The 125,928-nt window shown below is 43.8% G+C and overlaps 2 protein-coding genes and 1 long non-coding RNA gene across 8 annotated transcripts in view; 2 read left to right on the forward strand and 1 right to left on the reverse strand.

Moving 5' to 3' along the window:
• Positions 1 to 1,526, forward strand: part of LOC311431462 — a 4,045-nt gene extending 2,519 nt beyond the window's left edge. For 2 of the 4 annotated variants that reach the window (XR_014689474.1, XR_014689475.1), the window contains one exon: positions 170 to 1,526. This is a non-coding gene — a long non-coding RNA (uncharacterized lncRNA). The other 2 variants (XR_014689473.1, XR_014689476.1) reach the window with 2 other exon arrangements.
• A 12,242-nt stretch (positions 1,527 to 13,768) lies between these two features.
• Positions 13,769 to 76,093, forward strand: EEPD1 (endonuclease/exonuclease/phosphatase family domain containing 1). Its single transcript, XM_084508941.1, has 7 exons — positions 13,769 to 14,879; positions 47,390 to 47,441; positions 65,513 to 65,623; positions 68,693 to 68,827; positions 70,028 to 70,160; positions 75,187 to 75,381; positions 75,591 to 76,093. The coding sequence occupies exons 1-7, from the start codon at positions 14,026 to 14,028 to the stop codon at positions 75,788 to 75,790; spliced, it is 1,680 nt and encodes a 559-aa protein (XP_084365067.1). The 5' UTR covers positions 13,769 to 14,025; the 3' UTR covers positions 75,791 to 76,093.
• Positions 76,094 to 81,919: 5,826 nt separating this feature from the next.
• MATCAP2 (microtubule associated tyrosine carboxypeptidase 2) lies at positions 81,920 to 117,075 on the reverse strand. 3 transcript variants are annotated; one of them, XM_084508942.1, is made up of 7 exons: positions 114,078 to 116,939; positions 104,659 to 105,332; positions 94,276 to 94,419; positions 91,177 to 91,309; positions 89,677 to 89,982; positions 89,098 to 89,195; positions 81,920 to 85,108 (listed from the first exon to the last, which is right to left on the reverse strand). In XM_084508942.1, the coding sequence occupies exons 1-7, from the start codon at positions 114,148 to 114,150 to the stop codon at positions 84,947 to 84,949; spliced, it is 1,590 nt and encodes a 529-aa protein (XP_084365068.1). In that variant the 5' UTR covers positions 114,151 to 116,939; the 3' UTR covers positions 81,920 to 84,946. The 3 variants fall into 3 exon arrangements, with proteins under 3 accessions (XP_084365068.1, XP_084365069.1, XP_084365070.1); XM_084508943.1 differs by lacking the exon at positions 114,078 to 116,939 and adding an exon at positions 116,988 to 117,069 and having other exon boundaries at positions 82,106 to 85,108; XM_084508944.1 differs by lacking the exons at positions 104,659 to 105,332; positions 114,078 to 116,939 and adding an exon at positions 116,988 to 117,075 and having other exon boundaries at positions 82,106 to 85,108.
• Between the last annotated feature and the right edge of the window lie 8,853 nt (positions 117,076 to 125,928).

The following is a 125,928-nucleotide window of genomic DNA, read 5'->3' on the forward strand; positions in this document are numbered from 1 at the left end:
AAAAAAAAAAGTTAATGGCACCTCCAGCTGTAACAAAGATGGCATGAAGAAAGACTTCTGTGATATTCCTGAGGTTCCTGAGGTGCTTTGATTAGAAAGAATGTGTGGTGGTGGTGGGAACCCCAGCAGATGATTTACAATCCCTCATTGTTAGTTTTTTATTTCTCAGCCGTGCCCCTTTGAAAAGTGTAGCAGAGCAAGTACCTCTGAGCATTTTATAACCTAGGATCATCAGAAGTTTTTAGAGAAAAACCTTCACTGGTATTTTCCCAAAGGATTTCCTGTATATCCTATTCATACATGAGGCATACGTTGTAGGCGTGAACCTTGCTGTTAACAGAAAGAAGGAGATGAAATACTTCCATGAAGCTGTAGTAACCTGCCTCATTTGCCTTAGTCCTCTGGACACTGCTCTGCTCATCCCAGTCTGCAAGAGGTCCTTCTTGGGGCTTTCAGTACAGTGAAAATATTCATCAAAACCAAACAGTCCTTAGCCCCACTCAGAAGAAGTTTTATTCTCAGATCTTCTAGACACTTTACTTTCTTTAATATCCATTACTGTCAAATAATTTCTTAAGTGAAGAGACCAAAAACCTGAAATCTCTCCAGCACAGAAATGCTGAGACACCTCTGCACCATTCCAGTTCTTCCTACGCCTGGAGTCTCATTACAGAGGCATCAGCCTGGGCACAGAAGTGAAGCGACAAAGCTCTCAGTGTTCAGTGTCTTCATTAAAAATGAATATTGTTATGAATGTCTGAATATTCTCTTCTATGTGCAAGTTCATTTTGCTATGAAATTGCAAGTTCTCAGCAATGTGATACTGCTGGAGTACCATTTCCCACGGAACACAAAAGCACATGCTTTTACTGGACCTTCTAGGACTGCATTGATTTCTGGTGTCAGCTTATACTTTGTAGATATCTGATCCCTGCTCAGATTTGAGGGGATAATAATAATTGAGGAAAAAATCCTCAAGAGAGTCCTCGCAAAAGACTCTATCAGGCCTTTTTAAACCACAGTTTTTCTGTACAGTTGCTGGTTAGAGAAATCTCATGGTTAAAAAAGCTACAGCATAAGACTTCTTCCAGTAGCAGCGACTGTAAATGTATACAGCTCCTTTATTCTCTCAGCTGGAAGCATGGGCTGTTATGTTTGGTCTCCTCTCAGCCTGATGGATCACTTGTATCCTGAAGGTGCAAGTTTCTGAGCCATGTGGTTCAAAGAACACAGTCACTGAGCATGCACGACTTTTCTCAAGTTGCTCCAAGTCATGCAGGCATGGTGATGGTTGCTGCGGCAGCTTGAGTGCATCTCCTCCCCGCAGCTGGGTGCTAAGGGCAAATGGAGCATGTCTGACAGCCCTGAGCCCTCAGAAGAGCATGCTCCGTTTTACTCCCATTGCAATTTGCATTATCAAATGACATTCTGGAAAACAGAATTAATTGGGAAGAGTAGTTAAATTTGATTAGCTTCAACTTGTTTAGAAAGCTGATGGTGGGGGCATCTAAGATGGAACACGCTAATTTGTTGTTTACAGCATGGCAAGAAAAGTGGAGATGGTTCTTCATCAGGAATCCAAATCAGGCATTTAAATTTGTGTGCTTCAGATCTGTCTCTCTTCTGAGTTCTTCTTCTTTTTTTTTTTTTTTTTTTTCCCAGCCTTTTCCTGACATTTTTAAGCTTTAAATGTTAATGCAATTAAATGCTAATTCAACTTCAGCCTCTAACAAACACAGCGTGCATTTTTCATACTCAGAAAGCCTCACAGAAGTGTGGGAGTTCACTTCTTTTCCTTCAGTTTCCTCAAGTTTTGGAAACTCTACGTCCAAAAGTGATGCCAGAAAACCACTATCTATGTCCTGTGATATGACCATTAAAATGCAGAAAAGAATAGCTATGGAAAAAACTGCAGGCATTTTAAACCTGAAAACCTGGCCAGAATGATGTATTGTATTGCAGGGCTATTTTATTAACACAATTAGTCATCATCTGATTATTTAATATTGATGTTACCAAATATAATAACTACAAGCTAGGAAGAACTGACAGTTTCATCCAGTATGGAGCAGAATCTTAATGTGACTTTAGTATTTGATGTTTTTTCTTCTGAGGGATGGCAGATTGTTTTTACTGTGGGAGATGGAGATTTATTTGTATTATGTCTTCTGTACTGGGCTGTGCTTTCAAATGGGGAAAGGGTCTGCCTCCTGAAGGCAAGGTAATTGTCCCTTTCTGTGTTGATGCAGTATGTTGTCCAATGACTATGAACCCGTCATGGTATCTGTATTTTGCTCTTTAAACAAATAAGTTAAGGGAAAATCTTCCTGTTGTCAGTGATGATATTTCTTAAGACTAAATTAAATCCTACTATAATTGTTTGGATTCCTAAGCACACACATCCCTTTGCATAGTAATTGTAACAATAAGTACAAAGCAAAACAAGAACACACCTCAAACTTTTTGCTAAGGAGACATTGTTTCAACTTTCTGTAATTAAAGCCTGTTCTTTGCATTAGGACATCAAATTCCATTTAGAAGACAAATAATCCTTTTAACTTCTCTTTGATCACATCAGAACAATAGAAGCGAACTTCTCCCTATTTGGCAAAAAAAAAAAAAAAAAAAGGCCATTCGGTTTTTCTGTCTTAAAATTAACCCCACGCGTCACATAGAGTGACAGCAGAATATAAGCTCTGTGATGTTTCTGTCAGAAGGGTGAGGTTCTTTTCTCAGAAAAAACAAAACAAACTCTCCTTTACTAGGGAGTCTCTCTACTGGACCATCTCCAAAAAGCTTTAACAGAAGACTTTCAGATTTAGTTGCACAGTGTTAACAGACCATTATCTCAATTTTTGAAGAACCAGAAGGAAAGAAAAAAAAAAAAAAAAAAAGAAAAGAAACACTGATTATTTGAGAACAAATGGATGAGGGGTTGGTTTGTTTTATCCAACTTCTTCAACTATCAAAAGTATCGTTCAACTAGTATAGATGAAGCTAGTTCATCAGATTAAATTGGGATGGTTATCCCCAAGGATCTGCCAAGAATGGAAATGAGAGTACCAGTCCCACACCACCCAACCCTCTATTTACCTCTTCTCTTTCCCATAGTGGTGCTGTCTACATCTCACCAAGCTCTACCACTGCTTCTGTCTATCAAGACAAGTCCAAGACCACCATCTTCTACAGAACTCCCTTTATGTTAGAAGGGAGATCACATAGTGTAATACCCTAGTTATAGTAAAGGGGTACATCAGTTACATGAGGTGGCTCATGACCATCTATGTTTGGGCTTTAAAGATCTCCACAGGTAGATTTCTGAGCTTCTCTGGACTCCTGCCCCAAGGCTGTACCACTCTCATGGGGATATCTGTGTGTGGGGGGGGAAGATTGCACAGAATTTTCTGCTGTAATGGAACGCATTTGAAGAGGTTATTAATAACTCTTATTAATACTAATAAGTAGGCCACAGTTAGGAGTAGCACAGTGAGAAATGACAAAACCACACCAGCAAGCTGGCAGAGCCTTATGAGCAGAGTAGAGAAGAGAAGAAACAACTGACCCAACTGCAAGGGCACTGGGGTGCTGAGAGAAGCCCTTGTGCCGTCTGATGCTTCCTCTCCCTCACCCATTGCAGCCCGTTCTGTTGATTTGCTGCCACTGATAGCTCCAAGACATAAGGAGCTGTAAAAAGCACAGTCATAAAGAGTGGGAGTGTATGCCAAGTGAAAGGAAGGAGGTGGTACAGAAGGTGGGAAGCAAAGAAAACTGCTGGGTAACTCGGTCCTGGATCTTAATTGCTTCTCAGTGGGCCTGATTAGGAGACACTTGTGACACCATCATACACATAAGAGAGTTGTTAAGAGAAGACATCCACAACTTAGAAGACAGCACGGAGAGAGATGGCTATCTTCTCTGTAGGCAGCCCTTGAGCTTTATCCAATGATTAAAATATGTGAATATTAAATATCTGTCCCTACAAAGTGACGTGGGAAAGTGAGGTGAACCCCTTTTCAGCTGGTTTTTCATCTGTTCCTTTAACAACTTATATTAGTCAAATATTAGAGATTTTCAAGACTTTTTGGGAAAAAAACAAAATTCTTAAAAGATGCCTTAGGGTTTTCTGAACAGTGAATTTGGAACAATTGTTTGACAGTTGTCACAAATGTCTGACACTTTTAGCAAGAATGTCTTTTCTAACAGAGTAAATTTTGTTCAGATATTCCCCTTTCCTAAGTTTCTTTTAAAAGTTTAATTCAACTTTAAACTTTCAATTTTAAATCAATATTACAGTTCACTTCTTATTAAATGTTCCAGTTCTAGAAAGTGAAACTACTTGATACGATCTTGCTGAACATATTAATTAAAACCGTGCTTTATAGGATGTATGAGGAACTTCCTAGAGAATGGCAGACACCCCTATTTTGGCTTTTATATAAGTTGCTGTTGTTTTGTTGTTGTTTATTTCTTTACTTTTGTCTGTTTTTTGTTCTTTCACTTGGTTTAAGGTAGGATCAATTCTTGGCCTGATTTTTTGCTTCCATGCACAAAGCCTGGCCTGATCTCCTGGGAATCTCTAACTCTTCCTGAAGTCCAAAGGGAAGCATGCACCTGGCACTGCTGAGGGGCTTGCAGACACCTTGGGGAACTCGTCTGTGAGTGGTCATCTAGGTCTTGATATCCTTTAGTAGTTGGTGCAACGTTTCTACTGGGCAGTGCACCCCAAATTAGTCCTGCCAGGGCCTACGCTTGGGAAAACCAGATGAAATTCAAAGCTTAAGAGAGAGGAAACTACAGCGTCTTCACTGATCTGAGGGATCTTTTCTAACACTGTTTCTTTCATCATTTGTTCTTGTGATACAGAGTCATCATTGTGCCTTAAACAATCACCAGCCTAAATCCAAACTGAATTGGAAAATTTGTGTCACCTTATCTAAAAGCAGTGAGGACAAAAGCATACAGATGGAGCAAAATTCCTTCCCTATTTCTTTTCAATCTACCACAAAGCCAGCAAGAACCACTGAGTGTTTGTCTTTGGCAGAATTAGCCCTTTGAAAGCCAGATGGTATCAGGATCAATTGATGTGAATGCCATTTAGTGTTCCTGCCAACTGCTAGCGTACATGACTGCTTATCTCAAACACACCCTGTGAAGGCCATGTGCTGATACCCTTCCTCAGGTTGGGCAATCCCCTGCTCTCCAGCTAGGCATACTGATGCTAGAGAAAGTTGGATTCAGTGAGGGCAATGCAGATGGCAGATCCTCATACACAGCATGCAATGACAGGCCTGGGTCCAAAGACCTCCCAGAGCTGGGCCAGAAGCCATTAGAAATATGCAGACCTCTATTGATAGATAATCTCCAAAACAGTTGGAGATTATACCGTGTTGTATTTTCACCTGGGTGTCTGAAATCATACTGTCCTACGCTATTAGGAGTAATGCTGGCAAACAGTGATGTGCAATGGAAAAAGCTGAAGGAAAAAAAAAATCAGTCACCCCATTCCTGTGCAGCACCAAGGCTGTACTGCACCTAACATCTACTGTTTGCTTAGTTTGAGTAGCTCAAACTGACAGTTTGAGAGGTAAAAGTCATCCAGCTACGGTGGACAGCTTGATGTCTGCCTGGTAGTGCTGGATGTCAGACAGGCATGGGGAATTGGTGTATCCAGAAGAGGCTCCTGAAGCCCCAGGCATGAAGGTCACCATGCACTCAGCCCTATATTAGCATGTAGAGTGAACTCACATCCAGCTTGGGATGGCAATATATTATATAGGTATACATACTGAAGGAGCAGCATTTGTCTTTCCAGATGTGTTTGGTTGCCAAAGCATCATGTGCCTGCACATGAACACGAGAAACACAGTCAGAGTCAGCAACTGGCACCCTTGGGATGGAGCCTTAGTCAGCATAAGCACAGTCATTTGCCCAACTATTCCTCTGAGCTTATTATCCTCAATGAGTGTCCCATCTTCTCTCTGTCATGCTGGTGATACACCAGCATCCTCTGAGGTTACTTGCAAGGTGACGGGGTAGGGACACATGGCACCTTGCAGCATCAGGAGACAGGAAAGTCTCCTGAATCATGGGACGAGCACCCCTGTGTCCCATAATTGCCTGCCACTGCTAGGTTGAAGGCAGACGTGCTCCATGACTAACAGGGGAGCAATGTGGCTCACCTACCAGGTGGCAAGGGTGTGTGACATGGCTCTGTGCAGGGTGAAATCGGAATTAATCAACTGCCTGTTTTGGGACATTTGGGGGAAATATTTAAAGCTGATTTCTTATTACTTAGAGAGATTGTCTTTAAAGCAGGAGGTTCTGGGGGCTGTTCTGAACCATAGCAAAGTCTGAAAATCCATCAAAGGAAAAACCTACATCCTACAATGTTCAGAGCAATGTTTGTGTAGAAAGTACAGCTATCTAATATCTGCTGTGTTGTTTTTATGTTGTCATGCTAAAAAATATACCAGGTGAATAGAGGTGAATATCCTGCAGAGTGTGGGGAGCTCATGTTGCTGACATAATACAAAAGCTTGCATAAGATGGCAGCAGCTATTTTTTTTTCTCTCATGGCTCTGCAAACTTTGGAAAAGCCTGTCTAAAACAGGTAATGCTTGGCTAGAAAAAGGATTGGAGCTCTGGGTGTGACCTCACTGATAACATCATGCACTGTAAAAAGAGCACCGTGACATCCTATGTAATTTAAGCCCATATTTAGCCAGCAAACTCCTCACCTCAGGCTACGTTCATCAAGTTTTACTCGTGTTCAAGAGTACTTCACAGTCCCTGTGATTTCAATTAGGCTGTTTACCAGAGTATATATTACTCGGCATCAGTGACAACCAGCAATTAGGCTTAAAATAGTAAAATCTTGAGGGCTGTGGGATTTGTTTTGGAGGAGCCATTTGTTTTTTGTGACTTGTACAATATCTGGCAGTTAGTAATTCATCAATTCTTTGGTATGATGGCTCTAAGCATCGTGTTTTTGACTGTAATTGTGTCATTGCATAGCTATCTTCCTAATCATGTCATCAGGATTAATGAGATCAGCTAGAAACAGCCTTTGGTCTCAGTACGATACACTGATGATTCCTGTTTATACTGTGAGCTTTTCCTGACCCATCTGTGGCTCAGTTATTCCTCAGTTTGCATGGATGCTGTGTTTTTTTTCTTCCCTAGGTCTCTGCCAAAGCTCATCTTATCAGTTCTGGAACATCCCTCTGATCTGTGAAGACTACTTGGAAATTTGACCCCACCTGCCAAAGTCCTTGCAGGCCATCCAGCCTGGTGCCACCCACAAACTTTGTAAGTATACTTTCATCCCCTACCATCAATCTGCTGTTTCTGTCCAGTCCCTCAAGCCAGTTGCCCTGTCAAAGAAAAAAAGTGAGCTTGGTAAAGCCATGCTGCTTTTATTTTTTTGATCACCTAACATACTTACAATGATTATTTGTGCCAGGATCTTTCTAGGGATCAAAGTCAGGTTTAATAGAGCCTTCATCTTCTGTTTTAAATAGATCAGTGCTGTTCAGCTCTAGGTGCTTAAGGACTTGCCTGTCCTTCAGTGTTTCAGCTCACACTAGCTCCACAGGTGCTCTGCTGTAAATTCCACCAGCTGCTGCTGATCTGAGTACACCTGTCTCCTCTAAGTAGCCATCTTCTATGGCCCGATTCTAGAGGAAGACCTCTATATGGTTTTGCTTTCCTACCTCCTCTACATTTTGATTTGAATAAGCCTGACTTTCATGTGGACAACTATGCCAATTAATTTGACCAAGAGCACATTATTCCTGCTTGGGTAAATCAGCAGGCATTGTTTTGAATCATTCTGGGTATCCTTCCTCTGCCTTTCTCCTACGGGAATTAGATCAAACCTTCCCAGAAGGTGTTGTAATGATTATGCAGCTAGGTGTCGCTTGTCTGGGAGGTTCCCCAGAGAAGTTCAAAGTCTACTGGGAGTGGCTGAGGTCATGAAACCATTTTAATTGTTGGTGCAGAACTTGAAATGTGAGAGACTTTCTCAAGAGAGATTTTCTCAAGAGAGTAGTGCAGAGAACAAAAAAGATTTTAATGTAAGAAAGATGCTATGTTTATGAGAAAAGTCTTAAACAAAAAATCTTATATTCATTTAATAAACAAATGACCTGATCCTAACAGAGCTATGGATTTATACTGGAGCTCCATCCTCTATAGGTCTCATCTGAGACTCTGGCTGAGGGAAAAAATGATTTAAAAAAAAAAAAAAAACAGATATACTTTGTGTTTTTTGTTTGTTTGTTTCTTTTACCTTAACAAGCAGAAATTTACACATAAAGAGACAGAGACAGGAAACAAACGAATCTTAGCACAAGCAAATGACATGCAGACCTTACTGCTCCTTATATTTAAGGAAAAATATGGGTCCAAGTTTTGTTTCTGTGAATAATTCCAGGATCTAAAGAACAACTAGTCATGTGAAAGAAAAACAGAGACTGAGCGATTAAGTTTTTATACCAAAACAAAACAAAACAAAACAAAACAAAAAAAAAAACAAAAAAAAAAAAACAAGCAAACAACAACAAATCATACAAAAATAAATACCCCAAATGGCAGAAGTTATGTGTAATACAAAAGTCTGAGCAGAATTATATTGGCTAATTTAACAGCTGCAGAACTGCTTTCTTCTAAAAAGCTCCTTGTATGAAATAACTAACTAGTGTTCATGAATCTCTTTGAGAAGTTAAAAGTAAGCATGAAATGTATTTTGTTAACCACTTTTTTTTTTTTTTTTTAACAAGAAAACTGATGATAATGTTTTAATTCTTCATTTACCTAGAAGGTAAAGTACCTACAATTAAGGTATAGATGATAAACAATGCAAAATAATAATTTCTTCAGTGAAATAATAAAATGATTAGGAAGTAGGCTTCAATATTTATCTTTATTTCTGGTATTAAACATGCTTAGCACTTGAGATGCCTAAATCTTTTTGCCCACTTTTTTTTTTTTTTTTTTTTTTTTTCCATGAAAATCCACTGGACACTTGCTTCTCAGTGGAACCACTGAAATCTTGCCCAGGGTAACTACTGAGACAGCTTGATCACAAGTCACAAATCCTGTCTCTGTCCCCTTCCAGAATCACAAAATGGTGATTTATGGGCATTTTTAAAAGAGGTCTGCCAGACTGGGCCTCAAAGAAAACATTAGCTGTGACACAGGTCCACATGCCTCTAGTCTGGGAAGTTCAGGAGGTGCCACCACCACTGGAGGCCTGCTTCTATAAGACATGGCCTTGGTGTCTGCCTGGGGCGAAGGAAGGCTTGTATTTTCGAATTCCTTTCTGGCTCTGTGACCCCAGGGGCACCTGAGTAATTAACAGTGCCACCTCAGATGTGGGGGATGAAAATGAAATTCCCCCACTGTCTAAGGAAAATGAAAATCGTATTCCAAGCTCTGTAGGAGAACATTCTCTCTGATGTGGCTCGCTCTCATTTACCTACAGGATGAGCTGTTCCACCGTGCGCTAATGAAAGCATAGTGGGCCAGTGGTTAGGATCTCCTGTGGGAGGGAGAGATCGGGGTTTCAGACCCAACAGCAACCAAATGGAAGGCCTAACTGAGGCATAAAGATGAGTCACTTCTGCTCGCCCTTCTGAGGTAGCATTTATCCGTAGGATGTGACACCTGTAACTTGGCAACCCGGCACCCATGACATCACTTAATCTTTTTGCAACCAGTTTGGCAGCCATGTAAAATGTCTTACAGGAAAAAAAGCTCACACCACAGACATTGGATGGCTAAGAAAATAACATCCATGTAATTGTGTTCCCTGCTGCTCTGCGTGTCACTCCCTCCCCAATGTTTTTATTAGCATGTGGGCTAATTTCAAGCCAATTTGCCAGAGAGGCTAAATATCTCAAAAATGCCAAGTTCCTACAAATGCCACAAAATGAATGGACACATAGTACAGAGACATCCAAATCAATGGCACTGCTGAGAGACTGATGTATATTCAATGTTGTTACCATACATCAGAAAATCAATGGAGGAAAGAGTCATCAGAAATCAGACTTCACAAGTTCCACTGCTCATGAAATTGCTAACTCCTACTTGTTATCACTTGTCTTGATAAAAAAATCCGTCTATTTTCTGCCTCAGACCTCTGTTACAAGTGTTAATGAAGATCTACTCTCAGAAGGAAACAATTATTTTAATAAGTCCTTTTAATAAAAATACAAATATTGCAATTATTCAGTTTCCTGTTCAAGTCCTTGCCCGCTAAGAGCCCAGTGCAGCAGGTCTAAAAACATGCTCTCTGGGTGACTTCCTGAGAGCAAGTTACAGTTCCTCCTCCCCTGCAGGCAAAAGGATTCTTTCCATGGGTTTGGATGGAGCCCAGGCCCTGTGACCTCCACCCACTGAGTGGGGCTGTAGCATTTTAGAGAATTCCAGTAGAGGAGTATCAGTAGGAATGATCCCATTGCAAGTGCTCTTCCTCCTGGGCACCTTTTCTTTCCACGAGAAGAAAACCTGTTAAAAAGGGTAACACATGCAAACAACTTATACTTGGAACAGCCTGGTAACAGCCATCCACATGTGATTCTCCTTTGAGGTCTGTGATGCATACCACTCCGCAGTGCCAAGCCCCTGACTCCCAAAGGCTGTGTGAGCAAGAGCTGGGAAAGGCACTGCTATCACATGGCAGGCTGGTAGGAATCGCAGCTGCGGCCTGAAGACTGAAGTCAAACTTTGTGGTATTCTCTTGAGCAACACCTCCTGGCTCCTTCTGTCCTTCATGGAACATCTTACTGGTTCAGAGTCTCTGCAACATAGATGATGCATCTTGGAAAATATGAAGATAGATTTTAAGGCCATCTTAAAATCTTGAGAATTTAAGCCTTAAAAATGTAGTGCCCTCCAGGCTGACTCTTCGTATAACTTCAGTCATAAGACATTGCTCAGCAGCACCTGCATCAGCAATATCTTCATCCACTCCATCGCTATAGGTTTAGGCAATTCCATATCCTTCTTAAACACTTAATTTGAAGGTGTTGGAGAAATTCCTTCTCATCAATAAGTTTAGTTTGTTTTCTTCTTTCCTTTTACAAACGGCTGTTGGGCAGTGATAAAATAGTTACTTCCTCACTGCCCACTTTACTGTGCTTCATACTGATATACGAAAGCACTACATGGGATGGGTGATGGTTGCTAGCAAGGGCCTTTTGAGGGGGGTCCTTCCCTGTCCTCTCACTGTGGAAGCCCACCTGGCCCTTCAAGGTGCTCCTCAGCTTCACATCCTCACCATGGCAAAACTTCATTTTGCCTGCGCTGAGAAGTTTTTAAGCCAGCCTTGGTGGGCAGCCAGCTGCTTGGTTGGCAATAAGCTGCAGATCCTGAGGAATAAGCCACCCACGGCATCTTGGAGCCCTATAACCTGTTTGGGCTGACAGAGGTCCAGGAAACCCAGATTTGTGGCTTCTTGCTACATGAAGTGGTAAGCAGCCCAGGGGAGGCTCCCTGCCAGCCACTGTGTACCTGCAGATCGTGATCAATCATTGAGCTTGTGATTGGGTTGAAGATAAACCGTAATATCTACCCTTGTTTCACAAGAGCTATTTTCTGTTGCCTGCACTGGCTGTCAGTAATTTTTGCCATTGTTTTTTCAGTCATTTACTGGCTACACCTTGCTGTTAGTTCTCTCATGGTAATGGATTGCTTAACACCGATGTCAAGACAGTACTTTTTTTTTTTTTTTAACCTTTTAAAATACAGACCAAAGCTGTACATTTTCACATCTTTTGGCACTTTTCTGAGAATACCAAGATGTGTCATAAGTTGACTCAGAGCTCAGTAAATTCCCTGCAACTCTCCTTTTCATAGTCTTGCCAAAAAGAATCAGGGTAAAGGGCTAATGGAGTGATATTCCCCCTTCTCACTGTTGCATCCCCATTAGTGTAGGTCATACTCTGGGCTAGGTGATGGGACACCCACTCCATAACCCTGAGCTCTGCATCCTCACCCAGACTGCAGCTGTGTCCAGCCTTGCATATTATCTTCATGCTGCAGATGCAAAAAGTGTTGAGTAGTTGCTGACAATAGAAAATGCTGGACAGGAGTGACGCCTGTCATCTTTCTGGAGATGCTCCTGCCTTTTGTCTGAAATGCAGAAAAGCCAGTGCTGCCTGCAGTCATGGGGGCACACCTCAAATGGATTTTGGTACTTTTCAGCTTCAAAACTTATTTAATGAGCCTGAATCAATTCTAACCAACCTATGGTAGAAAGCAGAAGAGTGTGTATTATTGAGATAATAGTATTGAGATATTATTGAGATAAAAGTATTGAGATAACAGCTTCTGGAGCTATTACAGTAATAATATTGCCTCGCAAAGAATACTCAGATGAGCGGTTAATTGTTTCCAGCTCTGTGCTAGTATCATCCCAGTAGAATTAGGCCCAGCATGACTTCTGCTGCATTGGCCACTGTTATCACAGTGCACAGAGCACTTTCCAGTAGACATGGAAGCATTTAATCACCTAAGCGAGCACTTTCACCGCTCCAGCAGTCAGCAAAGAGCCAGTGCCCTAATGCAGCAAGTACCCATTCCAGTAATTTGCTAACTCTATTGCTTGGGCAGGGAGAAGAGAAATGTGCGATCTGCAGCAGAATATCTAGTGCAAATGTCATAGCAGCAGTGCCCATGTGCAAGCTAAAAGTCTGGTGCAGCCTGTGCTTCCTAATTCGCATCACATACCCCTTCCCTTTAATCAAGAAGCTACACAAATTCAGCTTTTTATTTCAGGTGAACCCAAATAATTTCCATTAATTTACCATGGAAAATGCATACATAAGCCGCTAATGCAAGCTGATTAGCTTTTTGTGAGGGCCAGTCCAGAGCCTTGATGTTGAAAATGCTCATGCACCGTGTTCTGGCTGGATAAACGAAACGTATGTGAACTGTCAGCATTGGGGTGCGTAGCTGGCATCTGCAAGCATATGTTGCTCCTTCCTTCAATTGTCCTCCCCCTTCCTTGCAATTACACCCACCGACTATATTTAGGATTCATTGACATTGCAGTCACTTCTGTGTGGGCATGGTCGAGCTGGTTTGGAGTGAGCTCATTTGGCTCCAGATAGCACTGCAGCCAGCCCAGCATGGGGCTCGGTGCAACAGAAGCCAGATAAACACCTCAGTGCCTTTACCAACACTGACTGCAGTGGGCTGCTGCAGCTTTTGGGACACGAATGAGGTTCTTTAACACCATCTGAGGCACATGGGCAATAAGCAGCAAGGATTTCAGGGCAGGGCAATGGTGCTGTGTGCCAGGGAGAGGCTGGGTGTGCGGTGCACCAGGGCTGGTGGGCTGAAGCAGATAGGCTAACTTATTGAGGGGGGATCAGCCTGGGGATCACTGTCCCGAGGGCTCAAGCTGTGCCCCCAAATCTGAACCACCACCACCACCAAGACATGCAACTGTGTGAAGCAAACCAAAAGCTGTGGATATAATGAACTAACTCTTGCCCCTCCAGCTGCGGGGCTGGGTCTGAGCCTTCACGGGGTGCCCCAGGGGGTGGCTAGCTGCACGGAGGGGACTCGGGGACGGCCCATGGCCGCCAGGCCGCGGCGGGGGCCCCCTCTCTCCCCTCCTCCGCCCGGGGAGGCGGGGATGGAGGCGGGGATGGAGGCAGTGGCGCTGCCAGGCCCCGCCTGGGCCGGCTGAGGGGCGGGCGCTGCCGCCGAGCTCCTACTACCGCCGGCGGGACCGGGCAGCGGTAGGAGCCGGCGGGGGCTGCGGGGCTGGGGCGGGCAGGGAGGCGGGGGCAGCTCGGCCGCCTCTCCCCGCTGCCCGGCGGACAGAGAGGAGCGGGCGACTGGTGGACCCCGAGGAGGAGGAAGAGGAAGGGTACAGGAGTACTCTGTGGTTGCTGACCGAGCGTTTTGGGGTCTGTCCCCCCACCATCCAGGCACCCGTGGGGTCCATGAGTCCCGGGCTCGCAGCCCCCCTCGGCTTGGGCAGCTCGGCGGTGTGGTGGTGGCAGTGAGATGGGGGGCAACCTGGGCTGCCACCGCTCCATTCCCCGGGACCCCAGCGACCTGTGCCACAGCCGCAAGTTCAGCGCGGCATGCAACTTCAGCAACATCCTGGTCAACCAGGAGAGGCTCAACATCAACACGGCCACGGAGGAGGAGCTGATGACCCTGCCCGGGGTTACCCGGGTGGTGGCCCAGAACATCGTGGAGTACCGCGAGTACATTGGTGGCTTCAAGAAGGTGGAGGACCTGGCGCTGGTCAGTGGGGTTGGGGCGGCCAAGTTGGAGCAGGTCAAGTTCGAGATCTGTGTGAGCAGCAAGGGCAGCTCGGTGCAGCACTCACCCAGCTCCCTGCGGAAGGACCCGGCCTCCGAGCACTACCTGTCCGCCACCAAGATCAACATCAACACTGCCACGCCGGCGCAGCTCATGAGCATCCGCGGCATCACGGAGAAGATCGCCAACAGCATCGTGGACTACCGGAAGGAGCACGGGCCCTTCAAAAGTATCGAGGACCTGGTGAGGATGAACTGCATCAACTCCTCCTTCCTAGACAAAATTAGGCATCAGATTTTTGCAGAGAGGTCCCGGCCCCCTTCGACAAACACCAACGGTGGCCTCAACTTCACGGCCAAGCCTCATCCCAGCCCCACTTCGCTAAGCCTCCAGAGCGAGGACTTGGATTTTCCCCCTGGGGGCCCAACCCAAATCATCTCCACTCGCCCGTCGGTGGAGATGTTCGGGGGGCTGAGGGACGGCAGACCCGTGCTGAGGGTGGCCACCTGGAACCTGCAGAGCTGCTCCGTTGAGAAGGCCAACAACCCGGGCGTGCGGGAGGTCGTCTGCATGACGCTGCTGGAGAACAGGTAAGAGGCAGCTCTTGTCTGGTAGTCCGAGCTTCCCATGGGATCCTAGGTCAATGCCTTTTGGGTTTTAGAGCAGTGTAATGTCCCGTAGTGATCCTGGTACTTTGCGTGTCTCATTGCTTCCTGGGATTATTAAATGCTTCCTGCTTCTTGTGGTGGATTTCTGATTGAGTTCTAATGCTGGGGCTGCAGTCACTGTCGCATGGTGGAGCCACCGTAGTCCTTAGAAGGTGATAGCCCACCTGAGGATGTGCATGGGTATTTATGCTCGTCAGTATGGGAAAGATTGAGCTGTTATGGTTGGTCGCAGTGGGCCTGCTAAGACTTGTTACTGTGGTCGAGGACAGGTTCTTCATCAAGGCGTTAGCCTTTTGAACAGGTTACAGGCTTGTCTTCCCTACCAGAAGCCAGGAGGGAATACCAGGAGAAGGGCTGCTCTGTGTATACCCTGTTTCTCACAGTGTTTTCCCAAGCATCTTAGTGCCACTTGGGGAGGCTGGATACAGAGCTGCTTCTGCCTTTCTCAGAGCCTTGCAGCAGTTATGTTCTCATTGCCAAGCTGAGACCTTCCAGCGTTTCTTCTCTGAAAAGTTTTGTTTGGGTGGTAACCTCCTTAACCTCAGTGTTGGGGCTGTAGTCTGCCCTCTCTTGGACCCACTCTTCATTGGGGGGGGAAATCAAAAGACTTCAGAGCACACTCGGTATGTTTTGGGCAGTGTAATGAGCGTAGAATGCCACAGCTTGTCTCATGAGGGTGACACAGGTCATTAACAAGCAGTCATCAGGTGCTTGCTAATCTGGGGGTGCTGCTCATCTGCAAGGTGTGGGGCAGTTCCCTGGGCTGCCCCTGTGCCAGGCTGGTGCAAACCCACTGCATCTTCGCTACAAGAAGGACATCGAGGTGCTTGAGCGGGTCCAGAGAAGGGCGACGAAGCTGGTGAGGGGCCTGGAGAACAAGTCCTACGAGGAGCGGCTGAGGGAGCTGGGCTTGTTCAGCCTGGAGAAGAGGAGGCTCAGGGGTGACCTTATCGCTCTTTTTAGGTACCTCAAGGGAGGCTGTAGCGAGGTGGGGGTTGGCCTGTTCTCCCACGTGCCTGGTGACAGGACGAGGGGGAATGGGCTTAAGTTGAGCCAGGGGAGTTTTAGGTTAGATGTTAGGAAGAACTTCTTTACAGAAAGGGTTGTGAGGCATTGGAACAGGCTGCCCAGGGAAGTGGTGGAGTCACCATCCCTGGAAGTCTTCAAAAGACGCTTAGATGTAGAGCTTAGGGATATGGTTTAGTGGAGGGCTGTTAGCGTTAGGTTGGAGGTTGGACTCGATGACCTTGAGGTCTCTTCCAACCTAGAAAATTCTGTGATTCTGTGATTCTGTGATTCCCTCTGCCCTGGCGGCAGGGCACCTGCTGGGGAGAGCTGGGCTGCTGACACTTGCTCCGGGCAGCCAGCCAGCCCTGATTTTGCTGGGTTTATGGGCACGGAGCAAGATCTGTTTGTGGTGTGGTCAGTGGCTGGGCTGACCTTTGCTACTAAAGGGGGATAGTGCTTCTCCTGTTCATGGCTGAGAAGCCAAGAGCAATTTTTGTAAGGTAGGCACACAGCAGAGCTGGGGGTATCTCTCTGCCAAAATATCTCGTTGCTATACTCTCTGCTTTCTATAAGTTTGTAAGAATGCAATGAGGGTTTCACAGTAACTTTTGCCCTTTCCTTTCCACATGTTAAATCTGTCCCAGTGGGTCTGGTGTTTGGTTTATGGCACTGGGAAGCTTACTTTGCTCTTCTGTTCAAACTCCCAGCTGGAAATTAGTACAGACAGGTGACTCTCAGACTACTGAAGAGGGGATATAGTGGGGAAAGGAAACGCTGACAAACTGTTATCCTTGGGAGTGCCGAGAGCCCTGTCCTTCTCTGCTACTGTCCTGCCATGCTGCATAACAGCTATTGTCGGTGTGCTGGCAGAGGTCAGGCACGCTAGAAAGACAGCGACAGTGTTTTGGCATCCTGCATCGTGGTACCGTGTTCCTGGGCAGGGACACCTCTGTGCTGCTTTCCGCCTGCCCTGCTGCGTGCTGTTTGGGCGCCTGATGCTCCGACACAGGAAGCATCTCTCACCCTCCAGCCACGACTGCTCGATAGCCAAAATGGGGATGACAGCCCAGCTAGGATTATTAGGTCCCAGTTCTGGAAGAGAAGTGGCTTTGGGGATTTCTGTGCCTTTGTTCATCTTAGGGCCTCGTCTGGTCAAGTGTTAACTGTCTGCCACTTCTGCATCTTCAGCATTGCTGGGGCACCCAAAACAACCCGCCTGTTAAAAAGGATAAGCAAAGAAAGTGACATATAAAATAAGCCTGCATGTGCATGCAGAGTGTGATCATAACTGTTTGTTTTGCTTTGTTTTATTTTTTAGCCTGCATGGCACTTTTTATCCAGCTTAACCCAGCAGGTACGTGGGTGTGCTGGGGGGTGTGAGTGGGCTCTCTGAAACCTTGAGATTTTCAAGGAGCCTGCTACAAGGAGTCTTTTCATGCTGTTCCGTTTAATTGCACAAATACCATCAATGACATGGGGAGAGCATGGGGCAATCGTTCTCTGTACTTGACCACACTTGTGATAAGTTGGAAAGAAATGAGTGAGTGATGTGCATCTACAGACAGGCCTGTGAAAGCTTCCTGGGAAAGTAAATGTGGGAACAGAGAAGTGGACGCAATGCAGGAATAAAAGTATATGTTAGGAAAAGTCTTACTCAGCACCTCAGTGAGCATTGAGAAGGAATTTCCTCTTGCTCGTGCTGTGTAGCTGCAGTCCGTGGAGCTTTGTAGCTGTAAAACAAACTTTGCAGAGCTCAGAAGCTGCCTGTGTGTGTGAAGTCCACGGTCTGCCTCCCTGCCCCAGCTTCCTGGACCCTGGAAACTGATAAAAATGACTTGCAAACTAATCTTTGCCCAGGTGAATCAGCTTCTTACTAATCTTTTACTTCTTACTAACAGATTAGTAAGAAGTTTGCTTCTTCAGTCAAAAAAACATAATTGCACAGGGCTTATCAGTGCTTCAGCCTACCAAAATCAGTGCAGTATGGAAGGTGCATGCTTAAGGAGCTCAGCGGATGGCCCATGCTTGGTCCTAGCTGGAAACTTGAGCAGCACAGCTTTTTCTGGTGGATCTGAAGGCTATTTAGCCTGACAGCTTAGCTTGTGGGAGCGTCTGCCTGCCTGCCTTGCTAATGCACTTTGTGCACCACTGTCTGCATGTAAATAAGCGTGCTGCTGCGTGCTCATACCGTACGGTCCTGTGTGGTCTCGGGGGCTGGAGCGTTGCTTTGTGGCAGAATGTGTGACAGCCTGCCTCCCATAGCTTTCTAAATCCAGGAAAAATGTACAGCATGTCAAGAAGACGGTTTTAAAAACATTAAGGAGCAGCAAGGAATCTTAGTCTGAGCTGGAGATCTCTGTCCAGGGACTCTCATGCCAGTTGAAATGCTGGTTTTAATGCTTCTTTCTTGTTTGTGGCTTTTTTTTCCCTCCTGTCTGGTTCACCTCAAATAGCTTTGAGACCCCTTGGGCTTGTTCTTTCAGGCATTAGCAAGGAGGGGAATTGCTGCTCATTTCCAGGTGAGGCCAGATGATGAGCTTCTTCAAGCCTTAGGCAGCCTTTGCACTGGGAGAGCAGTGTTGCAGGAAGGGAAAAGGACAATGCCTTCATTTGTTTTTATTTCATTTAAGGAAAAAAAATAAGGCAAGAAAAGGTCAAACTTCACACAGAGAAATCTGCTGGAGGAGGGAAAATATACTCCACACTCTCCCCACAGTGCTAAATTTCTTAAGAATAGCAGCAAGAGGAGTGTGTACCAAATAAGGGAGTATGACTGCTACTGCTAAGCTATTTTGAAATCCACCACTGCGGCACGAAAATAGAGAAATACAGCAAGGTCCTCAGTCTCTTTCTTATATTTCAAGGATCTATGTTTATGACTGTGTTTGGAGTGGAGGACAGAGGTGTTTTCATTCAGAGGACTAGAGAGTAATTTTAGAAGAGATTAACATGGTGAACGTGGAGGCGAGCATGACACTTAATTGGATTAAAGTATCAAACGTGGGTGAATTTGCCCAAACCCCTGGCATTTCTTGCAGACGTGGTACAGCAGATGTGGGATTTGTTTAAGGCAGGACAGAGCTGGCATTCCTTGCAGGCTGCAGGTCGCCTCTTCCAGCTGCCATCAGCTCTTGAGGCTGGGGAGAAGTCACCAACAGTTTATTTGCACCTCAAAAAAAAAAAAAAAAGTAGCATGTGTTTGACATGGCGAGTTCAGATCGAATGCACCTGCTTCTTCATGGGGAGGATTCGCAGCCCCAGTGGAGATGTTTTCTCTGGCCAAGGTCAACAGAAGAACACGAGGGTTGTCCCCTACCTGAGGGAAGGGAATGCTTTCCTCTCTTCATCCATACCTGCATGAAACTTCTCCCTCCTGGCCATAAACTGAGCTCATGGCTGCTGTGGCACCCCGCAACTGCTCTCTCTGGCTGGGATGTGCTGCGTGACTGCAGGGTGACCCAGGTGAGTGTTGTGCCAGGTGATGCACAGAGCACCCTGGGGATACATCTTCTAGTTTAATTGCTTGCTTGGAAGCTTGCTTGTAGCTGAGGGCAGCAATTAGCTGTGCATGTTCCCCAGCACGTTTTGTGGGGGAGGCTTTCCAACTGGTGGAAGTTGTGCTTCACAGTACCGAGCAGGAATTTTTTGAAGACTTTTTTTTTTTTTTTTTTTTTTGCCTTGTAATGATACTTTGCAATTGAGTAAATGGAAATTGACAGTCTGAAAGGCTCACTCTCGAACCCTCACTCTCTCAAAAAATAAATAATACTAATTAAAAAAAAAAAGCATGTGGTGGGAAGATAATGAAGCACTAGGGTTGGGGCTCACATTCCAGGGACCGTGGCTCTGGCTCCTTCCAGATGTCAGGCGACTCAGGCTGGCCTTTTCCTCTGCTGCTGTCTAAGCTCAGCTTGTTGGTGCAGTTAGCCCTTTCTGATGCAAAACATGTGTAATAAAGCCTTAACACCTGTTGCACAAACTGCTGTAGAGCAACAAACACAGGTGCTATTGTGAGGCTGTGATTTCTCTCTCCTCTTGGCATGGTTTCCCTGTTGGTTCTTGTCTGTTATCTTTTCCAACATGCCAGCACTGCGACCCGTTAGCTGTCTGCAGCTGGGTTTGATGTCAGCGGAGAGGTCTGTAAGGTAAGAATTTGGTATGCTGTCCCTCACTTTCCTTTGCTCAGAGACCTGTGTCAGGGCTCCTGCTGCAGGAAGGTGAAGCTCGGCCCCAATCTGCCTCCCAAAAGGCAGTGGGCGGACAGACATTCCCCTGGTAATGGATTCAACACCTCTTCCCCAACAAGCTGGGAGAGCCCACAGGGACCAAGGGCAAGGAGAAAGTGGCTGCTTCTTTAGGAAGGATGAGGTGGTGGACCTCCAACCTGCTGCTTTGTGGTCGTGTTTCCTAGCAGAATGATGGAAAGGGAACGTATCCCCCACACAGACAGCATCTGGTAGTAGTAGCAGCAGCTCTTGCATGCCCCAGAGGCTCGGCACCAGGCTGCATTTGTCATCTCTCTCCCGTCACCACCACTCTCGGCGACCCGGCAGAGCCCTGAGGTGTTTCTGCTCTGTGACTCTTTCTGTGTCTGTTTGTTTTTTCTCCATCAGGCTAATGCCATGCTGGGGCCCTGCCAAGAATAATTCCCCTGCAATAAAAGAGCAGGAAAGAGGCCTGGCTCAAGTAACTCGGCTGTGCTAATAAGTCTTAAACTGCAAAAGAACAAATGCACCCTCCCCTCCTTATGTAATGTGTAGGAAATCCTGCCATCTGCGACTCCAGGAAAACGCTTGAGAATAAAGGGGTTTTTGAGATGGTATCTTCTAGGGGTACTTTGCAAAGAGGTTTCGTTATGAACACTGCAAGTAGAGATACATGTCAAGCCATTCAGTTGCATCTCATGATACCTCTGAGGACAAAAATTGGGGTGGGTTTGTGTGGGTTTTGTTGTTACTGTTGTTTTTTTTGTCCTCTAACCCTGTGACCTTTGCAGGGACTTTCTCTTTTAAAGGGTGATCGGAGCATCTGGCTTCCTTTCAGTGTAACTGAGCTTATTCCTTGAACATCTGAGCAACTGCCCCTAATCAGCCCTTTCTACCTGTGTGCCACCCTTAAAGATGAGAATGTGGCTGGAGGAGCAGTGTAGGTAAAGGTCAGCTCATCCACGGAAAATAAAACCTACTTTTCCCCTGACTTCTATTCTGATCTTCCTCTGCCCCTGCTGTTTGTACCACAGAGCCTGACTGAAATGGAACGGATCAGCGAGGAAAGCATTTGTTATATACATATAACGTTTCCAACATGTGGACTCGATACATCTGGCAGCACTTAATGTCTGCATAGTTTCAATCCATGCCTTCGGGGCTATTCTGCATGTTTGTTTCACATCACTGGGTTCAAGTTGCTGGTTGCAGGTATTCTGGTAAATCTGAGCTGCCAAATTTACTTCTGCAGAATTTGCTGTATCCTGCACAGCAAATATCGAATGGATCAGCTGACTTGTGGTGATAGGCAGGTGAAGCGAGTAACCAGCATTTTATTGCCTGCTTCAGGGACCACAAGGCTATAACCTCATCCTGCTTGGCTTCTCAGAAGAGTTACGCTGCCTGAGTATAGAGAGCAGAGTAGGTATCTGTGCGTAGGGCTGCATCCTGTAAGAAGAAATCTTTAATGCTCTGTGATTCTTCTGCGGTTTTGGAGCTCACAGTACAGCCCTAGGAGCAGTAGTGTTGTAGCTGCAGCTTAAGAAGAGCAACAGGAGCACCCCTGAAGGCAAAAGGTGCTGGTGCTGCTGTCCTTACCAGGAAAGGATGGGGGCAAGCCAAGCCAAGGGGCTACGAACATGGGAACTGAATCCCCCAAATTCCTGACATCATGCGAGTGGAAATTCGGTCAGCCCTGCTTAACTAGGGGAAAACACTGTCTCTGCAGCCCCGTGCTGGCCTGGCTCGCAGCTCATGCTGTGATCTCCAGCTGTGCTAAGCAGGGATGTTTCATAAATGCTGGATTTACAGATTCAGCTGCACCCTCCTTGCTGCCGGAGGTCGGCTCAGCGTGGCTGTTGCTGTCGCACTGGTAGGAGAGCCCTGCTGCTCCAGCCTGTAATTAGCATTCCCTGAAGTCACTGGGAGCCCTGCCCAAATAACAATTTCCAGGCTCAGCCAGATGAGCACGGAGAAGTTGATAGGACACAGATTATAGCGTGCATATAACTTATTTTTAAACGGCTTTGTTCTTCGTAGCAGTGCAGGTGTAAGCTGACATATGCAAGCACAGCGGCCTCACGAAATAATTACAACCAGCTGCAGTAATTTCTCAGTGCTATTATATGGTGGGGCGATGGAGACAAGAACTGTGGCACGTTATTAATAATGGTGGTTAAAAACAGGAACACAATTGCTGTTTCATTTCCAGATTATTTTTTTTTATTTTATTTTTACAAGGGGGGACTTTGCGAGCTCTGATTCACTGGAGAATAATGCTGCTGGCGAAGGAGTGTCTGAGTGCTCAAAAAGCTTTGGCAAGGTGTGGGTGAGACCTCCCAAGCAGCTCCTCTCCCATGCCAGAGGTGAGGATGTGCTTTCCCTCTGCCGAGGGGTTGTCTGCACCTCCCTCCCCTGGCGTTGGCAGCACATCCACTCCGTGGTCAAGTTGGGTGCTGCTTTCCAGCACGACACATATTTTAGAGCAGCTGGGAAGATCAGCCCTGCTGACCTTGTTTCCATCCTCATGGCGGGGAGGTTTCAGGAGCAGGAGCCAGGCTTCAGCCCTGCACTGTTATTTCCAGTGCTGCTGGTAAAATTACTAGAGGCTGGTAATTAAGAGGTTACTGGAGAAAGATGGTTACCCTGATTGTGCCCCTGCATGGGCAGATGTTCCAGAAGTTGAACAGCGCATGAATAATAAGAAAAATAGTTCATATGGAAAAGAACATTTGAGATCATGTTGTCATAGATGCTAGTGCTGGCCAGGAATATTGTGGTTATTAAACACGCTCTATCTGCAGCGGGATGAGTCCAGCAGGCAGTCCCCAGCGACCTATATGTTATTTTTTTCCCCCTACTCAAGTGCTGCATTACTGCATGGACCATGCTCCAGGGCATGTTGATTCATTGCAGTGACTGTCTAAACGGGGCAACGCGGGGCTGTTCGGAGACACCCAGCTTTATTCTGAACAATTCAGGTGAGTTTCAGACCGGGCATTGTGCTGCATTTTTCCAGGGCTCCAGCTGAGCTAATTAACCTTGTTTCCATCCATGGCTCTCTCCCCCCGGAGCTGGGTTGTGCTGGGCTGTTTGCAGCATCCCAGCCGGCTCATGTGGTTTGGGTTCCTCTAGCTAATGCTGGCATACTCACTTCTGGTTTGTGAGGGCACCTCGGTGCTCTGCGGGCTGTCTGTCTGCCCCATGTCTGTGTGGGACTGTGAGGCAGTGCAGTAATGCCCACCTGCTCTTTTTGGACTAAGTCCCACCAGACAAAGCTATTCCTGGGAGCAATTTGTGCCTTAGATTTATATGGATGAGGAAGAAGAGAAGGAATTGGGAAGTTTCCTTCTGCTTGCCTTTTTCCTTTCTTTTAAGTGGTTCAGGTGAAGCTGTCTAGCTGCTGTATGGATTCAGCTACAGCAGCTGTCTAAATTGTTCACAGCTGAGCTAATTTTTAATGGGTTAGTGAACAGCTAATTGATCAACAAGGATTTTGCTTTGTGGTGTGGTGGCAGGTTTCCTGCCCTAAATCCCTTGTGCTTGTAATACACTGTTAGTCATGCAAAAAATTATGTGCCCTTTTTTCGCCTAGCAAGGGGAGAAGAGCATGAACCTCTCCTGGGTACAGCGCAGAGAGGCTGTTGCTTTTGTTTTGGGAGTTCTCCTTTGGCTCCTTTTTATTTATAGCTGAGTTTTCTCCGCTTCTCCCTTGCTGGTCTGTCTGTCGTACGCTTGTGGTCACAGGGAGTGCATGCTGCCCAGCTCCGATGGCCTTTTCTCCAGCGCTGCTTGTGGCACTTGCCGGTCAATGACCTCCCTGAGGTTTGGCAGGTGGAAATGTTAGCCAGCTTTCTGCTGAGCTGGAAGTGGCCTGCTGGTGCATACACAGCAGATGCTAACTTAGGGCTCCTGTTTGGTCTCTTTGTGTGCTCTCTGTAAGCAAGTAAGACCAAGTTCATCGCTAGCTTATTGCCACCAAATCACAGAGCGCTATGCCAGAAGCGATTCTAATTTGGTGCTGAAAAATTAACTGCAAAATATTCAAGTCTGTTGCTTTTTAATGCATATGAAGGAAGTCCCATGGTCATAATGCACAAAGTGACTACCTTGTTCCTCCTTTCTCCTTGTAAGCAGACAGAAATGTGTAGAAGTGTGAATTCCTACGGAGGGGATTATCCTTAGCTGAGAACAACCCCTACCATCCGATTCAGAACCGCTTGCCTCATAAGCAAGGTGGTGATTTTGTGGTGGTAACGCCATCTTCAGCTGCTGTAAGCAGATGTGGCTCATCCTCTGCAGGCAGAGCTGGGGACCACCAGCATGAGGGAGGGCCACCTTAGTGATCCCTCAGAGTTGTTCTCCTCTTGTGGTGTGTATGAGTGGCGGTGGTAAGGTGCACGCCAGCACCACGCCACGTGGAAGAGGAAGTCTGCTGTAGCAGCCCGAGGTCCCCACTGCTTATAAAACATCACAGCTGCTGTTGAATTAAGAGAGAAAATAAATGTCATTGGAGAACAGGAAAATGCTGCCGCAGCACCTGACTGGGCTTTGCAACCGTTATACGGGCCAGCTGGAGTTTAGCTATGATTTTGCAGCAACAGTTTGGGGCTTTCTGTCTATCCACATCTTCCTGCTGTTCCTTTGTACTGCTCCTTCCCTTATCTCTCCCTGTGTTTACATTCCTGGTTCATAATCGATGCAAAGCAAACTACGAGCACTGCCAACTGTCCTCTGCACTGGCCTCCCTAAGGAAAACATGGTGTTGAGCAATGAGCAGGATGGCATCACACCTTCATTTTCTGCAGCAGAAGGGGATGAGGGAGGTTTGAACCCAAAAACTGGCAGCCAGGGTTTTACCTGAGGCAAGAATCCAGCTAGTGGAAATTTGGGTTTGCTTCCAACGTATCTCACAGGGATCTGTTGAAAAAGATTGTTCCTTGGTTACCAAAAAAATAACTTTAAAAATCTGAATTTCTTGCTCTTAATCACTTCCAATTTCAGTGATGGAAGTATTAACACAGAAAAGGAAATTGTGGCTTAAGGGACAATATAGAAGTTCTGAGGCTGAACAGTCCTCAGTCAACAGCTCATGGATTTAATAGATATTTGTGCAACTTCAACACAGAGCTGTTGGCCATAAAAATGCTGGAAAAACTACCTATAGATAAAGGTAGTACTGCACAAGCAAAAGCCCTATCTAAGCATGTGATATTTCCCATTTCTTTTTTAAACTGAGAGCACTTGGACTTTGCTGTGGTTTGTCTCACTTCACCTTCTGCTGCAAGGAGCTTCCAGTCCCATTTTGACTTTTTTTTTTCTGCTTTGTGTAAAGCTGATTTTGTGAGCTCTGAAGTGCACATCTGTGCACCCGTTTAGGCAAAATGCAAGTGAAAGTAAGAAGATACACAATAATCTGTCCATCAGTTCTCAAGTTGAAAGGAAACTACCTCTATCTTTGATCTGACCCTTACACTTGCTCTTCTAACCTGAATGTGCCCCCCTCCTTCCTCATTCTCTCTCCAGGCCTACTGAACTAAAGCCTTTTTTGTTGGCTTCACTTGGCTTGCCACACCTTTAGTGCTTCCAGTTAGCCCAAGTATGTTTTGATCAAACCCTTGCTTTCAAGCCACCAGGATTGAATTGTGTTATCTTCCACCTGCCTGCAAGGCCAAGAACTCAAGTTCCCTTTGATCATTCTTGACATTTCCTCAAAATCATGCTAACACTGTCTTCTGTTCCAAGATGTGCTGCAGTATTTCTTTCTCCTCTTCTGAAGCCTCTTGGCAGGCAGTTTGAAAATCAGTGTCTTTTAAGGTATTTTGGAGGGTGTTGCAAATTCTGGCAAACAGAGGAGGCTCCTGTACCATTGCTTTGAAGGAAGAAAGTAGTTAAGTTTTAAATTTCTGTTCCTCAGATGGGATTAAACTTTCTCAGATGGGACTTTTAACTTCCAGACATGTTGGACATGGAATTATTTTTATCTTGCAAGAGTGATTGTCCAAAAGGAATTTGTATGTACGTTCGGAGCTGAGCAGCACAACCACCCAGAACTATTTCACTGCCTTCAGTTGAGCCTTTCTGGTTTTGCCAAGCTGCAGTGCCACTTCACAATTGCTGTTTCATATGCATCTTGTCTTACTAAAGATAGTGCCTGGAGACATCAACTCTGGGAGGAAAGACTGATGAATTTATATCAGGAGGATCTTTTTGTCTAGCGGTTCTTCAGCACAGAGTGCTATTAAGCATGTCTCTTAAAAATAGAAAGTAATGAAGGAATATCAGCTCTGTCATGGTGGTGTCATTTGTCACCAGTGTGTAGATATGGCTTGATTTGGCTAAATTCTGGTATTTGTAGGAATACGTCTGAAGTTGTCCATACAAAACTCTCTATGGCCTGACTTTAAAATACCTATTGGTGCATTTTAGGGTATTCTATGAAGTCTATAGCCAGAGCAACACTAAGTGGAAGTACTTTCCTAGTTGGTATATAAGTGTGTTTTTCATTGGGAACATAAGTATGATCTGAAAACTCTTCTGCAGGAGACTTCAGAAGTGTCTACACTGTTATTCTGTTGTTGTTTTTTTTGTTTTCCCAGGGATTTTTTTCCCTAATTTTGAGGTCTTCCCAGGGTCATTGTATCCCAAAGACTTGATCAAATGTTGTCTGTAAGCTTTGCACACTCTATTTACTGCGAGGCAATTTCACAGTGCCTGGGAACAAAGGTCTTGCAATAGCTTGAATCCACTGTCCCAGGAAAGCACAGAGGTTGTTGCTAACATTTTCATTACCGCTGGTGCTCGGTTCAAGTTGTACCTCCCAGGTGGTAACTTGGGACTGGTAGAAATCACTGAGACTGGTAGAGCTGGGGCTCCTTGTTCAGCAAACCCAGCTGGTTCCCTCCTCCTGTGGCAGGCTGCTCTGCCTTGCTATGGTGCAAGGATGGAGCTTGGCCACGTACCATCACAGGCAGCTTGGGAAGCACGGGCATGTGGAGTTCTCCCACTGCAAAAATAATTGATGCTAAAGGAGAACTGTTGAACCTTTTCTCCATTTAGTGCCACCTGAACTCCAGCAGGGAAACAAATTGAACTTGGAAAATGCTGGTTAATGACATGTCTGCGTACAGTTTTCTTATTCCCTGTTTCCACCCTCCTGTCTGCTGCAGCCCATCAAACACTTGTGCATTTCCCTGACACCCTGTTTTAACATCCCTTTTTCCATACTGTCGCTTTGTCTTATGAGTGTGCTGAATGGCGGTCTGGATATTTTAGTACTGTGTTATTGCCTATAGGTGTTAAATCATGAGTTTGGTTGTTTTTATAAGGTGATTTTATTACATAACTTCGGGGGCAGTCATGTTAACAAAACCAGTATAAATCACACCTCTTCAAATAACCTGAAATGCTTGCTGTGGAGCAATGATTAGTTTATCCTCAGAATAATCAAGAAATGGGAATGAGAATAGTGTTGTAAAAGGGCTGTAATTTCCACTTCATGTACTTTGTAGACCAGCAGGTGCGTAAGTACTATTGAGGAAAAAAACACCAGAGCCCTGTTTATATTACTTTAAGCACAATATCGATCCAGGAAAACAGTCACCAGGGCGCAGAGTGCAATGTTCTCACTTACGCTCACTAGGGGTGCCTTATGTTACCTCCTTTGCCACTTCATCACTGTTTTTTGGGGGGTTATCACGTGTTCAGGCTGGAGAAGAAAGTGTACTGCAGCACACTGGGGTGGAGGAAGGCATGAAGTCGCAGCAGTTGGCAGAACATAGGGGTGAAACCACGGGAAACATCTTGGTAGGCATCCACCTGACTCCGATTCACGTCATGCACGTAGCATGCTAAGAGCTACTTTATTGGCCCTGGAGCTCTCCCCGTAACATGGGAAGCATGTGTAAAGCTGCATGAGGTGTAAGACTGCACTGCTGGGCTGAGCCCAACCCAGTTCACGAAGCACTGTATCTTCCCATCATCGCTTTCTGAAGTATGATTGTGCTTCAGTTTTAATATCTGGGGAGCTCCTCTTCTGGCCAAGCAGGCTTTCTCATTCCCACAGAAGGTTTGTGTTTCTAAGTCTATTTTGCATTGAAGCCTCTGACCTAAATAAGGTTAAGAAGCTGGACAACACGATTAACACTGAATGCCAGAGCGGAGAAGAAAAGGAGAGGAAGAAAAAAAAAAGCTGAGCTTGAGCCACTGTTCTCTGCATTCACAGGCACTGTCTGTGTGCAGTGCTCTTGTGTCCTTATGCTTTAAAGGCCATTCTTATGTCCAGACATCCCCAAGCCTGGCACACAGGGGTACTCTTTGACTGGGAAGCTTTCAGAACTTCTTCCTGTGTGTCATTGTGAAGTTTGAAGCTGGGACTGCTTCCAGCTTGCTGAAGACACTCTGCCATTGTTTTCCCCTAATCCCCTCCTCCATGCAGAATATGGTGTTTATGGAGGATAGCATGTTCTCTGGTTTGCTTTCTGTGCAGAAACACAAGCAGCAGTTCATGGGAATAACATAACCCTGAATTAGCGATGAGCCAAGGCAGAGGGCAGTTGTGTGGCGTGATGGTGGTACGAGTGGTTGGCTCCATGGATTTCTCCAAGTGATGCTTAGCTACCAGGGCTGCCTCTGGGCAGGGCTTAATGTCTCTGCTCACTGGCCGATCATCAAGAAGCACAAACTTTTGGCACTGTGGGCCTTCTGGTTTTCAGCATGAAGAAACAGTGCTTCCTTCTTGACCCTGCTTGCAGTCATTTGGGGGGTTTGCTGCTGCTTTGCTGTTTCTTTGTGTGCAGGTAGCCAGGGGAAATAAAAGCAGGTTAATAGAACAGGGAGGAAAGGACTTTCCCAGCCTTTTTTCTTCCCAAACACGAGTACAATGAGAAAACAAAATGCTGGGCAAAAAATATATTTCTATATGTGCATGTCTTTTACAAGGGCATCTTTTAGCACAGAAATTTAGCCTTGGAAGCTTGGGTTACATTATTTATAATCCCCATGATGTAGTGATAGTTGTATTATTGATCTCAAGTGGCACTGAGATTAACCTGACTGGTATCAGGAGTGAACGTTACTGCTCCAGATTTTGTACAGTTCTTGAAGCATTTGAGAGCCTAAGGAGACAAAGCAGATAAAGGATGAAAAGCAAATCTATCCCAGTTAGGTTATTTCCCCTTTTCCTGCCTTCAAGCAGTGAAGTCAGACTGGAGTCAGAGCTTCTTCCAGTACACCAGGTTGTGCTTCTTTTCCCTCTCGTTCACCTTGTGATATTATTTATTATCTGTGGGCCTGTGCAGTGCTAAAGGACTTGATGTGAGGAGAGAGGAGGCTGGAGTGGGATGTGGTCTGAGGTGCAGGGAGGTGTGATGGAGGAGCTTGTGCACACCATTCAGCAGTTTGTCTCCTCTTCAGGGTGTCCCCTCCTAATTACTGGAACCTGTGAACAGTTTTAATCACGAATACCGGCCAGCTCCATCCTAAATCAATGGCATACAGATACAGAAGTCACCTCTACAGGACTGGGCCCTAACCTTCGGTCATTGCCAGTTCTGAAAGTTCAGAAACCATGAAGATAGCCCATAAAAAAAAAAAAATAAAATAACAGGATTAATTGGAGCTACGTCTACCAAGTGTGTGGCCAGTTGTGATCTAGAGACTGAAGCCTGGGCTGTGTGGTGTGCCTGCGGGCTGGCTGCAAGGCCCTGGCAGACAGAGGCGTGCTGCTGCACCCCCTCCAGTTAACCCACATCCCTTTTGCCTGTCACATCCTGTAGACAAGATGGGTGTTCCCCTTCTTGAAAGGGCCTTTTGAACACTGCTGTGTTTTGGGATGGGGGTGGGGAGGGAGGGAAGGCAAAGCCGGACACCCCTGCAGGTGGGTTGCATGCCACGGGAGAGGTTGCTGGCAGCAGTGTTGACCAACTCCTCACTGTAGTGTTTTTCTGACAGGGAGCTGATCCCAGCTGAGTGTTGGCTCACCCGTGAGGTTACCAAACTCCTCGTCACGCTGCCTCTGTGCCCGCCGTCCCTGCTTACTCATCGCAGGAGGCTAACACCCCAGCTCTGCCTCCCTTGCCGTGTGGTGAGGCAGCACGGGTTTATCTGACTGCTCTGGGACCAAACAAAAAGTCCACCAATGCTGTGTACACACCTGGAGCTGAACCCAAACAGCCCAGGTTTCTTTGCTAGGCAGGAGGCGAGCAGTTGCTGGTGGCTGTTTGCCTGCTCGGCCCATGGGCTCTGCTAGCCTTCAGACGTTGGGAAGGCAGGACCTAGCCATAGGCAGTGATAGGATGAGGAGCCCTATCTAAAGGGGATTTTAAGCTGAAAGAGCGTAGATTTAGATCAGACATTAGGAAGAAACCCTTCGCTGTGAGGGTGGTGAGACAGGTTGCCCAGAGAAGCTGTGGGTGTCCCATCCCTGGAGGTGTTCAAGGCCAGGCTGGATGGGGCCTTGGCCAACCTGATCTAGTGGGTGTCATCCCTGCCTATGGCAGGGGGTTGGAGTTAGATGATCTTTGAGGTCCCTTCCAACCCAAGTTGTTCTGTGATTCTTCCACTGCTCTTCGGGGCTGTGGGAAAGAGGAATGTGTCCCCAGCCCTCTGCAGGGGAGAGGGAAGCACCTGTGTTGAGGTGCTCCTGTGATAACCCATCCTAGTTTTCCACACACTGCTTTATCTGTCCATCTCAATTGTTAAACTGTGCGTCGGGGCTACAAGTAAAGTTTGTGCCTGACATATTCTTGTTCTTCTTCGAATGGCAAAAGGAAAGTTTGAAATGCTCCTTTCTGCTCCCTTCTTACACTTTGCTTTTCTGGTAAAGCTGTTCTTAACATTTTTCTGTGTGATTGCATCTTGAGCTGTGACGTGCATTGTCATCTCCTCTTGTCTTCCTGAAAGAGGAAGGGATGATGACTGTCTTTTCTCTTTGTGGCCTTCTTTCACAAAGTCTCTTCTTCCTGTGTTACTACATGCTCATTTTCTTGAGCTCCTTTCCCAGAGGATGGTGTCAATTCAAGATGACCTTATTCAGAGTGAGATGCCAGATTGCAATCTTGTCCTCAGCTTTTTCCTTCAGTGAAGTACTCCTGAATGATGACATTTTTGTATTTTTTCCTTTTTTTTTTTTTTTTTTTTTTTTTTTTCCCTTCTTCCCCTTCAGGCTCGGTGACTTGGCTGGTCTTTCCCTGAGTATTGGGGTTCAAGGCACAGGGGAAGGGATGATTTATTTTATTTCACATACATAGGCCATAGCAGAGTTAACATTTGAATAATTTTTGATTGTTTAAACTATCGAAAGACAGCGAACATCCAAGGGGCCACAGCCAGGTCTGTTGCATGACAGAGCTGCTGCCGTATTCTCTAAGGACCATCCCCTTGGGCCTGCTGTCTCTTTCTTCTTCCTTCTCCTCTCACAATGTGAACTGTTGCACTTGGTCCATGTCAGGACATTGCAGCCACCACCAAGTCCCAAGTCCTGCTGGCACTATGCTCAAAGAGCAACCAGCCTGGCATGGTAACCCCGCAAAATGCTACTCCATGGACTCTTTAACAGCAGGACAAGGCATGGAGGTTTTCCTTCTCTTTGGATGTTCTGGCCAGCAAAACTGTAAAACAAAAGATATCCCGTTGGAGAAATTAGCGTGTTGCTGTGTCTTGAAGCTTCAGTACCTTTATATATGCTACACAGCTGCATAAAAATTCTTCGTTTTGTCAAAGTAAATGGCGCAGGTAATTGGCTCATGAATGAAAATGAGTTTGGAGGTAGAAAGCCTTGAATTTAGTCATGGAAGAATAAATAGGAAAACAAATGAAATTACCTTTTTGATGCATACAGGCTGTGCAGAAATGCTATAATTATCCCTATTAGAAGTCCAATAAACTCTATTAACCTTTCTTACACTGCTAAGACTTGCGTAATGTCAGGTACTTTATTTTCCTCTTGTACTTCCACTAATACAGAGGTTGTGTGATGACAGCTGCTTTTCTCTTTTCTCTTTAGAGCTGAAAAGACATGTTTTTTGTTGGTGGGGTTCTTTTTTCTGCCTAACCAAGGGAGATAAGAGAACTTCCTCTTATTAAATCCTGTGGCAATGCAATCCCAACCACATAATATCTGACTGAATGCTGAGCCATGTGCCTTTGACAGTTTTTATTTTTATTAGAGAGACAGCATTTCTCTTCTTTGAACATGAATCCTAGTAACCCCAAAGATGTCTGGCTGGATCCTTGCCGGCAGGGGATTACTTCAGTTCAGCGAGTTCACTCTGCTCAGAGTTCACAGCAGCCTGGATCCAAAGCACCTGAAGCATTTGTGATATGCAGCGTGAGCGAGGCACAGAAGATGGCAAGAATCATGTGTGCAGCAAAGTCTTCATTCTGTGGCCCTCTGAGAGGCTTTAATTTTATTTTAGTTTTAAAAACAAACAGAAAAACAACACCTCACCGCCTTTCAAAATTAGGAGGATTTGAGGTTTTGCTTTGAAGTTCACTTGTACCTGCTCTAGAAGAAAACCTTTGATGACAGAGCTGCCAGCACAGTCACAGCTATTGTCCCTTGTTGCACACCTGGTGAAGCGGATATGACAAGTGCTCCTTGCTTCAGAGCTTAAACCACCCACAAACTGGCCGGTGAGAGCAAATTCCCCCATAGGCACAGTGCTCTGTAATTCACGCAGTGGTCATTTTTACAGATTTTTGTAGTAGCTGTTTACGTGGCTGTGCCCTGCTTATGTACAGAGACAGCATGCTGTATGAATTTGAGCCCCAGTGGCAGTTCATAGGTGTCCATGTTTCACCATAGCTGCCTAATTAAATGAATGTTGATTGCAGTCCTCCCAGCCTGTGTGATTCCTTAGGTGCTCTGCTTTGGGTTTTATTTTATCCTGTTTTTATTTATTTATTTATTTATTCATTTTTAAATAGTGTGTGACCTTTTAAGACTAAGCTGTAGCTGTTCAGTGTTCAGGGATTTATTTGACACACTTTAAGAAAGAGGCAGCCTAAAACTGCTGCTGCCTGCCTGAGCCTTTCTGAGAGGGAGACCATGGTTTTTGCTAGTGCTTTCCTGTGCTTCTAACCTAGCACTGGTCAACCATGTGCTGAATGTCAGCCAAATATGTCCGATGAAATGAACCTGGTTCTGCTAGACTTATTCTTAAAAGTAACTACCAGCGATGGCTGCGTCTTCGAAGGAAACTTAAGTTTAGCTCTATGTCTCAAATAGTTTTAAGTTTTGAGTTTCACGTGCCCCATTTCTGAGTAGTGCCAAAGAGGCTTTAAGTTTCAGTTCGTTTGATATCCTCTGATTCCTTCACATTAGAAAATCCTTACAAACCAGCATTTGCCCGAAATTGTAGCCAGAGTTATAGCTAGGAAATATTTGTCCAAATTAAAAAAAAAAAAAAAAAAAAAAAAAAAAAAAAAAAAAAAAAAAGGGAAGGAGGGGAGCACAGAGGCTATTAAAAAATCAGACCAACGACCCAAGTAGCTAAGAGTAAATGCTGAAGTAATGGATATTGCATTAAGGCTTTCTTTAAATCTGAAGTAGGAGTCATTTGCACTATATAATTAGCACTTACATAATGTATATGCTTTCATATGCTGTGAAATGTCTAAACAAAGCATTAAAAATTGAAGTGGTCTAAGAGATGAAGGCGATGGCTTGGGTTGGTAGCCACTCTGGATCTGTCCCATCTCCATCTCTTCTCTTATGTGATATTGGACAAGAGTCTTCACTTCTCTGCAGCTTCAGGCATGTTCTCAGCATCGCCTAAGAAACACGTGTTTCTGAGATCCTCCGTGTAGCTCTTTGTTCCTCTTTCTCAGTGCCCAGTGCTGATCCAGGTTAATCTGGGAGCTGCCTGTCTGTGAAGTAAATTGGCTTCACTTAAACAGCTGCTGAACGTGGCTTACTGACTGGGAGTGGTGACTGCTTAACCCATTTTATCTGCAGTTGCCAGAGAAAGTCAGACTGAGCCTTGGCTGCCCATCCGTACGTGCTGGGGGCCGTGCTGCTTGCCCCTTTTGGGGAGGCAGGGCTGTGCCACGTGGCTCTTCCAGGAGGGCAGATGTGACCCTAGAGTGGGGAACAGGATGGCTGGCGGTGCTGAGAGGTTGTGTTGTATTGCTAAGTGGCTCTGCTGTGCTCCGTCAAGGCCTGGCCACACCACCTATTTCCTTGCACGGTGAGATAGCTTATCAGATTGGATCGCTTGGAGACTGACACTGCGGTGCATTAAGCTTTTTTTATTGCTGTGACAAATACAGCAGTTGTATTTGTCTTATAAAAAGTGGGGAGGTCATGACTGATGCCCTTGAGCTAGCATAAACTGTACTAAAAACCACACATGGGCCTGGTTTCATTGCTGTTCTATCCTCACGGGGTCCCCGGTTTGATGACAGTCTGTCTGAGCTGTGGTGGAGAACCACCACTCTGTTGACCAAGAAAAAACCATGAGCTGCCTTGCTCCTGTGCACAGTCCTCCACTGCATGAAAGCAGTTACTGCATGTCCCATCGTACACAGCCTTTTTTGCAGTTGTTGACTGGAGGATGGTTAATCCGCTTGTGTGACAGCACCCATTATTGCTAGCAACATAAGCTGGTTAGGTACCCATATGACACTCCTAATTTGAAACTTGTTATTCCACATATAAATATTCCACAGCTTAACACGTTCAGTGATACCCTCCATGAGATCAACTTTAGATTTTACTTTCAGGTAATTTTTTTTTCAGGTCATTTTAATGAGATTCTTCCACTGATGAGGTTCATGCTGGTCTCAAAGTCATGAGATACTAGAAAAAAAAGATTACCGTGATAAGTGAATGTAAAATTACTCAACTGTTCTATTTTCTATCTGCATATTAGAATAAGGGAAAAACTTTCAGCTGTGCTTGCTTCAAGGGAATTCTTAGTATGGCACACTAATAAGCCCATGCCAGAAAATTCCTTGAGCTCAGGAGAAGCTGAAATAAATGCTTAGGCAACCCCCTTGCTCCTTGGGTGTGACGTGACTGTGGTTTCCTGGTGGGTGACACATCCCCTCTGTAGCATTTGCCAGTGAAAAGTTTCACGTGGGAAATTTTCCATGAAGGGCATCTTCAGTCTGGAGAGCAGCTTCAAACCGACCAGGAAGCTTGGGAGCCACCAGATGAGAAGGCTGTATGGAGAGTGGTGGCATCCCATTACGTGAGATGGGGATGGGGCAGGGGGGAAGTGGAAGAGCTGCTTGGCTTCTTTACTGTGTGTCTCAGTGTCTTTTGAAGAGACTGGCAGAGGTCATTGTCAGGGGGAAAAAGTACATGACTTGACTCATCTGTCTATTCAGATAAAGCTATTCCTATGTCAATATGTCAATAAAGACTGTTACTGTACCATGTATTTACTACGCAGGGTAATTGTCCTTTATGAGTAATACATTTTTATGCTGTGTAACAGTGCGTAATTCAGGGGAGTGGCTACAGCGGCAGATGGTAACCCTTCAATCCAGAAGATCCTGGAGAAACATGACTGGGCCAGCAGAAACCTTATGAAGCTCAACAGGAAACCCAGATCCCAGCACTGTGGGTGAAATAGCCCCTTGCTTTAGTACAAGTGGGCGGCTGGCTTCCTCACTCAGAAACTGGTGCAACACTGGAAGAGGTTCTCTCAAGGCTGTAGTGTCTCACGTTTTTGGAGGTTCTCAGGACTCAGCTGAGTGAGGCCACAGCTGACCTCAGGACAGTTCCTTGTGGTAGTCGTGACTTTGAGGGGCTTGTTGCCTCAGACGGCCCCTTCTGACCAATGTTTCTGTGGTTGTGGTACTACTGGAGACAGAAATTCAGGATTTGGTTGATGGAAGATCATTCTCTGCACTACACACAGTGTCCAGGAATTTTCTAGGAGGCAGTAGGGAAAAGTAAATGGTAGTACGCTGTGAAATAGGCCGTAACATGCTCTGCTATACATTTGTTGCATGCTTTCTGTTTGAGTGTTGGGTGGTCTGTCCCTTCTGCTTAGTGTAGCTCTGCTGGAAAATCCTGCCAGCAAACCGAGCAGACGCTTCATGGAAGAAAGCAGTTGTCGGGGAGAGTGCCGAGTCAGCCATTTCCCTGACTTTGAGAGCTGGGGAAGGTTTACATTCTCTCCAGGGTTAGAGTTACAGATATGTGATGCATCCCCTGGGGGGTTAAAACCTTTCTGCGTTACTCCAATACTTGGAGCAAAGGCTATGTGAGGCTGTGGCTTTTGGCTAACCTGAGGCTTGAGCCTCGTGTAGCCCCTGTTGCTCTTCAGAGCCATCGTTAGAGGGAAAATAACCAGACTGATAGAAAGTCCACCTGGTTTGCCATTTGGGTAAACATGATAAATGACACTCCCAATGCCCCCGAGGCTCCTGTCTCCACTTCACTGCAGTATCACACTATGTTGTAGATGAAGCTGGTAGGATACTTTTGTAATTAATTCTTGGCTTTTAGCTTCTCACCTTTTTGTGGCAGTTGTTCTTTTTATCTCATTTGTGCTTTCTGTGGCCTCCTTGCAGATGTAACCTCAGCATCATCTGATGGTTATTTTCTGAGTACAACAGCCTTAGCTTTTCTGGTGACCTTCGTGTGTAGCTTCTGTGGAAGCAAAACTCAGGATGATTTAATGCCAACTCCAGTTGTGAGTTGGCTAATTTAGTTGTCTTCAGTGGCGTGTCTGGATGTGAAAGGTTCGGGTGCCTGCAACACAGAGGAGTGCCGTCTTTACTGGAATGGGAAACTCTTTTTTTTTTTTTTTTTTTTCCTTTGCTCCCTCTGTCTGCTTCTTCTGACAGTTTCCAATTTCTTTACTTCACATTTCAGAATGTGCAGCTGACCTCAGTTTTAGGAGGATGATGCCTGTTTGCATGCCTTCAAAGTGTGGGTACAAATTGTTCTTTTTTTTTTTTCTTTCTATTTTTTTAAGGAAAGTGGGCTAGCCAAGAGACAGTTTTGAGGAAGTCTTGTCTATCGCATCCCTTTTTCTGCCATATGGTATAGATGCTATAACAAGAACAACCCAGTAGTTAGCAGTTGATCTTGCCACCATCTATGTTTGTTGTGCCAGAGATAGATGTGCTGACTGACACGCTTTGCTCCATTGAAGTGGAAACTTTACATTGTTAGGCTAGGCCTGCACCAGGGCCTCTCACCAGGGCAAGAATGCAGGGGTGTTATTCTGTCAGGAGACCTGGTAGATACACAGTTATTTGTCTTAATCATACCCGATACAGGCTGTGGATAAGGCCTTACTGGTCAGGCCCGTGGCTGGTGACAGTGCTGGAAACAGGAGGAACGGAGTTATCCGAGACCGAGAAATACTTCCGCTTGTATTTGTGCTTCCTTCTTGCTTGAAATGTCTGTTTTGGATGCTGGTGTTAGTAAACTGCCATGATGATCCTGAGGCATGTACGTGCCTGAATATGTGCATGTATATTTTTAGAGTACCTCCTGACTGCTTAAGCAAACACTTTCCTTTATGATCACTAATTCCTGTGCCTTACTGTTCATTTCCTTAATATCACTGAAGAAGCCAAAATGGCTTCTGGTGCAGTATGAAGATTTTTGGAAGGGTGATGGAAAAAATGCAGGGGTTGAGGAGAGTTTGTGGGTGCTGGAGGCCTGCCGCATACTCTTGCAGGGCACTGTAGCATCAAAGTCATGTTGTGAGCTCCCAGAGCTCCACACTGTAAAGTCCATTGGGCTTTTAGCCATGCAGTGGGAAGTCCTTAAGAAATACAGTCTGCCTGCTAAGGCATTTTCTGCTTTATTCTCTACCTGCTGTAATGACACACTTCTTTTTATCCCTCCTCCGGAAATGTCTTTGAATTTGTAAGACAACAGAAGCTGGTCAGGAAAATGCTGTAGAGGAAAATACACTCGACCGAAGTGCTGCTCTTGATCTCTCTAGTGCTTCTTTCCCTTCATCACAGTGCCTCTTCTCAGCAACTTCACAGTATTTCTCTGAGCACCTCTTGTGTATGTTCTCCTGTTTTAATCCCCGGTGTTCAGCCTTTCCACCGCTTAACCAATTCTAGTTCGGCGTAAAGTATTCTGAGTAAAATGTTCATATGAAACGCACAATTGTTGTGGAACGCTGCCAGCCTCTTAAAAGTTGGAGCCAGCTTTTCAGTGCCAGTGTCTTTGTTAAGAGCATATTACAAAAGACTTTGAAGTTCTATATTCAGATTCAGCCAGGAAGCTTCAATACTCTTCGTGTAAAGCCAGACTAAACTTTACAGGCACTCGGATACCACCAGCTGATTCTGGGTCATGTACCACCAACCATACGTTGTTGCAGGGACACAAAGGTAAATTCTTCAAATAGAGTCCCTGTTAATTGCTTTGCACCCCAAGCCCCCCAAATTTTATCAGTAGCTTTGTTCCTTGTGGCAGCACGATAGCATATTGTTACACCCTCTCCCAGAGAGGGTGTAACAAAGCGTGTACCCACGCTTTGAAGGCATACACTTCGGTTTAATTAAGGACTGGTCTGTTTTTCCACTGCTGCAATAAAGTGGGATTAGATTGGAAAAGGTGCCGTTTCTGGAACGAAGAGGCCCTACCCAAACAGGGAATGATTTAGAAGATCCAGAAAAATAGCCAAATGCCAGACACCACTTACACTATAATATAATGCCTATATTTGGAAGTTCTAAGTCACCTCTGATTTTATGAGCTTCTAATTTTTGTTTTAAATCCTGGTCTCCTCCCTTGTTGGACAGATTTGAATAATTCAGTGCAAGTTAAATAACTTGCTCATGTCCAGTTTTAATGACTCACAAGAAATCAATGTTGCCACAAACACAACACTCTTTGTAAGCCTGTGTCTTCCTGCAGAGTTATGAGGAAACAGACTTACTCTGAAAAGTGTTTTAAAAATAGTAATAATCCTAAAACTGTGAACATTGTACAAAGCATTTTCCGTAATATCAAAACGATTAGATGTAAGGCAAACCAGTTTGAAGGGAGACATTATTATTCTTAGCTACAAATAGTGAGAAATACAATATGGAAGAGGGAGAATACATTTTGCCACAATACAAATGCAAATAAAAGCCACCCTCTCCCTTTTCTTAATACGGGCAACTTTTTTTGGCTTACTGTCGCCAGAAGCAAGTTGAAACAGAGGGGTTGAAACAATGTGTGTATTTTTCATGAGTAAATATGACTGTTTTTTCTGGCTTGCAGTAGTATCCCCTTATGCTGCCTGAATTATCGTGTAGTCAAGTCCTTGGCACAGGCGTAATGCGTGAAGGAGTAGGTGGAAGTGGTGACAGAGAAGCCTCCTGGATTGCCCAGCCTGAGTTTTGAATGATTTTGGAAGTAAATCTGCATTGCCAGTGTCTGCACCTGGTCGCTGCTAGAAGATACATGACGACAAGATTGCTGTGTTCAGTATAATTTAATATATGTATTTGATTTGCTTGCTCTTTATTCACTAGGCCACTACTCTATAATCACTGAGTTACTGGCAGTCTCAGGCCTTTCATGGTTTGATCTCATGCCTTTGGGAGTTTGGGGGTTGTTTTCAAATGCCTGGTCTACTTTAAAATCTCTTTTAGAATTAAAAAAAAAAAAAATCAACAAGTAATGAGTTAGAACCAACTGATCCTTTTGAGCCGTTTGTCTAATTAACCTTTGCGTCTCAGGAATCGGGTTTGGTACTGTTCAATCAAATGCAGTATATCTCAGCCCTTAATAACCAACATCTCTTCCAAGGACTTTGGAAACCTTCCATAATGCTTACTTTTATTACTGCTGCCACTCTCCTGGCATTGCACCAGCTTGAGGAGAAAGAGTTGGGGAAGAATAGGAAAAAATAAGATGCCAGCAGAAGAAAAGTCTGTAGGATGGCCTCTAACTTAGCAAACAAAGAGTTTTTGGAAAGTGCAGTTAGCTCTGGGCTCATGTCTTCAGTACTCTACACCCTGAGTTGAGGTAGGACAGCAAATGTGTGAACATAATGCAAGTAGAGTGCTTCTGTGCACGTGTGCTGCATGCACCCAAAAGGATGCTCCTTCTGTAACTTCCTCAGGTTTAAAAGTTTGAGGGAACCTTCAGAAAGAGAGATTTTATGCAAGTGGAAATGAGTTGATGATGTCCAGTCTCCTTCCCCCTTTTCCGGACAAGGAAAGAATAATGTCTGATATCCTTTATCTGGAGAAGAAGAGTTTCCCTGCTGCTCTTAATCCCCTTTACAACAGAGAAGCCTATCATTCTTGTTGAGCATCAGTGTCTCGCAGTTCAGAAGATACCTTTTCTGGGTAGATGGACAAGAAAAGAACAATATTACTATGGGCATTGTTACCTTTAAAGTTGCAGAGAACCCAGGATTTTTGGTCAGCTCCCCTCTTAATTTTGTGGTGAATCTGTTGTGGAATCTTCTCTTTGGACATCTTCAAAAGCCACCTAGACATAGTCATGGGCAACGTGCTCCAGGTGGCCCTGGCAAAGCCAGGGGTGTTGGACCTGACGTCCTTCAGAGGTCCCTTCCCACCTCAAGCAGTCCGTGATTCTGTTACATGTGGGCATCTGTGCTTTCTACTGCTGCTTGTGGTTTGGGTCATTGTGCAAGTATGTCTTACTGCCTTCCAGAGAGCCAGGAAGAAGTTGGATGCTCTTGCAACTTTCTGTTTTTGCACTCGTGCTTTGGCAGTACATGCAGATCAGGGTTTACGAGTCATCTATTGCAACAGCATAGCTATGCTGAAACCAGAGCATCAGTTAAGCCTGAGTCAGACCTCTGATATAAAGTGCATTGCTCCTACAAAATGATGGCCCCATATCTGTTGTACAGCAGATGTAGGAAGGAGAATGGCAAGGAGAGAGCGGCATGCCAGAGAGGATTGAGAGCACCATGGGACTCAGGAGATCGCTGAAAAAAAAAAAAGGAAAACAGTACTAAACTACTTACTTTTTCTCCAGTCTGTTGCTGCTTCTCAGATGCCGCTGTTTCACCCTTTAATGCTCTGTACTAAGCATCCATAATTCATGTTTTCCCCCTTTTAGTTCCATTACGGTTTCCTTTCTCTCTGTAACAAATACTCCAGCCACTCACACAACATAACAGGACCCGTGGATGCAAACGTCGGGGGAGCAGCGTTTGTCCAGCAGGCATTAGGCTGGCAGTTTGCCTGATGGATTGCAACTTCTCTGTTCTTTCCATTTACTCCTGGTTGTGTTCCCAGCTGCGGAGCCTTGATGTGCTTTTTGATTTTAAACCTTTGTGCAGGCAAATCAATGGTGACCAGGCATCGAAGAACAGCTGCTTTCATCCTGCGAGACTGCGAGAGAGTACCCCTGAATGGATGAATGTGTGTGTGTATGTATATACAGGGGTGTGTGTACGTGTGTGTATCTATAAAAGAAAATGTGGCTCATGGGTTTTATCCTAATTTCTCCTTACTGTAAAAATACTTTTTCCTGAGACTCTTCCAAGTCATTTTGTTGTGCCATTACCTGGTGGCTGGTCTCCAAGCAATATGGCATGGTACACCCACCCAGCGCTGTCTGTGTATTTCACAAGCTCTCTGGTGTCTTCCAGCAGCCATTAGACATGGCAGCAGGCACAAATTTTCCCTCCATTTGAGGAGTGATTGAGAAGACACAGATGATTTTAGTGGAAAAGGAGAAACTGATTTTATTTCCCTGTCAGACTTCATATGGGTAGATGGAGGAAGATTATGAGGATAAAAGTCATTAAGCGTGCTGTTTTTCTTTCTTCTGCCTGCTTTTACATGTATTAGTACTGTTGTGTTTGTTTGTTTGTGTGTCACTTTTTGGCTGTTATCTCTCCCCAGTGTTACCAAAGATGCATGTTATCATTGCCTCTGCTCTTCTGCCTGTATTTACAACAATTAAAACCCAGCTCATCACAGTCCTTAGCATCGTGCCATCAGCAGCTGGCTGCAGCGGGGTTGTGCCTCCTTCTCATGACCGCTGCAGTAAACTTGTAATTGCAGTAGCCCCCTCCACAGCCCATAAGCACCACCGCCCTCCTCCTTATTCACCCTGTCATCTGGTGAGCACCGAAAGAAGTGCTGGGACTGTAGGCTGGCCTGGTGGAGATGAGTCGGAGTGTGCTGTTTGGCAGGGACCTGGGGACTCAAGTCAAGCCCTGGGACCACAGCTGCGAGTCGGTGGCTGATGGGGAGTGCTTCAGTAGCCAGCTCCCTACAGGTACCAGGGGCTGTGAGCACAGCAGAGCTGTGTTTTTTCACCCTGTTTTTTATTTTTTGACTCTCGTCTGCGTCTCTTACCACTGAACTGATTTATGAGTAAAGTCAGTTTGTGTACGTATGCAAAAGCATTTCAGCATAAAGATTTGATGATGTATGTGTTGGGGGGGGGGGGTCTTGGACTATTCATTTGCATTAACCCTAACGTGAATCTGTTATCAAGCACTTCATTATAGGCATTTATTCTGGGTGCTTAAAAAGGATTGATTCTGGGATATGTAAATCATCCATAAAACTTCTCTGTGGACCTATGGGGTCTAATCTTAAGAACAAACTGGAACATTTTATGGGAGGGAGGAGGGAATGATTTAATAATGCTTAAAATAATTGCTTGTGCTCAAGTGGTTTTTGCATAGGCTATTTGTAATAATATCTGTGATTCTAGATGAAGTGGGATTTGGTACAGCTGTATGCTGAAGAAGGAGCCAGAGAGCTAAGAGAAGTCATAGAGCATTTCTCGATGATAGCTTTATTCAGGCTTATGGTCTGAGCATGAAGTTTTTGGAAAACCTTGGGCCCCAAGTGAAGATTTATAAGCTTGCAAAGCAAATTGAGATCAGTTCTCAGTTCACGTTGCTGCCAGATGAGAAACCCAACTGGGTGAGTGGGCTGGTGCAGAAAGCAGAAAGGACTGCAGAGGATCATTACTCGCCCTGATAGACCCACAGGCAGGAGGGAGGCAACCAGTGCTGGCTGGCCAGGGAGCTCTGCTGCTCCGAGCTGGTTATGGAGGCTGGCTGTTGAGACAGAAGAGCAAAGCAGTAACACATCTGGCCGTGCTGGCACGCCTGGAGACTCACGGTGCACTGACTGCTTACAGGGTAATGCGGCACGGGGAGCTCAGGTGCAGGCTCCAAGCAGTGCCACTCTCCTGGTGGTGACTTGCTGCTTTACCATCACAGCACCTAGTTGCTTCTGCAGGATGCTGTGATGCGTTAAACACTTCAAGAACCAGTCGATCACCCAGCTTGCTCTTCCTCACTCCCTCCTCTTTCCTTTTTTTCTGAAATCACCAGGCTCTGCACTGAATGGGGACCTCACCTCCGGAGTGTGGTTGGCTCAGCAGGTGCAGGTCACTGTGCTCATGCCAAGAGCAAGTGGGACGTGGGGGCAGTGGGAGGTGAAGAGCTCAAACTGGGAGGTGAAGGGCAGTGCAAATCTGTGATGATGGCTCATGGTGAACGGGAATGCCCCAACCAGCAAGGAACCTGTCAGCGAGTTTGCAGCAGTGCTAAGGGTTGCTTTAATTATTCCTGCAGTGGAGTACATGGGATTAGAGAGAGGAACCCAGTGCTACTTGTTTTGAAGTTGCATGCTTTTAGGGAAGGATTGCAATGCTGCCCTGAGGAGTAGAAATGGTCTGTAGCTATAGGCATTCGCTCAGCACCATGACTAATCTTCTGGAAACCTGAAGGAATTCCCTTAGAGAGAAAATGCTGTGTGTCACCCGCGGCCAAAAAGAAAAACGAAGTCGTGTTTCCTTGACAGCACATCATGTTTGCATATTTGTACTGCTGTAGGAGAGTTCTTCATCCTGATCACTGCATGCTTTCAAGTATCTTGAGTGTGCCAGGGTGCAAGGATATTAATCTCAGTAGCTTTTTAAAATAGATTGTGGAAAGTAGTTGAGTCAGTAAGTACTTTTAATACAGGTTTGGATACAACCAGGGCCTCTTTCATCATGTCAGTATAGTTACTTGCAGTACAGCTTTGTTAACGGTGTACTTGAAAGCTGGTGGGTGAGAGCAGCTAGCCAAAAGGTTTCTTCAGGAAATAGGTTTTTCTACAGCTTCATTTATGAGTTAGTGTTCACATACTGCAGGTGAGGGTGAAAGAAATAGCAACAGGGTATGTAAACAGAGCACATAAACATAGCATTGTACAGACAGCTCTGCCTTCAGCATCATCCTTCAGTACCTGTCGTTGCATTTCTGCGGTATCAGAGCTGTCCCCCAGGGGCTAGGTAGCCGTTTTCCCTTCTACTCTGAAATCCTCAGCAAAAGCATAAGCCACAGTGTATGTGGGTGTGTGCTGCTTTCACTACTTGTTGGATACAAAAATAGCCAAAATAAGCAGCCTGTTCGTTTGTTTGTTTGCTTGTTTTTCCCCAAAGTGGCAGCTTTAAAACAAGCTGCCTTTCTAAGCCGACATTGCATGAAGTAGCACATACAAACGTTACTTGGAGTCACTGGAAGAGAGAGCAGTAAATAACTGGCTATCGAGAGCAATTTTCCAGGCCGTGAACTGTAACCCAGGGCAGAGGCAGCATCAGTGCCGGTGTTTTGAGGAAACAAGTGTCTTGTGGCTGGCTGTGTGAAGGTGACGCCTGAGTGGAAAACAGTGAGGACCCTTAGGAAAATATGGGGAAAACATTGATCTCTGTAAGTTTAGAGCAGTAGAGGAAAGTCTTTTTCTCAGCAGGAGTCAAGCGCACAGGCCACGAAAACTGTTCTTGCCAATGGTGTAACAGTGTTTAATTCAGATTTGGTTCTGGCCCTGTATATCCAGTATCTCTGCAGGATCTAAACGTTTTGTGGGCAGGAGGACAGCATCACTCTAAATATAATGAGGTAAAGTGAAAAGGATTCATGCTCCCTTCTTTATCACTCGTTTTTCTGTAACTCAGTACACTTTGTTTTAAATAAAAGCATGCTGGCTGAAGGAATTTTTGTGGGGCTTTATTACTGTAAATAGCAATGAGGATAGGTGTGTACAATGAGATGATGATCTCAAATGGAAACGGTGCTTGCATTTTGGCATTCTGCTTCATCTTTCTTCTGTAGCTATTGAGTGTCAGATAATTAATGTTAGTAAAATAGATTGGTAAATTGGTGGAAGCATCAGCAACCTCAATGGATATTTTCTACCTTTTGATGATGAAGTGTTCAAAGTCTCATGTGACTGCTGGCTTCAAAAGGAAAACACAAAAGTAATTTGCATAGTTAAAAAGACACTGTTGAACAGCTTGTGAAAGGGAATGGCAAAATGTTAGCTTTCACTACGTGCATAGGGGCTTGAAGCAGTCTTTGCAGCAGACTTTGCCTTGTGTTGGCTTTGTGCTTTTCCTGAGCCCCTTCCAGTCCTGCTGGCGTGTGTGTGCAGCACGGGGTGTTCTCCATGCTGTGACAGATCGTGCGCCCCTTGCCACTGTGGCGGTAGTACTTCAGTGGAGTACCTTTCCTTTCTGATTGTCCCTTTGTTTTCTGAACCATCTCTAACGCTCTTTGTCTTAGCAATAATAGGCTCTATAGACTGTGAATGCGCAGCCTGGGGCTATTCATAATTCATTGGATGTAGGCTTTTTATGATGCTTTTGAAGACATCTGAAAACTGGAAGTACATTAAAGTGAAAGCACATGCATGTTCAGGGTGTTAGGCTGTGAATACTTGTAATGGAAAGCACTGTAATGCAGTAGAAGGACATGACTGAAGCTATGTTTTGCTGACTGCCATTACAGGATGGTACATAATTAATGTACTGGAGCATTGGTGGGTGTTGGAGAATTATGCAACATTGCTCTGAGGTTTGGAACAGCTGATAAAAGTTCTTGTAGTACACGGCAAAGTAAATCCTCTGACAGACTGCTACATCAGCTACACACGCAGTATTGAATAGGAGCTTTTTACTGTCCTGTCCTGGGTCTGTCTAGAGTCACGAGAGTGATTTAAACAATATTTGAATGCAGTGGAAGAGCCAAATGATGCAACACAAATGTTTGTGTATCTCTGAGTAAAGGAAGTTATCTTCAGGACTACAAGTATAGTATACTAAGCGACAGGTTTTAAGACTGGGTAATGGAGGTCATTACCTAATTCATGCATCTGTTGGTCTCTGTTGGTGGGAAACAAAATGTTTTTTTGTAATGGAGAAGACTGAAGTGCTGAGTTCAGCATGGAATGGATTTAAAAGTCTACAGTGACTGAAAAAGAATGGGGAATGTCCAATAGGCCCTCCTCCTGATGTGCTCTTATGTTTTAGTTAAATGTCATTGGGATTAGCCTTAACATCTCTAGAGTTTCACCTGCTTTCAGGCTCCTACCCATCCTGGGAGCCTTTCAGCTTGGTGGGGATGCAATAAAATCTCTTCCTGATATTCCTTAGCCTAGAAAGGAAGAAAAGACTGGGCTTTTGCAGTAACTGGGGACACATACAAGTAACTGAAGTTGAAGAAGAGTGGATAATTTATGATTACTCGTTAAACCAATCATGAAAGTGTAGAAGCGGAACAAGGTTCTTTTACATACCTTGATTTAGAAGTAATTTTACCTGAGTTACCTGTCTTACAGGGCAAAATCCTGCTTGGGTAACTCTGAGTCTTGCTGAAGTGAATGCAATTCAGTGAGTAGAGTTTAGCCTATAGAGGAATGATTCAGTAGATGAAGAAATTGGGGTTTGCTTAACAAGTGGCTTTACAAGGACAACGATTATTGATTGCTGTCTATTCACCCTGCTTTCAGTTACGCATGTTTCCTTCCTATCCCCCTCAAATTTCTTTAGCTGGGTTGCCTTAGGTACAGTACCTCATATATAATACGGTAAATTCCCTGGAATGGCTACTGTGAGACTCATGGAGACCTGTTGATACTGAAGAACAGAGCTGACTAAAAATGATAGCAATGTTTAGATTCTTTCCCTGTGCTCATCGTTCAGAAGATCCTTCAGTATTAGTTTGGGTTATTAAAAATGTAATGATTAATGCAGGCTCTCTGTAAAGTGAACTCAGATATGCTTGTAAAGCAGAAAGCAGAAAATCTCTTTGGAACAGCTAAAGCAAAGCAAAGTAATACTGTTTCTCTCTTTCTTTAGTTGATTATATCCTGAGTGTTTTTTTTTTATCTATACTTCTATAAATTTCTTTGAGGTGAGAAAATAAGAAGAGAACTTCAGTTCTGCTCTTACTTGTGTTTCTGTAATGCTTGCAATGGTGTGATTCATTCTTTTTTTTCTCTTGTGTGTTTTTTTTCTTGCAGTATCAAGCTTTTGGCTGTGCAGGAGCTGGTTGATAGAGAAGCGCTGGAAAAGGTATTTAAAATATGTGTAATACAAGAGTAATAATTAACTGGAGCTCATAAAGACCTCTGTTAGCAGGGCTTCTTAACTCTGTGGAATTTCATGTGGTACGTCTTTCTAGCTGCATAGGACATGAAGTAAGGGGGGCCACATTTTGTCAAAGTTGACTGCATGGAATAAGTAATGCCTCTAGTCTGCCCATATCAGCTTTCCCGAAATTGATCCTTGCTAACAGCTTGGAGAGGTAGATGATTTGAACTGACAAGAATGAATGTCTGAAGAAGGAAGAGCGTCTCAGGAGCCCCGTTTGAACACAGAGAATGGAAGAAGATGCCTTGGAAGAAATGTGGTTTAACTTAGTGATGAAGGATCAGTGCAGCTGGCTGCTCAGTGTGCTCAATGTCAGCCCTAATGACACTAGCTGAGTGCATGATGTGTCAATCTGAGCTCTCCTTATGTCTGCACCAGGGAGCTGCTTTATGCTTGGGTATTTGGGGAGGTGAGGGACCTGCCATCCATCAGCCCTCTTGGGGATAACAGGGTTTGCAAACAGCCAGTGCTCACTCAGCACAGCGAGGAGGAGCCCTACTGAATTTTTCATTGGCTTTGGGCAACTTTAATTTTGATAGAAGGAGCTGGATTTTGTTAAAAGGTAGTGACAGAAGACTGGGAAGGTGATACTGTGATACAGTGACTTTTTACATGTGAAGAAAACAAGGTTCGTAAACACTCCTTTTGCAAAATAGGTTAATTATAGTTGTTTGCAGTAGTCAGCTTCTCAGATATCTCATACCCTATAAATTTCTCACCTTTTTGTCAGGCATGAACCTCCCTTTGGCCCAAGGCCTCCTAAAACAAGGCTTGGCCAGAGAGTGACGTCAGCCTGGTGGGAATTGCTGTTTTTGCCATTGTTTGTAGCTTTGCAGGAAGCTCTTCAGAAAAGCTCTGCATCAGAAAAATGATCTTTCTAAATTGAGCTCTCTGAATATTTGATATCTACTTTCATACAATGCCAAGCTTAAAGAAATTAAAAAGCCTATTTAGCCCTCTGGAAAACAACAGTATGGAATTATGTAAGTACAAAGAAATTGGCTGTCTTTATTTGTTAAATAAATGAGAAAAAAAGTAGGCTAGAAAAAAAATTCTTGTCCTGCCTGCTTGCAAAATCAGGCTTGAAAATACGTGCTGAATTTTATATTCGTAAATCATTAATCTGTATTGTATTGCAGGAATACAGAATATTATTAAATAATACTTCAATATTCATTACAAAATTGATCTTCTGTATTTTCAAGGGAAAAATTCTTTAAGCTAGCTATGGACATAGTAACCTAAATGTGTTTTTCCCATACAACACTTTCTAGGCTACCATATTTCCTTGACGACAGTTATATATGACGGTTTCAAACTTCTGTAACCTGCTTATTTCTAATATTCAGCACTCAGCTTTGAAAGTGCTGTTACATATTTTTGATACTCGCATGAAAATTCAAAATGAGTAAAAACACTTTGATGAACAACAGTGTCCCCTGAAAAGACATGGGCTCACAGGAGTGTTTGTACTGCAGAGTAGCTCCATTAAATCAAATCACAGTGAAGTGCATGTATAGCAAATGTCCTCAGGGTCTTGAGAAAGCATAAGAAAATGATCTGGCATGGCAAAACACGGTTTGCTGTTATCCGTTTGCAATGTTATTATGGGCTGGGAGGGGAGGCACCTGAAGCAAAAGGCTGTTGAAGCTCCTGCAGCTTGCAAGCAGTCTTGGAGCTGCTACTGAACTGCTGGGGTCTTAAGAAGATAGCAGCCCTCCCCAGGGTATGTCGCAGGAGGATTTGTGCTCTCTCAGTGGGGTGCTGCAGTCAAGTTCAAAAGTGGTGTATCTGTTACTTACGGGGGAAAAAAAAAAATCAATTCTGTTACACATAGTCTTATATAGTTCATTATAAACCTTAGTGATATGGTTTAGTGGAGGACTTGTTAGTGTTAGGTCAGAGGTTGGACTAGGTGATTTTGTAGGTCTCTTCCAACCTAGATGATTCTGTGATTCTGTGATTATCTTCGTATGTTTTTCCCACCTTGGCCACTGAAAATTATCCCACTGTGAGAAGCTTTGTGTTATGCAAACACTGTTTGTTTAATTTTCAAAGTCCTGATGTGTGTAAGGGCAAATTTGGCCAAGTGGTCCCTTAAGCCAAATATCTACCATGATTTGTTGCATTTACGTCCAGAGTTGACAAAACAGAAGGGGTGATTGACAAGGTTTAATTGTAGATCCTGTCTCTAGACAAAGTTGTCTGAGCCTTGGTGCTGCTCATCGGGTGCTTGTTTCTCTGTGGTGCTGCTGGCACTTGTATGCACCCCAGCATCCCATTAATACAAACAGGAAAATAATCTGTGGACTCAGTGAAATGGGACCAGGTCACGCAACGAGAACGAGAATCATCTTTACTTGGAGAAAATTCTGGGTCGAAGACAGGCTTGTTTGTGTTTATTTTGGCCATATTCTGTCAGACCATTCCAGCAGTTACCTTGCATGGCATGGGGGAGGATATTTGCTTCCTAACCCAGCTCACCCTGGCTGTCACGGGACAGTGTTGCTGACGTGCTGGCATTCCTCTGCTTCAGAAGTGCCGCTGCTGCCAGGGGCAGCCACTAACGCAGGCGGTGAGATGCCAAGTGATGGCTCACCTCTATGACAGCCTCATTCCCAGTAGGCTTCAAGGCCACTCAGGCTTCAGAGAAAAATGTTTCGAGTACACAGGTGTGCTGGCACTTATAGAAGCACGTAGAAGATCCTGTAAGAAGCATCATTTCCTCTTCTAGGAGCACAGCTCTGGGGGAGACCTCCAGGGTCACTACTGCCCCAAGGTGTTTTTGAATACTTTACCCGGTCTAATTTTGTGAAGTCCTTAATTGCAGATGAAGAACTCCAGAGGACTTGGCAAGTGTTAATTGCATTTATTTGGCAAAGGGGAAAAAATAATTTTCTCAAGAAACATGCTGTTTTTGTAGTTTAAAAATAAATCTGTTTAGGTAATTAGCAAGTTGATCTGCTTAGCCAGGTGACATTTCACATCGGTTTCTGTTTTAGTGTTCAAATCCATCATGCCTTTCCCTATGCAACAAGTATGCCAAAACAATGCTGTCACTGGTGCTTGATGCCAGCAGAATGTGTAGGGAGAGTTGTCCTCAGAATACTTCTGTCTTTGTTTTGCTGCAGACGTGGTATGTTCTTTTCACAATAAGAGCAAACGCACCACTGACAAAAATCTGGGGCCATGTTCTCAGCTGTAGTAAATTAGTTCACTTTTGCTAAATTTCAGCAGAGATACTTCAGTTTGTGTTAGTTGTTCCTCCAACCTGTATGTTTAAAAGGAAGGGTGAATGTGTTCTCTCTCTACACTCGAGGTGGAGTGCTCTGTACTTCTGTATATTTTGTGTGTCCACTGCAGGGGACGTTTACTTCATTCTTCAGTTTGTGATAGACCATCCCAGCACACCATGCATATTTATGGCACAGGAGACTTGAAGGTGAACAGAAACCTCCACAGTATTTATTTCAGTAAAAGCAAAACTTAAGGCAGATGCAGAGCTGGAGACCAAACTGAAACTGGTAGGGAGGCTTCCATTAACTGCAGTCAGCCTTGGATCTGTACTGCCAAGTCCAGGTAGATGACGTTGGTCAGTCTTCCCTTGTTGACTGATGCAGTCACTCCATCACAGAAGGCCACCAGCTTGGTCAGGCACGATTTGCCCTTAGTGAAGCTGTACTGACTGTCTTGGATCACCTCCTTGTCATGCATGTGCCTTGATACTGCTTCCAGGAGGACCTGCTCCATGATCTACCCATGCACAGAGGTGAGGCTCACTGGTCTGTAGTTCCCCAGGTCTTCCTTTCTACCCTTTTTAGAACTGTGAGTGGTTTCCCTTTTTCTAGTCACTGGGGACTTTGCCTGGTTGCCATGATTTTTCAAATATGATGGAGAGTGGCTTGCCAACTACATCAGCCGGTTCCCTCAGGACTCTGGGATGCATGGCATCAGGCTCCATAGACTTGTAGCTAGAGACCACTTTCTTGAAACTTGTTCAGTTTCATCAGATGGTCTTGAACCTTCTCTTCACTTACAGTGGGTGGGACATTGAAACCCAGCCCCCATCTACAGGTTCAGGGAAATGAGAGATGTGGGAAGCCTGACTAGCAGTGAAGAATGAGGCAGAGAATTGTTGAGTACCTCAGCCTTCTCCATGTCTGTCATTACCAGTTCTGCCTTCTCATCCATCAGAAGGGACACACTCTCCTTGGTCTTTCTTTTCTGAGCAATGTACCTACAGAATCCCTTCTTGTTATTCTTTGCACCCCTTGCCAAGCTCAGTTCCATCCATGCCGTGGCTTTCCTGATCCCATCTCTGCACATCTTCCCAGGCCACATGCCCTTAATCCCACTGCCTGTGCACTTCCGTCTTGTGCCTCAGTTTGCCCAGCAGGTCCTTGCACAGCTGTCCTGCTTTCCTACCTTCCCTGGATTTCTTACACATTAGGATGGAGAGCTCTTGTGCTCTCAGAAAAATGCCATTAAAGAGTTGCCAGCTCTGATCAGTTCCCCTGTCCCTAAGAAGAGCGTCCCAGGAATTATTTAAATAACTGGAATTTCACTTGTCCTGACTTTGCTCTTTGCCAGGCCGATATTCCTCAGATCACAAACCCAGCCATGGCGTGGTCACCGCAGCCCAGGCTGCCTCCAGTCTCAGCCTCGTCAACAAGTTGGTCTGTGCTGGGGAGCACCAGGCCCAGCAATGCTTCTCCTCTGCTTGGTTTGCCACAAACCTGGGCCATGAAGTTACCCTTAGTGCACCGCAGGAGTCTCCTGGGTTGCTCGCGGCCTGCTGTGCAGCTCTCCCAGCAGACGTCCAGGGGTTGAGGTCACCATCAGGATGAGAGCCTGCAAGCGTCACGCTCCTTGTAGCTGAAGCAGGAAAGCCTCAGCAGCAGGCTCCCCTCGGCCAGGTGGGCTGTAGCAGACCTGTCCTGTGGTGTTCCAGCCTTAACTTCTACCCACAAGCTCTCATCCTGCAGTGGTTGTTTCTCAGAGGCAGCTCTTCGTAATCTATCCGTGTCTTAACACAGAGGGCAACACCCCCACCCTTCCTTCCCTGCCTATCTCTTCTGTAAAGCTTGTAGCCCTCGATTCAGGTGTTCCAGCTGTGTGATTTGTCCCACCACATTTCCATGATAGCAATTAGATCATAGTTTTCTAATTGCACTGTGGCTTCCAACTCCTTCTGCTTGTTTTCCTGTGTGTGTTGGTGTATAAGTGCTGTGTGCGCTTCAGCTGGGCTATCGGTCACATCACCAAAATGCCTTTGAGTGGTGAACACAGTGAGTAATGTCGTCCACTTTTACAGGATAAGACCCAAGAGATCGGGGCAAAAAGGAGAATTTGTTTCTTTCCAGTTGCATCACTCTAGCAGAGGAATTTCAGCTACTGTGAAAAATGAGTTTATAAAACACTACAGCATTCCCTGATGTCGCGTTTGCCTTTCTACACAGCACATGGAGAATTTTAACTAGAACTTTGCTTTTGTTTTCTTGATCCAGTGTACTGTTTCCTCCAGATACTATCTGAACATAAAAAGTATGACGTCAATTGAGGTTCCAGAATTTCCAGTATGAAATGCATCTGCTGGAGGTTTTTATTTATCTTTTGTCTGCTTTTGAGTAGATTGAGCCAGATCAGTGTTTAATCGTGATTAAACCCATTGTAATCTCTGTTCTTTATAAAATCCCTCTCAGAGCAGGGCAGGTTGTTTATTTGTGAAAGGTTATCCCTAGGAGCTTTGCGGTGTTTGGAAGAGAGGTCCTGTTTTCCATTTGCATGGGCAAGCATGGGCACATGGCTTCTTTCTTGCATAGATACAAATATGTTTGTGTGCGCACTTGCTAGGGCAGTTGGAATGGCACTATAATGTGCCTTGACATGGAGCAGCGGGTCACCAAAGGACATTTATCTGGCCCGTCACCATGGTAAACGCACTGAGTGGCTGGTTGTGCAGTAAATGCTGCCCTTGCAGGCAAACATTACGCCTTGAGTTCTGGCCTGCGCAAGCCTGGGAGCTGCTGCCGAAGTCTCCTATAGGAGACTTGCCACTGACTCACTGAGGACCTTTGTTCAGTCTTTTCCAGCCCTTTTGCTGCCTCATTTTTCTGTTCCCCATTCCTAGAGAGAAGTGGTGCCAAGCCTCCCTGCGTACCCTTTGCCTAATTCAACTTCATGATTCATCAGCTGAGGTTGGTACTCCTGCCCTGTTCCACTGGAGCCACCAAGGAGGCAGTGATTGACTGCTCCCAGTGAAAGGAGATTATTCCAACAGAGAGCCTGGCTGAGTTTATTTTAATTATTTTCTCACATTATTCTCTATTACTTACCCTCTTTTCTCCAACATCGTACCTCTATCTCTCTTTCCTTTCTCTTGCTTCTTTATCCGAGTGCAGATAATACTCAAGGGCACAGTCTTTTACTTACCCCTCATCCCCTGTGTCCAGAAATTTCATGGTAAAGGGAAGTAACCTGTTGTTGTACCTATGTCATTGAACCACTTCCACATGATTAGAGCCAGAAGCCATAGGTTTTGTTGGAATGATTCTTGGGGAGGGCGTAAGCCCAACCCAGACTTCATACGGGTATAAATGAAATGTGTTCTACAGCATAGGAAGCACAGGCTCAAACCTACTTATACCGCTGGTTTATTTGATCTTGGTTGGATGTTTTTCTCTAGTTGCATTTCACATCTTTTTTCTCATGAAACAATGCTGTACACATCACTGGGAGCCATGGAGAACATGGGTTGCTCTTAAAATGTCATTTAGGAGGGGCACTGTTACTTTCCCCCAAAGCATGGCTGTGTGTCTCTAGGAACTAGTGGTATGGGGATTGCTCATTCTATTAATTGTTTTTTTGTTATTGTTGTTTTTTTGTTTGTTTGCGGTATCTAATTCTGTCCCTGGACAGAAGCTAAACTTATCCATTAGTAAAATCATAACTGTACTTACAGACCAAGGAGAAACAGAAAATGTGTATTTAGAAATGCTAGCATGTGTTTAACTTCAGTTTGTGGGTGGTAGAAGTAATGTGAAGAGTCCTTAATCTAATGATTTTTCATGTCATGTCTTTCTTCTATAAAATGGTAGAAGACAAAGCCAGTTCATAGAACAGGACTAGTTTTGAGCAGTCAGCAGTTCTGAGGAAGGTTCTTTTTGTCTGGATTTTTCTTCCCCCTACTTTTTAATACATTGACATGGCAGCAAAAGTTTTGTAATATCAGCCTAAATCATGGTGGTTTTTTTTGTTTGTTTGTTTGTTTTTTTTTTTTTTTTTTTTTTTTTTTTTGTTTTTTTTATGTGGAGTAAGTAATTCATTTACTCCCTACAGGGAGCCAGAGAGCATTGCATCTGTTTGATCAGAGCTTTAGTCAGGGCTTGAGGGCAGTCTCCTGGATTCGCTTGAAAAGGTGCTACTTGTAGAAGACAGACCATCTATTACTCACACAAACCTTTAAATAAAGAATGTGCTGTTTCAGAGGGGAGTGAGTGTCAAATCAGACTCTTTGCATTAAGGACTAGAGGCGTGAACAATAATTTAGAAAAAGTGTATGAGATTTAAAAAAAAAAAAAAAAAAGTGAGATTACATGTCCTAATGCCTGTAAGAGATCCTTCTAATAATAAGCATCCAAGAAACAAGTAGTGGAATAGGATACAAGACAGATATAAATAGCTTTACAGAAGGTGGCACAGTGTCCTGTAATGTAGTGTAATCTGAAGTGTAATTCATGAAGGAATGATATTTGAGACTGGCAATGGTTGTGAGTCATATTACATTACTCTTCTCTTCCTTGTTTTTGTATTCTTATCATGGGAAAGAATGCTTCCTCTAAACAGAGATGTAAATCAGCTGGGGAAAACAGTATTCTAACAGCAGGAAAAGAATGGGTGGAAGTAAAATGCCCTGTGAATTACAGTTTTTGATGAAAGTCTCTGTAGAGGAGGTGTCCAAATTGTGGTCTTGTAATAATGAGGGCCGTTTGATTTTCCTTTTTGTCAGTGAAGTTCTCATAACATGCTGTTTTTATTCCTTCTCATTCTACACATCAGCACAGTCCAGTTCATCTTTATCTCTACTTATATCCCAGAAGTTTACAAAGGAAAAAAAAAGACAAAAAAAAAAAACAAAAACAAAAAAAAACCACTTTACTTGCACTTATGGACATGAGTAGACTTTACCATTGTGGTAGAGTGAGATTTAATTACCTTATGTGTTTAAGCAGCTTTCCTTGATTAACAACCCTCAAAACTGTATGATTTCCCCATTCCCCTTTAGTTTTGTTCTTCCTTTGTATTAGCACATTTTTTCCCATACTCCTTTCCTTTGGCTCAAGGCAGTGTGCAGGTAAGGAGACTCAGATCATGGGAAATAGCTCTCTGGCTTGGTTTGTTTATTTTTAATTGGTGAACAAGAAACCAGTTCTTATCACTCCTGGGTCTCATGTTTCATAGGCTGATTTTTTATTTGCCTTCTGTGTTAAGGGCTGGGTTCTGATGAATTGATTTTCAACTTATGTAGTCCCGGTGAGTGCTGGATGAGTAAGGTCCTTGTCACGTATTATGGTCTTGCACCACGCCACAGAAATAAACAGGAGCTTCCCCATTGCATGACAAAAGCATTGGCTAACTAAATGGGGGGCTATTTTTATTTTTAGCCAAGGAACTAAAAATAAAAGAAGGGTTCCCAGAAAGCTACTGACTTGTGGTTACCTGGTGCCTTATATCTAATCCAAATGAGCATGCAGTTTAGCTTTCCAAACATTCACTGGGCAAGCTGTGGCCCTGCAGAGTGGTGGCTGTGATGGTACAAAATGAAGTACACGTGCTCTCGCTGAGCATACAATACCTTACCTTGTGGAAGACTTGGAGCTCTATATTGGTCACTGCTTGAGGCACTATCTGTAGTAGTACACGTATAGTATCTCCCCCCAAAAAGAAAAAAGTCTGAGCCCTCAGTGCTTTAATAATGTCAATAATACTTTTCTAAGCATACGTCTGTGTTCCCTGAGAGGTGCATCTGCTTTTTCTGGTGGCTGAAGAGGTGGAAAGATGAAACTTGTCTTCTTCATTTGGAAATAATGAGATGGGGAAGAAATGTGAAAAAGCAAATGAACGTTTACAGCAGACAATGTAGTAACAAGTAAATAATTCAACTGTGTTGTGGCTATGATTTTAGCACAGCCAACTGCTTGAGCAGACAGCTTTATAACAATGTAGGAAAAGCGCTTGAACTCATCCACTCATCTCTTGTAGAAGCAGCTCGATGAAAAAGATATGCTTGTAATCATGAGGGTTTCTTTTTTATTCTTCTTTATACCATATTAGCTCCTATTATTGCTGTTAATGATTATACTGCATACTTATGCAGACTAAAACACTCATTTGAATGAATTGCAAGGCTTTATGGACCATCCTTGACAAGCTCTTGAGGCTCAATTCTGGTATTATGTTTTAAAAAAAGCGCTCAAGGGTAGGCAAAGAAGTCTGCAGGAAATGTCTTCTGCAAAATGAGTCTGTCTCATGAAGTACAAGGAAGAAGCTCAGCTTGTAATAGAAATGTGAGAAATTGAAAACCCATAAAACTGCTCCTACGCACAGGTTGGCCAGTATGGATGTTCTCTTTCATAGCAAAAAGGCAGCCTATATTTCCACCAAATACATGAAGGCTGTTTCCCATTAAATGGCAGCCTGGCTGAAAGATGTTTCATAGCCCATTTTGACAATAGGTAGTCGAGCATCCTGTGATTTTTTAATAGAGTCCCTGGCACTTAAAGTGTGTTATGATAGTTATCTTCTTTCAGTTGTTGTTTCACTGTTCTGCACCAAAGGTTTCCATGTCTTCCTTTTCAAGCCCTATAAAAAGACATTGTTTATATAAATAATAACTTTTGTTAGGAATGAAGCTAGATGAAGGTGCCAGTGAATGATCTAAATTGTTGTCCCAGGAACACCATGATTAAAAGACGAGCATAGAGCTGTTTTTATGGGCTACAGTCCTTTTTTTAATCATATAGTCAAAGATAAAGAATGTAATTTCCTCTCAGGTATTACAAAAAAATAAGCAGTTGGGTGACTCTGGTGAGGTCATCTGGGAGGACAATGTAGAAACTCATTGTTGATTCTTTCCAAAATAAGTGCTCAGAAAGGAAAACAAATCACTTGGGAGTGCAAACTTATGCTCCTACCACTCCCCAACTGATCCTGTAAAACCTAACTTAAAAAATAAAATCTGCTTTGGTTCAAACAGGTTCATGTATGGAAACAAATCATTGCACACTTTTGATAATTGAGATAATGTTAAGTTTATCAGCATAATTATTTCCCGCACGTTCATAAATTACAATGGGTGAGTAACACAGCAGCTGCAGAAGGGAGCCTCGTGTTCCAGCTTGGTTCAAATCCATGGGCTGGCTCAAAACGTGGCCAGATTCCTTAAGGGACTCAGATACCTGTTGTGAGGGTGATGTGTTTTGTTTTAAAAAGTGTGAGTCCTTGAATGCTTTGCTCTAGTGTTCCTCTGATAACGGGAGTTATGCCCAGAATGATACTAATCTCAGCACTTCAGTTTCTAGCCTGTGCCTGCGCATAGCTTGGCTTGAAAAAGCGCCTTCCTCATCCTGTCTCCTCTGAGGAGTTCAATCCAGGAGGTTTCCTTTCTTGCGTATTAAGCTTAGAAATGGTTTTTGCAGCAAAGCCTGGAGTTCAGGACATGAATCACCTCGCTGGGCAGCAAGGCTGCAGGCTGGTAGACGTTTGCTCTCCAGTCCTTGACATGGTGCTTGAAGCACTCATTTGGAAGCGAAGAATCTGATCCTCAGAAGAAGGAAATCCTTCCTTCATGGGTGTCGGTCAGAAATACTGGGTTGCTGTCTAAGCAGCAGCACATTTTCCAGGCACCACTGAGCTATGCTCAAACTGATGGAAAAGCCGAAGGTGCCTCCCTTATGATGGGCCACTACTTGGGATCCCAAGCAGAAAAAGTCATCTGCTTGCCACCATGTGCTCTGTGTCCAGGAGACTGGAAAAGGACAGGTATAACCTGCATTTCTGAACTCATTGTCTTCTCTTGGCTTGCCCCCGTCATCCCCTTTGCAAAAGAGGAAGCCCTGGGTACCTAACTGGGAGAGTGGGAATGGACTGCACAGCTGGTGCCAGGTGATGGAAACTGGCTGATGAAAAACTCCCATTACATGTGGTTTGGAGGGAGATCTCATATTTACCAACATGTCCATGTTTGTATGTGCATGTTGGCACAACAAATGAGCTTTCTGTGCCCACAGTCTGCACAAACAAAAAGAGGTGATGGTTGTGCCTGCAGGTGCAGCTTTATGTGTGAAGCCAGGTGCTGGTTAGGGGTTTGGCTGAATGCTTGCTGCTGAAGGGCTCTGCCTCAGTTTTGCTGCTTGTGATGGGTTTATGGAGCCATTTGAAGGATTCATTAGATATAATGTTTGTGCAGAGCGTGGAGGATGACAGAATTTACTCAATCATCAGTGTTTTGTTTTAGCTCCCAGAGTGACAAACCAGTAAATAGAGAATGGAAAGGTGTTGCCCCAGGTCTCGATGACACAGAGCAAACAGGGCACGCTAACATGGCAGGATGGCTCGATAACCTCGCCGAGAGTAGTCCTGTCTCTGTGACATTTTCAGTAGATTTGTTCCTTATCTTTACTTCCATCACAGAATTTTTCTCCTGAACTTTATAACTTGGATTCTGTAAACCACACTTCTAAAAAAATATTTCTTCACTAACATCTTCATTGTAGAATTATTCTCAAGAGGGAGAAAGAGAAATCTTCTCCAACAGGAAATGTATTGATATGTCTGAGATCTTTGTTGCCTGTGGAGTTTTCTTCTCCTTTGGAAACACTAATAATTATCGGTCTAGCTGTCTTCTGCCTGCCAAGTTTTATTTACCTTTATGTAATGTCAATACTCGAAGAACACAATCAATAAATATTATGAAATGCTTCACGATGTCTTCCTGGAAGGGACTAATTGAATGGGCATGTATAAAACATTACAGCTTAACGCAGGACCACCTCTACTTCCTCTGCACTGTTTATGTGGTTCACCTGCAAGTGCATCCCCCACGCCAGTGTTTGTGTTCATCTACTAGTTGTTTGTGTCCAGAATTTTTGGCTACCTCTGCAAACAGGATATGGATACACTTCAGGGAAAGGCAAACAAGCAAGAGACTATGCTATTGTCAGAAGGAAATAGGATCCAGTGTTGATTCTGTTTTAGGCTATAGCTGTAATAACACTTCCTTCCCTGCAGTTATGCTTGGTTATTCAAGAACCCAGACACAACTGATGCTCCTCTGTGTCCCTTTGCTTAGCTGCTCCTGCCTGCAGGGATGTGGATACCAAGTGCTTTTCTCTTGCAGCCCTAACCTGTTTTCTTACCCCAGCCTCTGTAGTGAGTCCAGGAAAATACAACCACCACAAAGATCTCCAGCTAATTCTGCTTCTTCCTCATCTCAAACATGATCTAACAAAACGCTCTGTTTCTTCAGAAGCATCAGTGTCACATCAGGGTGCTTTATGTGAAAACTGAAGGTGTTGATTTCAAAAATGTTCTCAATGTTTCTGCTCCCAGCTTTCTGGGTCAGGCTCAATTAGGGAGCACCAGCTGTAGCTGTGTCCTGTAGATGGTTGATTGGGTAAGGTTTGCAGGTTCTCAAGTCTGCATTTTGAGTTGGAAATAGAAGTACAGTCCACTCTTGGATTTATAAAGAAAATAAAGGATAGCGTGCATTTAATTCTAAGAACGTTTGTATGCTACGGAGTACCCAGTGATGGAGCAGAAGAAATATATATTGAAGGATGGATTAATAGTGCTAGCGCCAGATGGTCTCGTGAAGCCATTGTCAGTTTTGTTACATCTTCTATCTGGAATATTTTAGATCATGCTTCAGGATGGGAGTTTTACTGCTAGAGGAATCAGGTTTGGAGGGGGTAGGTGGGCTTTGAAAAAGGTGGTGAATTTTGACCTAATTGTATAGTTATACATTTTTTGTTGTTGTTTTTGCGGATGATGAAAGTCTACTTTTCAGCTATTACCAGCTCCTGTGCTCTTCACAACTCATACTCCAAGTCTCTTTCACCACGGAGATGTCAAATCTTTACTAATGTGCCATCTCTTAACATATGTGAAACGGTAAGGAACCGATAGAAGTTTCATACGCATCTCCTGTACTCATTAAAGTTGCTCCCCCTAGTACCTGTTAAAAATAAAGCAACTGTGCATATTTAACATTCAGAAATAGCATGTTTATTCCCTAAGCTCTCTTCTCTCCCCTTTCTTAAGAGGAACTAAAATCATCTTTGCTTTGAAGAAGTAAGTTGTTATTTACATTTAATGCAGTGCCCTTTTGGCCTGAAAGCATCTGTGGTAATTAAACAAAATGAACATTTAATTGCCTTGAGTGCCTTTCTAAAGTTCAGGCGATGATTACTGCACTGAGACAAGGCGTACTGTGCCACAGTAACAGGCTCACACTGGAAGCTCCTCTTTACAGTTCCTTCTTGCCTCACTCTCTTTACAGCCTGTGCTCTGACTGCAGGTCTGAAATTAAAATATCTACAGATGAGACTGATAAGAAATGCACAATTACATCTAGCCTTGTTAAGCCCTAAGGCATTGTTTTCCTGGGTCACCTTGATTTCCTAAGTGTGTAAAGGAGTAGTGAGCGCATCCTCTTTTCAGGCAAAGGATGCTCACCTCAAAGGAGGTCCCCATCTCAGTATGGTCCCCAGCCCGTGTACTGTAGGAGTTACACCTGATGGGGCAAGCTGTGTGCATGGAGTGGTGTTGTGCCTGTCGGGCCTACTCTGCCTGATTTTGTAGTGGCTGCACTGTTGCCTTCAGGGGGCTGTGGCGACCTGGTTCAGGAACGGCACGGCGACCAACCCCAGGCCGCTCGGTCCATCGGCTCACAGACACCAACGTGGTGGATGGCAAATGGCGTTTAATGTCGAGTCACATGGTATTATATACCCAAGGCCCATAGCGTCACTTCCGCTTGCTTACATCACAGACCACACGCTACTGTCCATCAAGGGAGGGGCTCCACCTTTCCGTACAGCGCGACATCTTCCGGCCGCCAGACCGTAACTACCCACACTGCACAAACAGCACCTCAAAAGCAAGCAAAGATTACCCAGGGCACCCTGAACCTGTCCAAGACACTGTGCCTTCCCTCTCCTGTCCCTACTCTAATGTGTGTTTCCTCAGCTTCTTCCAGCTGCCCGGTGTAAGCTCGTTCCTGTACCTGTCTGCTTCTGGAGTGGCCAGGAGCGATCGGCACGGGCTCCTTATGAGGGGAAACAAAGCAGTTCCGTCTTTGGATCCTCCCTTCGTGGGTGATTGATAGGTTGAAGACAAGCAGAGGCCGTGGGGCTTGCCCCAGTTCTGGGAGTGGTGGGTCTTGTTGACTCGTTGCATTTCACATGCTGGTAGCAGGCAGGTGGCTGTCGCAGGGGGTCACCTTTCAGGGGCAGACAGCCTTTTACCTAGAGTGTGACTGGAGCCTGTGTGCTGCTGCATTCCCACACCCTGGATGCACTGCTTATCCAAAACCACTTAGCACTGAGCTGCAAGAGAGACCACGAAGGCATACATGTAGGTATGATACAGGGACAGTCTGTGTAAAAGAGCCGTTGTGCTGTTGATATGGCAGTATCTATTTGAGTTTTGACTCAGTTATGTACAGGATTTAATAAAGAAAGATGATTTTGTTCAGGAAACTTGCAATCTGAAAGGCTCTATAGAAAAAAAAAAAAAAAAAAAAAAAAAAAAGCTAAGACTTTATTCCTTATGAGGATTTTGGGGGAAAATGTTCTGACTGAGATTTTCATTTTGATTTTTCTTTACCACATGAGAAGAAGCTCCCCAGAAAGATTGATTTAGATCTAACTTTGCAAAGGAAGAAAGGGTGTTTTTTCGTGCCCAATGTAGGCCATGAGCTTGTCTGTAGATTTTTACTGTACAAGGGAAACTGTAATCGTGTTTGCTCTTGGGCTTTGTGGGCAGAACAATGTGATTTAAGAAATACCCTTCTCACTTCAGCAGAGAATGTGACCTAAGCAAGTATTCTGCAAGAGCTTCAAAATCTGTGTGCCTGTAAGCCCTGAAAAATGGGCACAAATTAAAGTCAGCTGCTGGAGGGGATGCTCTCAGTTGCTAAAACTGTACCCAGAGCAGGCTGATGCCTTTTTCTGAACAAACCATATAATCTTATTTGTCATCTTTTTCTTTGAGCAAAGTTAAATCAGGGCCTTAAGGAAATCAATTTGGAGGAAATATTCAAACTAGTTGATTGCAGATGCTCTTTTTAATAAAGTGGTGGTTTCTGTAGTATTTATTCAGCCCTGCTATATCTTTTGTGCTGTCCACTAGGCAGCTGCAACCCGGAGATAAGTTAACTCTTTTGTTGGTTTACAGTAAAACTCCTAACTTCATTTTTTTTCCCCATGGTTGCTGATTTATGTTATTTAAATGTTAGAAAACTCATTCAGCAAATGCATGCAGTTTAAAGGCAGCAGAACAACATCAGGAATGATAATTATTACTGCTGTGACTTACTGTGTGTGTGTGTTATGATTTCACCTAGCCTTCAGTCCAGAGCAGAGCTCTGTTCTCAGGCTGTGCAAGTGCCCTGTGTGCCTCATTGTTTAATAAACCAGCACAGCCCTAGCACTGCTTGAAGCTATATAACAAGCAGTGATGCAGTACACACAGCATCTTGAATAAGAAGTTCCAGCAAATCTCTACATTTCAGAAAAGTTTCTTAAAGGATGTGCCAGACATTTTCTCTTTTGAGTGTGAATGCCTCTTGGCTTTCCAAGACAAGAAAGATTACTTTTTGGGTTGTGTGTATTTTAGAGGTAAATGCTTACAGCTTCAGCATCCAGGATACTGAACTTACAGACAAGGCAGTTAGTAAAAGAGCAGGGGTTGATTTTTCTTTTTGAAACAAAAGATGAAATAGACATGTGAATAAGAACAAGTGGTAAGTTGGAAAGGGGGTAGCCATTACCCGTTCCAGTATGGAGAACAGCTGTCCCATCCTTCGCTGATACCCACATCAGAAACGTTTATATCCATGCAGATTTGCAGCACAACTTTTCAAACTGTGTTTGGCCAGAAGCATGACCCACCACAGAGAACCATCACTGAGGTTATTGTGTGCCTTGAAATCCTTCTTCGTTAAATCGATGTTTCTGTTGGGCTGACATTTGGGTTACAAGCTTTTGTCTGAAGATGGTCTTTCACTGCAAAAACCTGTGTGTCAGTGCAGCTCTTCCAGTGTCAGATAAATTAAAGAAAAAAGAAAAAAAAAAGAAAGAAAATGCACATTGAAAGTCTCTTACTGTTTCACAGTGATTACTTTTTAATAGCTTCTTTCCCCTAAGCCACAGCTGCTGTGTGCACGCACTTCCACACAGCCAGGGTGTGCTGATGCCTGGTGTCCCTGCCAGCATCCAGCTGGGGTCTGTCTTGACCTGACAGTAGCTTTGCAGAGGGCTCAAACTCCTCCTATTAAGCTTTATTCTGAACCCCCTGGCAAAAAGTATTTCATAGCATCTGCATAAAGGGGCTCCAGGTTTTCCAAGGCATAGTCTTTTTTGTTGTTGTTGTTAAATTGTTATTTCCAAATTTTTGGAAATTGTTATCTCCAAATTTGTTAAATTGTTATTATCCAAGTGGATGTGGGGTCTTTTCCAGGGTGTCCACAGTCCCAGTACCCTTGATCTGTTGGGTGTTACTGCACAGTCTTTATAGCTCTGACCATATGCCTGGCAGTGTGAATGTGCCCAAGTTCTGTGGCTGTACAGCAATGTCCAGGACAACCAGCATCTCTGGGGAGCCCCAGAAAGATCTGCTATGTGTGAAAATGTGCAGCCAAGCCCTTCCTGCACAGGGAGTCACAGGCATCCATAAAGCATCTGTCATACCACAATACAGCCACGTATGGTGCATATGGTGGTATTACAGCGTGTATGTTGTATATGCATGGCTGCAAAATGCCACGTGAAGCGGCAGCATTTCTATTGCCAGCATCTCTGGAAAGGCTGGAAATGTTACGCAGAGCTCCTGCAGCAGTTTACAGGGTTTGTGTCTGCTATGTGTTTTATGCTGGTAGTTTATTACTTGCCCATTGAAATGCAGATGTTGAAATGTGCCCTGTAGCACTGAGGTTCTCCTTCCTCTGATTTATCACCCCTTGCAGTACCCGCAGCGTGCCCTCGGGCACATTGGCTTGTTTGAGGTTTCTTAGCCTGAGCTCTCAGCTTCCTCGCCTTCACCACACCGACTCATTGCTTCTTTACAAACAGCTTTTGAGCCGTAACCCCTCAAAATCAGTTTGTCAGCTGAGTACTGGCTGTTGGGTCTATCCTCCGCCCTTCCTTCAGCTTCTTCCCCACCACCGAGGGCGATGCGGGCGCTGGAGAGCAGCCAGCCCTCCTACATGGGGGCTTCCTGCCCCTGACAGCCCCCCTGCTGCTCTCCCAGCGGCACTTTGTGGGAAAAGAGCCCAAGGGAGAAACTTAGGCACTTTTAGAATATGTTCTGCTTGCCATGTTTGTGCCATTTTAACCCAATCTCCAAATAATGACGAGATCCTGGGACTGGTCCCAGACTACCTCCTGCGCAAACCTTTCGGGGGGCAGAGGTTTTGTGTTCCTCATGTCTGCTCAGTGTGCTTTTGTGCTTTCTGGGTTAGCCGGCTTCCCCTTCCAGGGCTGGCCTAGGCTATTGTGCTGCTGAAAAATTGGAGCTTAAATTTTGTAGCTAGCATAAACTGGTGCAGCTTCCTTGACCTCAGATTTGTAGCTGGGCTTTCATTTAACATTTCAGTAGAGACGATAGCCTGTGTTTCACAGCATATCTTATCAATGCCTCTTTGCGTGCTTTTTGCAGGTTTTTTTTAAAGCCCTAGAAACCTAACCTTTTTTTTTTTTTTTCTCTCTCTCTAGTTTTGTATGGAGCTGAACCAGCCGACGCTGCCAAACATCCGCAAGTGGAAGGGTCCTAGAGGATGTTGGAAGGGTGTTGTTTCTGAAAAACCCTCGGGCCAGCTACATAAGGTACATTAATCCCTACGTTTGAACTTCTGCTTCAATTTTTTTTGCCTTTAACCAAGGACATATTCTTAATCTGTTTAAGGCAAAACATTTTGCAAATCCTTCTGGCAAGGTTTGCAGCTTTTTTTTTTTTTTAAAGCTGACTCTTCAAATGGCATTCGGTTTGACTGTGCTATTGATTATTTAGAAGAGTTGTTCTCCCCTGTCCATGGCATACTTTTAAGGAGGAAGGTGTCCATGTGTTTAGGGGAGATAAAAACAGTAAAGAAATACAGAAAAAAGGCTACACTTTAGGACAAGGAAAGAGCCCATTGTTTTGCCCCTGACATGCTGCAGTACTTCTGATTTTTTTCTGCTGGTCAGCTGAGCTTGCTCTGTTATACAGCACTGGCTGGAATTTGGAAGAGCTTCCAGTTTTCGTAGTTTACAAACAAAGACCCTATAGAGGAGCTGCTCAGCATGCCATCCTCATCTGGCAGAGGAGCTTATCTTGCACATTCCCTAAAGTGCCATACAAGTATCTTTGAAATATGCCTTGGACTCTATTGAAAATCAGCAACTTGCTGCACTGGGCTTTTCCCTGCAGCATCTTCTGTCCTGGGAATATATATACGTACTGCAACAAGGTACTCATTTACAAGGTGGTGAGGGTTGTGCCTGGCACCCTTGACTATATTCAAGGTACAGCTATATGGGGCTGCACTCTACTAATGGCATCCAAAGGTGGTCTCTCCCAAGGGAGATCTCTCCCTTTTCCTTCCAGGGTGCTAAGGATATAAAACACAAACAACAACAAAAACCACCTGAGCACCACAAGAATTGTCCTGTACGTACCAATAGAAAGACTAAGGGTCTAAATGTGTCCAAAGCTTTACACAATTCAGAACAACACTTCTACTTCCAATGCAGACAGCAGATCCCTTTTGGGGTGCTTTTGTTCCTGGCTGGAAGCTTTAATTTGGAACCTCTTCTTACAACAGATCATTAGAGCACTGAATTTAAACTATTTTGTGAAGTTGTGCAAAGTTGTTCCCTTTGCTATGTCTTTTTTCCCAACAATAATTAGTGATTGTCTCAGAGTTTCTGTGTTGAATCTGGAGTCCTTAGTCAATTCATTCTTGAATCTTGTGTTTCTGAAGATAACAATGAAAGTTTTGAGTGTGGACTGAGTAACTGAAAATCATCATGTACTTTGTTTTACTGGTAGGGATGTAAGGATGAAGGACTCCCCAGATTATGGGAGAAATCTGTGGCCAAACTAAGAATAGAAATGTTACTTACTGACTCTCCCTTTTAGGTGCTTTTACAGAAGGGAAGTCTGGCTATGCTACAGCACCCTACACTAAGCCAAAAAGCCTTTTCTACCCCTTACGTTAGTTGATGGGTTCATTAGGTTTGAACATTGTGCACACAAACACAATGCAATGAAATAATGCAGTGGTACTCTGAATGTATAGCATCTTTGGCACAGAGCGATCTCAAGACACTCTGCAGGGCTAAATAAGGCAAAATAGTGGTTGGTGCATAGGTTTGTGCTCCCACTCATCCCAGTCATTTGGCCTTCTACCGAACACTGATATTGGCCACTGGGTTGATGGAAAATCTGGAGCTAGGGAATAGAGGGGGGCTGCTGACATCTGTTTTATTCTTCTACATCTTTTCTTGTAGCCTACTTGGTTTTCAGACATTAAAATACTGACAAAATTATTCCACCAGTTTCAAGTCTAAAACTGGCCAAATGGGCTACAGAAGGATTTTAGCCAACCTTAATACTTTCTTTCAAGGCTCAGTGGAAGACAGCAGAGCATATAATACTTGGTTTTTTGCAACTGAAATGGAAGACATTTCCTTGAGATGGATTTAACTATGATTCACTAAGAGAAACAGGTTTGAATGATACCAAGGCAAATCCTGTCTGTGCGATGAGAGGGGAGGCTTGACAGGCTTTGAATTAGATACTGCTGCTGGTGTAATGAGTGCAGACGGCTTTCTGGGAATGCCACGGTCCCAAGTAGTCCAAAAAAGCATGAAGGATGATAGATGCCGGGATGAAAGGAGCGGAGAACTGAACATGAAGCACTTGAGCTACAAAAGAGAGAGAGAAGATTGACAGGGCTGAGAGGTCTAGACCAGATGTTGTGCCAAGAGGCTGAACGAGCCTGGATATTTTTAGCTCGTGCACGACAGAAGTCTGTAAGATCGCATATGGTGTGGAGAGGAACGGGAAAAGATGGCTTGCAGCAGTGTGCCAGTGCTGGGAAGAGCCTGTCAGGGCAAACACCAGCCTCTGCACACTACAGCTTCCCTTATGCTCTGCTTGTAAATGTCTGCCACTGGCAGAGATGGGATGCTGGGGACATAGGCTCCTGCTCAGGATTAGGCAAAAAAAAAATCCTTATTTTCTTATGGGCAACAAGCTATTTTATTATTGACCACACTGAGAAGAATCAGATTCCTTGCCAGGAACAGCAGGAAATGAAGGACGTGTATCAGTCCATACATGCACACAGGAGGCTGCACCTTTATCTCTCGCTGCTGCAGCAGTCCTGAATGCGCTCTACCTGTATAAGATAAAGCAGCTTATTAAATTGTTGGCTGGGGCACGCAGTGCTCAGGTTGCCTGGGTGTCTGATAGCCAGCACGCAAGTGCAAGTGGCAAAGCAATGTGCATTTCAACTCGGTGTGCTTGGCTTTCAGTGAAGCCATTGGGGCTGCCTGTTCCTCCCACACCTTCTGGGGGTTTTGGCCAGGGCGAAACACAGGAGCTTTTCCGCCAGTTCTTGTTATCTCCTATGGGTAATCTAGGGTGCTGTTTCTCCCTTACACCTGTGCACAGCAAGGTAGACTTCCTACCCTCAGCAGGTGCCAGGCCAGGATAGAAACTTTTTCCCACCTCTGTGTATTTTGGGAGTGATGTACACCACTCCAGTACCAACAGTGACACTGAAGTACTGAGACATTTGGGTGAAAGTTTCATCTAGGAGACTGCATTTGGGCAGAAGGTTTTGTTTTTACCATCTTTTTTTTTTTTTTTTTTTTTTTTTTTTGCCTGTTCTCTTGTTTTAATTGCAGGGAGTTGAATACTCTGGGTTCCTCTGGGATACGACAGCTGGCATTGAGCTGAAAGATGCCTCTTCTCAGGAGAATGTACAGACTAATGGCAATGGGAAGTACTCATATCCTCACCCGTATCTTGCACGTTTCAAGGTAACTCATTTGTGCCAACAGACCCTTGCAGAGATGAGCTTTTATTTAAAAAAAAAAAAAAAAAAAAGACAAGAAGTTGGAAAGAGGCACAGTCTACTAATAGATAAAAACTTGCACAAGACTAATCCATTTCATCAGATCAACACTCTGTCATGGCTTGATTAAAATAAGGTGCTTAGTGGGCCTTGATAGGTAAGGTGGATCACCAGGATCATTCCTTCCCTGCTCCTGTGGGAGAGAGCCATGCTGCAAGGGAGCATTTAGGTATGTGTGTGTGGGGGGGTGGATCTTCAGTAGTGTCTGCAGTCTGATAGAGTGACAGCAATCACCTGTCACCTTCCCTGGCTTTTGGAGAGGTGAGTGAGTATCCAGCAGCAGGCAACCATAGCTCCGTGGTTCTGGTCAGTGCCGTATATCGGGGGTGGAGATGGGGTGAGCATAGGCAGAATGGATGTTTACAGAAGGTTTTGTGCTCCTGGGAGGCTCGGGACTGATCTCTTACATCACTGACATAGCGTAGAGTTTCCATTTTAAGGCTTCTTCACTAGGCTGCACCCATGTACAAGAAAGCATTTTGGAAACTGACTCTTTCCAAGCTGTTCTGCATATGCTTGAGTGAATGTACAACCCCTTTCTCCATACAGGCTGTGGTGGAGAGTTCCAGTTTGGGGAATTTGACATCTCTGGTAATGCTTTCAGAGAAGTTTCTAATAAATATAGACAAGTTAAATTAGGAGTAAGTATTACTTGTGCCACGCAATGAAGTGAGTCCCAGAAAGTAAGAAGAAGATTGCAGGGAGCCAACCGCCCATTTCAAGGTGCATTACGTTTCATGGCTGATCTCTGTGACAGGCCAAGGCCAATCGTAGGAGAGTAGTAATTAGTCCATGTAACAATGACGACATTATTCGTAGCTTATTACTGGTTTTGCAGTCAGATTCTCACTGCAACTGCTGTGGAAAGAAGCTGTGTGCTTACGAAAATCAGTTTCCCCAGAACTGTAAGGGTATTAGGCTGTTGCAAGAAGAGGTGCAAAATGTGTTCCCTGTCTTCCCAAAACACCAAGACAAAACAAAATACACTGTATGTGGAGTGAAGTGGGTCCTAGTCACCAGGATTTAGTGCTGGAAGTATGTGGAATAGGTGAATTGCTTGGTGACCTTTCTTGCCCTGTATTGATTTCCCTCCTTGCTCCCACAGTTTGGGATGAATGATCTGACACTGGTTAACCTTCACCTGGCCTTGGCATCCGCAGCAGGGGAGAACACAGGGAAGAACCATGACAGCCACAAACTAGCAACCTTTGCACAGACTTTGCAGGAGACTCTGAAAGGTACGGTGTTGTCTTCCTTCCAGTTAGCACACGCACGCTGGTCATCATGCCTAATCAAGAGGAATTTAAAATATATACGTAACTGTCTCAGTGCAGTTTTCAAAAATATCCTCATCAGCTTTAGATTGTCTTTAGATTTGTCTTTTTAGATTGTCTTTATTTGAATGCTTCACAGTGTGGCAAATCTGTTTTTTCTCTGCTCATTACCTTTTAATCTATTATAATTAATGCAAATACCGCAGGGTTCCCTACTGGCTTTGACTCCACTTTTCAAGTGAAACTCCTTGTGATTTTATGGTAGTGTTAGAGCAAGTTCAGCCAAAAAAAAAAAAAAAAAGACATCTGGCTTATTTTGGAAAACTCAGTGCAAGTCAGAAGATGCCCACTAATGAGAAAAGAGACCAGAAACTAGCTTTCATACATGGGTGTAATATGCAGAATAATTTTGTTGTTTTCAGGTAAGTTGCTCTGGTTTTACACCAAGATGAGGGATACCAGAATTCAGATCTCAACCTGAGCAATTTAATAGACAGCTGAAATTCTTTGCCACATTTCTGAGAATTGCTTCTTATTCTGAGGCTTGCAGATTAAACTGTTTCCTGTAGAGCAGAACAGCAGGTTTCAGATACTAAATGGTGTTTATATTGGTGATCTTTTCATAGGAATCGAAAAATCTAGCCCTTTGCTTACTGCTTAACAAGGACACAAAAGGGTTAAAAGGTTAGACACATTTTCTACTTTGCACAGTTTTGCGAGGTTGGTCACTTGGAAGCATTAAAATCCTAATGCAAGATGTATTTGCAGTTTTTTATATGTTTCACTGTTTTTCCTTTTAGGCTGCAAGAGTCCAGTCAGAGCTATTTTTAAGTGTTATGAATTTAAGTATTTATCCACATACCTTGAAAATGAAAAGGATGAAGGCAAACAAAAGGATCATTTGTTTAATCCCAGAAGGCCAAATCGGGACACAGATAAATGTGTAGCACTTCCAAAGTCAACAGAGTTGCATTTCCGCTGCATCTAAATTTAGACTGTTGACATTAGGGTTTCTTTTTAGTTTGTGCTTTTATTTTCATATGGTGGACATGTCACTGGAGCGTATATGTTCTTGACTTGATCTGTCACAGAGCTTCACATTCCTCCAAACTTGTGGTGTGCAGGTCTTCTTTCATAAACAAATGGTTTTTCACACGTTATTTTCAGTACTGCCAAAATCAATGTCATGCTTAAAATTACCGCGATCCTTCATTTTTTCTCCAAAGCAATCCATAAAATATGGTTAATTAAGACTGATTTTCCTGTGGATACTCCTTTAAGTGTGAGTTTCTGTTCCCATTTTGCAAACAGGCACCTTATTTGCTGTCTTTCATCCTTACAAAGGGACACGTGAGCATCCAAGGGAATGTAGTTATTACACACAGTCTCATGTAATGTCTCCATTCCCCAGAGCAGTGGTGTCTCCATATTTCTCCCATCAGACAAGTGGATCTGGCATCTCTTTTCCCTCCTTCTTTTTCCCTTCAGCAGCACCAGAGGGACTCAAGTCTTTGCTGTGGCCACATGGCCACAAAGATGCCATCCTGGATGTGCTGGACCCAGGGATCAGGGAGTTGGCTTAGTCATTTTCTCCCATCTGGCTTGTCCATATTGCACAGATTACCCATGCATCAGGCTTAGAAGATCTTTGAGAGGCAGCATCTTACCAGCTGATGTGATGTCACATCCTTCTCATGATCTGGTTTTCACTCTCTTCAGGAGGAATTTAGGGGTTTAAGAGTCTGGTTCATTAGGGGACTGATTCAGGGCATGGGGAAGTCAGGAGAGAGTGTCCTACAGGGGTCTCTTTGGACTGCTGTGAAACCAAGGAGGCTTTCACAGTCCCTGCAGAACAGCAGAATTCAACGCTGCAGACTTTCCGCAGGTGGTTGCCTTTGTCTCTGTGCACTGCAAGTCCAGTCCCTCAGCTGCTTGCATCAGTGCGCAGCCGATCAGATGTGCAGGCTGGTGTCCTTGCAGCAGTGCTCAGCCGCTCCACAGAGGGGACCAGAGTTAAGGCAGGGCTTTTCTTTTCTGGGGCACACCCAGGAGAACCCAGACAGATTTGTTTCCTTTGCTCTGGCTGTTTGGTGTCCATTGGGGGCAACGGGAGGCAGATCAGACAGAAACCACAGGGCTGCTGCTCACGGTATTGCTGTCACAGGAGCTGGCAGAATTAGTGAGCCAGGATGAGGGGAAATGCAGCTGGCGGTTATCTAGACCATCGATGCTCTCATCTGCCTCTTCTGCTCAGCGCAGGTGGGCTGCACAGCCTTTCTCCCAGGGATTTGCAGTAAGGTGGAACCCCAGAAGCTTTTGGCAGAGGGGACCAGAAGTAACCCTTTGCCTCGGTGATGTGCTGGCAAACTGGGTTTTGGCTTCTCGAATGGTTGCTGCACCCCATCTATTCCATCTCTGTCTGCTTTATGTTGCATTAGGATTTTATGCTTAGCTGTTCTGCATGAGAAAGTTTAAAACAGCGAAGAATACAGTGACTCATTTCCTGTGCATACTCCAGACCGACTTTGTACCTGCTTCCACAAACATGTCTACGTGTTGGTTGTTTTATCCTCTGCTATTTTTAAATTGTTCAGAACTGAACAGTCAGTTAGAATTTCCACTTCTGATTATGATTTTTTTAATATATTTTTCACGTAAGGCTGGAGAATTGGCTAAAAGAAATATATTAAGTGCAGGATCGAGGTGCTGTTGCTAGGATTCCTGCTTGCCTGCCATTTGTAATCTGCATTAAGGGTATGCCCTGGAGCTTTCTGGAGTGGCCTTACTGCTTCATATCACTGGGCTAAGAGCATGGCAGAAGCCAACTGCTGCCTTGGCCGTTAAGCAAGCGTTAGTCCGGAAGGACTGCAGCAGCATGGTCACCTCTGAGCACCCATTTACGGCTGCCCTATGATGCGATTTCCTTGCAGCCTCATGGCACCCAGGTGTAATGTCATCACGTTCATCCTCCACGGCCTGGCAAGTGAGAGATCTTGTTTTTTTTGCAGTGAGATGCATGCAAAACTGCCAGCTCTCAGCAAGCTTGCTGCTCACCGTTGTGCAGGAATGGAAGCCCATCTGGCCAAGATGTGAGCTGTAAAGGTGGAAGGTGACATTTTGGAGGCACCATTCAAGCACTTTATTCAGGTCATGAGAGAAAACCAGTTCCCTCCAGGGAATTTGGTCCTTCCCCATTAGACAAACACTGATTTTCATTTGGGTTTTGATGGAGCTTAAAATAACTTGGGTTTGGGTTTGTTTTTTATTTCTTCTAGAGGTAGGTAAGTCACTACCACTAACACTTTGCAGAATAATATTTAAATATCATGTCATGTGAAGTATGATTTTTGGCTTGCAAAGGGCAGAAAAAACACAAGTAGTTTCATTATTTTTTCATCACCCCTCTGCATCCTAGCAAGCATCATGTTTTAAAGTTGTTTTTTTGTTTGTTTGTTTGTTTTAAGTCATAAACTATCAATCTCTCTGCACTCCTGCCCTCTCCCAATCCCTTTTTGAAGCACTGCAAGCAGAGCAGTGCAATGGATTTTGTTGTTTAACTTGTGCTCCCTCTCCTGGCTAGCTACTTCTAAAGCAACAGCAGCCAACAAATAGCTTTATCCATGAGAGCTGCATATGGTAGAGCAATCACTTGGTCCACCCCTCTGCCTCCACACTTCAACCCCAGAAAGCAAAGGGGCTTACAGAATAGAATTGTTTTCTTCTCTGAAGTCAGCTCTGTTATAATTTTTGGTGCATTTGTGCATCCCTGTTGCAGCTTCCTCCTTCCCCAGTACCAAGCTCTGCATTGCAGCAGTGTCTTTGCTCAGCTATCACAGTCCTGGAGCTCATCACACCTTTCTGGCAGGGGGTTGAGATGGGCACCGGGGCATGTCCATTCTCCTCTTACCTGGTGCACAGCTGGGATGTCTCTGTCTACAGCAGTGGAGCTCTGAAGAACACATGCTGTGGGTATAAAATTAAGGTCCAGTGTTTCCTTTCTCATTCAGTTAGGATTGGAAATAAAATATAAGTGATGTAATCATATTTCCATGGAAAGATGGGATTTTTGGATGAGCATTTCAAGTAATTTCCATGGTTTCTTTGGAAATTCAGCCCTAGCCAAATTCGAAGACATCACAAGTTAAATAGTATCTCTTCAGCCATCTGGGAGAATGAAAGCTTCTATAGCCAGTAAGTGTCTGTGGGGTTTGTGAACTAATAACCTCCTGCTATCAGGACTGCAGGCTGCTACTAAGGCTTCTTCTTTGAGATTTCTTCATTGCACAGGCTTAGAATGAGCACTGCACTTTCAGGGCTCTGATATATCACACAGAATCACAGAATTTCTAGGTTGGAAGAGACCTCAAGATCATCGAGTCCAACCTCTGACCTAACGCTAGCAGTCCCCACTAAACCATATCCCTAAGCTCTACATCTAAACGTCTTTTGAAGACTTCCAGGGATGGTGACTCCACCACTTCCCTGGGCAGCCTGTTCCAATATATACTACCAAAAGCCTGTGTCTTCCAGGAATTATCACAAAAATATCCTTGACTCTTACAGGAAAGCTATAAAAAGAAAATGTCAGGGCAGGTTGGAGCCAATATGTATATCTTACAGAAGAAGAAAAAAAGAAGCTTACAAAGTCACAGATTTATAAAAGCCTCTAAGACCAGAAATGCTAGTCTTTGGATTTGTCACTGTCTGTGAGCAGCAAGCAAAGGATGCCAGTGTAACCAAGATATTTAGAACCAAACAAGAAACATGTACTGGATGTTTTTTTTTGTCCTGAACAGAAGGGCCATGAGTAAACAGCCAGTGAAAAAGGCTTTAAGCAGCATTGCTTTCAATAGTTCAGAGTAAAGTCAGCTTTGCTACAAAGTATTTGTATATTTCTTCCTTCTGTTACCTCCCCTTCTTGAATTTAGGGAGCGGATATCCAGTACTTCCTTACATTTATTTTTTTCTTTCCATTTTTCTTGTTTTCCAGGAGAAAAAGACGTGATCATCCTGGGAGATTTTAACCAGGCTCCCGACAGCAGTGACCACGACATACTGAGGAAAGAGAAGTTCCATCACTTGGTCCCTTCAGGTACCTTCACCAATATCAGCACAAAGAACCCCCAAGGATGCAAGTCACTGGACAACATCTGGATCAGCCGCAGCTTGAAAAAGGTTTTCACAGGTAGAGTTTCTACTTAGGTGTCATAAACCTGTGTGTGGTTAGCGGTGCGTGGCGAATGTGGGGGCTGTAGTGACTTCCTACGGCTGCTGGTGAGGCTGCCTTCAATTACTGGGCATGCTGAATAGTTCTTTTGCAAGCTTGTGGAAACGTTTAAATCCAGGCATCCCTTCCACATTAATCTTGTTTCTCTGCAATTCTTTTTCATGCAGGCCACTGGGCTGTTGTGCGGGAAGGTCTCACAAACCCATGGATCCCTGATAACTGGTCCTGGGGTGGGGTGGCTTCGGACCACTGCCCTGTGTTAGCTGAATTTTACATGGAAAAGGACTGGAACAGGAAGGAGGTGACACGGAATGGAAATGGGGTGACCCTTGAGCGCAACGACTTGAACACTAAGCACGAACGATGATACGAACCAGGGGGTGTCTCCTGGTCCCCAAGGAGCAGTCCGTAGCTCTGTTTGCTTGAGACTTAGCTGCAGAGCAGAGCTGCCTCCCCCTCTCCCTCCTTCCCATCATCCTCCCCGCGTCCAGAAAGCATCAGCACTTGACTTTGATGGCTGTCGCTCTCTGTCCCTCATGGACAGTTTTTGGGACAGTTACTGTCTCATGGCAATAGAGCAATCTGTAACTTTTTATGGGCACACAATGGACATTGCCTGGAGATCTGGATGAGAACTGTACAGAAAATAAAGTGTACTTTTAATACTGTATGGGATCTTTGCTAAACTGCAGTGAAACAGGGCTTTGCTGCCATGGTGTGTGTGATGGTTACTTTTCTTTGCTGCCTTGTAAATTGAGGGGAGTAGCAGAGGCCACAAAAAGAAAGACACTAAATTCTTGGCAATTCCTAAGTGCAGCTCAGCACTTGCAAAAACTGCTGAAGCAGGGAAGGGAAGGGGGCCAGGTCCCTACGTGAGCAGAAGGACCTGAGTAGTCCCTCATGCCCAGAGAAGCACCATTCTTCCTCAGCCCAGTGCGGGCGTGGACACCTCTCATCCTTCCCTTCCTCTCCCTGCTTCTGGGCAGGGTGCATTTTGTCCTAGAAGGGCTTCACAGAGCTCGGCTTTGGCTTTCAGTTTAATGTTCAGCATTCAGTGATATTTTTTCCTGCATGTTAGCTGTCAGGAGCTGGGAAAGCACTGACTCATCCCTTTGTAGGACCTGGTTCACTTCTCCACCTGTCAGCACTCAAGGCAGTGCCCTTTGCTTCGCTTCCTGTTGGGGATCTCACAGGAACAGCCCTGGTCCTCTGTCCACTGGCATAGCAATTGGAGCAAGCTTCTAGAGCAAGGAGGGAGGATCAAAGAGGTAGGTGTGCTGCACCCACCTCTGCCCATCAGTTCTGCTGGGAGCCTTGTTTTCAATTTCTGCTTCTGGAAGAACAGGCAGTTCTGCATCCCTCTCCTAAGCTCATAAGCCTGTTTCAGGCACCATTACAAGGAGTCTGAATGTGGCATATGATCATCATATGTAGAGCAGGGATGATGTCTGCTTCCAACGTGGGGTTCTCCTATGCAGTTTTGTTTCTGCGCATGTCCTGAGCAGGGAGGAGGACTTTGGTCAACAAGCTGCCATGTAGTGCCTGGGAAGGAGCATCGGATTTACCAAGTACAAAAAACTCGTGAAGTAGCAATTAATAGAAAGTGACCTAGAGGGGAGAAACTTATAAGGACTGGAAAAAGCAATTCAGCACCTACAAAAGCAATACATTGCATGTGAAAGGCACAGAGCTGCCCACTAACCCAGCGTGTTCTGCTCCAGAGTCCGGTTTGACCACGCAGCACATTTTAATGCTGAGTGAAAAGAAAAGCTCTCTGACATGACTTATTGTGCACTCCTGACAGCAGTGTCAAACCAAGGAGATGCTATAACTGAGGGTATTACAGCAAAACAATGTAATATTCTCATAGCATCTTTGTGAGTTTAACTTTCCGAAAGACCGTCTAATTTCAGGCAGCAACAACTCACATGCAAACACATGTGGCTGAATATTTCAGATGGTGTTTCTTACTGTATATGCCAAAGTAAAACTGAAGCAGGGTGGGATAGCCTTTGCCAAGGAAGGAAGCTCTGCCACGGATCCAGCTGGCAGCTGGATTCTTCTGAGTTTGCTTGGGGAAGAGACATTTTTTTTTCTCTCTCGCCTCAGCCTCACATCACAGCAAAAATCCTGCTGGATTGTTTAAGGTTAGAGAGAAGATAATCGAACAGATCAGAGAAGCCAGCTCGGGTAAATTGGCTCTGAACGGCAAACAGGTTACTGCAGGAAACGGTGGTTTGGAGTCCTGTAGCAATCTGCTACCATTAGGTTTCAGGCAAAGCAATAAATGTGCTGTTATTAAAGAGGCATATTGTCTGCCTCCTGACCGCCTGCCAGGGCGCAATTGCACATTGTGCAGAAGGTGAAATTGTAGTTCATGTTTCCACAAACACATCCTTGTTCTTAAGGCACTGTGCACACGCTCACACCGCAGTAGAGGGAGGTTTCGTTGACATTTCAAGTGATTCAGTGGATGACTAAGATTTCAGAGCATCAGACAAAAATGTACCTTCACTTTCTCAGCACTCCCTGTTGAAAATGGGAGATGCAAGCATTTGTCCCAGATCATTAAACAAGGCAGCAAGAGAGCTAGGTTCCAGCTTTGGTTCTGGCTTCTTACTACTGCTTTGTCCTCTTCCAGCAGACATAATTTTGCTGTTTCCCCTTACTTTGATCCAAGTAGCTCTCCTGGAACACTGCAAAGTATAGGTTAGGGTGCAATGGAGTTACCATGGTCCCATGGTCAAATGAACACCACAGGAGGTGTGTGGCAGTAAAATCCCCAAGAATGTGCTCCTTCTCATGCATCTTGAAGCTGTTATCTGTGGGCTGAGGTAGGTGGGTAATGTCTGCTGCCCGCTGGGAGCACAGGTGACCTCTGCACCCACCTGGGTGTAATTCAGCTTGAGGAAAATTTCATCCTGTGTTTGTTGCTACCTGTGAGACCCATGCTCATGCTTTCTGGATATTACCACACTGGAAGGCTGCAATGGCTTCACAGCTATGGAAATAAAACCTGAAAGGCCTGGATCCCCTTTAATCTGCTGCAGGTGTGAAGGAAGAGCAAGATGGATCCTACAGAGCATGGGGAGGAGGACAGGGGAGTCTGGTACCTGCTGGTGGAGCCCTCCCTCATGTGGAGGGTCACTGCGAGGTATGCACCTGGTTAGTTCATGGTGGGGAGCAGCAGTGCCTGACTGTTTTCATAGCTTCACTTTTTTTTTTTTTTTTTTTTTTTAAAGAGCTTGCTTTGCTTTTTGTCTCCACTCTTCTTGCAGGATGGTAAGGTTATTGTGAGACTCTTTCCCTCTTGGGTTTTGGAGGTCCCCAAAAGCATTTGTTGTATTGTGGCGGCTCAAAAACTGAAGCGGTGGCTGGTGTGCTCCTGCCTCTGCCGGCAACTGTGACTCTGGAGGCAATCTTGAGTAGCAATTTTATGTTAACATTCTTAATAGCAGAGGCAATGCTAGCCCAGATTTCTGTGGCTTTATTCCCCTTGCAGTGCTGAGGGAAGCAGCAACAAGGGAGATGGTGCAGAGAGAAACAGGGAGTCTTGCAAAAGACCTGTTGTAGCCATGGCCTAAAATACAATCTGCACCTACATGCTTCGGGCTCCTCTCCCTGGGGTTATGTCCGAGGTTGAATCACGTGTCTATAGACCATTTAGGTACAGCTTTATTTTTCCGAAGCATAGTCACTTCTGCAAGGCAATTCAGCTCACTTGTGCATGATGAAGGGTGTTGGAGCCCTTCCCTGCCTGCTGGAGGTGAAATTTGGCTGCTTCTTACAGCTCCTCTCTTCTCCTGACCATGTGCCAGCTCCAGATCTCCCCTGGCTTCTAAAATACGCACAGCCAATTATTCTCCTTTCTTGTTTGCTCTGACCTGTTTACTTCAGGGCAAAGCCTCTGCCTTGTTCTGTGGGATTACACAATTAAGCACATTTATTCAGCAAGTGTTAGTTTGGTCTTATGGCTTTGCAGTGTTAAACTAAAGAGGGATGTAAATTTTTGGAAAAAGGAGTTGTGATACATGAGGGATGTTTTGGGGAGCTCTAAGGAGCAAACACAAATAACTGTCCTGGAAATGAATTTCCAAGAGCCTGGTGGTGACAGCAGTAGGCTGAATATATCCAGGTTCAGCAAAGGTGTGAGCTTGATCAAACAAGGTTAACAGCGTGGGTCTTGGCACTAAGCCCTCGCAGAAATCAGTGATCAGCATCCTTTAAAGGACAGATAATGGTTCAGCCACCAGCCACGCAGGCTCTTGGCCTTCTGAGTTTTCATACTTTTATATAGAGTTTCTATGCAGCTAAAACTTCTTGCTCTACCTCTTGGTACTGATACAGTTTGGAAGTGAGGAAACTGGAGAAGTCAGGGCTCATTCGCATGTTCTTGGGTCATCGTTTCCCTTCTTCTTAAGGATGCTTTGAGAGGCAGTAAGTCTTAACAGCTTATAAATTTGCAGTTAGTGACAATCTGTGTTGTGTCGGGGAACGGCAGGCGTACCCTCACGAGCTGTTGTTACAGACCTCCTGTAGCTCCCTGAAAGGTGTTGTCTGCTGCCAATTCCTGCTTTGGTTGCAGGTGGTGTCAGGAGGCTCAACCCCATGATTAGGTGCCTCTCGTGAAAGGCCACGCATTGTAGGGTAGTATGTAATATAAAGACACATGCACATTCAAGTGGATTTGCCTGGTTATAAGATGAGGTTTGTTTGTTTTTTAGGGTTTTAAGCTTTAAGTCCTTTTTACCTTCCTATCTGGAAGCAAAACAGCTTCCATGTGACATCAGCGTAACTAAAAGGATTTACTCTAGAGTGCTCACGGGTTAAAGGTACTTTTAGGAAATAAGTTGCTGGGTCGTTCTTTGGCCCGTCCTTCTGGCCATCTCGTAACCCCGCATGCTGAGATGTTCCCAGTCTGAGGGGCGTCCCAGGGTGTCTCCTTATCAGCTGTGTGAAAACACAGGCCTTGTTTAATAGGAAAATAGGGTGGAATGTGCACAGACCAGAACTGCAGTGTTGCACAAACTTCGTGTGAGGAGATAACACAATGTGCACCAGCTCTCAGAGCAAGTTCCCACCAGTTTTTAGGCAGTGGCCTTCAAGGAAATTTTTCCTTCTCCAGATCACAGCTTCAGACCTCCATCATCTTGCACACTGGCAGACAACAGGCGCTGCTATGCAGCGGGACAGTTATTTTGCATCCCTTTTGTCTTACTGCTTGAGCACTTCTTGGGCATCTGGTCTATGGGAACTTTAACCTGATTCTTTTCACTGTAGGAATGTTACTCGTTTTCCTGAATAATGAATAACTCCGAATGAACAGCTTCTGAGCAGGATGTTTCCCCAGCTTGTTACTGGTTTCCTCAAAGGGACTTCCCCTGGGACAGTCAGGGACTCAGGAAGAAGCCTGAAAGGGTTGGGGGCAGGAGGGAATGTGTGAGAAATCCCACATGCGTGGGGACCAGGGAGCTGGTGGGGGTTCACCAAAGTACTGTATGTCTAGGACATAGCTGCAATGCAGAGGGCCCTAAGGAGAAGGGTGGGGAGATGTCTGAGCAAAGGTGCTGGGAGGTGAGGGAGCATGGGGCTGTGAGAGGAGCTGGGAAAGGAGGAGGGATGGCGAGCAGGTGGAGAGGTGAAGCACAGCTGGGTGCTTTTCCTCGTGGTCCTGTGCAGCTGGTGAGATATATTGCCAGAACCTGGAAAAGCTGCTTTTCTGGGAGCTGCAGAGCTTCCAGAGACAAAATAAAGGGGGCCTCTGTTTGGAAATATTGGGTGGAAGCGGCAGAGGCTGAGTCATAGAGCAAGTATGGATTTTTCTGGTGGGTGGAAGCTACTTGTCTGGTTTTCTAGGCTCGGGGATGGATGATGTGGTAGTGAACAGTTTTGTGAGATAAAAAGGAAAGTGAAGGACTGGGATATTAAATTAAGGCAGCCTGAAGAATAAGTACTAGAAACCAAGACAAAATCCATGGAGAAGAAATAACCAAGTAAGGTGGAGGGGACAGCCTGGCCTGTCTCATTTGGTATATGGCATGAGGTAAAAGTAGGGCCTAATGTATCCATGAGAACCTTCAAGCACAACTCGGGACTGCTGGGCTAGGACCTCTGCCACTACAATAGCTGTGCAAGGGGGCTGCTGCTTGTATGTGTGCTCTGGTTATCCTCTGAAGCCCCACAGCACTGCACAAGCCACTTGAGACATGTCCCCTCTGCAGGGCCTCCTTCCACCCTGCCCCACCACACACAAGGAGTGGCGTGGCCTGGGCCTGTTCCTGCACCTCCAGCCCTGCTCCTCACACCATCGAGTCTGCTCTTAGCCTCTCCGGCCCTTGTTGTGCTACCACCAGGAGCAGGGTTCAGGCAGCAGAGTCCTGCCCTAAGTGATGTTTCTCAAAACTGTGTGCCAGAAAGCCTTCACGTGCAGCTTGGGATGTCCAGCTAGCTGTAAAGCAATGCTGCCCGAAGAGAGTAACGCTACAGTACTCTAATCTGTCATTCTTTCATTTAGTTTTATTTGTAAAACTTGTATAAAAATTCCTTGAAAACGGGTCTGGTGAAGCAGGGTGGCCTTCCCAAAGTTGGCCATGTTTCTCTATAGGAACAACACAGAAGTAATGAGACATTCATACAGCAAAGCAACTGGACCAGACAGCTACAAAAGGCACAGTCACATCACTGACATCACGAAACTTGGTAGTGACACAAGCTCACGTGCACTGCCATCCAAAAACTTTATTACAGAACTTCAGTACCATAAGGTAGTAACCAGGCTATTCACAGTGTGGAGGGGAGGAAATTCAGGAAAACTTACAAAAGCTCCGCTTCAAAATTTGAAATACTTACAAAGGCGGAAGGACAAATCTGACAAAACAGAAGCTGGCAGGTTTTTCATCTACAGCTACAGTAATATCTTTATAGTGACTACTTCCAGACAAACCTTGCACTAGGCAAATCTATTTCTAGAATAACGGAGAACAGAAGTAGTTCAACGACTTCGGGGAAAATGAGACAAGTTTGGTAGTAAAGCAGAAAGGCCTGCGCTAGCATTTAGGGCTCCAGGGCAGTGGAAGAGGGTGCTGGAGGAAGGGCGGTGGGCATGGTATCCTGTGGCAAAGCAGGGTGGCAACACGGCCTCCTGGTTCCAGGGACCTGGGACAGCAAATATCTGTAGTTCATAGCACACAAGTACCAGGGTAAGGGACAAAGCACTTGGTGTAGAAGTAAACGGAGGAAGGAAATTCTCCATAGTAAGAAAATACCTATTCAAAACCGTCTTTTTTGTAAAGGCCTGGCCCTCTTATGTACCCTTGGATCTGCAAAGTGAGCCCAAATCTTTGTAGCTTAAATGATCTCTGTGTGATTTACTCTGAAGATGGCTTTTGACTGTGGTCTTTGACTTGACCTCAGCCACACCTGGCTTTCTTTCTACTCCCAGCAAAGAGCCCAGATCTGAATCCAGATACCAAGGGTGCAGGACTGCAAGTTGCCCCCATTGGGCTGTCTGCCCGGTCCAGTTCTAAAACAAGGCTCTGCAGGCAAAGCTACAAGTGACCAAACTAGACAGTCTGAGGGGGAGAAAAAGGGATTTTATTTCAGCATACAGAGGCTGAAAGGCTTTTAGATTGTGAACAACACCGACAACACAAAATTAAGGCTCCTGTGCAGAGTTCTTGGTCCTTGCCTTGAAAGTAACCAAATTTAGTAAATTTATGCTTGTTGAGTGCATCTTATTTTTTGAAGCTGTCAGCCAGCTGCTGCACGCACACTGCAATACTAGCTAAAAGGCAGTTGGTTTTGTGGCATTACTCAAAAACCTTCGGGCCCCTTAGCCAACTGAGAACTCTTCCTCCTGGATTTTAGTATTTTCCTGTCATGAAACATGTTCTCAGGATTTTGCTGTCATGGCTGTTAATGTCCTGGGTGTAAAATAAGGCTGGGGAAGGTGGGAGGGTTATTCCTTCTTTTCCATTCAAGGATAAATGGGGAAGAGAAGGACACCAGGGCTCAAATCCATGCAAGGTGGCATAGAGAGAACATTGGCTCCATCTACTTGCCTCCTCCAATGCTGGGCCTGTTACCTGTGGGCCAAGGAAGTAGGGGAAGAAACAACAGAGGCTCCACCAAGGCCACTCCCTGTTCTCACCCAGGCTCTTGTACCATAGCAGCTTCCCAAGAGTTCAGATTTATCCCAGTAAAATACTACCTACTAAAACTAAACCCTTTGTGTCAAAGTACTTCCAGGTGCAAAACTCAATTTGCCTTGACAATGCCATAATACTATGGATTCAGGAAACATAGTCTATGTAGTAAGATTTCCTACATCACGTAAGCTGATTATCGTTTGACTAGCCATTCCTTACAGTGACGTGCTCTCTGTACGTGTGTCTGGATGTAGCACCAGCAGTTAAAACAGAGGTAAGTTTGCTTAAAGTGGTGTAGCGCTTCTGTGGGAACACAGAAACAGGACACTTGTGAGTTGTTTTTTTCTCCCCATGTCTCATTTCTGCACTGAGCTCTGCGAGCTCAAGCTTTCTGCAGTTTGGAGGCCTGATGCTGCTCAAACAGTGACTTGATCCTCTCTAGGCTCGAGTGACCTGCAGAAGAAGTGGGTGTTGCTTGCTGTGCTGACTTATGTTCCTGTATTCCCAAACTTATTTATAACAAAAGTAACAAAATCCCAGTTCTGCCCAAGCCTCCTCCCAAAATGCTACTGTACTGAACTCACTAGCCATGCTATACTTATCCTCAAAGCAAGATGACCCTTTCCAGAATTCGACTTCTTGAAACATGTACTGTACAAATAAAGATGCAGAACTGTAACACACCGGTGGGATAAAGATGCTAACTTTGCCACCTGTTTACAGGTAGCTGCTTTTTGCTACCTGTTATCAAAGCAGTGATACCTTTTTTCTTTTAATGCTAAATCTCCTAGTAAAAAAATCCAACCTTTATAGCTTTTAATCAGAGCTTTCATCCTATTGCACAAAGACCTGCTTCTGTGCACCGTGATTGTTTCTTTACTTTTTGTTGCTGTTGTTGCAGTGATGACCAAATAGGAAAGAGTTGTGCAGTGATGTAGCAAGATCTACAACAGTGCAATAACCATGAGCTGTGAAAGCTGACTGAAGACAAGGCGTATATGAATAGACAAAAGGAGAATCTCCCTTTTCCCTTTTCTTCCACTTCTAAATCTGGATGGGAAAAGGTAGTACGTTACCAAAGAAAGTGTCAAGCACTATGACTAGCCTACAAAATAGAGTAGATGAGTGCTCAGATCACTGCAAAGGAATTCCTAAGCCAAACTTAAAAAAAATACACACACTTAGAAGAAAAACGAAACAAAACACAGCAGTGTAAAACCACAATGCAAAAGGAACACAAAGGGACATTTTCTGAATTCCATGTATTCTAGGCACCCTTCCCTCCCACCCCACCCCTTTTAAGTCCGTTCTTGTAAACTCTAGGAAGTCCACTTCTACACCCTCAGTTTCACAGAGTGAATGGTTGATTAATACTGTTAATTTATGAGATCCTGGAGTTCCTCATCAGTCAGCTCATTGACTTCCATAATCTTTTCCAACTGCTCCATATACCGGGCATGATCTTGCAGAAAGTGCGGTACCCTCATGTTCTCAATCACAGCCAATCCTTTCAGGCGGTCCACGTCCTCATACGAGATCTGCAAAGAAGGACATGGGTTAATTCTGCACTGTAGTCCTGCTACTTCTCTGCTGTGGCTCTAAATTGCCTTTTGTAGATGAGAGAAGATTTCAGAGCAGGGAGATTTAAAAGCTTGTGAGGTTCCTTAGAAAGCAACCCTAAAGCATGTGTACCTCAATGGAAGATGTGAAAAAAAGTGTGATTTTAGCAAATGCCTACATACTTCCTGATTCTGCTTTTGATTATACCAGTGAAAAAACGCATGGAAACCTGAATGAGACTGACCTACAACAGCTGCAGGAATACAGAGGGAAAAAATGGAACATGTGAGTCCTGGGGTCTCTTCTCAAAGAGGTGGAAAGATCGATATGAGAATGGAGAAGATGCTGGGCCTGCCACTGAGGAACAGGAAAGGGAGTGCAGACAGGCATGGAACAGGAAGAAGGCAGGCCTGGGCTTTGGGAAAAGCAGGGTGCCAGGTGACCTGAACTCTCATTTGTGTTTTCACTATCACATGTGCTTATGCAAAGCTAAATTAAAATGCACCTCTAGTAACAAACTAACTACAGCTTGGGCAACCTTAAGCATTCCCCCCCCCCCCAGTGTTTTTTTCCTCATTTAATAGGGTACAAATTAGTTTTGCCTCTTGGCATCAAAGCCTTCTGGGTATAGATGGGACACTTTTAAACTTTTTTTCCAGCTGCTACAAGGCCTACTACTTGTTTTCTGTAACGGAAGCTGAGATTTTTTGCCATAGTCTTATGATTCTACAAGCTAGGATGTGGAGGAATGGTTAAGTGAAGTAGGTCATGTGAATGTTGAGCAACTAGGAGGTCGCGAGCTAAGAAAGTATCGAACGCAGCTCATATGAGTCTGAGAAAGTACGTAACGTCTGGGAGCTAATCAGGCACAAGGACACGATATCCGTTGGAGGTTTGGGAAAGTACTAACTGTGTTATTTCGGTTGATGGGAGTGAGAAACTAGCTGATAAAATAGAGAAATGCACTAACCAATCATGAGCTTAGCTTTTGCAATATGTATGAGCTAATTATATTGAATTAGATAAAAGACAACTGAGCTATCCAATAAATCGAAGTTCACTGATCACTCATATTGAGCGTCTGTGTCTTCCTTCCGTCGACAACAAATGTCCTTGCAACACTAGGACTTCAAGTCTTTGCGCTCACAATAGCTCAAGCTGCTGCACGTGATAGTCCAGAAAAGTACGAATGCTTTGGCTGTGCAATGCTGCTCAGGCTGTCCTGCAAACACAGAACGTGTGCTGAGGCACCCTACAGACAGGAGCATATGTGCTGGCAAAAACACAAGCCTGGCCCTGGTTACTAACTGGCACATCCTATTTCCTCACAGCAGGGTTGTGCCAGGTGGCTTGAGAGTGGAGCCTGCACCTTTGAACCTTTTTAACCCATGTTTTTTTCTATGGTACCGAGCACTGCACTGTCAGGGCTCCCTGGAAACAGCCTGCCCTCTTAGCGGGTGGTGGTTCCTCTTCAGAAAAGGTTAAAGTAAGCACAGATCTTCCACCAGTGTGTAAGAGACATTGAAGAGCTCTCTGGAAGGATAGGAGAGTCTAATCCAGATTGCTAAACCCACTCCATAGCGGCGGTCAGACGTGGGGTGCATGTCTCACTGGTGATAACGGGAACAAAGTCTGCAAAGAGAATGAATTTGCCTCTGAGCAGACATGTAGGCTTTTCTAGCTGCAATAACGAGGTGCATCCTGATTTTTTTTTTTTTTTAAAAAAGAACCTGTACGTATGTCCAGGCTTACTCACGTCACTGATTCTGCTGTTTGAAGATGGTGGGGCATTACACCTCGATTACTGTATTTAGAAGTAGATACAGGGGAGCCATACAAGATCATACCATCTCCTCTCAGAGGTGCAGAACCAAATTAGATTACATATGAACCTTCTCTCCTGTCCAGTTTTTAAATTCCAACTCTTTCCCTCAGAAGAAAAAAAAAAAAAAAAGACCTTTTTTACCTCATAATTATATTTAGGGGTTTCTACTTTAGCTGCAACCAAGAAACAAGTATCTGCGATTCAAGGTATGGTTTGATTGGGATTGCTGTAATTGCTAAAACCCACAAAAAAATTACGTTCTGAGGAGATTAAAAACATAATCTCATCCTACTGTGGCAACGGGTAGTCTTCCTAACCGCATATAATTAAAAATATCGTATTAGATTAAAAAAAAAACAAACACAACAACAACAACAACAAAAGAGGCTATAACAGGCTTACATAGGCTCTTTGTAACATGTCCACGTTCCTGGAAAACACAACTTTATTTTCCTGGAGTATGTGGAGATACTGGAGTGAGATGACTGAGAGCTGAACATCTGCCATAGGAGGAAAGGCTGAGAGAGCTGGGACTGTTCTGCCTGGGGAAGAAAAGGCTCGGGGGCATCGTACCAATGTTTATAAGTACCTGATGGGAAGGAACAAAGAGGGAACCAGACTCTTCTCTTGCAGTGCTCACTGCTCACAGGGCAAGAGGGCACAAATTAAAAGGCACAAAATTTCATCTGTACACAAAACACTTTTTTTTTTTTTTTTTTTTTTTTTTTTACTGTGAGGGTGGTAAAACACTGACAAAGGCAAACTGTGGAATATCCATCAATGGAGATATTCAAAGCCCTGCAAGACAGCTGACCCTGGTTGGACTAGATGATCTTGAGAGGTCTCTGCTGACTTCAACCACTCTGTGATTCTGAGAGCAGGCAGTGCTCTTACAGATGCATTTCCATTTTGTTTTTACTGCACATTTCTGCAATCAATCAGAGTAGCCTTTAAGTTCCCTTGATTTTTGAGGTTGTAAAGTCAAGCATTTGTAAATCATCATACTGCTAGAATTAAATTGCTTGTAGACCCTTAATATAGGTGCCTTCTGTGTGGATTACAATTGAATCTTCAATTATATGAGCAATGATGATACACTTTTGGAGTGGGTTGACAATACTGCAGTCCCTCCGAAGAGAGCAAGGGATAAAGCAGCGCAGGAAGGGTATGTGTTCAGTACAAATTAGCAGGTAGAAACTGCTTGGAGTTAAGCAGCCTTAAAGGAAAAAGGAAGTTTCAGAGAAAAAAGCTGCAAAGACTTATCTGACAGAGCACAATTTCTTGTAGAGGTTTCTAACTTGGTTCGGTGACTTAAGTAGTTCTGTTCACCAGTAGGGATGTTTCTGGCACTACAGGCAATGCTTCTTAAATGTGGACCAAAAGCCTCTATCATAATATGCTATGCCCCTTTATCACCCAGTGAATGCCAAGCAGGCAAAAATGTTGGTATACCAGCTCTAAATGCAAGAGTAATATTAACTTGAATCCTGTTTTATATGACTGTGAACCCTGCTTTAGGAACTGGGGAAACTTAGCAATCCAAGGAATTGGTTCAGGAACTCTGACAAAGTTTATGCTGTTAGTATGGTTTTGTTTATCATTTTGGGAACAAACAAGCAATGACAACGGACAGAAAATATGATCTGTGAATTTAGAAATAACGTATTCTGGAAAAGACAGACCATGATTTCTGGAAACAAACAAACAAAAAAAAAAAAACGGTGAGAGGAATTTGAGATGAAAATCACAGTATTGCCTCTCCCTTTGTGATGTAACAAGATGCCTTAACATCAATCCGTGAATTCAGATTCTTACTAGGACCACCACCTTATCTAGTACCTGTCCTGCTTGCTCAAGGCAGTCCATTGTACTGCAGGTCAGGTAGTACTCTATAAAAGGAGGAAAGGAAAGTCTGAGAAGTACGACCATAAAATCTTAATCTGATAACTGAGGAATGAGGAAAAGCTGGTACGAATTCTTAGGACCTCAAAATATTTTTAACTTGCAGTGTGTGTTCCAGGTGTTGTATGGAACAGAGATTTCTATCAAAGTAAAACAGAGCACAGTGACTCATAATTCTTTGCAAGCAGGCTTACTCAGATGATAAAACCATATCCTTTAGGTAAAGAAGAGTCCACTCACCTTTCCAAGGGCTGTCAGAAGGTGGAAATCAATGGACTCCCTATATCTCAGGATTCGGAGGATGCCATCTAAGTACACCTGATCTTTATTGAAACAGCCTAAAAGGAAACGATATAAATTGCAATCTGTAAGGGCTTGTTTAAGGCATATTCTCAGAAACTACTGTAAATAGAATAATTTTATTTTTTTAAACTACATTTTTATCCCAGAGTTTGAAAACCTTCCCAAAAACTAACTAGAAGGCTAAACCCACCAGCCAGAGAAAGAGATCAAACAGAAGATAGTCTCTGAGAACATCTGGATCGATAATTCTTGTAATAAACAGGAAAGGAAGTCAAACTGAATGAGCTTCTTCTGCTTTACTTTCAGCAAAAAATCGGTTACCGATTCAGTTTGAATGTCTTGAAAATGCGCATTTCCAGTCTTGTTTTCAACAGCAGAAATCCTGTTGCTTCATTTCAGGAACATCAGAGTCCCATTTCTCCCTTTTGTAAACGTTTTACTGTGTTGAAGGAGCTCTATGCACATTCTGAAAACTCCCTGAAGCACAAAACTAGATAAGAGAAACAGGGAACCCACCTGGCTGTGATGTGTCAGTCCACCCCCTCTTGGCTCGTACACAGTAATCCCACCTGGTATTGGGGTCCTTGACAAACTTCCCCACGTCCTGGAAAAGCTGGCTGAAGGACATTTGACTAGCCTGATAGACTGTGTAGTAGAGCAGGGCAGCCCTCCAAAGCAAAGGGTCTTTGCGGAAGAGGACGCTGTGAATGCTCGCTAGCCCTTCTTCTGTAGGGTTAATTGGTTTCAACCCATGTTTCCTTCGTCCGTTCCAGTTGCACCAAGGCTGGCTGTTGTTGTTAAACCCTCGAAAATAATGAGTTCCTAAAAACAAAGGGATATGGGACTTAGAACAGTAATAGCAAATGATTAAAGAAACGTTGATAAAATATTGAAGGAGATGCCAATTAAGGACTCTGAACTGGGCTTGGGGAAAAATTGGCAAACTTTAGCCTAATCTACAAGAGAGAATTTTGTCAGAGCTAGATACACGTGCAATTATTCGCCTGCTGACTGCAAAGTGAAACTCCCACAAAATGCCGAATGAACACAAATGTCAGCAAGATTTATGTTCCCAAATCCACGAAAACAAATTTTCAAAACTGTCTTGCATGCTGGTTGCCTCTAGCATAGACTAGGTTTTGTGGTGAACAGAAGGAAGGAGAATCAAAGGAGGGAAGGGTTCAGTGGGCAGAAACATTGCCTCTTGAAGCTGACTAAAGAGCCCAGCTGCAGCCTTGGAAGAAGCTGCTGTCCCCTTACCTTGTGAGTAAAGCTGCTTCAGGGCAAACACAGGGCTTATTCTTTAGCTGAAATCCAGACACTAGCCACATTTATCTAGTTTTGATGCAATTAAGCAGAACAGTTTGCAGAAATTTTCTACAGGGCTGGGCCAGCCTTGTGCAATACAAAAAAAAATGCAATCCTGCACGGATTTAGGGGTCTCTGGGTAAATTCTTCATGCCGAAAGCATGCCTACATTTGCAAGCAATGCAACATAACAGAAGCAAATTTGTGAAGTGAAATGGCTAGTGCTGAGGTTGAACAGTCAGACTATTTGTGTTTCAGTTTTTTAAATCCAGACTAGCGCTAGGTCAGTGTCGCAAACAAAACATCCCCAAGCAGTGGCAGCACAGTAGGTATGTCCTGGAGCACAGCCAGGTTAGCATCATCTGAAAGGATTCACTTTGTCTGCTCCAAGATTTCTTTGGGATGTGAACCTCAGTGCAGTGAGCGGGGCTAGTCGGTAGACTCGCTTTAAAAGCTCTCTCCTGACCTGACCTAAAATATTAATATACATGAACCCTAGGGACCCCCAAATGGATAATCTTCCTCCTACTGTGTAGTGCAGTGATAAATAAGTTTCTCCTTCCCTTTAGCACACCTACAGCGTGGGCTCTTTAGACAGGAATGTTCCCTTCTTCTGTGTATATACACTGCTTGGCTGATTACTGCAGAATAAGTACAAATGCATGCAAGTACTCCCCTTTGTCTGAAGAACTGATGTCATGCTCGTACCGATTTCGTGTCTCAGCATCCCTTCCAGCCAGTGCTCTCTCGCAGTGGAGATATTGATAGTGAGAGTGGGGCGGCCATTCACCACTGTCATTGATGCTCGAGAAAGCAGGTCCTCCGTGAGATGGACCACAATCTGAGGATGAGAGAGTCCAGGTATCAGAGTTCTCCTCTCATTCCCATTACTGCTTTATACTTCCCTTTGACCTTTCCAATATTTTGTTTTTGTTTTGGCCCCCTTGCCCTTCATGGCTCTTGCTGACAGCAACTAACCTACGAGAGACATACCTGACTCTGCTGACATGTTGTAGTCACCTATGCTTCTGATAAATCCCTCAAGCTTCGGTGGGATTCAACACAGGCAGATATGAGACTGCAAAATTAAATACGGTAACACTGACTAGTTTTGGGGGGCAACCAGCTGCAAAGTAAACTAGAGAAATTACATTTTTTGAACAGTGTCTACTTATCGTGGTACTATTTTGAACTTAGCTGTCTGGAACCTTCTTAGTTGCAATTCTGAAATCACATGGAGGAGGGGGGGGAGCACTGTGTGTTTTGTCTCCCAGTACATGATGCAGAATTTAAATATTTATTAAAATGCTGATACTGTTTTGTTTTATACAGGAATGTAATTCTAATTTTCCTGTTTTCTCTTGGAAAATTAGTAATAAAAAAATACCTACAGAGAAGGAAATCGGTGCATACTGATATGTTTTGGTGTTTGAGTTTTAAAAAGAATTTTTAAACAAGTGACTGGAAGGGAGATGGGAAACTCTCTTTGAAGATTAAGCATTTTTCCTTCTTTAAGTATTACCTAAAGATAGTCCCTGCAGTACTCCTCAAAAGAGTACCTAAAGGAGAGATTGTTTTTTGCTATCAAAGTTAACAAAAAAGGACCCAGGGATAAAAGGCATTTAGATTTAAAGTACTGGTACCACTTAACTTTATTAATGCTTCTTCAAATGAAGAGAGTACTTCTGTAGTATTTCAGGCAATACTAAATAGACATATTTAACTGTACTTTTTCAAAAAGTTTCATTAAGAAGGATGTAGGATGTTTCAGGAAGGTGCAGCATTCTGCTTCCATGAAGACAAACCAAAACAAACATGAACGCTAAGGGATATAAAAGCACAGCGAAGATCTCAATTGTGTATTTTTTTCCGCTTTCTCCAAACTATAGCTTGGTAACCTCACGCTTAAAAACATAGGTAAAGTCTGGTATCAGTGTCAAATTACAGTCTCCCAAAAAGGTGCAATGATTTTAGCAGTTTCTCCTAGTATTATTACATTTAGTAATTAAATTTAGTTTTATAAACTGATTCTTGTCTATTTTGTCTATCTCCTATTCCAGTCTCATTCACTGCTAATGATATCATCTAAGTCTTGGACTGTGTCAGCTGATGTTTTCATTTGGAATAATTCTCTTTTCCTACACTCAGTTTTGTCTGACTCTTCCAAGTAATTCAATGTAACTCAGTCAGACATTGTCTAAAATCCTAAGTAGAGGAAATAAGTTTGTTTGCACAGGACTGTAAAATATTAGAAGGTTGAAGTCAGGAAAAAACAGCACTTAAACCAACTAAACCTCTTCTGGACATTTTTATTCACTGATGTCACTTTCATTTGTGCAAACTCCTATAAATCAGTCTCTTGGGCTGCTGATTATTTTTCTTGGCCTTTTCTTAATTCTCTTACCTTTGGTGTAATAATTTTATACAAGAGAATGGATAGAACTGTCAAATAAATGGGAATGTGCTACTCTCCAAGTAGCTGAAAAAAAAAAGGGAAGGAAGGGTGTCGCTCTTGGGTACTCCCAAAAGAGGTTAATTTAAGAATAAGCACATATGAATCAGGAAACGGGCTCACAGAGATGGCTGAAGTATTCATGTATTCAAGTAGCCATACTTCATATGGCTACTTGAATACATGAAGTATTCAAGTAGCCATATGAAGGACTATGCATCATCTGAATTGTTCAAAAATTGGGACTGGGCAAAGCCATGAGAAAAATATGATGTAAGGAGTATTGCAATTATGGAGGAAAGGCTTCCCAGCCAGTCTCTCAAGTCCTTCCATGTGTAATTTCTAAGATCACAGAATCAGAGAAGCATTTTGGTTGGAAAAAGCTGCTAAGATCATCTGGTCCAACCTTTGACCCCTAGCACTACCAAGTCCACCATTAAATCATGTTAATAAGTGTTACATCTACATGTTTTCTGAAGACCTCCAGGGATGGTGACTCAACTACTTCCCTGGGCAGCCTGTTCCAGTATTTCACAGCCCTTTCAGTGAAGAAATTTCTCCCAGTATCCAACCTGAACCTCCCCTGGCACAACTTGAGGCCATTTCCCCCCTTCTTATTGCTCAGTGCTTGGGAGAACAGACCAATTTCCACCTCACTGCAGCCTCCTTTAAGGTAATTGCAGAGCATGACAAGGTCTCTCCTGAGCCTCCTTTCTCCAGACTAAACAACCCTAGCTCCCTCAGCTGATCCTCATAAAACTTGTTTTCTAGACCCTTCACCAGCTTCATAGCCCTTCTCTGGACATGTTTCAGGGCCTTTGATGTCCTTCTTGTAGCGAGGAGCCCAAAGCTGAACACAGTACTTGAGGTGCGGCCTCACCAGAGCCGAGTACAGGGGGACAATCACTTTCCTAGCCCTGCCGGCCACACTGCTTCTTATGCAAGCCAGGATGCTGTTGGCCTTCTTGGCCACCTGAGCACACTGCTGGCTCATATTCAGCTGACTACCCATGAATATCCCAGGTCCCTCTGTCAAGCCTTCCTATCCTCGGGCAGATCAACTTAAGACACCATGTTGGTGTCATCTGCAAACTTACTGCACTCAATCCCCTCATCCAGATCATCGATAAAGATATTGAAGTGAACTGGCCCCAGTGCTGAGCCCTCAGGGATGCCACTAGTGACTGGCCTCCAACTGGATTTAACTCCATTCACCATGGCTCTTTGGGCCTGGGCACCCAGCCAGTTTTTAACCCAATGAAGTGTACGCCTGTCCCAGCCATGAGCAGACAGTTTCATTGAAATAAAGAAAGATCTAAATAAAGGCTTCTTTCCTGATCTGGCATATGACTTACCTCACCAAGACAGCCCTCCTTCACCATGTATTTCCTGACGTGATTCCAGATGCGGCTTTTGGTCAGCAAGCTGCCTCCAGTGGCTTGCTCAAATTTTTCATAGCTTCCGTACTTCTGCAGTGTCCGCTCCATAATATTAATGGCCTATAAAATACAAAAGCGTAGCAAATATGCAGGCAGTAAGAACCCAATGTCAGACTGGCATATCCACTCTTTTTTTTTTTCTTTTTTTTTTTTTGTCTCTCTTTTCTTATTCTCTTCCATTTATTTTTAACTTGCTGGGAGTCAAAATCAAACTGTAGTCACTGAATGTAGGCTGACACACTCTGTAATCAATTTACTTCATTTTCAGACATATATTAATGCCAAAGTACTGAAAAAAAAGTTCTGATTAACTTATGTTCGATCCACATGCATCAGCATGACACCAATGATTATCACTTTTGTGAAATAATACCCATTTATCTTTCATTTGGGCAAAGTTGCACAACTGCCTAGTAAACCAGATGTAATAGCTCACAAGGACATTTACAGGTTAAGTTGGCAGCATGTTTCTTTTTATGACTTTCCAAAGTATTTTAAAGATATCAACTATTACTGTCATCTTGCTACAACTCTTCGTATTTTCTGATTTACAATTGTTGAAGCATGATTAAATAGATGTATAGCTATAATTTAAACAGTAATATTTCTACCAAAAATGTCTCTACGATGAAATCCTTTGTACCATGGATTTCTGTGTTTCAGAAAGGATGAGAAAGAACAGAAACTTTATCCACAGAACTTTCCTTTAAACCATACTATCTCTCTATAACCCCAAAAAATGAAGAAGGAAAGTTTCATTAGGCAAATAAAGTGATGGCAACTTGAGCTCTCTTATGTATTGCTGCTGGAAGAAGTCCCTTGTGGGTAGTCAGCAGAGCATGATGCCTATTATGTGGTGTGAACTTTGCATGTTGAAGATGTTACTGCTGGGGTGTGAAATGCTCATCCCCAATAATCTACTTTCCAATATGTCATTTCACACTCTTCAAGGAAAATGCAGTCTAGAATAACTTCTTACCCAGCAGTAGCTCAGCTACAGGAAACTGATTTTTTTAATAGATGTGATAGCAGAAGCTGCCAGGGATATCAGTGGGAAAAAATATATATATGCGACTGATATTACCTTAAAGAATGAATGTTCTTGCTAAGAAAATACTGCTAATAATGATGGTAGAGATCCTGCAGACTGAATCTCTCTTTACCTTGTACAGTTATATCCATGCACCGAGCTGATAACACTCTTGTTGTTTCCAGCTATGCAATTCTGGCATTGTTTGATTAGCTTATTGTCCACAAAACAGCCATTCATTTTGTATCTCTCACTGCTATTAAGAATCCCATTCTAATATTTTTCAAGTTGAATCTAAGCAACCTTCAGTAATTTTCCTGAGTAAAGCTGTAAGTGCTAGTAGTTATGATGTGTTCTTATGGTCCTGTATCTCTTTGATGAAGGATAAGTTACCTGAATGCCAAAGAAATACTGCACTTAATTTAATATTTCTTTGTCTGCCTCTCATACTTGATATTAAATTTGAAGGGCCTTCTGGTCAGTTCTTTTTTGTTGTTGTTGTTTAGAAGAATAAAGAACACCTGGGTCTCCCAAGCCAGTTTTTACTGACAGAACCCTTCTCAGCCATGGGAGCAAAATGCATGGGCTAGGAAAGATTAATACTGAATCTGAAAATGAGGTACAAGCAGAAACCTGCTGCAAACATCACCTGTGGATATTCCAACAGCTATCCCGCTAGTTCTTCAGGGACAGCATAGCAGCACCATGATGCAGCACTAACACAACTGGTCCAGAAAGGCAGAGTATAGCCAGAGCATGACTACAGCACAAAGAAGCTCACAATAAAGCCACTTGGTGTTGTTAGATGAACCCTATCTCCCCTCGCTGCCTCCCGCGGCTGCTACTCCCTAACCACCCTGCGAACTCCAGCAGAAGTTCAGGCTTGTTAGGAACATACTGCAGTCATGCACTAGACCCACCCTGAGCAAATTCGGGATTGTAATGTCCTAACCCAGCACCCCTGAGATGACGTCCCACCAGGAGGAACTGTGTGCCGCCACTCAGCCTTGTGGCGTTGGGCTTGTTCTCAGGATCCAGCCCATCTTGGCAGCTGGCCCCTGCACTTGCTGAAGTTAGGCTAAGAACTGGATGTCATGAAGAAAGGCACCAATGAGGAACATGTTATCTTTTCTTTGTAAAGTTTTCTTTATAAGATCAGGTGCCTGAATGTCTGACCAGAGGTACCATAAAGAGCAGAATACCATGCCCTTGTAATGCTTGAGCCACCCCATTCACTTTGGTTTTGCCTCTCCCTGTTATGACACTACTATGCAATGAAAACTTCAGCATCCTTCTGCAACTCAACAACAAATGGCATTTTTCAAGAATGTATCGAAATAGAGGATGCACCCTCACCTGCATCGTTCTACCTCCCCACTACTGTTGACAATTCAAATAGGCTCGGTGCCATTATTTTTACTGTTACTTCTGTTAATTAATCACATGGAAATATGAGTATGGAGAACTACACATCTGTACTGAAGACTTGTGATGCAAATGGTATTTCAGTTCCCAGTAACCTCCCCATACATTAGGTCTTGTATGCATGCATAGTTGTGGCAGGGCCTAACACATAAATAAAGTTTAGAGAGATTACTGCATGTCAGTAAGTAATTCATTTGCTTGTGAATAGTCAAGTCATAACATCACACATCATCTAAAAATGACCTCAGACAAATGAAGCAAGATCAGCGTCCAACTTAAGTATTAAAAGGAGGAATACATGAATCCATAATGGAAGGCATAATATTTCTGAGGACTAAGGAAAATTGCTTCTAGCAAAGTCTAGGATGATGGCCTAAATGTAGAGAACAAAATCAAGGAAAATCTAGTTCTTAATAGCTTGTATGTTTTCCAATTTTTTTTTCCTTTTTAAACTGAATTATTACATACCTGTTGTTAACTTCTTCTGAAAATCTTAGTGTTTGTTTGTTGTTTTTTTTGTTTGTTTGTTTGTTTTTTAAAAAGGGTTTCAGTATCTCTGCAAAAGCTGAGGTATTTTCCAACAAAACCCATGGTTAAAGAAGCAAACCAAAAATGTCTGACCGCTGTCCCAGGAAGTTTATTCTCAGCTGGCCACCTGAGTAACTCATGGTTCTGCAGTTCTTCAGTTTCCTTTGTAAGGTGCCAGACCCCTAAGATATTAACTGCTAGGTTTTTCGGTGTACCTGGTTTCCCTGAATAACTAATTACCTTCATTTGCTCACTGTGAAAGACGTTATCTCTGAATTAATCTTCTGGCACAAAATTTGTCTTCAATACTTGCTGAGATTAAATTTCAGTGAAGCTCATTAGATTAAACACACTTAAATTCTTTGATGCTCAAACCCCTTCACATGTGCACCTGTAATTTCCATTCCTAAAGAGTCTTGCTGCCCAGCAGCACTGTATTTTGTCTCCCAAACCTCTTCTTTTTTCCATCTCTATTCACAGCCAACCCTGTCTCTCAGCCATGGATTCTGGTAAGGTCTTCTTCAAGTCCATTGAGATGCTGGAGGTGAAGTTTTGAATGAAAGTTACTAGGTGGTTCTGTTAGCTGAAATTACCTACTGGTTGTTAAAAGACTAATTCTGTCACCAGGAAGAACTTCTCTTATGCTGCTCGGCAATAGGGCCATGGACTTTGGCCTGTGTGGTCGAGCCATCTCCTACAGAGCTGTGTGGAAACCCGTTTGCTACGAGATGGCTGAGGTATCCTGTCACAACTATGTCAGCTTCAGAGCTGTAACAGTAATATGTTGCTGTGATTAATAACACTTTTATAAAGATGATAGCCAGATAAAGAAGCAAGATGTAAGGGGGCTGCTTCAGGCTGAGTTACAGTCCAAACCTGAGCTGAAGCTCTCCCCAAGGCCAAAGGCAGGGAACCGCAATTCCCCAAGCAGCTGAGACAGGTCTTTCTGCATTCAAATGTATTTTGTATGCTTGTATAAAGCAGCACTTCCCTTTAAAAGTTTTCAATAACGTGATTTAAAATGCAGTAAATCCTGTGGGTGGAAAAGTCTGGCTTTAAATTATCTGAAAGTTGTTCAGTGCAGGAACGGATGCAAGGACGAATGCCGTTTTCCAAAGCAGCCACAATTTGGTCATTTCTGTTTTCAGGGATCTTAGGGCACCTTTTAGAAAATATCCAACACTATGCGTTTCTCCTAGGAAATCAAACACAGCCAGAAATAATGGCTCAGGTGCTGGAATGGATCTATGCATTGAGCTTAACTGCTGGTAGGCCTGCAGGCATGACCCTGCCCTGGCTGAACCAGCCACCTCAGGTAACGCCTGGCCTTGACTGAAGGGTCCCACAGCTCCTGTGTTCCCAACACAAGTGGGAAGGAGGCCACTCCGGTTTGGATGAGGAGTGCTTAGCCATGAGAGCACGAGCCATGCCTTGCCATTTGCCCTCTGGGCCAGAGAACTGGACCAGGATTGTTTTATTCATGAGTATGTATGTAGCCTCACAGTTTCACTGACTGCTGACTGTGAGCAATGTAGAAATTGAAATATTTGAGAGTAACAGCTAAATTCTAGATGTTTTTGAATAGTGCCTGATTATAAAATCATGGAGTGAGTTGACAAATGGTTTGGAAATCATGACTCCTGTCCTCCACTTAAATTGCATGACGGACTGAACAGGTCTTCTTAACATTATATATATATATATATATATACATATATATATATATATATATATATATGTTACTACAGAGAAGCAGGAACACCAGCACCATTGCTAGTGGGGGAGAAGAATCTTGGCTTAGATCCCACCAAATACTCCGCAGAGAAAGGCTGATCATCACACGTCCTCTCCCAGTCAGGACTGCTCTCAGTCCTCACACAGATGCCACAGGAACAGAGTTTGGCCTGCGTCTAAGCAAACCACATGTGTGAGGTCCAGGTCAGTTTTGTATCAAACTGTGTGAATTAAGCTTTTTCTATAACGTGATGCCAAAGCCTTGGATGGAGAAGAAACAAACAGGAAAAAGATGAGTGAGATGCACAGACTGAAGGAGGCCGAGAAAGGCAGCAAAAGATGAGAGCTAGGTTTGAAGAAGAGAAATCAAAGAACCACAGAATCATAGAATGGTTTGGGTTGGAAGAGACCTTAAAAGCTCATCTAGTTCCAACCCCCTGCCATGGGCAGAGACACCTCCCATTAGACCAGGTTGCCCAAAGCCCCATCAAACTTGGCCGTGAACACTTCCAGGGATGGGGCATCCACAGCTCCTCTGGGCAACCCATGCCAGTGCCTCACCACCCTCTGAGTGAAGAGTTTCTTCCTAATATCTAATCTAAATCAACCCTCTTACAGTTTAAAACAGTTACTCATTGTCGTGTCACTACACTCCCTATATAAAGTGTCACTCCCCACCATTTCTGTAGGCCCCCTTTAGGTATTGGAAGGCTGCTATAAGATCTTCCTGGAGCCTTCTCTTCTCGCGGCTGAACAACCCCAGCTCCCTCAGCCTGTCTTCACAGCAGAGTTGCTCCAGCTCTCTGATGATCCTTGTGTCTCTCTTCTGGACCTGCTCTAACAAGTCCATGTCCTTCTTACACTGATAGCCCCAGAGGTGAACACAGCACTCCAGGTGGAGTCTCATGAGAGGGGAGTAGAGGAGGACACCCACCTCCCTCCATCTGCTGGCCACACTTCTTCTGATGCAGCCCGTGATATAGTTTACACACTTCTTGAAAAGAGCAGGACAAATCTGGAGCTGATCAGAGTAGAGGAGGGATGGAGAACAGCATGTCTAAGGAAGCAGAAGACTGCCAAAACCATTTAAGAGCAAGGTGGCAGTTTCTTCTGAACATGAAAACTCTTAAAAACAAGTGTCTGAGAAGGGCATGTAGGCTTTATTAACCCATTCTCTGTCTTGCCACTGTTTATAAGGACAAAGTACTACTATGAGATGCAGCTTTGCGTGGGTTGGTTTGGCAGTGTCATCCCAGGGGACTCTCCTTAGTTGGCACACAGATATTTTTTAAAGCTACCTCATCACAGCAAACAGTGAGAAAACAAACACTGTACATACATTAACCTTCTGCTCGGCCCTCTGTAACAGGAAACTCCCTGGTGCTGAAACCCAAATACCAAGGCAGGTGGCAGGAGTTTGGCAGCCAGGAGACCCATGCTCTTGCTTCTAGTGCCTGCCTTCAGGCACTCTCCTAAACTCTCCCCAAGCTGCTTAAGGTTTTTCTTTCAGAAAAAATCTGTGAGACACGTGAATCAACAGCATAGTGTCAGTAGCAGGCTTTCAGAGAAATATTCTCCTGAAAAAGCACAGACCTACTCTGTCTTCTCCCATTTCAGATACTGTTGATTTTGATGCTCGCCACAACCACCTCAGGTGATGGCGTTACCCGAGGGGAAAAGGTTTGGGATTTTTAGCATCCTAAAAACAACCTGGAGCCCCACTGTTGGGATTCTGCAGCTGTCTGAGTTGTCAGGTGTTGCAAAAACTTGCTAGGAAAACCCAGAACAGGATGCAAACTGTTGCCTGTTCCAGCATCCAACAATGAGCTTCTTTTCCAGCCTCTGGGTCAGCAGAAAGCAAGGTGCTGATCTTGCTACAGTTCCTAGGGCCAAAGTAAATTCTCAAGCAACAGGGAAAAGAACAGAGCAAAAGGACTACTTGGTTGTACCAGGTCACTGGTTAGGAGCAATAATCCCTGTTCTTTTCATTATTACCAAAAATGTCTGTTTGAAACCCTCTTATCACTACCAAAGAGTGCTAAAAGAAGCAGCATTTACAAGTCCCCTTGCACAGCAAACTCTGCATACGAATATGAAGGTAATGATACAGAAGCGCTAATGAGAGCAAGGCAAGGCTGTGTGTAATTATCAGGTCTAGGTTTTGGTGGTGTTGGCTTTTTTAATTGTTTACAGCCAAGTAGCTCTCTGAATCCCAAGTCATCCATGTGCAGTAATACAACTTAGTTACTTGAGAGCTACTGTCTTCACAGCAGAGTTGCTCCAGCTCTGTTCAGGGCAACCAAAGTAGAAAATGGGCTTAGTGATAGAGAACCAGCTCTCCCCAACTTCAGAAGCAGCTCTGCTACAAAAGGCTTGCAGTCTCAGATGAGATTTGTGAGATAGACAAGGCTTGCAGGCACCATTGCTTTCTTCCCTGCGCTGCTTATTTGTGTGTAAGCAAGGGGAAAAACCTTCTGGCTGCATGCTTGGGTAAGTGGTACCAGATGGAACTTGTTAGGCTGATCAACAGCCATAAACTGGTGGCTGCACCTCCTCTTTGGGTGCAACTGGAAAGGAGGGAGAGAGGTAAGTGCAACTTTTTGAGGATAGCATATTTAGGCTGTAGTGGTTGGGGGGTTGTTCAGCGTTTGCCTTGGCTCTTCTGCATGCTTGCTCTTTGTGTGATGAAGAGTATGTTTTAGTTAACCTGGATCTGGCAGATATATCCTTAATGAAAAACTTTTCAAGTACTTTGTACAGAATTAAAAGTTAATATTCATGTGTTTTTTGTATGAGGTTGCGTACTGAAACAAACCTATGTTCCTACTGTAGTAGCACCAGAAGTGCTGCCCTAGTGCAAGAGGGAAGCCCGTGTAGTTCCCTGAGAACTGTGACACTTGGATGGCCCCATCACCTTTGCACTGCACATTAATATGCTTTATCTACAAATCTTAGTTTTGGAGCGGGTTTGGTTAGCAGCAGAAAATGACATGCCTTACAACTGAGTGCTCCTTATAGCCAATATATACACATTCTTGAGACTTCAACACGCTTTGTCTGTGACATGAGCTGAATGCTGAGAGGGGTTGCTGTGTTCAGTGTCTTGTCACTTGCCCTTCCAGCTCCACCTAATTGTAGGCTACCTCTACTAATAACTTATGTGTGCATGTAATACAAACAGAATGTGGCACAATTGATTTATTTATTAATTCAAAATTGCTATTTTCTTATAAGCGCAAGGGAAAAGGATGTGCAACTCTTTTACGGGATGGATTACTCCTTCAACAAAATGATTTACTTTAAATGTGTATGTATTAACAGCTTTCCTGCCTTCATGTAAAGTTCAAGAAATGCAGGTGTTCACAAGCAGATTACTTGATGTTGCATCTTCTGTGCTAATTTTAGTTTAGCAATCTCCAACTGTAAAGTCAATTGCTCTGCAAACACTGGGGAAAATTACTTCTAAATACACATTTCTACCTATAGAATGTGTGCAAAAATCAAAAATATTTTGTGTTAATAACAACAACAGAGGACAAGAAGTTTGAGCCAAAAGAAAAGCAAATAATAATTAAAAAAAACCTACAATGCACAGCTGCTGCGCTGACCTTGACATACAACAATAAAAGAACCATTTCTGAAACTCTAGAGGTGTCAATCAAAGTGAAAAGCTGCAAGTCTACATATTAGTTTTTATTATTCTCAGGTTCTCTAAGAGCACATTTTGTGTGATTCATGAAAGAAACTTATTGTGAAGAAAACGTGGTGAGTTAGGGGGAGAAACAAAGAAATAGAGCAAAGTATGGAAGTAAAGACACTAGAATTACTATTTTCAAATGTATTAATACAATTCAAAAATGTTTACTGCATGACTTTGAAAAGACAATTGATAAAAGGGGTGTACTGTGCCCAAGGTTGAAAATTTTCTTTGATTTGGCCTGGGGAAGTTAGGCCTTTGAGCAGCCCCATGCTTTTCCTTTTAGAGAACTGTTAATGGTTTGCAAATCCATGTTGTTCTTTGCCGCCTTTTTTTTTTGTTTTGTTTTGTTTTGTTTTCTTCAAGGCAGGGTAGGGTGTGATTCATTTTCCAGAAATGTTGCTGCAATGCTATGTTAATCGATTCCACAGATATGCACAGAAGCAGAGAGGAAGATAGGAAAACAAACTATTCTAGTGTCTTACCAGGCACAGCTGTGGGTAAAAATACTTTGGAAATGATTAAAAATCCTTTAAAATTACAATATGTCAGGTTTTGATACTATTTAACTAAAGGATCCCAGAACCCCACTATGAAATTGGAGAGTTCTGTCAGAGAAAAGCTGTTTTTGCACAGGTATTAGTCATAGAAGAGCAAGCATTCAGTTTCTGTAAGCACCTTTTGTAGATAGGTTAGGAATAATTTCATTTTTGTTTGCAAAAAGCAAAGCTTCCTAAAATAACTACAGCCTCCAGTGAAAGCCAAAAACCTAACACAAAACAAAATGTTAAGGGAAAAGGATGACTATATGCAGTTGTGATCTTATTGCAGACCAAAATCTGATGCAGTATTCTTTATTTTCTTTCAAGTCATCTTTTCTGAATCTTAACGCTTTCTATGAGATACCTGTGTATTTCTTCAGATGATGAAAGCATGCATGGAAAAACATTAGCAATGAGAAGAAGTGAGTGCTTGTACAATATTTGCTGATTAAAATCTTGATTCGTGCTGCTTTTTCTGGATAGTAAATTTGCATGAAATGAAATTCAAATGTGTACAAAGATGAAAATTTCTAAAGCTAGCTGTAAATGAAAAAGAGAGAGTGCCACCTGCTGGGCTTACAGCTGTGTTAAAATTGCTTCTTCAAGTATATGACGTGCAGGATATTGTTCAGTACTTCTTGGAGCTGAAACATTTAAGAAATGCTTTTCTTGATAAAACTTGATAGTAAAATAAATAAAATAATGTTGGGGAATCACTCACCCTTTTTGATAATGAATATTCATAATGAGGATGTGGTGGTTTTTAAATTTATTTTTTTTTTAAGAAGGATGAATCAGTGACAGGCTTGCTCCATAAAATCATCCATCATGCATAAAATCATTTTAAGGCTACTTCATTTTAAAAGGGATAGTTCGCATTAAATCCAGTTTGACAAATTATTGTTGATTTGCTGTTATCTATGATTAATGTTGCTAACAATATCAAGTAACTGCCCCCCACCTGTGTAACCAAGAGGACTTCTACACAATCTTTTTCTCTATTTATTAAAGCTTCTTTATGCTTTGTTGTGTGTTGTTGTTTGCTTTTTTTTCTGTGCTACATCTGCTTCACTGTTTAAAAATCTTTCTTGCCTTAAACTGTGTTTCACGTAAACCCCATTATGAGAAACTGTGCCTTTATTCTATCAAATCCTTTAACAGTTAGGCAGACTTTCATTTTTCAGTCAAAAAAGACTCTGAGTTTTACTGTTGATGCATTTTTCAAACAGCATGTGAGGAAAATGAGGATGAACAACTTTCACCTGCTATAAAGCCAAGTGACATTTTGCAAGTGCGGAAGAAATAGTTAAGAGTATAAAATGAGGAAAAAAAAGTAACTGTACCTGCTTAAGAAATCTGTCAGATGCTTGGCTATGTTTAGCTAACACGTTTGGCAAAGCAGGGTTTGCATATTCAAATTGAGGATTGTATGTGAAATCTGACTTGAAAAATTTCATTTTCTCTTTCTCCACATTGGAAGGCTTGATTGCAGTTAGTAGACAGAGTTTTTGGCCAGAGACATCTCCCTCTTTTCCACAGCTTTTTGGTGACTGGGATTGCTTTGGCTTTGACTGATTGAAATGCCTCTTGGCTCTACTTCTGGGTCTAGGTGGCAGTCCTATGCTGTTCCCTGAAACTGAAACAGTGTTTGCAAACTTCATGCTGTTAGACCCCGGGCTGGTGATGAAGATGGAGGGCTGCCTGTTTGTGCAGCACCACCCAGCACTGGCAGTGGGCACTTGGATTTTGCGGTGCTCGCTGCTCCGTGAGGTGGTAGAGCACTTCGTGGCTTTTCTGTGTTTCTTGTGGTGAGCGGAGGACTGCTTCTGAGTGTAGTGTTTCTTCTCTTCTTTGCTCTGAAGAAGGACGTTGTAGCTGCTGGTTCCTGTTGTGAAAGTGTCCTTAAGGACTCCAGGAGACAGGTGCTGGAGGCTGTTTTCATTATTAATGTTCACCTTATGTTCTGGACTCAGGATTGATTTCTTAGAAAGCTCTTGCTTAGGCCAGTGAAGTTTTTCTGCATTAAAGAGGGGGGGGGGGGGAAATCTGAGAACAAATTTAACTGTTTCATACAGTTTCACTCATCTTAAAGACTCAAAACAACAACAAATGAAATGCACAACTTGTCTTAACTGTAGTCATATCATGTCAATCTTGACTTCTAGACAAATGGAAGAAGTCTGCAAGCGCATCTAGAGAGAGACTTGTAAATATGCAGCTAAACAAGTGTTTTATGCTTGCACCTCCATGTATAGATGCACATCTTGCACAAGGGCAACCAGTTTGCAGCAAACAACCGACCTTTCTAAAATGGGGTTCTGCACATGGCTTTACCTATGTGGACAGTTACACTTCTGGCTTTAAGCAACATCTGATATTTATCATGCAAGGAAGGCTTTTGCATGGATAAAGAGTAACTTTAAAAATCAGAAACCTGCATGTGAATACGCAGGCAGGATACATGGTGATTTTCCACAGGGGTCTGTGCTGTGGTATCAGTAGTCCAGTAGGCAGGACCTGACTCGCAGAACTTACTCTCGCTAAGGATGAAAACGTTAGAGTGGGCCAGCCACAGCAGACAATTTGCAGCACCATACAAACAGCAGCATGAATTTAGAAGACCTCAGTGCTTCACATGTTCCTTCTTAATACAGACAGCAAGGTATATTTAAAAAGGAGGGAAGAGAGATCAGCAAGTTCAAGCACACCTCTCATCCTTAAAGCAATGCTGCGATTTCATCTACTGAAATTGCTGCGCAACAATGGCTGGCTTTAAAAAAAAAAAAAAAAAAAAAAAAAAAAAAAGAGCAGAAACACTGTAAACCAAATGGTTTAAATAGAAGCAAATATAGCTCCTGTAGTGGAGGAGCACTCTCCTCCTGCTCTGACCCCTGGCATAAGGGAAAGAGGGAATCCCTGGTGCAGAGCAGCAGCATGCAAAAGGCACTGAAAATTGAAATTGTGTTTCACACTTCTGTGGGCTTGTTAGACAGAAGTGACTTTTCTTTGCCAGTTCCAACCTTGCCCTTCTCTTGTGTGGGAATTGAAATGTTGTTTTTGCAGAGTTACATTGTTTAGAAGGAGGGAATGTGGTACTGAGATATGCTTACAGTGATAAGAAAGCTTAGCAGGCGACCTTGTAAAATGCAGACAATCAGACTCCTTAGGACAATTAGGTGAAAATCACGGTGTCAAGTCAAGTCAGATAAGTGAAGAAACATTACCACTTCAAGCAGTAAAAGTGTCAAAAGAAATTTGAAATTTAACAGGCCGGCGACTGAAGGCCATGCATTGTTTGTGAAGCATCAGATAGATTGTGAATCTGGATTACCCACTCAGTGGGGAAACAGGGGAGGGTCCTGCCATCAAAAGGTATATAAACTGTGTTTTGGAACTAGTAGATGCACTCTCTCCTGCTTGTGGGGCGCCCGCCATTGCAATCGCAAATAAATTACTACTTCACTGAGATCCTCGCCTGAGCCTAAGTTATTGGCTACGGAGTGTTTCTCACAATTTTGGGGGCTCGTCCGGGATCCAGTTACCTACTGGGGAGCCCCACCGCCGCAGCAGCAGGAAGGCATGCCCCGCTGATTTCAGCGGTCCTGTGCATCGACGGTGGCGGTTCTGCGGAAAGCTGACAGAGGGCCCGAGACTGGTTAAAGAGGCAGGATCCATGAAGTAGTGGGGAAAGGAAGAAGGTAGGCACTCCGTTTTTTTTTTTTAAGAATCGATCCGGTAACTCTGTGCACAGACCAAGGTAAGAAATATTAAGTATTGCCTTGGGGGTCGGGTGATCTGGTGTATGGTAAGCCCTTGCACGGGGAAGTGCTGGCACTACACCAGGGGAATCTGGTGTGCGGTAATCCTTGCACGGGGAAGTGCTTGGAAGTACACCAGGGAATCTGGTAAACTCAGGTGTGCGGTAACGCTGGCACGGGGAAGTGCTTGGCGGTACACGCCCATCTTTCAGTACGTTGGTGTGTGGTACACTGCAGAAGGGAAATTTCTGTAGCACATACTGGCGAGGGTTAGGAAAAATGGGAAAATATGAGTTCCAGGGGACAGGGATATCCCTGGGGGAGTGCCTACTAATAGTTCTTCCTGAAGAATGATAAGAAATTGGAAACATAATCCCAAAATTAGAGGGATTGTAAAAGAAAAATAATTTAAAAAAAAAAAAAAAAAAGGGTTAAATATTGTGTATCAGTCTGGACAAAAGAAACAATTAAGGAAACAGCAGTATTTTGGCCAAAATACGGGTCTGATGAAAATTCAGGCTTTAAATGTATGTGTAAACAATAAGATTCCTTTTTCAGAGAAGGAGCCAAGTTATGCTCCCTATAATCTTAATATTGAACTGGTGGCAGCAGCAGTCACTCCAGGAAGGGAGACAGGGACTGGAATTAACACTGTCCCTAAAGAAGGATCGTACTCTAGGCTCTGGCAAGAATTAGAACAAGGTAGAAGATATGTTGAGAATTTTGCCTTCCCTGATACTAACAGTACTAACACTAACTGTGTATCCTCTTAGGTGAACTACCCCCTCCTCCTTACCAGCAGAGAGGTTAGGACTTTTAAGAAGAAGAGGAAGTCTTTATTCGAGGACCCCAACAGCCTAGTTGAACAATTAGACCAGTTCCTATGACCTGATTTATACTCTTGGGGGAGGGAATTATGTCTATAAGTATGTTGTTTACAGGGAAAGAAATGGGAATGATCAGGAGGAGAGCTGCTATACAAGAATGGGAAAGAGCTCATCCTCCAGGACCAGGGGTAATACCGGCAGGGCAGAAATACCCACTTGCCAATCCTGGCTGGAATAATAATAGTGTGCAACACAGAAATCATATGAGAGACTTGGGGTCAGAATGAGAAAGTACTTGGGGATGAGACCAGAGGACCCAGTATCCCAAGGGCTCTTGAAAGTTCATTGTGTGATTAAAGCCTGGCAAAATACGCAGAAAATGCTTCAGAAGGTGGGGGGAATGTAGTGAACAGTCACTGGGGGACCCTCCTGCGGGAGACCCTGGAGGTGTGTGTCCGGAGGGGAGATGAGAAGGAAAAGCAGAGAGTGAAACTAATGGTATTGACAGTGCAGCGGGTAGTGAGGCAGAGGGTTGGAGAAAGATGAAGAAAATCTTCAGGGGGAGTCAGGGCCAGGATGGAAAGGAGAGGAAGAGAGATGAAGGAATGGCAGGCAAAGAAGGCGGCCTGTGTTGTGACCCGATTCCTGGCAGGGACAGGCTTTCGTAAGATGTTTTAAGTGTGGCCAGGCTGGCCACTTCGAATAGGAATATCTGGAGTGGAAGAAGGAGGAAAGAAGGAAAATGGGATGAAATATGCTATATTGATATGTTGTTTCAGTATCTTGGAGGGAAAAGGTATGGAATTAAGTTGGACCCTGAGCCTTTGGTGCTGGTATTAGAAAAGTACAGGCTGGAAAAAGATAAAGGAAGTGTTAAAAGGGTTGCTGAAGGTGTTAAAGGTGTGACATGTAGTATTTAACAGAGCTGTTTGAAATTGAATGAGCAGGGAAAGGAGATGTAGGCATTATCTAAGTAACAGTCTAGAAGTTTTGGTATATTTGCATATTTGCTGTGGTGTTTGGTCAGTTTCCCAAGCATCGGGGAGGGGGACAGGAAGGGGGAACAGCCTGCTCCACCAGGGGCCTCTCCAGCAGCCGCAGGGGGGCTTCGGCTCCAGCGCCTGGAGCGCCTCCTCCCCCTCCTTCTGCACTGACTTTGGTGTCTGCGGGGGGGTTTCTCACTCTCCCAACTGCTGTTGAGCAGCAGGTTTTTGTTTGTTTCTTTGTTTGTTTTCGTGGATGTGCTCTCACAGAGGCACGGACTGTATTGCTCATGGCTTGGCTCTGGGCAGCAGTGGGCCCCTTTGGGGCCAGATGAAATTGTCCCTTATCTGCCACGGGGAGGCTTCTGGGTTTTTCTCACGGGGGCTGCCACTGCAGTTTCCCAACCCCCTACTCACAGCCCCCGAACCTTGCCATCAAACCCAATACACTGGGGAACAGCTAGGTCATTACTGACCTGAAAAGTATCAGGGATTAAATTAACTAATGAAACCCTAAAAAGTGATGGGGGTAGAAGGGGCTGGGATAACAGTGCCACTTTGGGGGGGATACCAAGCTGAGACTAGGGGATAAAATGATCACTGGGTAATTATTGTATGTACCCAAGGCAAGGACTAATTTGTTGGGAAGGGATTTGATGATGAAATTGGGCATTCAACTAGTAAATTGTTAGGCTGGAATAGCTGTTATTAATGGAGTGCTCTCTGGCCCTGAGAGCAAACATACATGTATATTCACCTCTGACTGGAAAGACCCTGAAATGGGGGCGGAAGCAACAATATAGGTGGACAATTTTACCTCAGGGGTTTACAGGGACACCTATCTATTTGGGTAAGTTCTAAAAGAAAAAGATTTTGGAGCAATTCCAACCTCCCAAGAAGGTATTAATGTTAACAAATATGTGGATCATTTTCTATTGTCAGGACAGGAGAAAAGAGTTGGGAAGAAAGCTACTAACAAGCTATTCAACTTTCTGGGAAAGCAGGGCTTGGGAGTATTGAAAACAAATAAATAATAAATTACAATATGGAGAAAGAGAAGTCAGGTATTTAAGGCATCTAATGTCTGAGGGAAAATGAAGAATAAATCCAGAGAGAGTTCAGGGAATTATTGAAAATTAAGAAAGAACTAAAAAGTTTTAAAAGAATGAATTTTTTAAGGAATCAGGAACCATGAAGTGTGAAGGAAAATCGATATTCAGCATTTCTCTCCCATCAGGGAGTAAAGTGATAATGAGGCAAATATTAACTGTTTTACATCAGAAGAGTCATTGGGAGGTGCAAGCAATGTGTGATGTTGTGCTAAGAAAGTATGTCTGTGTAGGAATATACACTTTAGGGAAGCACATATGTAGAGGATGTACCATATGTCAAAAGGTAAATAAAAAGGTGTTCTGTAACCCATCTAGAGGGGGACGGGAGCCAGGGGTTTGACCTTTCCAAAGTATACAGGTAAACTTTACTGAGTTATTTGTTTGTCCTAATTGACCACGTGACTAGATGGGTGTAAGCTTTACTGCAAGGGTTAAAGCAGGCCTTAGAGATTGAGTGGGATTTTCACAGCCCCTGGCACCCCTCCTCTTCTGGGAAGGTGGAGCGAATGAATCAGACATTAAAGAAGCAATTAACTAAACTAGTGTTAGAAACCCAACTTCCTTGGGTAAAATGCTTACTCCTACAGGTTTAAACAGCACCAAGAAAGGATATAGGAATTTCACCATATGAGATGCTGTTCAGATTGCCCTATCTGGGCAGAAGGGATGAGATACCACAATTCAAAATAAGAGAGTTTCCTTAAGAACTGTATTCTGGGGTTGTCCTCTTCTTTGTCATCTCTCAGGACCTGTGGGTTGTTGGCTCAAACCCCACCTTTGGAATTCCCCATTCACCACCATCATCCAGGAAACTGGGTCCTGATTTGGACCTGGAAAGAGTCAACTCCGGCCTGAATGGGAAGGACAATTACTGACCACTGAAACAGCCGTAAGAACTGCGGAAAAAGGTTGGACTCACTATACTCGAGCATCTGTCGACGCTAGTACCTGGGAAGCTGTTCCTACAAAAGACTTGTTGGAAGTTGAAATTGAAGAGAAAAATCTCATAGTGGACTCTGAGCAGGATAAGAGCTTACAATTGTAAACTAACCTTTTATTTTCACAGGTAACTAACGAGTGTGACTTGTGATTGAGAGAAAGGACAGACCTATAGCGAACTGCAGTGCTCCCAAGGGGGGGGTTGTTATAGTAGTAGTGTACATCTTATTTTTGTATCGATAATTATTTGGAAACCTAAGGTTTAAAAATAATGACAGGGAAAAATCGATTATTAATTTTGTTTTTAGTGATTCTAGGCCTCAGAGAAGGCCTTGGTCAATTGGTAACTTGGAAAAGGCATGACCAGATAATAGCAAAAACGGGATACCCCATCAAAATATGGGTGACTGTGACAGAGGGTTATGTACCACAAGCCGTCACGTTTGATGCTTGTGAGGTGTTAGCTTGTGGAGATTTAAATGCCCAATGACAATTGAACAGAAAGAACAAATAACTGGGAGAGACACAACAGCCAGATTGAGAATAGCTGTATGGAAACGATCCTCTATTGCCATCAGAGAAAGGGAGAAACTCAAGGAGAAAACAGGAGAGTAAACAGGAGGCCCTCTGAAATGTGGCAGTTCAAACATTTGAGATTCAAACAGGGTATGGGGACGTGAATGCCTGGATAGAATGGGTCAAATATACTGTCCAGAGTCTCAACCGTAGCTACTGCTATGCTTGTGCCTCGGGATGACCGATTGCCCAGATAGTGCCCTTCCCATGGGGGTGGACCAAAGACTCCCAAGGGATGCGATGTATGATTGCATTGTACCAAGAAAAGACTGCCTGGGGAAATGAGGCCTGTAAGTCACTCTTTGCTGTTTCTTGCATGATAACAATATCACAGTTCCCCCTGCATTCTCTACAGCTATAGGTAACCATACAGCTTGCCTCTCACGGCAGGGTGTGAGTGCTACCTGGCATCTGGGAGAATTTGCCTTGTGCTACCAAGGACTTGATGGGAAACTGCTCAAGACTAGAGATCCCCAGGGCAGATCTCTGGTGGTACGGTGGAGGGAAGATCTTACGGTCCACCCTACCATCTAATTGGGAAGGCACTTGTGCACTTGTTCAATCAGCTATACCCTTCACCCTGGCATTTGAAAGAGAAACATCACAAATACCCAGAAGAAGTAAAGGAGGCTTAGGAATATCATTTGATGATAGAGTATACATAGATTCTGTTGTGGTACCTAGAGGAGTTCGGGATGAATATAAAGCCAGAAATTAAATTGCTGCAGGGTTTGAGTTACTGTTCTGGTGGGTAACAATCAATAAAAATGTGGATTGGATTAATTATTTCTATTATAATCAGCAGAGATTCATCAATTATACCAAGGATGCGATGAGAGGAATCGCTGAACAACTAGATGCCATCAGCAAAATGGCTTGGGAAAACAGGATAGCATTAGATATGATGCTCGTGGAGAAGGGTGATGTATGCGTGATGCTGGGCAACCGTTGTTGTACTTTTATCCCTAACAATACTGCCCTGGATGGCACAGTAACAAGAGCATTGCAAGGGCTTACCACCCTTGCCAATGAATTAGCAGAAAATTCGGGAGCAGACACTTCCATCACAGGATGGTTGAAATCTTGGTTTGGTAAATGGAAAGGGATGGTAATGTCCATATTTACATCCTTGATTATAGTAGCAGGAGTTTTGACGGCTATTGGCTGTTGCGTTATCCCCTGTGTAAGGGGACTTGTCCAGCGGTTAATTGAAACCACATTATTGAAACAAATGACCATAGATCCACCACCCTACTCAGATAAAATGATATTAGAGGAAATGGAGAGCAAAGAAAGTGAAGAACAGGAAGATATTTACCAAATTACACTTAAAATAAATAAATAAATAAAAATAAAAAGAGTTTTTGCAAAAATCAACAGTTTATAAAAAAAAAGAAAAGGGGGGAATTGTGGGAATAGAAATGTTGTTTTTGCAGAGTTACATTGTTTAGAAGGAGGGAATGTGGTACTGAGATATGCTTACAGTGATAAGAAAAGTTTAGCAGGCGACCTTGTAAAATGCAGACAATCAGACTCCTTAGGACAATTAGGTGAAAATCATGGTGTCAAGTCAAGTCAGATAAGTGAAGAAACATTACCACTTCAAGCAGTAAAAATGTCAAAAGAAATTTGAAATTTAACAGGCTGGCGACTGAAGGCCATGCATTGTTTGTGAAGCATCAGATAGATTGTGAATCTGGATTACCCACTCAGTGGGGAAACAGGGGAGGGTCCTGCCATCAAAAGGTATATAAACTGTGTTTTGGAACTAGTAGATGCGCTCTCTCCTGCTTGTGGGGCGCCCGCCATTGCAATCGCAAATAAATTACTACTTCACTGAGATCCTCGCCTGAGCCTAAGTTATTGGCTACGGAGTGTTTCTCACAATGAGCACACGATTCTCTAAGTATTGCAGGATGAGAATCCTTACTTTTGGAGAAGGACAAATGAAAGGTGAGGTTTTCACCATGTCTGGACATAGAAATATTAAATTTCTGCGCATGAGACTTTAATTTCCACTTACATTTTTGTCTACAGAAGCAAAGTGCATCTTCTTAAAACATAGACAATAAGATAATGTAATGTAAACAGCAGTAATGTTTCCCCTTCTTTAGTAATCAATTCTCAGAAGCCACAAATAGCAGAGGAGTGAGCCTTAAATTGCCACCACATACGAACTAATTTGAATTAATACAAGTGTGTATAAGAAGTGAATTTTTTATTTTCTAGAAAACCACTCAAAAATGGGACCCCTCCTCTCCCATACCTCTCACCCCCAAGCTCTTGTGTCTATCTGGTATAAAAAGCTCCTGACAGCAATCTTTCAGCACTCAGTAGTATTGTTGGGCAGTAATAAATACATGTGTCTGTATAACCTCTGATTATCGCAAGTCAGGATTCTCCTGAGCTCTCCCTGGCAGGCTTTGTATGCATGTGATTGCTACCAAAAATGCTGTCCCCCAACTCTGTATGTGCCATCTTTTACTTTATACGAGCAGTTTTATAGCAATGTGCAGTTCTATAGGAAAGGGCTTTTAAGGTGCCACACCAAGGTGGTTGTACTTCACCTTCTCCCAACTGAAGGAGGATACTGTTCGATGCGTATTTCTGCTGGAAATCTAGAATCAACAGAAAATACATCAGATTTGGGAGATTGTATCAGGTAACACCACAGTTCTCACAGAGGTCATACACGTATAGCCACTGTTTCAAATTCTTCCACTGGTTCCTGTGGTCATCACTGTTTTACAACTAGAAAACTATATTTGAGACAATGTCAACCATGATGACTATGTTGCCACACACCAAGCTTCTAAAGTTCAGCTTTGAATATGTCAATTTAATCAATAATAGAAATTGTTTCAGACTACCTACAGACCAGACATCGTTATCCAAACAAAAAACACGCTGTCTTCTAGGAACCTCACTTTACTAAACTATATTAAAGAGTTTCTAAGGTCCAAGTAGTGGGTGGTGATTGAAACAGATATTTTTGTATTCTAGATATAAAGCCAGTTCAGCCTATGGTCTGATAATGTGTTTCAGTGTTTTCAAAAAGTGACAACAGCTCCTACCACTGTAAGGCAGCCGGTGGATCACCAGCCCGTGTTAATCATGCAGACTGGAATAGCAGTGATTTCTAGCTTTTACAGGATGCCATGAGATGTGTCAGCAGATTACCTGTAAGAAGTCTGCAAAAGGCAACTTGGATGCCATTGTAGTAAGCTACAGCTCTATGCTGCATATCACGCTACATTTCATATAGGTTTTATCTTTCATATCTCATCCCTGTATGTTACAGCTGTTCTGAGATGTATATATATTATTTTCTCTGACTTTTTACATTTCAATCTTGACAGCAGACAACAACAAAAAGCACACACCAATGACTTATGCACACAGATTCTCTCCACTGATCTCATCCCCAAATGCTCAAAAGTCACAAAGCCCCAAGTCCTTCAACTATTAGAAACAAAAACCAAAACTGACATAGTCTCTCCTAAGACTTTCCCAGCATGCTTACTTCCATTTATTTTTATCTTGTTCCTCTCTGTAACAATAACACAGTAATAATTCACCAGGATCTAAATTTTTACTGAACCAAACAACCAGCCAGGTTTGGGAGTGGAAGGCAATAATGTAGAAGGAGGAAGGGGCAGAAGAGCTGCCTGTCCCCACTTTAGCATCAGTAGGGGACCAAAAGATGGAAAGCCCTCCTGTTCAGTGGAAAGTTGGTCTGTCCTAGGCCAGGGTACAATTCTGACCCTGTTATGAGCAGCTGCATTTGGCTTCAGCCACCCCATGAGGTGGGTTAGCAGGGCAGAGCACTGGGCAGAGCTAAATCCCTCCTGTCTGGGTATGGGGCCCTGCACACGAGCAGGACCACCTCCTGCTCTAGCCCCAACCCTGTCATTTTCAAGGTACCTGCTGGAGCTGTCGATGCTGGACTTGCCACATACCACAGATGCCAATGTCTGATGTGTCACAGAACCACACAAAATACTACTGGAGAAGGGACATACCCCAAATCTGCTAACACAGGGTGTGTGGGATCCACAGATCTCCTCTTAATTCCGTGCTAATGAAATACTTTGCATGTCTATGTTGCACACCTTTTATCCCATCATGAGCTTTGGATCTTGTGGCATCACACACTGCCTAATCTTGTCAGAGGCTGTTAGAAAAATATGTTAAATTTTATGACAAATTCAGAAACTAGGTTATATCATTGGTTTCCATTTGATGTGTTGAACTAATACTTTATTATGTTGATAATATGTGTAATAAGAACCCCATGTAAGATTTTTTTCTAGATTTTGGATAGCATTTTAGAAAAAAATCTTCCTCACCTAGACTACTGGCTTGTTACTATCCAAATGGATTCAAAAATAGGTGGCATGAGGTGAATAATGACATATTTGTGGGCACAGATCTCCATCTGCCCAGCTAGCCATGCTCTAAAAACACAGAGAGCTCATGCTTTTTTAGCACCTGTCACTCAGGTTATACCTGCATAATTGACAAATCCCTTCCAAACTGCAAGTGTGCTTTTTACAGCATGTAGCAGAGATGTTCTTGGAGATGCGTGCTTATCCTTGGAATGTAATCACCTGAGACACTGCTTTAGTTTTTCAGTTCAGTGTTACCATTTTAGAGCATGTTTGAATTTATTTTTGCCCCAAATGAGAAAACACTTCCAATAGTTCAACTTGGATTTTCAAATGCAAATAATTTTTGATCTGCCTACAAATAATAAGAAAAGAGCAAAGTCTGAAACTGAAAGATGAGAAGAAAATATAAGAATATGACAAGTAAGATTTCTCCTTTGATATATTTTGCAAATGTTAAATTGTTACATTTATCTTCAGTATCCAGGTAATGTGAATAGATTACAAACCTACACTTAATTCATTAGCTCTAGATGGCATGGTTTGGGGGTGCAGAAGGTTGTAGAAAGCATGTTCTGCAACAAACAGGCTATGGAGAGGGCTATGCATGAATCTCTAATGTCCCACTGACTTTCAAATGCTGCAGGCTTATTTGTGGAGTAACAGAATCTGACCAAGGTTTTGTGGTAGCGTCTGTTCTTACTATTATTAAATGCCTTTAAGGGTTACAAGCACTCATCAGTTTGAAGAGAGAGTCAGGCAACTCATACTTAACAGCACTAGAAGCTCTGCCTATAGCAACTGGAAATTATTTCGCTATAGGGCCAGCTCCTGCAAAAAAGACTGGTGCTGAGCTCTCTAACACTTTCGCACCAAGACATTCAGTAAACAGAGCCCGTGCCATGCTGGGAATGTTGAAGTACCACCTAAGACCTTTTTTTTTTTCCAAAAAAAATATCCACCTCTTTGCTCTCCTCCTGCAGCAGCGCATCCGTCCCGAGGGCTGACTCTGAGCAGGATAAACCTGAGCTGCAGCCCCGAGGGCTGATTTCAGGATCCCACCCCACGACCCCCCGGGGCGGTACTCACCGGTCACACGGATGGACTCCAGCATGGTGCCGGGCCGGGCGGAGCCGGGCAGCCCCCGGGGACTCCACCCGGGCCCCGTCCCCGTCCCCGTCCCCGTCCCCGTCCCCGTCCCCGTCCCCGTCCCCGTCCCCGTCCCTGTCGAGGCCTCGCCACCGCCCCGCAGGAGCCGCCCCCGCCGAGCGTCCGCCCTCCACTGCCGACTACAAGTCCCAGCATGCCGCGCGCCGCCCCAACCCTGCGGAGGCCGGCGCTGGAGGGGCGAGGTGCACGCTGGGAGTTGTAGTGCGGGGGGCTGCCTCATCAGGCCGCAACACCCCTGATTTCTCCTGTCGGTGTGCGGGCACACCTTGCACTGAACTGAGCCATAGCCGTGTGCTGCGCTGACAATTAGCAATGATCCTCGTTGCTGATAATTGATAATAACTGATAATTATCAGCCTGATCTGAACAAGTTGTATTGAACTTCATGAATCCTCCTTAGAGCAACCCTCACAGACGCAACCACAAAGCTGTGTGGCTGGACTATCTCCACAAAGTTCTGGTCTGATACTTACAGTACAGGGTAGTAAGAAAAACAAACAAACAAACAAACTAACAAACTTTAAAGCATGTATTTTCATTTGATCTAGTATTGCCTCACAAAGGGAGAGACTCTTAAAGACCAGCTATGACAAGACTGCAGTGTCTTTTTTCTCAGAGCCTAATGCAAAGGCTAGTACTGAAGCACAGCTATACCTAGCTGTCAAGCTGGATGCCCTTTGTAACTTGAATTTGTGAGAAACACTCCGTAGCCAATAACTTAGGCTCAGGCGAGGATCTCAGTGAAGTAGTAATTTATTTGCGATTGCAATGGCGGGCGCCCCACAAGCAGGAGAGAGCGCATCTACTAGTTCCAAAACACAGTTTATATACCTTTTGATGGCAGGACCCTCCCCTGTTTCCCCACTGAGTGGGTAATCCAGATTCACAATCTATCTGATGCTTCACAAACAATGCATGGCCTTCAGTCGCCGGCCTGTTAAATTTCAAATTTCTTTTGACATTTTTACTGCTTGAAGTGGTAATGTTTCTTCACTTATCTGACTTGACTTGACACCATGATTTTCACCTAATTGTCCTAAGGAGTCTGATTGTCTGCATTTTACAAGGTCGCCTGCTAAACTTTCTTATCACTGTAAGCTATCTCAGTACCACATTCCCTCCTTCTAAACAATGTAACTCTGCAAAAACAACATTTCTATTCCCACAAATTCTTTGAGGAACAGTGGAGATACATGCTCTGTTAACGTGTACAAGTTAACCTATAAAAACCCTCTTTGCTAGCTCTGTTGTATCTGGAACCCACAGGCTTGTCTCCAAATCTCAAATTGCAGGAACTGAGTAAACAGTTTTAAATGTAGCTAGGCAAAGCTATCACTATTCAGTTACAGTTTGCTTGTGATATATGAGAATTACAGGGAAAAAAAATAAACCCATTAGTGAACCAGTTCAAGTAGTGGAAATAATCAGCATAGCAGATAAAGAAAGGGTGGATGGCTTCTACAATGTGAAGTCAATATACCACTTTACTGTAATTCCCCAGTCAGTTTTGGTGTTTAGACTATAAATTCTTACTTTAGAGATCATACTTATGCTTGGAAGCAATATAAATGAAAACACTAGCTCCAGCTTTTGATAAGCATGTCATATGCTTATATTCCCTCTCTTTGCTCCCTCCAGAGCTTGCCTCCTCTTCTTGTTTCCCCTCTCCTGCCCACTTCTCCCTTGTGCCCGAGTCCTTTTTCACCGAGTGCTTTGGCATTCAGTCAACCCTGAATCTACTGCCTCCAGCATTTTTTTTTTTCCCTGTTAGCTTTTTTGCTTTGCAGGTTGACTTGAAAGTTTTGTTAGGTCATGCTACAAGGATGACAAAAGCAGCAGCAGAAGGCACAGAGGAGAAATATTAAAAGGCCAGCTGCCCCTGTATGCTGCTTTGACTCAGAGCAAGCTTCGTTATGCTTGGTGATTAAAAACATCACATAAAAGCTCAGTCAAAAATAAATAAATAAATAAATAAAATTGCTAGGTATCTCAATATATATGACAAGAATGATATATATACATACATGTATTTAATGTACTTGTAACAGTTCTGACCTCAAAGGCATCTGAGTTTGAAAGTCTGTAGGGATGGAAGCTGGCAGCACGGTTTGCACAGATGGCACTGCAACAAGGTGAGATGACATGGGGACGAACAGCAAGGTTTTGAGAAGAGACACACTGTGGAGTGCATCTAATGCAATACAGTTATACAACATGACTAAAATCTGTATCTGGATATCACTTGCCTGTTGTTAGAGACAAAATTAAAGAGGGCATGTTCATCTTGTATTTTAAGCTCAACGTCAGCATGCCATTATTTTCAGAGATAATTATTTCCTATTTATCTGGCCAGCAATACTGTGATGTCTAGTACATAGAAGAGTATCTTTGAAAGAACATTAGCATCAGTAATCTCTGCAGCATGTAGAGTCCAGAAGAGCAGTGATTTTATTCATCTCTAAACTTGCCAAAAGCTAACACTGCAAAATTCAAACACACACATATATATAAATATGTATGTTTATATGTGCATTGGGGTTTTAAATATATATACATATGAATATACACAAACGTATTTTAATGTCTGCTTTACTTTGTTCCTCTCTCACATTCACTCCATCTTCCTTTCACTTCTCTGTGCTGACAGAGGAAGTAGGCAAGCTGAGAGTGAGAGTATTTAAATAACTTTGCATAATTTGGCACAGCTTCAGGGCCATTGGAGTGGCAAGGTTAGCCTCCCCTCCGCAACTTAATGACTTAGCTGGCTGCATATCTTCTGACCAACTAATTTCTTTGATCAAGTGACTCTAGCTGACCACTCTCCCAGTCACACCCTTTCTAGAAACTCCTTCTGAAATGTCTGACATTGCTGTCAGATTGCAGCTGCATCCCACGCCTCTAGTACACGCTGAAGGCAGTACATGCTTGTAGAGTGTTAGGCATACAAACATTACTATTCAATGGGACTGCTATTTAAAGAGGCCTTGCAGAGTACAACTTGTTACAGCTCCAGTATTTGGATTGATTTATCCACCAAATTTTTCCTGCTTTATGCCAAAGAGGCTTGATACCATAAGCCCAGCCTGACAAAATGCAGGCAAAACTTTCAGTAACATTCACAGAAATGAAAGCAGGTTAATATCCACATGATGTGAACCTCGAAATGTAATCAATCATTGTCCTTTATCAGTAAGGGGGAAAAAAAAATCAGAAGTATGTATTGCATATAAGCCTTTATAAGGAAATTAGCTCAGTTGATGAAGAAAGTGGATTTCTAGAAGTCATTTCCTGGAAAAATGTGCTCAGCTTTGTACACTCACAAAAGCCTACTAGGAAGGAAGGGGCTACTTTCTTTCCTATGGCAGAGACATGGGTTATATAAACGTATATGTCACAGCCAGGCATGCATGGCTTACAACACAGCTGGTGGACCAAGACACCTCCCCAGACTTATCCTCCTCAACCCATCCACCCATTTTCGCAGCGGTGCCTTGTCACTGCCAGGGTCCTTCTGAGGAGGGCAGGACGGTGCCCCTGGGAGTCAGAGGTACCTCACTGAGGCCACACTGACACCAGGGAGGCAGCACAGGGGCTGGCAAAAAATCTGGCCCAAATTGTGAACGTTTTCAAAATGTTCATCCTTGGGACTTTTTGGCTGCCAACTCTTCTGCAGCGCTAGGATAATTTCAATTGACAAATGAATGTTTGCCTAGAAAATTTTGGCTGGTCAGGTGGGGACTTTGCTTATTTCTTAACCAACGTGAGGAAAGCACAATGTTCTCCCCATTGCCATTCATTTCCATATCTCCTCTTCCACACTGTCTGCTTGATCTCATATTTATATATATTATATTTATATATATTATATATATTCATATATGAGTATATTTACTCAGCTCTAACAGAGTTTCTATGTAACTGTATATGTAGTTTCTATTGTAGCAGAGATGACTCTATTACCAGTGTCCCTCATGGGTAGCTGTGGGGAAAATAAATATCATCACCATTATATTTTAGTTGTGTTTGTTCAGATTTCAGTAGAATTTCTCTCTGTAGCTTCAGCTGCTATTTATTTCAGGTATGCTTTTCTTCCTCTCCCCAAACAGAGAAAAACATATTTCCAAAGCAAAATTCATCCTAAAATCCTGTACAAGTAACACCCTCTAGTGTAGACATGCTACTACTGCACAGATTTCATGTCTGCATGGATTTATTTTCAAAAGTATGACACGATGAGCAAAGAGCAAAAAGGCATGAACTCATGTAAGACCCATTTCATACCCTTAGGTGTTTCTTTGTTTAGCAAAGCATATGGGCCATGCACCACACTTGGAGCACCTACTTTCGTTTTAATAACACCAAGGTAATTTTGTAGGTACTGTCCTAGGGCTTTCTGATGCCAAATACACCATTACTCATGGTATATTTTCTGCGTGTCTTATAACTTATTTATTTAAACTACAAGGATAAGATGGCAAGAATAGACAGGTCAGAAAAGTATCATTTGCTGAACTTACAACATACTGAGTCTTCAAAAAAGGGATTAGAGCTGATGAAACACTTTTTTTTGTGTGTGTGAAAAAAAAAATTCAAGAAGAATCCCACCCTCCCCCCCCTTTTTTTTTCTATCTTTCAGAAAATTATTTCAGGATTATAAAATATGATACTGTTTTGGTTGGTGAGATTGCTGATGTGATAATGCAATTATTCTGTTTGCATTATGCTACAGAGTTGCAAGCAAATCCTTGGGTACTGTAAATTAACGGAATGGTCTCAATTAACATAATGGCACTTAAGTACTCTCAGGCCCTTTGCTCTGTTACAGAATTTTTATGTCAGCAAATTGTAAAGCTGTACTGTATAGATGGAGAAAGAAGAGAAGGTATTTTATAATAGAGACACGAAAGAAGGAAGTATTTGTAATTCTCCATCTTCTGTGTAAGTTGAGATCAGGAGACCTAAACAAAAGGTCCTGAGAAACTTTCAGTGATTTATTGATACAAATATAGTATTATACTAAGAAAATTGTGAACATAATGGATTTCTTCAGAGTACAAGACAAATGTTCCTTAACTCCCACAGACTTGTAAAAATGCAAATTTCAACTAACCAGAGGTTTTGCGTTTTTTTTGTTTGTTTGTTTTCTGAAATTGAGACCACTTGACAAGTATCTTCTGTCGTTATTGCAATATGAGATTTGTCTCATTACTTGTTTCACTATTTTTTCATTTTCATTTATTTTCTTTTCTGCCTTTTCCTTCTATTGTTTATCTCGCCTCACTATCTGCCATTCTTCTCTCTTTTTTTTTTTACTCCCCATAATATTTTCATTTGTCCCTCCAGCTTCAGTAACTGCGATTTTCCCTCAGTTGCTGCTAGCGTAAGATGGTGCATTTGATCTCTAACAACAGTAACGCTAATCCATCAATGTCATGAAATGGTAATTTATTGTGGAATATAAATAACAGTTTGCTTCTCCAACCACTAATATAAATGGTATCTTCTGTAAGCTGGTATTTTCTTGAGTACCCCTTCCCCCCCATATTTTGCAAAGGACAAGTGAGGGAATAAATAAAATACATGCTGTTTGAAAATCATTCTGTATGTTTTGAAAAGTTAACATATATTCCCTCAGCAAATGAGCAGTTTAAGGGTTTTCCCCCCAGCTATGCTTACCAAGGCAGGTTAATGAATGAGCCCTTTTGGTATGATAAAGCACAGTTCCAGATGAGAGTTATGCTGTAATGGTTACGTGGTCTTCTGTTCTCTTAGTCTGGTTGAGTTGATTATGAATCTCCTCCTAGGGCTCCTGAAAGACAGACATATGCTCTGAGAACCCTAATTTAAATCCACATCATGCCTGCAGCCGCACTTACTCACCAAATGTGCATCATTCCTGACATACATGTAACTGTATTCCTTCACTGGATAATACCAGACTAACTTGCACGTGTGATTATCGTATGAGCCGACAAAAGCAGTATAATCACTTTTGGCTTGGCAGAGAACAGATTGTAAGTGCTGGCCACCATAAATTATTCTGATCATTTAATAAACCACTGTGTTTTGCCACACTACGGGCCAACCCATCTATTTGCTGTTTGGCGGTGAAACTACCTTTTCCCAGGTCAAATACGCCAGCACACTAAGATATTTCCCAGAGAAAGCAGTCTAGGAGGTCTAGGAGGTTTCTGGAGAGCGTGGAAGATAGCTTCCTGACGCAGCTGGTTAGTGAACCTACCAGGGGTGGCGCCCCGCTAGACCTTCTCTTCACAAACAGAGAAGGACTGGTGGAGGATGTGATTGTAGGGATTGTTGGGAGCTGTCTTGGGCAGAGTGACCACGAAATGGTGGAGTTCACTATTCTTGGAGAGGCCAGGAAGGGGACCAGTAAAACCACTGTATTGGACTTCCGGAGGGCTGACTTTGAGCTGCTCAGGACACTGGTTGGTAGAGTCCCTTGGGAGGCAGTTAGAAGGGCAGAGGGGTCCAGGAAGGCTGGGCGCTCTTCAAGAGGGAAATCTTAATGGCACAGGAACCCACGTGCCCAAAGACGAGCTGGAGGGGAAGAAGACCAGCCTGGCTCAACAGAGAATTGTGGCTTGAGCTTAGGAGAAAAAAGAGGGTTTATAATCTTTGGAAAAGTGGGCAGGCCACTAGGGAGGACTTTAAGGATGTAGCGAGGCTGTGCAGGGACAAAATTAGGAAGGCCAAAGCTCATCTGGAGCTCAATCTGGCTACTGCCGTTAAAGATAACAAAAAATGTTTCTATAAATACATCAATACAAAAAGGAGGACTAAGGAGAATCTCCATCCTTTACTGGATGCGGGGGGAAACTTAGTTACAAGAGATGAGGAAAAGGTGGAGGTGCTTAATGCCTTCTTCGCCTCAGTCTTTAGCGGCAATACCGGTTGTTCTCTGGATACCCAGTACCCTGAGCTGGTGGAAGGGGATGGGGAGCAGGATGTGGCCCTCACTATCCACGAACAACTGGTTGGTGACCTGGTACGGCACTTGGATGTGCACAAGTCGATGGGGCCGGATGGGATCCACCCAAGGGTACTGAGAGAACTGGCAGAGGAGCTGGCCAAGCCGCTTACCATCATTTATCAGCAGTCCTGGCTATCGGGGGAGGTCCCAGTTGACTGGCGGCTGGCAAACGTGACACCCATCTACAAGAAGGGCCGGAGGGCAGACCCGGGAAACTAAAGGCCTGTCAGTTTGACCTCAGTACCAGGGAAGCTCATGGAGCAGATCCTCTTGAGAGTCATCACGCAGCACTTGCAGGGCAAGCAGGAGATCAGGCCCAGTCAGCATGGGTTTATGAAAGGCAGATCCTGCTTGACGAACCTGATCTTCTATGACAAAGTGACGCGCTGGGTGGACGAGGGAAAGGCTGTGGATGTAGTCTACCTTGACTTCAGCAAGGCTTTTGACACCGTCTCCCACAGCATTCTCCTCAAGAAACTGGCTGCTCTTGACTTGGACTGGCGCAGTTATGTACTCCTAAGAATCTTGATTTTATTTTTCAGAGTAAACTTCATAGAAATAATTTTTATGGGAAATTTCTTTTACAGAGTAAAATGTTTATTTCCTTCTTTATAGTATTACATAGCAGATGAGATTGTTATGTACACTGACAGTACAGCTCACGCTATTTTGGCTGGCTGGATAAGGCCCTTAGGCAGAGCATCGTGCACTGTGTGCTGACATTTGAAAAATGACAGAAGTGGATAAAAACACCTTTGGACATGCATCAATGGCAGTGGGAACTGCTCTATATAAATCTCACAGATCCACACGTAAAGCAAAAAAACAAAAAACAAAAAACAAAAAATGTATTTAAATTGCAGCAATTCTGTTTTGTAATAAAAAAAAAGGGGGGGGGGGCGGGGACAGGACCTCAAATTGTGCATGACTTTTTGTCTTTTGGGATGGTAGGAGAGAGAAAAGACTTAATGGTAATTCCCTCTCTTTATTTTCAGTCCAGGGCTTTGAACTCCATATTGGTTACTTTCTCTTCTGGTATTTGCCTGCACTGATTTTTCACTGATCAATTAGAGGAATGTTTCTATTGTTTCCCAGTGATAGTGTCAACTAATCCCATCTTGAAATGATGCCTCTCCGTTCTTATCACCTTAAAGGCTGGTTCAGAGATTACAAATGAGTCTCACGATGGCTCTCCGTTTAATTCCCTGGCAGCCTGGCACATGAGAAAGTCCTGAGCCCGGACCTCGGACTGCTCCAACCCTCACACAGCTGAGAGCAATGCAAGGACTTTTGCTGGCCAGGATGTCCAATCTTGAAGATCCCTTCAGAGGTTATTCAATGTTGTAATTCTAGATTCTGCTGCATTTTGATTCCATGTTGCTTGCAAGCAAGGCATTGGAGAGATTGTATAATGAGCAACGATTAAAAGAGTGTGGTTTATCCAGCAAAACAAAGGTTGGAAGAGGAAATGCCTGCTGCCTATATGTAATCCAAGAGGCCAGATGCACAACGCTAAGAAGGGTATGCATGCAAGGTCATGAACAATGATGAGAAAAAAGACATAAAGGAGTGCAAATATGTAATGAATAAGCTAGAAATTTGTCAGGTTTTAGTCATACATGCAGTTAGGCATGGAGCAGCCTACTGGGGTGAATACTGGTGACAAGAACCAAGCTGTAGTTGAGATGGCATGTAACTCACAACAGGGATGAGCAAGATGGTGCCAAGGGCTGGATCTGAGCACCAGATGAGCCTCTGCCAATTCAGTGCCCGAACGCTGGCGTTTTCAGGAAAGGTATGAGGAAATAAAGAGGTCAGCAGAACGAGGAGCTGCTGGGTTGGGTTTGGTGACGGGCTGCAACGCAAGGA

The sequence above is a fragment of the Aythya ferina genome, assembly GCF_964211825.1.
Source record: "Aythya ferina genome assembly, chromosome: 2".
NCBI classification, from domain to species: domain Eukaryota; kingdom Metazoa; phylum Chordata; class Aves; order Anseriformes; family Anatidae; genus Aythya; species Aythya ferina.

What these genes read in the sequence shown, in the direction of transcription:
- MATCAP2 (XM_084508942.1), bottom strand. Translation starts at nt 114,150, where the DNA reads ATGTATTTTCTGTTGATTCTAGATTTCCAGCAGAAATACGCATCGAAC. An exon ending in CCTCCTTCAGTTGGGAGAAG is followed by an intron (nt 105,333 to 114,077) that starts GTGAAGTACAAC and finishes TCTTTAATGCAG; the next exon opens with AAAAACTTCACTGGCCTAAG. An exon ending in GACTGACACATCACAGCCAG is followed by an intron (nt 89,196 to 89,676) that starts GTGGGTTCCCTG and finishes GTTTCCTTTTAG; the next exon opens with GCTGTTTCAATAAAGATCAG.
- EEPD1 (XM_084508941.1), top strand. Translation starts at nt 14,026, where the DNA reads ATGGGGGGCAACCTGGGCTGCCACCGCTCCATTCCCCGGGACCCCAGC. An exon ending in CGTATCTTGCACGTTTCAAG is followed by an intron (nt 68,828 to 70,027) that starts GTAACTCATTTG and finishes TTGCTCCCACAG; the next exon opens with TTTGGGATGAATGATCTGAC. An exon ending in TTTGCAGGAGACTCTGAAAG is followed by an intron (nt 70,161 to 75,186) that starts GTACGGTGTTGT and finishes CTTGTTTTCCAG; the next exon opens with GAGAAAAAGACGTGATCATC.